This window comes from Danio rerio, chromosome 2, assembly GCF_049306965.1.
Source record: "Danio rerio strain Tuebingen ecotype United States chromosome 2, GRCz12tu, whole genome shotgun sequence".
Lineage (NCBI taxonomy): Eukaryota > Metazoa > Chordata > Actinopteri > Cypriniformes > Danionidae > Danio > Danio rerio.
This window is the reverse complement of record NC_133177.1, coordinates 28506067-28650245: the sequence shown is the minus strand read 5'-3', so window position 1 is coordinate 28650245 and position 144179 is coordinate 28506067. Positions and strand designations below refer to the sequence as shown.

The 144179-nt window shown below is 37.2% G+C and overlaps 2 protein-coding genes and 1 long non-coding RNA gene across 5 annotated transcripts in view; all 3 read right to left on the bottom strand.

Moving 5' to 3' along the window:
* Positions 1-885, bottom strand: part of fndc3ba (fibronectin type III domain containing 3Ba) — a 230683-nt gene extending 229798 nt beyond the window's left edge. For both annotated transcript variants that reach the window (XM_005163404.6, XM_073920500.1), the window contains exon 1: positions 786-885. The gene's annotated coding sequence lies outside the window, so the exon portion shown is untranslated. The remainder of the gene's footprint in view (positions 1-785) is intronic.
* An 11357-nt stretch (positions 886-12242) lies between these two features.
* Positions 12243-20058, bottom strand: LOC141378205 (uncharacterized). Its single transcript, XR_012392124.1, has 2 exons — positions 19321-20058; positions 12243-14178 (listed from the first exon to the last, which is right to left on the bottom strand). It is a non-coding gene; the product is annotated as an uncharacterized lncRNA (long non-coding RNA).
* Positions 20059-23490: 3432 nt separating this feature from the next.
* Positions 23491-143087, bottom strand: ppp2r3a (protein phosphatase 2, regulatory subunit B'', alpha). Of its 2 annotated transcripts, XM_009298556.5 has the most exons (15): positions 142875-143087; positions 117831-117898; positions 68736-71387; positions 36056-36322; positions 35496-35599; positions 35296-35398; positions 34022-34096; positions 30073-30159; positions 29806-29962; positions 29603-29651; positions 29415-29504; positions 28109-28284; positions 27149-27267; positions 26932-27038; positions 23491-26798 (listed from the first exon to the last, which is right to left on the bottom strand). In XM_009298556.5, the coding sequence occupies exons 3-15, from the start codon at positions 70881-70883 to the stop codon at positions 26702-26704; spliced, it is 3579 nt and encodes a 1192-aa protein (XP_009296831.1). In that variant the 5' UTR covers positions 70884-71387; positions 117831-117898; positions 142875-143087; the 3' UTR covers positions 23491-26701. The 2 variants fall into 2 exon arrangements, with proteins under 2 accessions (XP_009296831.1, XP_005163463.1); XM_005163406.6 differs by lacking the exons at positions 68736-71387; positions 117831-117898; positions 142875-143087 and adding an exon at positions 37764-38318.
* Positions 143088-144179: the final 1092 nt, after the last annotated feature.

Genomic DNA, 144179 nt, shown 5'->3' with positions numbered 1-144179 from the left:
ACCAAAACATTAAATAGAAAATTAAAACAGAAACAAAGCATCAACCCAGTACACTTCTTTTTGCACAATAACAGTACATCAAGAACAGCGGATAATGTTTTCCTCCATAAACAGTCGCAGCTGTTGAAGAATAGGCTGTCTGGAATACTAGGGCATGATGGAGTTGACCACCTTCACTTCATCCTTCACAACATCAATCATCATTCCCCAAATCTTTGCCAAATGTTATTCCACTCCATTCCAGCAAGTGCTTGTTTTGCAACAGCTGGAACAGTACAGCGAAACAAGCATCCCTGATACATTTAATCTAAAGTTTTTATGTTACCCCAAGGCTAACAAACACAACAAAATACTTCTTAATGAAGCTAAAATGTAACGCTTTTATAACATTGTAACGTTTACGTAACCCTGCGCGCTAAACGAAACACCTCAAACTCCCCAAAATTCCTCAAAGTTGGAATTCAACGACGCACACTTAAAACTGTGAATTTTCCAGCATACTCCGGGAATCATTACAAAGTTGAACGACGACTTTTGAGCATCCTTTGGTAAATAACGGTTTGTAAAAATAATCTGTGCGAAGAAAAATGCAGAAATAGGGAAGTTTTCCGTCTCGCTTCCCCTGGCTGGCCAACTAACCCAGACTCCCGGCGTCACCGCCATCCAGACACAAAAATGCACGCAACTTTCCGTTATGAACCTTTTTTCATCGTTTAATTGGGAAAAAACACACAAACGTGGGATGTGGCAAAAGACCGAGCTAATAAGCGATAAGAAGAACTCACCTTGCTGCAATAAAATGATCTTGAAAGAAACTCCAGAGCTCCACTTTCACTCCAGACACAACTTTGGCAATCCCTGCTCCAGCCTGCTCCACCAGCACTCAGGCAGGGGGAGATTCCGCGGCCATGTCAATTATGTCCCACAGCACATGTGAGCGGCTTGATCCTGCCCCCTTACCGTAACCAACCTTATAAACGAACTGCACAAGAGCGAATAGAAAAATGTGAATATTTTTAAAAAATATATTATCAAGATATGTTGATTGACAGATAACGGGGACAAACTGGTTAATTTCTTTAAATAATAACTTTTATTAACTTTGTATTTTTAAGGAGGCAGGTGAATAATAAATCAGCTAGTTAACCCCTGCCTTAATAACTAATATTTATTAATTAATACTTAGCTAATACACACTTTGACATTTAGTGATTTATTAAAAAAAGAAATGTGAAATTAGGTTGTTGGTTTATTATGCAACTAATTAGTTCTAAAGCAACAAAAATTCAGCCTTAATGTTTTATAATGTATGCCTATGAGCAGTATATATTGCTTTTATAAAGTATGTGAGTAGTTATAATAAAACAAGAAAAAAATATTTAACTCTTGAGCTAGTGTTAGATTGTTGACACTTTTGAAAATGCTAATTTAACTATGGCCAGTGTGGATTAAATATCCACTGGTAAAGTGTTAAAATGAACTCTCTCAGAGTTGAATTAACGCTGGTGATTTTGCTGTGACTCATGAAAAACTAAACCTAAGAAAAACTTATTATAGATTACTTATTTAGCAACAAATAAACATTTTATATGATTCATAGATTAAGCAATCTCTAACTGTTACTAGTTTTTTCTTAGTGGCTTTGGTGCATTTCTCACAACACTATTTACATTTGCACAGCAGTTGATGCATTTCTCAAAACAATTAGTTATTTGCGCACATCATAATAGCAGTTTCTCATTCCTTCCAACAAATTGCAAATGCTTTTGGACATGCATCAATTGCTTTTATACAACTCTCTGCTGTTTTATGACATGATAATTTGCTTATGTCTTGTCAGTCAAAATTAACTAAACTCGTGAATAGTAAATAGTAATTCTATATAAAAATAATAGTCCTCATTTCATTACTCGAGTCATTACATACAAAAATGTTGAACTGGTTGTCAAGCTAATTTTATTAAAATAAATGTTAAAAAAATCCTGAAAATGTTTTCTAAATTGAACAATTTTATGAATGATTTACAGACCTGTATGTGTTGTAGGTTCAGTTACAATATGTACTGCAATATTGTTTACAGTTGTGCACAGCTCTACCCAAAGGAAGTTTATGTTTGTTGTAAATAAGGGTGTATTTATTCTTTTGCACAATGCTGTAAATAAATTAAAATTGCAAAGATCATATGTAGTAAAAATGTGAAACATACATATTCAGTGTCTTGTACACAGATAACTCACTAAATGCAGTAATGTCAGACTTTACTGTGGTTTTAAAATGGCTGTGCAAATAATATATAGTGCTGTCTTGAGCATTTTCAGGAAGTGTCACCAAAATCAGAATTTTGTGCATTGAAAAACATAATAAAACATAACAAAGCCATTTGACTATCTTGTTCATAAACAATTGTGTCAGGGCTTGTCATCTTGAATACACCGACACTTTCATTGAAATGAATACTAATTTTTGAGGAATAAGCTACCAATTTTGAGTATGTGACACTTTTGCAGGTTATCAATAGATTTAGCAGTTCATACTGATTATTCTGAGAAATGCATTAGTTTTTTTCTCAGTCTGTTTAGTGCATTACTCACAACACTATTTACATTTGCACAACAGTTAATGCATTTCTCAAAACAATTAGTACAAAACTACAAAACCTAGCTGATAACCTGCAAAAGCGTGTCACTTGCTCAAAATAGATAGCTCATTCCTCAAAAGCAAGTATTCATGTCAATGAAAGTGTCAGTGTCATCAAGATGAAAAGTCCTGACACCATTGTTTCTGAATAAGATTTTGGCTTTGTCATGTTTTCATTATGTCAGTTTACTCTGTACATTTTTTCCCATGCAAAAAAAGTCAGCTTTTGGTGACACGTCCTGAAAAAGTGCTCGCTACAGCTCTATATAGTATTTGCACAGCCATTTGAAAACTACAGTAAAGTTTAACATCACTACATTTAGTGAGGTATCTGAGTACAAGACACTGAATATGTATGTTTCACATTTTTATTACACATGATCTATGCCATTTTAATTTATTTACAGCATTGTGCACAAAAATAAATACACCATTATTTACAACAAACATAAACTTCCTTTGGGTAAAGCTGTGCACAACTTTAAACAATATTGCAGTACATATTGGAACTGAACCTACAACACACACAGGTCTGTAAATCATTCATGAAATTGTATAATTTAGAAGACATTTTTAGAAAAGAAAAAAGATAAAATTTTTTAAATAAAATTAGCTTGACAGATTTTGACAACTAATTCAACATTTTGTAATGACTTGAGTAATGAAATGAGGACTGTTGATTTCATATGGAATGACTATTCAGCATTCAAAAGTTTAGTTAGTCTTGACTGACAAAACATAAGCAAATGATAATGTTATAAAACAGCAGAGAGTTGTATAAAAGCAATTGATGCACGTCCAAAAGCATTTGCAATTTGTTGGAAGGAATAAGAAACTGCTATTATTGTTTTGAGAAACGCTTCAACTGCTGTGCAAATGTAAATAGTGTTGTGAGAAACGCACCAAAGCCACCGAGAAAAAGTGTAATAAATAGAATGTTCATTTATTGCTTATTCAGTAAACACTCGTAAATAGTTTAGTTCTTTAATAACTATTTATCAGTTAAGCCTTGATTAATGGATATTAGTGGCACTATTGTAAGGTGTTTTAAAATATTCTAGTTTACTTGATTACTTATAGTTTGACTAGCTCAGAATAGTTCAATGAGTGTTTGCATAGTAATGATTCTAACTGTGTGTGACTGTTATCATAAAATTGTGTTACTGGTTTGTTGCGCAGTTTGTAAACAAAATAGTCTAACCCACCCAATGCTTAATATGTGGTTTGATGTTTCGATATATAGAGTAATAACTCTAAATTAGTTAACTATATGTTATGTGAACAAATAATGAAATTGACCAAAAAAAATAAATAAATAAAATCTTATCAGAATTGTAACATTTACTAACACATTTAAATGTTTTATCTGTACACCAGAAGTTTTGGTGTCTTGGGACCCTAGGAGGTTACAAGGGACTGCTAGGGTCTGTGGAACAGTTTTGGATGGATGGATGGATGGATGGATGGATGGATGGATGGATGGATGGACGGACGGACGGATGGATGGATGGATGGATGGATGGACGGACGGATGAATGGATGAATTGACAGACAGACAGACAGACGGACCAACAGAAAGACAGAAAGACAGACGGACAGGCAGACAGACAGACAGACAGACAAATACATTATATAGATGGTACTGACAACACAATTAGACACCTATTAGACTATAGACACCACATTAAGCCTTTCAATTTATCATTAAATATATTTATTCCTATAGACCACCTTCATCATTAATAAGTTGTACATTTTGCATTTCTCCATTACGTCTCATATAGCTGGTCAGCTTTTGCTGCAGCATTCAGTGTTTATATGGTTTCGCAGGTTTGCAGGCTTGTGCTAGTCTGTCATCACAAGAAAAATTTAGAAAATTAGATGGATCATTAAACTGTCATTCAAGAATGCAAACTATTTTAAGTCCACTTCACGTCCATGACTCATGGCATAATCATGTTGGTAGCTGAAAATACTTTTTAAATCTCAAAATCAGAGGAGCACAGCTGAGCAAACTCAATGCCCCTTGTCCTACATTTTCCTTAGCTGTCAGTGGCAGAACACTAACAATGTGGAAATGTGTGTCTGGTGCCATCAGCAGGACAGTTAGAGCAACAACAGTAGCGAGGTTTTATTGTAGCATGTTTGGATGTTTAGTGTTCATTAATTAATTCTCAATGCAAGGTGTTTTAATAATTTTACTTTTAGATTTTTATTGAAAAATTAATAAAACACCTTGAATTGAGAATTAATTAATGAACACTAAACATCCAAACATGCTACAATAATTAATTAATTAATTCTCAATGCAAGGTGTTTTAATATTTTACTTTTAGATTTTTATTGAAAAATTATTTTTAAAAAAATGTTATATATAATTTTTAAATTTTATTTTCATTCAAAACTATATACAGATGGAGTACATTTGAACCACTAACTTATCCAGCATATGTTTTATGAAGTGGATGCCCTTCCAGCTGCAACCCTTCACTGGAAAACATCCATACACTTTCTTTTACACACACATATACTCACATTACGGATAATTTAGCCTACCCAATTTACTTAGTACATGTCTTTGGATTGTGGGGGAAACCGGAGCAAGCGGAGGAAACCCATGGGAACACGGGGAGAATATACAAACTCCAGACAGAAATGCCAATTGACCAGGCCGAGGCTCAAACCAGCAACCTTCTTGCTGTGAGGCAACAGAGCTACCCACTGCGCCACCGCGCCTGAATCTTATCATATTTTTTGTAATTTACAAATTGGCAATAAGATGTAACAAAAACCTAAACTACATTAAAACTTTGTCAAAACGATTCCATTTTGATGGACAGATAACTTCAAAAAGAAAAAGTACAATAGGTAATAGATTGCAATCAACCAAACCTAATTCAGACAATTGTTAGTATGACAATATATTCACAACAATAAGTACTTTCTTGTCCACTCTTAAAGTAACACTCCAAATTTTTCGGAAATAGGCACATTCTACAAGTCAGCTAGAGGTTTTTTAGAACTGTTTTACCATTTTTTAATCCATTCAGCTGATCATTGAAAAGGATTAGACCCTTAGCATTTCGTTTAAAAATATCCCTATTCAAAGCTACATTATTCTGAAGTTACATCATGTCCTAAAACCAATAGAAAATGAGAAGTTGCTATTTACTAGGTTGAAATGGCTAGGAGGTTGGCACACCTCACAGCAAGAACATCGCTGGTTCTAGTCCAGGCTGGGCGAGCTGGCATTTGTTTGTGGAGTTTGCATGTTCTCCCCGTGTTCGCGTAGGTTTTTTTCCGGGTGCTCTGGTTTCCCCAACAGTCCAAAGGCATGCCGTATAAGTGTGCAGAATTGGGTAAAACAAAATTGGCCTTAGTTTGTATTAGTGCATGTGTGAATGCAAGAGGTGTATAGGTGTTTCCCATTACTGGGTTGTAGCTGGAAGGGCCTCCACTGCATAAAACATATGCATGAATAAATAAACACAAAACTATATTTTCATTCTGGTGTAATAATTAATGAACTTTGTTGCTGTATTTTTTCATAATAGTATTAATAATAAATTAATGATATTACGCAGTGCTGTTACCAAGTTACCTGAGATACCTAGCTGGGGACTATTTTCAGGCCTTACTATGAAGACCATGACTAAAAGCACATGTTGGTGGAAAAATACTTTTAAAAATATTTCATGTTCACTTGCAAACTGTTTCTGTCTATCTGGTGTGTTACGGGCGTAAGGGTCATAGTAGATTTAAGGCTGGTTCATCCAGTCATAAAAGTTCCAAAAAAATCTTTTTTTGAGAAAGTCAATAAAGAAATAACAGCCAAGCTGGTTGTGAGTCACCAACAGCACCGTTTCGAAGGGGGTCAGAGGTCAATGTCAAAAACGAGCACTTCTCTTGGCACACCCAGGCCTCAGCGACTGACAAGTTGGTTGAGAGTCACCAATGACACCGCTTTAGAAATGTTTGATTCATGTCAAAAATGACTGCTCCTCTGAGCACATCCAGGCCTGAGAGACTGACCGATCAAAGCCGGGCAGGCTGTGCCTTTTTGGGCTCGGATGCCGGGCCGCCCTGCCTGGAGGTCCTCACCCCCAACCACCAGTTATCGCTGACCTGCCATCAGGGTTTTGATTAAGGTGTCGTTTAGTTCTGGTTTCCAAGCTTGTAGGCCGGCCTAAGATCCTTCTTCTCCGGCCAAGGGCCGTGTCTTGGCCTGGCTTCCTCCTGCCTCCAAGCCGGGGGGGTTTCTAAGCTTGAAGGCCGGCACCAGAGGCATTGTGTTGGACTTCCGGTTAAGCAAGAAACATCTGTGCCTGTGGCTCCCTGGTCAGGGGCCGTGGCAGAGCACCAAGAAGACCATCAAACTCAGTCGTTTAGAGGAAGTTAAAGTCGTAACAAGGTTTCCAGAGGTGAACCTGCGGAAGGATTATTAACAGGGTCGAGGGGATCTCCTCCCTTATGCCTGGAGAGTGATTGAAAGCTTCCGTGCAGTCATCTCTCCAGGGCTATCCCTTACTTAAACACATTTCCCCCTTGATCATTCTGGGTGATGTCTCCTCCCGACAGCCTCCTTTAAACATTGAGTGATCAAGTAGGGTTAGAGGTGAGGCTTTTGTGACTCGTGGTTGGCGTGTAAGCTCCCTGATGGGTACCTTCCTGGTCTCATCCTCTCCCACTGCAGGGGAGGTGGGGTATTGGGTTTAATGCCCTTTCTATCCTTGTGACATGTGGAGGAACGCCCATCTTGGGGCCTCGCCAGCTCATTTGTTTTTCACAGGGCGACGCGTCAGGTGCCATGGGTGTTATCCCGACAGCTGCCCATGCGCGGAGCACACCTGCTTACCCCCTTGGCATGAGTGTTTGTCGCTGGCTAGAGAGGAGGGGTTGCCCCCCTCTCTGACAGGGGCCGGCTGCTCCTATCACTGTTGTTTACAACCTCAGATCAGACGAGACAACCCGCTGAATTTAAACATATTACTAAGCGGAGGAAAAGAAACTAACTAGGATTCCCTCAGTAGCAGTACGCGAAAAGGGAGTCTAGCGCTGAATCCTCATCCCATTTCCTCCGTCAGCAGTGTGCTTCGCGCTGTGATTACAGGCCCATGTCAGAAAAGGGAATGGGAATCCAGGGGTCTTGATGTGCAAATCGGTCGTCCGACCTGGGTATAGGGGCGAAAGACTAATCAAACCATCTAGTTACCTCAGAAGTTTCCCTCAGGATAGCTGGCACTCAGCATACAGTTTTAGTAGGTAGCAAATATTGGTAGTAGCAATAATCCAACTAGAGCTTTGAAGACCGAAGTGGTTAAGGGTTCCATGTAAACAGTCGAACATGGGTAAGCCGGGCCTATGCCATTCGGAAGGGAAGGGTGATGGCCTCTGTCACCCCTGTCTGACCGTAACAGAGTCGGGTACAGATTCCCGAGCCCAGAGCAGCAGAGTTGGTGCGGTAACACAAACAAACTGAGAGAGGGGCCCATGCCCTGGAAAACGACCCTCTACTGGCGGCGTCCTGTGAGCTCTCGTCGGCCCTTGAAAATCCGGGGGAGAAGGTGTAAGTCTTGTGTCAGGTCATATCCATATCCCCAGCATGTCTCCAAGGTGAACAGCCTGTGGAGTGTGGTAACATGGCAGTTAAGGGAAGTTGGCAAGTCAGATGTGTAACTTCAGGATAAGGATTGGCTCTAAGGGCTGAGCCGGTTAGGCTGAGGTGTGAAGCGGGCCGGGGCCCGAGCCATGACTTGGGGAGCAGCTTTTCTGCAATGACCCGGGCTCCCTGTTCCTGCGTTATCTGGAGATGCAGTAACCTTCTCCCCTGTCCTGTTCCTGTCGGACAGAGGCTTTTGCGTGTGTCATGCTGCTGAGTGCGCTAAGGGCTGCAGCGAGCGACTGTGACTGGGTGCGCCTCGTGCTAACAACCCCATTAACAAAGAACCAGCTTAAACCAATCTTCTAGAGCGAGGTCCAAAGCAGCCTCCGACAGGCATTGTACGCATCCGCACTGGGCCCAGATGATGTTGGGAAAAGGAACATTCTCAATTGGGACCCTCACTCCACTGTTCAACATGTAGTGGTTCACAGGTGTCGTACCAGTTTTTTTGTAAATAATGATTGTGTACATAATACACACGTATGAAGTTATAATTGTTGGAGGTTTTCAGGAGAATGAGTGACATATTATAACATTAATGTACCATCATGCCAATGTATGTAAAGTTTGAATCAAGAGTTACAACGAGAGAGATGGGGAGAGAAAATCAGTATGAATATTGTGAAGAACACAGACAATTTGGATTTGTCCTGGGGAGAGACTGAAATGGGTCTGCTCCAGGCTGTCTCTGCTTTTTTGGAAATATACTCTTCTGATATTCATAACCTCCAGACTGATTTTGATTTATTAGGAGAAAAGCCAAAAACCACTACACCAGCACTGCTCATATATGTTGGAATCCAGCTCTCACATCCAGCGCCAGTGTCTGGACAGAATCAGCCGACACAACAAGCTGTGTGACCTCCTAAAGACCAAGACCCAAGGCCAAGGCCCAAGGGTGGGAAGCAAGCTGGGAATGGTCCTTTTAGAACTCCGGAAGGTAAACTGTGGAGGCTAGACCTGTTGCTCATCCATGAGAATAAGGCCTTGGTCATCAATGTGATGGCAAGGTACGTGGGGAAAAGAAAGGTTGAGTACTATGGCCCACAAAAAGACATTATCACTCGGGAGCTTGGGGTGAGCAAGCTTGAGATACACAGGTTTCCGTTGGGTGCGCGCAGACTCTGCCTCGCCAGCAACAAGAATGTTCTTGGGGTAGGTGGTGCACGGAAGGTGGTGGTGCATGAGATACAGGTCAAGTGTGCGAAAGAGGCGCGGTTGATCTTCAAGGCCAATCTCCTGCTCCGTCATCAGGCAGTGGACAAAGATATTCCTAAATTTCTTGTTGAATTCTATGGTGATGTCTCTAACTCGCCGGCGATGTTCTTTTTTCCACAGATATTCTGGCCTAGAAACAGGCCTTTGGCATGACAGAATCAGTGTACCGAAGTGTTCTAATGTGTATTTGGCATTGGGTCCTCCAGCGGGCGTTCAGACACAGGTGTCCGGATGAGACTCTGCTTCACGGGGTGTTCTAAAGCAATTTTGGCTTTAGATCCTTAAGTGAATGTTCAGATGTGGCTCTCAGATGGTACGTGTTCGGCCGTTGGCGTAATCATGCGTCAAGTTCGCTCCGCATCTCAAGTCCGCCGACGTATATGTTGAAATACCAGACAAACTGGTAACAGCGGGAAGCATTTAGCCAGTAAGCAAGAAAAGAAATGCCGTCATACTGCCCCGTAGCGTTCATTTTAAAGACAAAATGCAGCCATTTTTTACGTTTTTCTAGCTACATAATTTATGATCTCCAGAAATGTATATAGGGGTATGATTTCAGAATGAGCCTGGGTTGATTTAATTAATGTATGTAAAAATATATAAATAAATAAAAAAATGAAAGTCCCCCTCTATTGCACAAAATGCAGATGTCCAACTATGCTCCGCACTTTGAGCATGCTACACTTTTTCCCCCAATTTTATGACACAACAGTTCTAAAAATGAGAATCACTGTACAGCTGACTATTCTGATTTACTGACCAGACTTCAAAACTTTGAAAAGCTTTATTCCTCCCATCATTAATCTACAGGGAGTAGGACAAGACCGGACCAGGAACTTGAGAGAAACAAAAACTTAAGTGCACAGACTAATGAGATTAACACAGGTGATGGGAATCAGTGTCCATGGAAATGGGTGGTGGGAACAAGAGCAAAGAGAAAACCAAACACACAGAATACACAGAACGACGTGTGACTACTGCTGTATCCAAAATGTGTATCAAATATGAAAATCTGTCATTACAACGCAGTGCATTCTGGGAATTTGGGACAAAATTCCTGATTTCCATTGATCTATAGGTTGTCACATAAATAGATACCCTGATGAGCTTGTTCCGCCTTTTAATCCACTTTCTCTGCATCTGTGCTTAACGCTTCTTTATTTCCATTTTAGCGCTGGAGATAGAATATTATGGAATGCATATTTTCTGCTTCCCAGACACACAAAGAGCAAATATCTACTAGTCTTTTTAATTCCAAATATTTGTATGAGTTTTTTTTTAAGTATTACTTTGAAACAGTTAACATCTTTTTCTGTGGTGTTTTACATTGTGCACTTCCGATCGTCTTTGAAAACCTGTCAGAACACAACTCGCTGTGACGTACAGTAGATTACCATTCTCCCGTTCTATATTGTCAGTAAAAACATTACAAATCTCGAGAAAAAACATTCTTTATTTTATTGTATTCTACAAAAGTATTTTCTTGAATTCCCCTGAATGTAAACCAATTTACCACTCAATGCATTTGCTTCACAATTGAATGCTAATTTGAAATCACACTAACCAAAGAGCCAAGTTTGTAAAGCAGAGAATGCAGTCAAGTGCACTTAAAATAAGTGCAGGAGAAAAATCTATTATTTACTAGGCAATGAAATACAGCGGACCATGAGAGTGAGAGTCCAGGTGTTGTGTGTCAGTGTGAAGTGGCCTGTACTGCTGCTGTCCTGGAGGCTGAATTGCAGGGGATTTCCTGGAGATGGAGAAATTTCGAGTGAATAGGAGCAGCAATCATCTTCCAGCGGATATGCACTTCTCTTAATCACAGACAGCTTCTGGCTGATACAGGATAGGGTGTTCCCTGCTATTGAAGTTCCCTGGTGTCAGAGGTGTCCGTCTGCAACAGGAAGAGATGTGTCTGTGTGTGCATTGATCCTCTCGTCTAAGCGCATGCACTGGGTGTGGAGCACCTCCAACTTTTACTCTGCTCTTTTCAGAGTCTGTAGAGATCAAAAGTTAAACACAAGAAAATATGTGACAATATTTTTTAATATGCAAAACTAAAAAGGGTTTGTTTTATTTGTGCTAAATGTGATCAGTACTTTACCGAAGAACTTCAAACTAAATGTTGTCATTTAGACCATTTTCTTTTGGATCAAATAACAAATTCAGGCGTTTCTGTGTGGAGCATGTTCTCCCTGCGTTCGTGTGGGTTTCCTCCGGGTGCTCCAGTTTCCCCCACAGTCCAAAGACATGCAGTAAAAGTGATATGGGTAAGCTAAAATTGTCTTGGGTAAGCTAAAAAAGCTAAAATATATATGTATACTATATATATATACACACTATATATGTATGTATATACTATATATGTATACTGTATATATACACACACACACACACACATATTTATAAAAAATCAAACCCATATAGTACCCTACAATTCAGAAAATGTAGAGAAACTGACCATTTTCAAGGTTATATCTGTATATATCTTAATTTTTCATTAACCTAAATGATGTTAACTTCTAAAATCATTCAAATGTTTTGAAAAATACATTTTTAAGTGAGAAAAATGAAAATCCAAAGAGCAACAGAAACCTGAATATTTTAATATAGTGAAATATGTCAAACAAAAATAATGCCTTCATATTCAGTAATAAGTTTCAACTTAGTTTATAGTTTATATACAAGCACATTTAAAAATGACCACAAGCTGACCAAAGTGCTGTACAGGTAAGATTAAAAAAGATATATTAATTACACTAACAGCAGCAAAACAGATCAAACTTGACACACATTACAACCTAAATTCAATTAAATATATTCAAATAAATCAGTAAATATTTGTCCTTCAAAACTTTCAAGTGGTCGAGATGCAGAAGAGGAGGAAGGGAGAGAAAGAAAAAAACAAAAATAAATAAAATGGTTTAATTATTATTTAAAAAAATATCATTATTATGTCCTGGCATCAAGGCAAAGATAAAATAAATAAGTTATCAGAAATAAGTTATCAAAACTATTATGTTTAAATACTTTTAGCTTTTAAAAAAGCTTGCCGTTTTGCTGAATTTTTATTATACTAATTTTATTGCCGTATTTCTTTCTCTTAGACTCAGTTTATAAATTGATCCAAAATTGCACCTAATCAAATATTTGTTTTCTCATGAGGTTGGGTTGGCCAATACAGAAAGCTATTGCTGTTCCCATTGAGTTGAACTGACACCATTCCCATCAACATGTAGGACATGTGTTTCTACTCTGCATTTACACCAGGGCCATGAAATCTCTTCATGTCTGCCAGAAAGGAGGTGGATGAAAAGAAAAAAGAAAGAGACAGAAACACAAATTGATCAGATAACACATTTCACACTGTAGCTCGTCAATGACAAACCTAGATTTTCTTTTATTCCTACAGTATATGGACACCTGGAGGAGCATTTTGCAGATGCAATAAAAAACTGAAGACATTCATCTCTAAAATAACGGAAAAACAAAAAGTCAGAGGACAGCTTCAGGATGGTCTGGATTTACAAGAGTTCAATGCTTGAGTTCCTGCCCAGACTTCTGAAATCATTCTGAAATGCTGCTTAATATTTATTCTCCGAGACTCCACTACATCAGATTATAGGAATTCGCCAGAAGGCATATGCTCAAGACACATTAGATACACATTAGTCTTTTCATGTCTACAGCCAGAGGGGGATTATTTGACTTTATTATTTAACAGCAGCGTTTTCAGTTTTGCAAGGGAATTTGTCCATTTCCATCTGAGAGAATCGCATGTCTAAAATGGATTTCCAAGGGGCAGCTGGAGAACGGAACTGTCTGGTGGGACGGTTTCATCAAAATGTGTGAGAACTGCAGAGATGTAAGAGATGAAGGCTTACATTTTTATTACAGTTTTTTATAGCTCTGGCTGATTTCTCCATTTAAATGTTTATTATTCAAAACAATAAGTTTAAATCTCCGAACCATTAACTTATTGTGCACTTCAAAGTGGCATTTCTTACTGATTTAAGCAAAGTGCAAATGCCTTTGTGCAAACTGCAAGTGCAATTGTCTGTAGTTTGGACAAGAACTAATTGCATATGGCTTGTTGAACAAAGCTGATGAGCCAATTCTCATTTAAACTAGCAAACTTCTCAATCATTTTTCATCATGTAAGCCATCTGTCGCGATCACCAGCAATCTAAAACCCCATAGATCGCAGAAAAACACTTATCAAACGTTATTGGACTGCAAATCCGCCAGTTCATGGACTACAGCTCCATACATGCACTCGGTTCACACACATGCTCTAGATCCTGACTGATTACACTCACACAACTGAAGCTGCTCAGGGACTGATTCATGGACAATAAGTACTGCTTAAACACAAACACTGTGGCTGAGTCTTGTTATCTGTTTAACGACACTACAATGCGTTTTTCTTTGTCTTGTTTTTACCGTGTTTTTGATCCTCGCCTTGTTTATTTGTTTAATCCTGTTTGCTTTCTGCCTTGTGACCATCTGCCTGTTATTTTGACTTTGACTCTGGATTGCCCTTATACATCTGTTTGCCCCTGTATTGACCACTGCTTGCCTGACCATTCTAATAAACCTGCACGTGGAGCCGTACCTCTGTTGTCAGTGTCACTCCCCTGGTTACACCATCACATTCAAAACTATTTATTAAATTAGCAAACACTTGTGCACACACGTTTACACTATAAATATCTGACATTGATACGGTTTGTAATGTCTGCCAAATTGGTAAATGACGTCTAGTTGCAATACAATTTCTGTTATCTGTTTATCAAGTTTGGTTGTATATACTGTAGCGAGTCGGGTAATACCACGTCGCCCTGGGCACAAATCCACACCAGCTGGATCATTCATCAACCCCGGATCGCTCACAGCTGGACCTCATCAGCCAGGGAGAGATATAAGCCAGCCCCACACAGGAAGAGTTGAGCTTCATTTGACATGAGTCCCTGCGCTAACGCTTGTCTCTCTCTGTCTCTCCCACAGCCGAATCCAGCTCGTGACCGATCCAACACCATACCTCTCACCAGTCTTCACCATCTCCCCGGAGCACTTGAGCACGCACCCTTAAGAAGAGCACTCATTCACCCCATTTTCACTTGTAAATAAAAGCACCCTCCGGGGCATTGTTTGTAACATCATCTACTGTGTTTGTGTTTTCCCTCTGCCTCGCTACAACTGGTGGAGAATGCGGGCATTGCAGAGGGAAAAATTCAGAAGAAACACTTACCACTAAGAAGAAAATAACCACTGAATTTTTCTTTGTGTTTGTTACAGACAGGCATCCGCTCTCTCTCTTCCGCGCTTCCTCTTACTCGGCTGTCAACATCACGTCGCCATGTCTCTGGAAGAGGTACTGCTCCACCTAGCGGAGATCTCCAGCAAGCAGAATTCTATCTCTGAGCAACTTACAGCCAGACAGGATCGACTGGAACAACAGCTCCGCCAGGTGGCCAGACACCATCCGACTCCCGAAGTGAGTGCGCAGCATCATCTCACTAAACTCAGCGACCTGGATGATATTGACGCTTACTTACACACGTTTGAAGTTATTGCCGAGAGAGAAGGCTGGCCGAAAGAAAACTGGGCGAGAATGTTGGCTCCGTTTCTCACAGGAGAAGCGCAACGAGCATATTTTTCACTAGAGACACCTAAAAATGAAGACTACAAAGCGTTAAAAAAGGAGATATTAGCCAGAATGGGGCTATCCACAATCAGCGCAGCCCAACAGTTTTCCCAGTGGTCTTATGACGAGAAACAGCCAGTGAGGACTCAAGCAGCTCAACTTTCTCGCCTGGAAAGAATATGGTTATTGGGAGGAGATCCCTCGGCAGTCCAGGTCGCTGAGAAGGTGATTATAGAGAAGATGATGCGAGCGTTACCCCGACGTTTGCGAACACTCACCAGCATGCGAAATCCTGAGTCACTGGCCACCCTGGTGGAGGCGATCGAGCTGGCTGAAGCTCACATCGCCAGAGACAATGGGGAGAGAGCGGCTCTGCCACCCCGGAGGGTAAGTGCACCTTGGCGACCGGTGGAGGGCACAGCGCGACCAGGCGGCAGACCAGCGGTCCCCAGCCCGATGGACGAGCCGATGCCCACCGAGCCGACGACGCACTCGACCCCGGCCTGGACAGCAGGGTGCGCGGTACACCGCAATATCCCTCCCGAAGCTCCCACCCATAAAGTCCAGCTAGAGGGAAAAACACAAACGGCCACCTTAGACACAGGAAGCGCCATCACTCTGGTCCACCCGAAAACCTTAAAATACCACCATGAAAGCAAAGGGCGAATTCCAATCACGTGTGTGCATGGGGATACCCGCCACGTACCCGCCCGAAGAGTGACCATCGCGGAGAAACCAGGCAGCTGGCGCATCGAAGTCAGGGTGGTTCCGGATCTTCCTGTGCCCCTCATACTGGGCAGAGACTGGCCGGGGTTCGACGAACTCCTAACTCACCACCACGCTCCATCGGCTCGTTCAAAGAAGAAGAACAAGTCACGGGCTCATCGGGACCGCAAACCAGCGCTGATGACCACCGAGAGCGACAGAGGGGGTGAGTCATCAATATCTGCCAATTTATACTTTGATCTGTTTCAGCAGATAACCGCAGGAGGTGATTTTGGCAGAGCACAAAGGGAAGATGAGACGCTCAAACACTGCTGGCCGCAAGTAAAGATCATCGACGGTAAGGAACGACTTCCCAGCCCTCACCCCCTCCCACATTTTATTGTGGAAAATGGTCTGCTGTACTGTGTCGCAGAGAGGCGGGGGGAAAAGAAGACACTACTGGTCGTCCCGAAGACCAAGAGGGAGACGGTCTTAGAACTGGCACATACCCACCCGATGGCTGGACATCTGGGAGCGGCCAACACGGTGAAAAGGATCCGCGATCGTTTCCATTGGCCGGGGCTAGACGGGGAAGTGAAGAGGTATTGCCAGGCATGTGACATCTGCCAGAGAACGTCTCCCCAACGACCACCCCCCAGCCCTCTAATACCACTACCCATCATCGATGTGCCCTTCACCCGCATTGGTATGAACTTGGTAGGGCCTTTGCCGAAGTCGGCCCGGGGACATGAGCACATCCTTGTTATCCTCGATTATGCCACCAGATACCCTGAAGCGATTCCCCTGAGGAAAGCCACGTCATCGGCCATCGCGAAGGAGCTGTTTCTGCTATGCAGTCGAGTGGGAATCCCAACAGAGATACTGACCGACCAGGGCACCCCCTTCATGTCCCGGTTGATGGCAGACCTCTGTCACCTCCTCAAGGTAAAACAACTAAAAACCTCAGTATACCATCCACAGACTGACGGCCTTGTCGAGCGATTTAACAAGACTCTGAAGCAGATGCTCCGACGGGTGGTGGCAGAGGACGGGCGCGACTGGGACCTCATGATCCCGTACGTGTTATTTGGTATCAGGGAAGTCCCCCAGGCCTCCACAGGATTTACCCCCTTCGAACTGCTGTTTGGCCGCCAACCCCGAGGCCTATTGGATGTGGCTCGTCAAGCCTGGGAGCAGGAGCCAGCCCCCCAGCGGTCGGTGATTGAACACGTACGGGACATGAGAGAACGCATCGACAAAATCATGCCCATCGTCAAACAACACCTGACCGAAGCCCAGCGCGCCCAGCAGAGATTGTATAACCGGCCCGCCCAACCCAGAGAGTTCCACCCAGGGGACAAGGTGATGATACTCATACCTACCACAACGTCGAAGTTCCTCGCATCCTGGAAGGGACCATACACGGTGGTAGAAAGGGTAGGGCCGGTAAATTATCGAGTCCGTCAGCCGGGACGAAGACGGGAAGAACAGCTCTACCACATTAATCTGATGAAGAAGTGGGTTGCAGCTCCAGGTCATCTCGTTGCCTTCGCTGAAGAAACTCTTCCCGTTGTCCACATAGGTGAGCAACTCTCACCAAACCAGAAGGCGGAGCTGCAAGCCTTGGTTGGTCAGTTCAAGGATGTGTTCTCGGAGAAACCGGGCCGAACCACCATCATCCAGCACAATATTATCACTCCACCTGGCACCATTGTCCGGCAAAGGCCTTATCGAGTTCCAGAGGCTCGCAGGCTGGCTATCAACGAGGAGATCCAGAAGATGAGAAGGTTAGGTGTCATCGAACCATCCCGTAGCCCGTGGTCCAGCCCAATAGTGATGGTCCCCAAACCCGATGGCACCCTCCGTTTCTGCAACGACTTCAGGAAACTCAACGAGATCTCCAAGTTCGACGGGTACCCCATGCCTCGGGTGGACGAGCTGCTGGATAGGCTGGGTGGAGCCCGATTTATCTCCACTATCGACCTCACCAAAGGCTACTGGCAACTTCCACTAAGTGACGACGCCAATGAGAAAACCGCCTTCTCCACACCCGGTGGGCACTGGCAATACCGGGTTCTTCCCTTCGGGCTCCACGGGGCCCCAGCCACATTCCAGAGAATGATGGACATCCTGCTGAGGCCCCACCAGCCATATGCAGCAGCATACCTGGACGATCTCATCGTCCATTCTGAGTCATGGGAGGAACATCTATCCCGGTTACGGAGGGTGCTCGTAGATCTTCGACGGGCTGGGCTCACAGCTAATCCCAAGAAATGCCACCTGGTCTAGCCGAAGCCAGATACCTCGGGTTCCACATTGGACGAGGTCTCATACAGCCACAACAAAACAAGGTCAAAGCACTACAAGAAACTCCACAACCCACCACAAAGACCCAGGTACGTGCATTTCTGGGGTTAGCGGGCTACTATAGATGTTTTATACCTAACTTCTCATCCATAGCCAGCCCTCTGACAGACCTGACCAGAAAGGGGCAGCCGGAGAGGATAAGATGGACCAAGGAAGCCGACGATGCATTCCGAGCCCTTAAGACGGCCCTCACGTCCTCACCGGTACTGCACGCACCTGACTTCGGCTGCCCCTTCATTCTTCAGACGGATGCTTCCGACTCGGGCCTGGGCGCGGTCCTCTCCCAGGTCCACGGTGATGAAGAACATCCCATCATGTACGTGAGTCGGAAGCTTACCCCCGCAGAGACCCGCTACGCAACGGTGGAGAAGGAGGCCCTGGCGATCAAGTGGGCAATCCTGGAGCTAAGGTACTATCTCCTTGGCAGGAAATTCACTCTGGTGACCGACCACGCCCCGCTACAGTGGATGGCCACAGCAAAGAATAACAACGCTCGGGTCACCAGATGGTTCCTGTCGCTCCAGGATTTCAACTTTGACGTACAACATCGAGCCGGGGCCTCCCACGGAAACGCAGACGGACTCTCACGGCTCTGGTCAGGATGGGCAGGTCTGTCGAAACATTCTACCCCCCCTCTCAATACACTGCTCTTCCTTCGCAGGATACCCAGGACCAGGACGACGCTAAGGGGGGGGGGAATGTAGCGAGTCGGGTAATACCACGTCGCCCTGGGCACAAATCCACACCAGCTGGATCATTCATCAACCCCGGATCGCTCACAGCTGGACCTCATCAGCCAGGGAGAGATATAAGCCAGCCCCACACAGGAAGAGTTGAGCTTCATTTGACATGACTCCCTGCGCTAACGCTTGTCTCTCTCTGTCTCTCCCACAGCCGAATCCAGCTCGTGACCGATCCAACACCATACCTCTCACCAGTCTTCACCATCTCCCCGGAGCACTTGAGCACGCACCCTTAAGAAGAGCACTCATTCACCCCATTTTCACTTGTAAATAAAAGCACCCTCCGGGGCATTGTTTGTAACATCATCTACTGTGTTTGTGTTTTCCCTCTGCCTCGCTACAATACATATAAGAGCGATTTTTTTCATGGATAAAATTTTTGTTGTGTTTTTGTGTTTATATTTGTGGTAACATAAGAAATTTGAAACATACAATAAAGTAATCGGACAAGCAAGACTGCACTTTGCAAGTAGTCCATTTGTACACAAATAAATGTACTGTATGAATACAAAAGTTCATTTATTCTTTTTCTATGTAATATTCACTCTTCTCAACAAATATCAAATTTTTTTAAAGCTTACAGTTTTTCTTGTTTGCTTTGACCTGGTTAAAGAAACTATGTTCCACTTCATTTTCATTATCACTATCCCAGCAGAGCAGAAGACAGGTCTTGCAAATGTGTAAACCCTTTCTCATTGGGTTGACACATTTTCCCCACCATTTTTGAAAACAGTTAACACGGATGTCATTCAAGCAGTCCAAACTCCCTTGTTTTATTATCGTAACCAAACAGAAACCATCTATTACTAACCATTATAAACTTCCAAGATCAGTATGAATTGACTGAAGCAATGTTTTGACACTCCTTCACAGAAATCTTCAATTAGCAATCAGTCGGCAAACATTAAAAAAGGTGAGAGGTCTGTGTTGTTCTATGCCAGCATGGATGGAGGAGGTCAATAGTGGCTATTTCCTATACCCCCAATAGATTTGACTGTATATTGGTTTACATGTGTTTTCTCTAATATTTACAGTATTTTATTACTTTTGTTTGTTTTTTTGTTTTTTTACAGTATCCGCTTGTTAAGTGGTGACGTGTTTGTGACGTATGTAATACTGTTTCCGGGTCCAAGCTGCCATTCATTTGAGTGGAGAAATCATTCGTTTATGATCACGTTTTATTCCTATCACACATTAAAGTTAATTTTACATAAAGTCATAGTGTACACAACAATCTCTTGGCTTGCTGCATAACAAATACCAAAAATTTTACAATTTATAAAAAAATGTATCACTTTCTGGCCATCGGATATTAGGCATGGACATATATATTGCAATCGTGATTTTCGAAAGCATTAAATCGCTTTGTAAACGTTTATTATTACCATTTCATAAGTTTCCCCATTCAGTTGAATAAAGCGCTTGGACCCGGAAGCCGCTTCGCGTGACGTCACACTTAACAAGCGGATTTCAGTTTTCAGCCACAGTTTGAAAAATGTCAAGAATTCAATATAAATTTAATCAAAACATTTCTTATGATCTGGATCCAATTCTTTGCAAAAAAGGCAAATTTGACAACCCAAATAGAAAGACAACAAATGGCATTGGCTATGGGCTACAATGACAAGCAATGGTGCACTGATTCACACTGAGTTCTGTGTTTTGTTGTCCATTGTGTAATGATTAATTGAAAGAGCTCATATACTTGTTTGCAAGTTGTGTTGTTTGAAGGTAAAACTAGCTTTTGTTGCATATTTTAAATGTTTTGACATGGTATGTGCGTTTTGCAAGCCAAATATGTCATTTTGACCATGAGCGCCACTGTTTCTGTTTTCAGTTAACGCCTGCATCAAAGTAATCAAGAAAAACTGTCATTTCCATGGTTGGCTGTCATGGTGAAAAACAACTGATCATTTTGAGCAGTGTGGCTCACACCATGACAAACACACTTTATGTTTTGCTGGCCTTGACCAAATTACTGACACCGTACAGTAACTAAGTTTTGAAGCATGAATGAAATGTTTGGGGGAGTAACTACATTTTGCAGACATGCTATAGTTCCGAAGTTCCAGCAAACAGTTTAGAGATTTGCCCTCACAGTTTAGACAAAGTTAAGTCTGTTTTGAAAAATGTGCCAAAGCTATTGAGAAAAACTGGTGTACAGTGTTTCTCATATGGATTTAGAATCTTGCTTCTTAACTGGCGTTGGGGCATCATATACTCAAACACAAATCGTATAATCGGCATAAAATGAATATACTGTGACTAGAGCCCACTTTGATTTATCATTGGAAAAAAGGGTTTATTCATGATCATGTTCTTGGCAGGATGTTCAGTCTTTATATTTAGAATGTGCTGTCAAGCTCGGTTATTCACTGACTAGTCTACAATATAAGTTTTAGACATCTGCCTTTAAATCAACATCAACAACACATATTTTAATTTGTAAGGTTTAATATGAAGCTGACTGACACTTTGCAGCTACAACAGCTTCAGCTCTTCTGGGAAAGCTTTCCAGTGTCCATTTTTCTAGAAGCACAATTGTGAATATTTTTTAAGCCAAAAATTTATTTGAAGTAGACCCATTATGCCTCTTTTACGAGATGCAAAATAAGTGTCTGATGAGTGTGTGTAAAGTTTCAGCTCAAAATACCCCACAAATAATGTTTTATAACTCTCTGAATCTACCCCTTTTATGCTTTGATGCAAATAGCAGTAATGTAATGTAATGTGTATTTATATAGTGTGTTTATGGTGCATGGCCATACACTCAAAGCGCTTCACAATTATGAGAGGGTTCTCTTCTCACGTCCACTAGTGTGCAGCATCCACTGGGATGATGCAACAGCAGCCACAGGACAACGGCGCCAGTGCGCTCACCAAACACCAGCTGTAGGGAGAAGTGGACAGACAGTGATAGGGCCAATTGGGTGGATGTTGATAAATGGGAGGCCATGATCTGTGAGGGCTGATGGAGGAAATTTGGCCAGGGAAACTGGGGTTAAACCCCTGCTCGTTACGAGAAGTGTGATGGGATTTTTAATAACCACAGAGAGTCAGGACCTCGGTTTAACGTCTCATCTAAAAGACGGCTCTCATTAAGCAGTATAGAGTCCCCTTCAAATTGTGATGTTTTGGTAAATGTCGCTTTAAACTCAAATGTCTCTCCTGAAAGACAGTGCTCACTGACAGTATTGTGTCCCCTGCAAATTGTGGCGTTTTGGTGAATGTCAAAAGAGGACAATGCTACAAACGAGCCAAAACAGGACTAAATTTATCGTTGTAACAAACTGAAAATGTAAAAAAAAAAAGTCTCTCAGAAGAAGGTACAGTGTTCATTTGTGCATCCACATTTTAACGCCTCTGTCTCTGACATTATCTTCAGAATAATAAGAAAATATGGTCACTAATGGGCAGGAGTTTTCCCAAATGATGACATCTATGAAAGTAGACTGTCAAACAAAGTGTTTCTTCTTTTTTTTTTTTCTTTTTTTTTTTAACACATCTATCTCAGCAGGGTCCGTCATGGTTTTGGTCCCATAGAAACATCTCCGTTGTGTTACGTGGATATTTGCAAGTGTTTTGACTGATTTGCAGCGTGTTTCTTTAGTTGTTTGTGTTGTGACCAATTTGGAACACATGTGCTGTCAAATTGATGAAAATCGTCTCTTTATTTGCTGGTGTTTTTTGTATATGCATGCATTTTCTTAAATTGCAGCGCGTAACACTCTCTTAGCCACCGTAGTTTCTGCAGACTAATCCAACTAACTACTGCAGAAGTGTGATTAAAAAAAATCTAATTAATATACTCTTACTACTAAAAGTTGGCTATATTCACACATTGTTGCCATACAACTGTGTTAAAACCCCTTATAAAAGCAATTTTTGCATAACAAGTCTCTTGAAAACAACTTAGATTGTGTAGGATGATTAGGAAATAATTTTTTACTTGAGGATCATTTAGATTTTTTGGGTGAACTATTCTTAAAATTAACCTCTTCGGACCTTGTGTCTATAACAATGGACATCATATGCCAGCGCATGTTTTTTGTGGTTCCTGAGCATTTCATCTAATGTAAAGCCTGCGGTCCATGGGAGCGGACAACTTTCATCCAATTAAATGGCGGTAGAAGGCTCGGCATGTTGTAACTAAAAAAAAAACCTCCACTACACTGAAAAGCAGCATGGCATCACCTTTCTCCAGACACAGATGTAAGCCACATTAACAATGTTTTTAATCAAATTCAATTATTTGTTTGCCAATATTTCCTAGATTGCATGTAAAAAAGAGGGATTGCACTTATTAATTAAAGTTTAAAATCTTTTGCAACATTGCAAGCTTTAGATCAGGATTTTTTCCAGATTTTTTTCTATAGGAGCCCCGAAGAACTGTGAAAACATACTTTTACGTTTTTCAAAAACTTGGAACATTATTCGGGTCAGGGATTTTGCACATACATGTTTTTTCTCCATCACTATTATAGTTACAAATAAACAGCCTGTAGCCGCTGCATTATATAACATTTTTTTATTTTCATAATCTTCCAAAAGAAAAAAAAATCATGCGAACACCAGATCCATCTCATCTGAGCACTTAAGAGATCATAAGTCTCATCTTTCACCGTCTCAAAGCAAGACATATCAGTTCCAAAAGAAAAACATCCAAAGATATAAAACTCAAAAAAAAGATAAAAAGAAAAAAAAAGTAGCACACTAACAAGTTTGTGTTGTTTACAGCTTCTGTAGCTGCCAATAGCTGAGCTGTCCAGAAGATCAGTTTTGCATAGCGCTCAATGTGCTAGTGATAAAAATGATGAACCAGGATTGTAGCATTAGTCAAGTTTAGTTTCAGCTTGTTTTCATCTAATAGTCCTGATAAAAGTGTAACACACTACAGCAGTTGTATTGCTCTGTTTGTTTCTTTTTTTTTCTTTTTTTATAAGAAGTGCTACTTGCAAGTCATTAATCGCAGAAACATGTCCAGTTGATTGTCTCCGGTCAGCGAATTCTTAATGAATTCCTTCATAAAGCCCCTGCCCAGTCAGCTTAATGCACATAATATAACACTGGCAGTTATAGATATATCATAATTTAAATGTCCCCTACCACTCAGTGGCAGAGTCAATCGTATGGCAAAATAAAATACAAAGACATTTACAGTGGCTATATAAAATAAATGTCCTAAATGTCGAAAAAAAAAAAAGAGAGCTACACTACAGTACAAGAAAAAAGCTACTAGTAAACCCATGAAAATGGCTGGCCAAACAAAAACAAACAAAACCACTTCACATATATAAATATATTACACTAATTACATAAACCAAAGAGTGTGATGGGGTGGAGGGAGGTTTGGCCATCGAGCACATTGAAAGACACTTCTACGATCCAGCTTAACGTGCAGAGAACTATAAGCAAGCATAGATTGAGTTCCATGTAAACATTGTGGCTTTGTGGTGCTTTTAATCCAATGGCGTGAGATTGGGAGCAGGACTACCTGTCTGACCGACTAATGAAAGGCCAGTATTTTTGCAATTACAATTTGTTAGATGTTTCATGTTGAATGTGAAAACAGCAGAAGAGAGCTCAAATCCATATGGATTGAATTTAGGTGGTTTGATTGACTGGTCAACCAAGGGGTTAAAGGGATAGTTCACCTACAAATGAAGATTTGCTGTTAATTTACTCTACCTCGGATCATTATTCTGAGATTTTCTTTTGCAGCTTTGGAACATTAAAGAAGATTTTCCTTGGTGATTAAAAAAATACCTGGCTTATGGGAGATTTAAAAACATTTATAAGCAAAATAAAAATAAATACCCATGGCTTTTGCTTGATACACTTGGTCTCTTATAAAGTGAAAATAGATGCATTATGTGAATCACCAAGGATCTTCATTCAAGTTGAAAACTTGAAATGTTCTACACTGCCCAGCAGGCACACAACATCATAAGACATTAACATAAGGTTAGATTTAGGTTGTGATGTCAGGTGACCAAAATTCAATGTCTAGTCAGCGTCTAAGGACGTAACTTTGATGTCCAATATCTACGTCAAATGATGTTGATATTTTGTTGATTTTAGGTTGTGTTGGAAATTGACCAAAATCCAACTTGAACATCTTAAACCAATAACATGTTGACATCAAATACTGACATTTATTCATTAGGTATGGCAACCAAAAGCTAACATCTGATTGACGTCATAGCTGTAACATCATTAGATCTGTCACGTCACGTTTGATCACGTCTAGGTGTAACATCATTAGACGTTGATTTTTGGTTAATTTTAGGCTGTACGTTACACATTAATGTCAGCCTGACGTTGGGTTCTGACGTCAACCTGATTTTTATTTCCAAACAAAATGTAACGCCCCCACAACAATGGGGTACAACGTCAATCTGACATCATATTGACAACCTGTGCCTACTGGGTGAAGACAATCAAGTCACAGACATCTTATATGGCTTAACAATCATTCAATTTTCATTTTAAGGAGAACCATGTCTTTAACTATGGTCAAGTCAAATAAACAGTGATTTATTGCTCTCTCTATATGATTACAGGTGAAATTAAATACATATATATTGTTTCTGTACACTGAGGATGAAAAGCATGAATATATATAATATAAATTATTATTATTATTTTTATCTCAACATTCCTTGAAAAAGATGTGACCATTTCGTCCCCAGATAAAAACGTATTATATAGCTAAGAAAGGACATTTCCCTAAAAAAAAAAAAAAAAAAGCACTTTCAAGTCTAAGATTGTCCTGGTCAGTTTATCTGGAAATAAATAGAGGTTTGATGTCTGTAGTTAAGTTCAAACACTCAAAAAAGTCACAACTTTCTGTCTCTTCTTTAAGCAACAACATGCAATACCATCAGTGACCACTGGGAGGAACATATTTGCCACGTCCCTTAAAGGGATAGCTCACCAAAAAAAAAAAAAAAATGAAATCGTTATCCACTTGTTACAAAACTAATATGAATTTCTTTGTTTCTGTTGAACACAGAAGATGTTTGGTAGAATGCAGGTTGTAAATCAACTGACATAGTTTTGAAAGTCAAAGGCTATATTCTTCAACACAGCTTCTTGTGCTCAACAAAAGAAAGACACTCATATAGATTTGAAACAAATTTAGGGTGAGTCAATTTTCTCTTTTGTGTGAACAACCCTTTTAAACATAAATGTGCAACACAGCATAGCACAGGACATGTGCTAATCTCATGACTGATATAGTTTTTTTTTTGTGAGTTACGTGCCACACAACTATAAAGTCTCTGTATGTTTTCCCTCCCCACCCTTTAAAAATATATGGCAGCATTACATATAGTTCCACTCACATTAAAACACATTCTAAAACTCATTCTAAAATTACTAAAAAGTCCTTTTTTCACATCAAAGTCTTTGTGAAGGGTGGATGGAACCAGCCGGCAGTTTTGTTTCAGGGTAAAGTGGATGTGATATCAGTAAGAGAGTGAAACAAAATGAGTTTACATATACATGTTAAGACATATTGCACATAAAGCCTTTTTTGTGGGTGTCTGAAACCTTTTGGTTTTAGAATTAGTTCTATTGCACACATGCACACACACACAATTGTCCTTAATGAAACGTAGAAAAACTTTCTCCTTTTTTCCCTTTTTGACACGTGAGGGGAAAATATGGCGTGGTGGTTCTCCATTCAACATCACTGTGTGTAGACAAAAAAACGGCAGATTATGCCGATAAATCAGATATGACCAGCTTATCCATTTTATTTCCAATGTCTGAGGAGACTGTGAGCTCATCGGACTCGTAATCGTCATCGAAAGACCTGCAAAAGCAAGCACGCAACAGTTACGCTTCCCACCGTATGAAATTCAGCCACATATAGACCGTATCTCAGCGCTGTGCAATGTTGTGAAGTCTGTAGCAAATTCATTCCATTACAGAGCGCATTGACTCACCCCTCGCGTAGCTGTTCGTTGGCTGTCTCCTCTGCCACAAGAATCTCATACTCTTCAGAGGCATACTTGTCCCAGTCTGAGGGCTCTGGACCGTCACTATCCAAATCCTGATTCGCACACACACACTTACAATTACTGAACACACTCACAGAGTGCAAACATAGATGACATTCAGCACAGTGGATCTAGATATAGATGCAACCCAGGAAACTCGTACCTTCTGCACTGCAAAGGGATCTCTTTGCTCATGGTCCAGGTACTTCTCCAGATTGAAGAATGTGTCGTAGAAAATGTGTGCCATCCTGCAGCGCTTCAGATCTCGAAGAGTAATTTTACCTGCCAAGATATGTCACCGGTTCTTTACAATTGCATATGCGTTCATTTACTTTTTAGTCAAAGCAGATTTCAGAGTATTCAAAGTAAACAATTTATCAGCATGTCACATTTTTATTCAAAACATTTCAGTAAATGTGTAGTACCTACACATTTTTTCTCTTGTGAGCATTTAACTGATATGAAAAGAAATAAAGGCTTATTCACACCAAAAATGATGACTATAATGATATTATGCTATATCAGTGTCCTCGCCATTTGTTGATATTCTGTTTATTCTAATTGATTGTCTTCCACTTTCACAGATATGATCATACCAGTGTGATCAGTCTTGGCTTGTCCCTGAAGTGTACGATCACACTGGTGTGATTAGAACTTTCAGTAGGTCACATAATCAGTTGCTACTTTCAAATCTGTTTTTCCCTGATGGTTCACATTGTGCCACAGAAAAATGTTCACATTATTTCTCATAAATCACTCAGTTAAACAGCGACTTCATGTATTTCATGAAAAAGTTGATTAATTAACATGTTATATATGCAGTGGCTCAAAATCTCTAACATACATCACCCATTACATCAAACAATATGACCATTATTATCCTGTTTAAAATCTATGTTCTTTTATATATTTGAGAATCGGAATAGCAGATATTTCACAATATAATTAAAATATTTTAGACACTGTACTGCCTAATCATCTTAATCATTAGAGTTACCATCCTTGGTGTAAACAGACATTAGGAAGAAATAATGGAATCAGATGTGTGTGATAAAAACCTCACATCTTTTTGTTTTGATTAAATATTTTAGATAAAATGTCAAACTTAAAACGCGTTCTTTACTTGGACATTCTGGTTTGACTAAGTCCAGCATCTGGCACAGGAGGTCCTGGAAAGGCAGTGGTTCAATGCCCATCCCCTCCATGCGTTCACACTGCTCCTCGTACAAATACTCCAGTTCAAACATGGACAGAACACCATCTCCATCCATATCCATACAGCGGAACCAGTACTCTATACTGAACAGGAAGACAAAAATATATAGCATACAGTAAAGAAGTGAAGATCCACATCTAAAATGTTTCTAGTTATGAATCTCGCATTCACACTACTCTGTTTGATACTATCTCATAACATATAAATATGCTAAGGCGATGCGGTGGCGCAATGGGTAGCACATTCACCTCACAGCAAAAAGGTTGAGCTTCGGCTAGGTCAGCTGGCATTTCTGTGTGGTGTTTGCATGTTCTCCCCATGTTTGCGTGGGTTTTCTCTGGATGCTCCAGTTTCCCCCACAAGTCCAAAGACATGCGGTACAGGTGAATTGTGTAAATGGGCCGTAGTGTATATGTGTGATTGAGTGTGTATGGCTGTTTCCCAGTGATAGGTGATGGGTTGCAGCTGGAAGGGCATCCGCTGCATAAAACATATACTTGTTCATTCTGCTGTGGTGACCCGAAACTAATAAAGGGACTAAGCCCAAAAGAAAATGAATGAATGAATAAAAATATGTAAGTACAATGTATTATTGTTACAATGGAGACTGGTTAATTAATTTATAATTAATCTAATATTTATTCACTTAACCAATCATAACACATTCTTTGAAAGACTAATGTCCTCAATCAAGTTAGTAATTTTATATATTATAATACTTAATTTTTTTTTATTACTTTATTTTCATGGTTTCAGCATGTTTGTGAGCTTTTTTTCATTTTTATTTGTTTGAAAAAGAAACCTATCAAGATTTATTTTTAATTACATTTTATTCTAATTTTGAATCTTATTTATTTGATTGTTTCCAAAGCAATTATTAATTTTAAGATAGCAAAACCTTTTTGTAATTTTTCTTAATGTAGTGACTTAAAACTCAAATACCTAAACAAAAAAATAAATATTAAGGTAAACATGAATTAATGCTACATACATATAAAAACTTAATACATTAACAAAAACACAACTTTAAAATGAAAATTCTATACCACCGTCAATACCACTCAAAGATAAAATAAGCTAAAATAACAGTTTAAACAATGAGTTTTTTTATTTTGGGATTTATGTTAATTACCTTAACCTGTAACAGCATAGGTTCTCAAAGCTGATCTAAAGTAAAACTTGGTGACAGCAGCATTTGCATCTGCCTTTTTACCTTGTGGGGTTCTTTTTGTCCTCCTCTGAAATGAGGAACCAAACAAACTCTGCATAGCTCATTCTCCCCTCTCTCTGCACTGAGTTTCCCCTTAGAAGAAAAAAAAAAAAACAGGTCTTAAGCCACTTATAAAACACTCAAAAGTCAAAATCTCAGAAATGACCTTTGTTCTCCACAGCAGCTCCTACCTTGTGACAGCTCCTGAAAACAGCCTCTCAATGATTCTGCTTGATGAAGCTTTGCAAAGAAGAACAGAGCAGACACACATCAAAAGTAGGCTAATGAAAGGCATAGTTTACCAACAAACTTAACTATTGTGTGAATATTCGCTAAAACAATGATAAAGTTTAATAAATGAGACTTGTTTCGAATGGATTTACTGTGTACTTACCATGGTCATTGTACCTGGCCAGGTCCTTGGGGTCAATGAAGAGGTCATGGTCACTGTCAAGCTCCCAGAACTTACAGTAAATAACATAGAAGTGCTCATAAGAGAAATAATCTGTGATCTGATTGATGTCGTCCTCTTCTTCCAGCAAGGCGAGCGTCTGGTGAGATGGTAAGAGTGGCTTCTGATTAAACAGTCCCTTCAAGTTTCGGAAATTGAACAGAATGCACTGAAGAGCCTAGAGTTATGATGGCATTTAACAGTGTTTACCTGGAGGAAGTTGCTTCTCCTGAGCTCTGTCATGTTGATCTTGCCTGTCCAGGAGCGATTGACTGTGTAAAATATTCTCTGAATCACCTGGAAGACAGAGAGAGGATGTTTTATCAAAACTTAAGCTAGACTCAAGTGCTCACTTCATCTCTAAAACACTGACATGAAATGGAATTGCAATGTGTTTGGAAACACTTCATCTTAGAGCAATCGATAATCAGAACTGACTACTTTGGATGTAAACCTGAAAAGTCTTTAAAGTTCTCTGCACATTCTACACCATATTGACCATGGTGCACAATTGCATGAAGCCTGGATGATTAAACAAGATCCGGAAGCAATAACATCAAATGGTATCTGGTCTAAGACAACTGTACCGGCCACTGAGAAATGAGGCTATCAGTTTGTTGAAACTGCATTTGATACAAAGTTTCAGAGTGTGTTAGGGCTGCACAATATATTGTTTCAGAATCGATATCGCAATGTGTTCATTCGCAATAGTCGCATCACAGGATATGCAATGTTGACTTTGTGTTATAATTGAACATTTGCATGTGTTTTTGAGGAGTTTATGATTTTAAAAGCATTCAGGCATTGGAACAAGAAATTGTTCCATTTGTAACTTTAAAATCGATTCATTTTATTGAATGAACTTTATTTTTAGAACTGGATTACTGTACCTGTATACTGTTACACTAGTAAAGCAATAAAACACTGTTTAATTGAATTGTATGTTTTTCTTTATTGTATTGACCCGAGCTTGTAGATTGTTTATTAGATTATATGCAGCTGCTCTCCAATACAGAACAATCCCAATCAATCTGGTGAAATTGTATTCATACAAAAATATATATTGCACAATAACAAAATATTATAATGTTATATCTCTCCAATAGCCCTAGAGTGTGTGTATGCATTCAGTGGACTAGAAACATGGTGGCTTCTGTTTTATTTCATTTTCATTTTAAATTGGCAACAAAGTGAGGTGTGTTTTTATTAAACCTTTCAACAATATACCCTCATTTCTTTCATAAATATATTTTACTTAAGTTACAAAAATGATTGCATAGGAAATGCAAACATGCATATCAAAGTTTATCAAAAAATAAATAAATTATTGGCTTTAGTACATAAAAAATAAGAATTAAATAAATCCACAGAAAAAATAGCAGTGGAATTATGTAAACAAACTCTATTTTTAAGGGTTAAAATGATATTAATCCTACACATATGATAATATTGTAAATTATCCAGTGCCTGTAAGTGTGTGTGTGTGTGTGTCTGGTTAAAACTAAAAAATTGCTTGCACTTTAATAAATCATAAAATCTGACTTGACACACAACTGCACAATAATTATGGTTACAGAACGTAAATGTTATTTTAATTTAAAAATCTATCAAATCTCAATATCAAACCTTGTGCTCATACTGTAAAAACAAGTGCATCTGGATGTCTTGATTAAGCTGATAGCTAACTGTTATATACTAGAAAAAATAATTTCACTCAAACATGAAAATGCCTTTTGATGCTGTTTCAAACCTGCATGACTTTTGTTGAAAAAAAAAAAGTAAAAAAAAAAAACATGACTTGACAAGACACTGAAATCCCTATAATCTCTAGAAATAACCGGTATAGTGCTTTTAAAAATGAGAATACTGAATTATTAGCCCCCCCTGTTTATTTTTCCCTAATTTCTGTTTAATGGATAGTTTTTTTAAATACATTTCTAAACTTGAAAAAAGTTAAGGGGTTTAAAAGTTTTAATAACTGCTTTCTAATCACTGATTTCTTTAATCTTTGCCATGATGACAGTATATAATACTTTAATATATATTTGTTTCTAACAATCTAATGATACTATATTTTTTATAATGATGGTTTGCTCTGTAGACTATGGAAAAGGCCTTAGGGGGCTAATAATATTGACCTTAAAATGTCATTTAAAAAATGTAAAACTTCTTTTATTCTAGTCAAAATAAAACAAATAAGACTTTCTCCAGAAGAAAAATTATTATCGGAAATACTGTCAAAATGTCCTTGCTTTGTTATGCATCATTTGGGAAATATTTAAAAAAGAAATAAAACAATTAAAAGGGGGGCTAATAATTATGATTTCAACTGCATATTATATTAATATTATAAAAACTTTTGGAACAACATTTAGCATATACTGTAATGCCACAAAGGCTGCTAACGTTTATTTATTTTACTAATAGATTTACCAATCTATTCATTGATGTACTCAGTAAATATACATTCAAGATACTAATTTGCCTGTCATCCACATTTATATTTGGTGGTTTTTATACAAAAGCATGACAATAAATACTTCATGAAATGTGGTTGATTTGATAACAAATGACTCTATATTTCAAACTTCAGAAGTATGAGGAACAGAACAACAATTAAGAAATTGAATCAAAAGCGTTGCTCTATACAGCGCTTGATTCTGAAGGTACAGTCATCCAGTGATTGGTTGTACTGAGTTATATCTATAGCCCTGGGGTGACAAAGGCCTCAAATAAGAGCAACAATGACATCAGTGTGGATTAGCATGCATTTCCTGGTAGATCAGTCCTCCTAAGAGAGATTGGTACCGGGGTGTGTCAGCCAGTGCGCCAGTGCAAGGAACTGTCTAAATATGGGTTTGTGCAAGACCAGGGTCAGCGGCCTGTTAGTGGCATCCGTGTTTCCGTGATGTCAGGCCACTTTGACGCCATTACCCTTCCCAGCCCCTCGGCAGCACGTGTTGCAGCTGTTCCGCACACAGACAGACAGGCGCACTGGGCTCCACATCTCACTGTTTGGACGCTCCACCGGCTCAGATAGCCAGATCTGATTAACTGTAAACACTTTAGTAAGCTAACGAGGCTTTCAAATTCAAAACCAAAAGTATTCCAGCAATGCTACAGATGCAGGTAAGATGATCAAGCCATGACATAGAAAAGTCATGCACCTGTTGACGCAAGCAAGCAAAACGCAAGTCTCTTCTGAATTTTCTCTCCACAGAAGCACTGATTTTTCATATAATGCTCTCAGTAACTAAATGTTTCTGTTTTGAAAATTCATAATTTGAAATATAGAACAATAGTAAATACAGATATAAATAACACTTACTATTACAGGGACAGTTCACCCAAAAATGGAAATGACCCAATCATTTACTCTCCTACATGTGGTTTTAAACCTTTATGCATTTCTTTCTTCTGATAATGACAAAAAAAAGATAATTTGAAGAATGATGGTGGTTTCCTACCCACTAACTTATATACTAGGAAAACAATGACTTTGAAGGATAATAGGTGTCAGCTCAAACTATCTTCATTTGTGTTTAACTGAAGAAGGGGTCTCAAAAAGGTTTAGAACAAGGATGAGGAAATGATGATAGAGATTAAATTTTTTGGGGAACAATGCCTCTTATAGTGCCGTATCTCCTTTTGTTCCTAATAAACATTGTTATTCACAACGCTTTATGGGATTAAAGTTGGTTCAACTTTAAATTTTGAGGTAACGAACTTCCGAACATTTTTGAGTTTATTCAACTTAAATCGAGTCAAGTGCAGTAATTGGGTTTAAAAAATTTTTTGAGTCAACTCAAAAATGTCCTGAAGTTTGTTGCCTTAAAATTTTAAGGTGAGTCAACTTTGTTTTTTCTACAGTGCTTATTGAAGCCCTTAAGTTCCTGATCTTGTTCACTTTTGTCTAATTTTGCTTTAAATCAAAGTCTGTAATGCTGCAAATCACCTTTTGGATTACAATGCACACACACACACAAACACACACACACAAAACAAAACAAAAATAAAATGCTTCCTATGCTATAATGTTATGGGATGTAGTTTAAAATAAAATGTAGCATCTAATGACAACTAAATCACAACTTCAGTAATCGTATCCCCATGAGAAGTGTCCTAACTGTTCCACTTAGCACTTGATAAAGTTACTTACTGTTGTGATGTACCGGGAATGGAATTCAGGAGCATCTTTTAAAAAAGTCAGCCCAGGATGAGTATCCACAATGTCCTGATCACAAAAAAATAAATGAAATTCCAGAAGCATAACTGTGAACGTCCAAACATAACAGTAAATGTTATATAAACAATAAATGTATATAATATAATATAATATAATATAATATAATATAATATAATATAATATAATATAATATAATATAATATAATATAATATAATATAATATAATATAATATATTCATTCGTTCATTTTCTTGTTGGCTTAGTCCCTTTATTAATCCAGGGACGCCACAGCGGAATGAACCGCCAACTTATCCAGCAAGTTTTTTTCACAGCAGATGCCCTTCCAGCCGTAACCCATCTCTGGGAAACATCCACACACACATTCACACACACACACTCATACACTACGGACAATTTAGCCTACCCAATTTACCTGTACCGCATGTCTTTGGACTTTGGGGGAAACCGGAGCGAAGGCAGGGAGAAAATACTAACTCCACACAGAAACGCCAACTGAGCCGAGGTCTGAACCAGTGACCTAGCGACCTTCTTGCTGTGAGGCGACAGCACTACCTACTGCACCACTGCCTCGCCTATAATATAATATAATATAATATAATATAATATAATATAATATAATATAATATAATATAATATAATATAATATAATATAATATAATATAATATAATACAGGCAAGAAGGTCGCTGGGTCACTGGTTCGAGCCTCGGTTGACGTTTCTGTGTGGAGTTTGTATGTTCTCCCTGCATTTGCGTGGGTTTCCTCCGGGTGCTCCGGTTTCCCCCACAGTGGGACATGTGGTACATGTGGTACAGGTGAATTAGGTAGGCTAAATTGTCCGTAGTGTATGAGTGTGTGTGTGAATGTGTGTGCGGATGTTTCCCTGAAATGGGTTGCGGCTGGAAGGGCATCCGCTGCATAAAAACTTGCTGGATAAGTTGGCGGTTCATTCCGCTGTGGCGACCCTGGATTAATAAAGGTACTAAGCTGACAAGAAAATGAACGAATGAATAATATAATATTTTTCTATCTTCATTTAGTTGATTGTTTGTCTGCTATGTTAATTCACTGTGTTCATCTTATTTCACATGTTATTTCACTAAGACCTCTTTTACTTATTGTCAAAGCACAATTGCATATGTACTTCATTCAAACTAAAGGGTTAAAGTTAGCAACTAGCATTGACATTGAAAACAACACAATGCATTTAAAGTACAATGCTCCAACCTGTAACAGAGGGATAAAATCTTCTTGTTCCAGGTAAGTGCAGCCTGGTTTGGCCAACAAGTAAACAAACTTGGATGCATCATCATAGCAGCTGTGCAATAACCTGTGAAAAATAAAATGAGGGCAGAAACCTCAATCCAGTGCCACACAAGATTTATAATGCACTTTGTTCAAGTAAAGTGACATGCGCTGACACTTACTTTCTCCATGTTGCAATAAATGAGTGAACAGAAACGAAACCTGTCCTCTCTCCACCAGCGCAAATAAACATTGGTGATTTCCAATAGAGGGGACACCCGCATGCCTGTGAAAATAATATGCATGAATTTGATGTTTTCCCAATATTTTAAATAGCCCTGGTATATAAAGCCACATACACAATCTTATTTTTTTTCACAGAAATAAAATAACGCAGCTGATATCACATTTGCATTCTATTACTAAAATCTAAATGATATGATATTCAAAATCCAAATATAAATGAGTGTAAATGTCAGGATGAGTTATTCTGTTGATGCTTCCTTTTTATATTCCATCGTTTATATATTATTCAAAATCAGTGCAAATAAAGCACAATGTTATGAGCTGGCATCCATCATTGTGCCATGCCAATACAAATCGGCAATGCAAATCTCCAAGCGAGGACTTTGCAAAACAAGTGTCAGCTTGCATGTTTATTGCCATCAATCCAAGACTACGGAGAGAATCTCCAATATTCTAAATCTCATTTTAAGCAAAACAATTCCCAATTTGCATGCACCTTTGCTATCTTTCCCATTTCATAAATGTCAGCTTTCTCCTCTTCGAACTCAGTGAAGGCCGCTTCGATTTTGGCAATGGCCTCGTCGTAGTTGGCTGCACAGTTTGGAAGGCCTTTGGGGAAGTAGAAGCGTGGAATGTTTATGGAGGAGGGTGGTGGTGTGGCCACTACTTTGGCTGGAGGAGGGCTGGGTGGCCGTGGGGTCGGCGAGGACGGTGCAGGTGATAGTGTTGGAGGAGGAGTTCCAGGTTTCTTTTCAGGTTGGATCTATTGAAATACAAAAAGAGACGATAGAAAGAAACAGGATATCAATACGTGCAACAACTTTTAGGCCTTAAGTTTTTTTTACAAGGCTTTAAAAACATTGAGCTGAAGAGAAGAGGAAAATAGAAGTGACTTTCCAAAACATATCTTAAATAGTTCAGCTGAGGATGTGTCTGAAGCAAATGGAGGATGTGGAAAAAGGTACTGCAAATCACCCAGCAATAAGATGTTTAGGTGTTCTTACCACACAAACAAAGCTAATTAAATGCTAGCTTTAATTTCCTTTTGGTCATATACAGTATACCCTGTTGAACTTTGCAAAAATTTAAAATGACTTCAACCGATATTGAGAAGACTCTTCAAAGATGCATGTTTTTTATATTTAGTGCAGATCTTCTCATAAGACTTTTCTAAGCTTTTTGGATTCCTAGACTATTCCAAGCAATTCCAAATATAAATGTTAGAAAGATTACAAACAATTTATGACTTTAAAGTCAACCATTACGCTAAAGATGCTTAAATGGAAACATAATAGCTAGTGATCTTTTGGAGGACTTTGTGTGAAATTTTCTCTAGGTACTTGACGTGCATGATGATGTCTTTCAGTCATCTAACATAGTCATAGTTGGATTATCAGTAAAGTCACAGCAGGGCCTTATCAACTTTCCTGCCAATGAGATGACAGAAACTTCTTAGCAAAAATAAGACAGATATTTTCCACTTTACTTTCCTGTCCCCACCAAAATGTCAAAGATTAATTGATGGGGTTTAATTACTTTTGCTTTCAGCCATGTTTTTTAACTATTGGTAGAGTGATTCAGGCTGAACTCCCATTGGACTGGACATATGATTGGCACATGTTGCATGGTGATCCAAAACACTGCATGCGCACAGTCTAATTCATAGGCCCAACACTGACAGCTAAAGTCCGTTTACTTCATACTTTTCTGACAAGACCTTGTGACACCAAGGTTAAACTTCTAATGACAAGCTGTGGAAATGTCCAAAACATTCTATACATAGTCTTGACATACTGTTCTTATTCTGGTCTCTGGGCAAAACTGTAGATTCATAGTGTACACCTAAGGCAGCTTATTTCTGAACAGCACAGTCTTACTGTCAATCAAACAGAAACAGAGCTGTTGAAGTGTGACAAAAATTTTGAAGATGAAAACAGCAAGCAGGACAGGCCCACATGAATGCATTGAAGAGAGCAGCTGTGGCTCAAGCCTGGCCTGGCCCGTCTTGTCCACTCCCTCCCCCTTCCCATGCAAAAGTTCCAGTACGCAACACTTGGACACTGTATTCCTCTATCTCTATCTCACCCCCTTCCACTGTCCTATTAATAAACACGTTGGTATCTGCCTGTGAATAGTTTGTCTTGTCTGGCATGTGAGAGTTAGCCATGGTATTATTTGCAGAACTACAGAGGTTGGCTACTGACCTGGGCTTGCTGGAAAGATTTGAGCCTTTTCTTGAAACGTGATGGAAGGACAAAGTCACATCCGCGGGCCAAAAAGGCCAGTTCACCCCGCAAGTCGGGATCTTCCCTTAACGAGGCCTCCTTGATCATCATATTTGCAATGTCAAAGGACTCAAAAAGTGAGAAATGAGAAGAAGCCCACAAAAAATACAACAACAAAATGCACAAGCAACTCCCAAAGTATGTCCTCAGGGACTTCCGTCAAGGTGGGTCAGTCTCCGTTCAGGAGCTTGCAGAGAACTCCGTTCTGGCCAGTGTTCCTTGTACACTTGTTCTCCCAGCGGTCCGCTCACTTCAAAACTCTCATTGGAAAGGTTTTGTCCAGGGATGCAAGGTGGATGTGTCTTGGCACACAATGCAATTCCTAGAATCTTGCCTGGTACTGTGCCGGCTGGAATCCAGAAGCATTGTACCAGAGAGGCCAGGCCGCCAGCCTCCTGATTGCCCTTCGAAACTACAAAACACAAAATCTCAACACAAGTCCATAGCCAACGGGTTCGCAGCCCTGCGAAACATGAGCTGCTCCGGGGTCTGCCTCCCAGACCAGTCCCCTCTCTCTCTCTCTGTACCAGTCCTGTCCTGTTGAGCAGGGGGCTGAACACACAGATACAGAGGGGAGGGGGTAGGCTGTGTCAAATGTCTGTATGGGTGAGCAAGTTGTATTATGGGAATGGAAGCCCCCTCCCAGCCCCAAAGAGAAAGACTAAAGTTAGCCAGAGCACAGATGATGTGCAAATTGCTCGATCAAGACTTTGTTTACGTGCAGAGGAAGGCAGAGAGAGAGGGGAGATAGCTCAGTGAGCCAGATCTCTGCAATATACGGCTCCCGAGGGTTCATGGGGTGCACTTGGGGAGTGGAGTAATGGGACAAGTCAAAAATGTTTCAGGGCACTGTACCTGCAGCATAATGTTTGCAGTGCAGAGAGCTTCCTTTCTGCTTTAGAAACCTTCAAAGCAAATGACAATCGGACTTAACACTTGAGGTAGACAAAGCCTACTATTTGTGGAGAATGAAAGCACTGATGAGTCACTTCACTGTTCTCCACTGAATCACAAACTCTAAATCAGGGGCTCTCAACTTTAGCCCTCAATATCCAATTTCTTTCAGTTTAACTCAAACTTTAATCAAACTTATCTGGCTGGCTGGAACGTCAAAGCAATATTGAAGACCTTGGTTAAATTATCCAGGTGTGTTTGATTAGAATTAGAGCTAACGTTTATAGGACTGTGGATCTCAATGGCCAGAGTTGAGACCCCTGCTCCAGGTAAATAATAAATTATTTGTGGCTGTACACATTGACTGACTTCAAATGTCATAGGTTCTCCATTTGATCTTTATGCAAAATTTGGCAGGAGGTATAAATCCAAATAACTTTGGCATTAGGAGTGTCCTGCAGAGCTTATCTCCAACTTGCTCCATCCCACCTATCTAAATGTATCTAAACAAAACCTTGATTAGCTTGATTAGGTTCAGGTGTGCTTAAATATGCAGGACAGTGGTCATCCAGCAATAAGATTGGACATCAATGCTGTAAACCATTTCAAATCAACCTTTTTGACTGCAAGACCCCTGGCTGTCAAAAAAAATATTCAAAAAGTCCACAAGGCTTTTAAAAGTAAGTGACAATCTCAGTTCTTCATTGTTGAGAGAATGAATAAAAAACTTATTTCAAGCAATTGTAATTGTCTTTAAATAATTGTAAACTGAACATTTGCAGAGACCCCAATTGGCATTGTGCCTGTTTTAGGTAGATTTAACAAACAAGACTATGATGGAATTGGAATTCCATCCGTACACACTAATGCTGCATCCAAATTCAAATACTATCCATCCTAAATATTTTTAAACAACAGAGTGTGTTCCAAATCATAGTACGCTGAAATGAGTATTCCAAAGTTACACGAGTGGTCTACTATTTCCAGTAAAAAGTGTAAGGCCTTGCATACACTATTGACAGATGCTGCCTGGCTAATGCACTGGACTTGACTTCAATTAAAACTACAAACAAGGATATATAAATTGTCAAACTACATATGCGTGAAACTGATGGTTAATCTTAAGGCAGTCAAGAAAAGATCAAATCTTTTAAATGATTGTTAATTAATATCTAACCTAATAGAACCTACTTATTTAACATTTTCTGCTTTATATTTCATGTGCAAGAACACAAACTTTTATAAAGACGTGTTTGGTCTATTTCTTCTGAATGCATAATTATCCAAACACCTGAGGAGATTTCTGTGCACGAAAGACCGGCGAATGGCTGAATAATGGGCTGCTGCATCTTTAATAACTTAATTATTTATGGTAGAAATGTGGATAATGTGACAAGATGACTGATAGGTTATCCAACTAAACAACAGAATGATCCATTATTGAGGAAGCAATATATACCAAAGCTTACACACTCAAAACTTTGTGTTTTTTTCTTCACAAAATGAGTACATACTCTCATCCATCAAGAAAACAATTATATGATAAAAAATATTCAATCATAAATTTGTGAATTAATGTTCACTTTAAGGATGGTAAGCATGAGAAAAATGTAAAATTTCTCTTTAATTTGCCTCATCTCTGAGATCAAGCCCATATGCAAGTAAACAGTCCTAGTCTACAATCCATAATACCTGTGTGAACTCTAAAACAAACAGAACACTAAAAAGATACAGTGACATCTAGTGTCTGTGTTTATTCATTATCCAATGGCTCTATCTTACCAGAAATTCACACATCGGGTATACTGACAGACAGCTGTATTAATCGGTGCCATGTTTACATTTTATACGCACAAATAAACCACTGAACTTTTCAAGAAGAAGAAAAAACCCAAGGTAACGACGCTGATCTCTTTGCGTAACTAAGCTCTAACACCCAGCAGATCTTCTCCCCTTTCCTTTAAGCCTTATAAATAACACCCGCTGTACAGGAGGCCTCCTGACATTTCAGCTGTACATAGCAATCCCAGCATTCCCTGTTCTGTCTCTGGCAGCTGTTAGGAGAATATCAAACGCATCAAGATTCCTCTGTGGGCAGGGCAGAGGGACATAAAGAGGCCTGCCTGCTGCTAACACCATTAGCTTCATCTAGCGCAATGGCAGACCATTGGAGGAGAAGAGATGCACAGTCTCAACTGCATGTAATGAAATACTTATTCTTGTGGTGGCCAATTCTTAGCCTGAAAAACAAACCAACCGTAAATAGAAAATTAATGAACTTCTCTTCCATGAATTGAGTAACCTCAGACCCCGATTATAGTTAGCGTGCTTCTGACTCACACTGTATTCTGGAGCACTATCTAGTGTGAAAAAATGACACAGGTTGAATACGAACTTGCTTCCCCATGGGAGCATTATGCCCATTACGACTCATGTGTGCATGCGCATTATGGCCGCAACATGGTCAGGACTGCAGATAGAAATTCTAGCCGTTTTTTAAGTTCAGATAAGGACATGGTGGACAGTTGCATGATGCTGCACCTGACTTCAAATCTAAAACTGAGCAAAACTCATTATTTTCCAAATTAAAGCCCAAATATAAAGCCTCATGTTTCATTCATACTCAATATTAGAGAGTGCTCTTGCACAAAAAGTGCATATACATGACTCATAAAAGCATACTTAAGACATTCAAGGAAATTCATAATATCAACAAAGACATGCAGCTATGGCTGGAATAAAATGCAGATAAAAATGTTTTGACTGGTAAAATGTAAAGAGAATTACACGTGCATCGTTCTTATTTTCATGTACTGTTATACCTTTCGTTACTGTTTTACTTTTTGATTTGCGTTTTCCTTCAGTAATAAAACAATTTTAATTTGTTAAAAGAAAAGAAAAGAAAAGATGCAGCTCTAGCTTTCAGACAAAAAAAACAGAAAAAGATTTTTTTTCTTTGAAAGAAATGGGTGTATTTCCTCACATAAAACTTTTGTATGATTTCAAATGCATTTTTATGGTCCAGGCAATTATTTAATAATACATTTTTTCAACACTAACATTTAAAACCCCTTTTATTAATTGCCCTTTATAAAAAAAAAAAATATTGTTAATGTTATTGTTAAAATTTATTAATGAGCCTAAAGCCTGTGTATTTTTAGTTGATTGCACTTCTTACACAGACATGATGGCTATCTTATCACGGCGAACGGCCAAGAAACACTCATCCAGTCCAGGACTTTACTGTCCTCTGCTGCAGAACAATATAAATACTTGAGTGTCACCTTGCCTGGTGGGTGGCTGTAGAACACAGTGGCACTGGATCCAGGGTCACATTCTAAAGACTTGTGATGAATTTCCCCAACATTGTAGACATAAGTATTTTTATATTGCAGTATCTTTGATTCCAAGTCTTGTGCAGTGCTGGCTGAGAAATGCATACCATATTGGTCTCGAACTCCAATTAAAATAATCCGACTGTTACAACAGCTATATATATATATATATATGTAAAAAATTATCTTTAGACATGTTTTGAAAATATTTAGAATCAGTATAATTGCACAATTAACAATTCATTATATTAAAGGCTGTATGTTTAAGACTGATATAAATTAAGCTTTCTCGTCAGGTATAAAGTAATTTATAATGTATAAAATTACTATATTTTATTTTATTTTATACATTATAAATGACTTTATACCTGATGGCAAAGCTTAATTTATAACAGTCTTAAACATACAGCCTTTAATATAATGAATTAATTTCAGTTTTGCTGCTTAATGTATTAGTGAATAAATCTTTGATGAATAAAATGTATTACAGCAAATGTAATTGTATTTAAAACACTCACTCTCTTACTTTTTTTATTGGCTTATTCCGGGATTTAAAGGGGTCCCATAGTGCAATGAACCACCAATTACTTTAGCATATGTTTTATGTGGCAGCTGCACTTCCAGATGCAACCCAGCACAGAGAGTAAACTAACTTGTGAACACCCAGTGTTGTAAAACACCCACACACTCTCTCATTCACACACAAACATACTCATTTACTAAGATACAACATTTAGTTTATCCAATTCACTCATAACACATGTCTTTAGACTGCGGGGAAATGTGTATGGAAAATTGTATTTAAAATATATAACCTGAAATGATAAAGACAGATAAACAGACAGACGGACGGACGGACGGACAGATATATAGATGTTATAATATAAAAATGGAAGAGATTTTAAAAGTAAAAAAAATATACATTCAAAATCTGTAACCTGATTAATATTTGTTTGGTGAATAAGCCCAATATGATTTTCCCAGAATTCCCTGCACGACTTTTTATGCTGACATTACTGCAATTTTTTCCTCAGTTACTGTATGTACAAAGGTAAAATGTGCTTCAAAAGCACTGGTGAATTAACACTACAAATGAAAGAAATATGGAAGATTACCATAAAATTAAAAAAAAATGTTTTATGGTTCCTACCTCAAAATTTACAGATTTTTTACAGCCTATATATATATATATATATATATATATATATATATATATATATATATATATATATATATATATGGATGGATGGATGGATGGATGGATGGATGGATGGATGGATGGATGGATGGATGGATGGATGGATGGATGGATGGATGGATGGATGGATGGATGGATGGATGGATGGATGGATGGATGGATGGATGGATGGATGGATGGATAGATAGATAGATAGATAGATAGATAGATAGATAGATAGATAGATAGATAGATAGATAGATAGATAGATAGATAGATCGATAGATCGATAGATAGATACGTGTGGTACATTTTTATTGCATGTAAACAGTCAGAGCTTCTGGGTGCTAAAGGAGGGATGGGCATTTCATTGCTAGCATAAGAGTGGTTTCGCTGAGACCAGCAGAGCTGTGCAACGCTGGGAAATCCTATGAGCAAGTAGAGTTAATACACCCCCTGCCTTCCCTTTCAGCCGCAGAGTCACACCTGTCTGCCTGCTTATGCCAGCCAGCTTGTCCTAGGACGTGGTGTAACAGTGCCCGGGCCTCTCGATGGCTCTGCAGGTGCTGAGTATGTTCTTGCTCTGACAGGAGCCCGACTCATCACACCTGTCTCCTTCCCATCATCCCGGACACTGCAGCACCACGCTGAGTCTTCAATTAACGGCAAATCCGCTCTATGAGATTCCAGAGGTATCAGAGCACTTTACGGGTGTCATCTGTCCACTGGCATGACCTATCAAAACGATCTTCTTAACCTTTACATGACAGTTTCCCCGCTACAACATCACTGGCTTTCTAGGATTTAGATAAACTTGTGGTGTGATAGTCTAAACGGCATGCGCATAGCCCGATAACTCTGTAATCTGGTTAAATTTGTTGCATTTGTGGGAATAATAATGTTTTCATTCCATCGATTTTCAGCAGGTCTCAGTTGCGCAGTGTTGGGATGCCATTGTCAACTGAAGCCCAGCAAGCACTTCTTTGCCTGCACAACATACTCACTTTATAACTTCACAATGTGCATTCGGCATTGGCAATAGGCAGTATTGGGCACCTCCCGGGCAAAAATAGGTGTTTGCTTTGAGCTCCAAATACTAAGAAAAAGCACATAGCTGACTTAAAGCAGTTATTCCGAGTTTAATTTCAGCTTTCAAAGCTATGCTTAGTGTTTTGATTTATGGCACAGCAAGTGCAGGACAGGCCTCCGAGACTGGAGGAGGATGGGCACCGAGGTGTTATATTAGATCCTTACTGAAAGTTAGGAGAGCAGACAACAGTAAGAAGAGGAATAGGATAACTGTGCCTGCATTTCACAGATGGATACATAGAGCAACTGACAGGAATAAACAGAGAAAATAATAAATATACAATAGACAGAGAAAAATAGATAAAACTTGCTGCTGGTGTACATTACTTTTTTTCTGTCAGACGAGCATAGTCTGAGTAGTTAAACATTTTATTCTGGCTTTTCTGTGTTTTATAAAGATGTTAGATAGCAGCTTTTATTATCACAAATGTGTCCTCAAACTAATTCATACACCACCATGGAGGTTAATGCATGTTTTATGAAGCAGATCAATCTGTTTTTGTAACAGAAATGTTTCACATTTTTAAATGATAAACACATTGTATGAAGCAGTGTATTATACTGTACGCAATATACTGTAAAATGTTATGAAGAAGTAGTGAATCAGTTTTCTTTTTCATCTTCTTCTGTGCTAAACAAACTATGTGATAAGTGGTTACTGGATAAAGTGAGGCCTGTCTAATCCTAATCCCGCATAACGTGCATTCAATCACTGCCCAAAGTCAGTCATTGGAGTTTATAATTTAACATTTTAAATATCTGTCGCAAAACACGTATGTGTATGCTTTAGATTGACAACAGATTTATGTGCTTTTTGATGCTTCCAAATTAAAGCCCCTATCCAACACTATTATACAGTATGGAAGAGCCAGACATTTTTTTTAACTACTATGACTGTGTTAATTTGACTAAAAAAAGTAATATACACCAAGGATTGCTTATGTATTGCTTGGTATGAGTAAGTAATGGGACCATTTTCATTTTTGGCTGAACAATTTTTTTAACTTTTCTAGTCATCTCAACTTGCATCAATCAAACAGGCTAAAATATTAACTTTCTTTTCCAAAAAACCTGATTAAATAAAAAAATAAGTTAAAGACATTTTAACGTAAACGAATGACATAACACTGCAGAGACCGTGACAGATAGGAAGACAGAGACAGATATTGAGAATAATACAGAAAGTGACAGATAGAAAATCTGATTCATTTTTATATTCTGAGTAAGACGAAAAAAATGTTCATCCAATAAAAATTTGGCCCACAATTCCCATAATTCTTATAAGTAGCCCAAACAACAACAAATGTAGATTTGTACAACTGCACAGCCATTTACACAGATCTACCGTTTGCATGTGCACCACGTTCACATGCACAAGAAAGAGAGAGAGAGAGAGAGAGAGAGAGAGAGCGGTAAAAACAAATGCTGAATCAAAACTTTTTAAAGTCCTGAATCAATATTGGATAATCTTTTGCATGCTGGAGAAAGGACGACACCATGGCTTAAGTATTTCTTTTAGACAGGTAATGTTATGCTTAACTATTTTAGTCATGCAAAGCTTGTGTAGATATTGTTGTTTTATAAATGGGTTATGTGCACAGAAGTGTTGTTCAGCCACTAAAATCTTCCAGCCAAAGATTGATGCGACTATTTTCAATTTTATAAGGATCTTTTACTGCATCGATAATGTGGATTTTTATTTAGTTTAACAACAAAACAGAAGTAAATAGAACTATTTTGCCTAGCCTGCTTTACTGAGCTGAAGTTGGTTATTCACCTTGGTTCCTTTTTGAACAATGACAACCTATGACACGCTGTATTGTTTAACATGCTACTTTAAATATTCGGTCTGAAAAAGCATGTAAGTATGGCTTATTAATAAGCGTAATTCCTGCACCCCCCTGGCCAACCACTACGCACAGCAGTTTTAGGAAAAAACACGTGAGAGAGTAAGACCAACGATCCACACATGCATAAAATATTGCACATTATGACAAGTATTGCTAACTACACAACTGAAAATGTGCTGGATAGAATTCAGTTTTTCATTGGGAATTGTAGTATTATAAAAAACTATCCAACTGGTGAATGACATGATAGAACGTCTCTGTGATTTTTAATGTGTGTGTTCGCGTGATTTCAGGAGGCATGGCTTTGGAGGCAGGCAAGTGATTGTGTTTCAGATTATATTATGATAATGAATAGCATGAAGGCAGATCACCTACCACACATTTTCAATCTTACTTAAACAATTAAATGCAGACTGCTCCAGATTACAATAATTTGGTGAATTGTTTGTCATGACTACAAGTTGTAATTATTACTTATTATAAATTCATCTCTGACTGATCTTTTGCATGATTAGTTCACCTAAAAAATCATCACTAAACATAAAAAAACGTTATTATGGATAATAAACTTTAAAATATGAAAATTACAAATACAATATGCAATTTTGAAAACATTTGAACATTTGAAAAACATCTGAAATCTGCTGTTCTACATTTTAGGTGACAGAAACTTTCCGCCGTAGTGTAACATTTTTATTGCTTTCAAATGCATGACATAATATCAGTCTTTAGCATAATCTAGGTACTGATGTGATTTATTTAATTTGTGTCATTAAACGTACTAGATCATGTGTCCCGAATTACATAACAACACAACCATCTTTTTAATATTGACACTATCCTTTTAGCCTTTCACACAGTATTAAAGCAAACTGGTGTTCATGGCGCATAAGCCAGCCTGTACACATATCTCCTCTCTGTTATATCATGTTGAACCCAAACAGTTGGAGTGACTGGGGGCAGATGGCAGAGGCCGCAGTGGTGCAGAAAGAGAGAAGCGGGACCAGACCCATCTCATCCTCACCCGCTCTGACGCAGGACCCGCTGCCATGTGTGTAAAACGATCCTCAAAGATAAAGCTTCTAATTTGCAGTTTATTTCTGCAACAGGCACTGGGCAGACTTTAGAAACACATACAAATACCCCACCCTCACCACACACACACTGTTTGATTGAAAATAGAAGTGCCAAATGCCATCACCATAGCGATAACCCTTTACCTGGACTTCTGAGAGCCTCTGGGGAATGTGGGGGGCATGAAAGGGACCTTATTTCCTCACACACATTCGTCAGAGGGCTGAATTGAGGAAGTGGATTTTATGAGGGCCTATTCTATTCCGAGCTGGATTTCCTCTAAGAAGAGACACACGTTGGAGCCGGAGAAAGAGGTGCCATTAAAACTGCACATCACAAAAGGAAGGGCCTCTTGGAGGATGGGATGGTTTTTCTAAAACATGCAGATGCAGAATATTCCGAATGAGATTTGATCAGAGACAGAGTTTGGCGATTTGACCTCAAATCAAAGCCTCGATTAATTGAGAATAATTTACCTTGGTTTTGATTTTTGAACGATTTTTTAAAAACATTCAATATAATTATTTATTTTCTTATTCTGGAAGGTACGAACAAATACACTGGCAACAAAGAATATGATTTACATGTAGCAGAGATTCATAATTGCCCAGTCCTAATTAAAGGCATGGAATTTTGAGGATTTATACAGTAAAAGTCCATTTCTTTTTCACGCTTTGGTAGAGGAATTTAAAGTAATACATTTAATACTCAAAAACATTTTATTTTAGTTTTTTTTATTTATTTATTTATTTTTGTTTAGATGTTTTCACGTGTCAAATAGATATACTGCTGAAAACAGATAACTACATTGACACATACTTTATATACAGTTTCTTTTTCCCTACATTTGAGATTTTGAAAATCAAAATAAAACCCATTACAATCACTAATATAAATATTAATTCAACAATACAAATAAATCACCATTATTGTTATTATAACCATTATTATTATTGTTGTTGAAGTCATAAAAGGGCGGCACGGAGGTCAGTGGTTAGCACTGTTACCTCATAGCAAGAAGCTTACTGGTTCAATTCCCGACTGGGTCAGTTGGCATTTCTGTGTGGAGTTTGCATGTTCTCCCTGTTTTTATACCCCCTGCGTGGGTTTCCTCCGGGTCCTCGGGTTTCCCCCACAGTCCACATGCACTATGGGTGAATTGAATAAACTAAACTGGCTGTAGTGTTACCTAAACCCAACAACTACCTTACAAACTATTAATAAGTAGTAGTAGCAGTCAATTGAGCCAAAAGTCTTAGTTAATGGCTTATTTACAGTGAGAAATGTATATTAAAATAAAATGTGACCATAATAATAATAATTATTATCATCTTTATCTTTTAACTGTTATTTAATAAATGAAATAATTAGGATTATTAGATCATTCAAATCATTATTAGATCAAATAAATATATTGTAACTACTACTAATAGCAAAATAAATAAATAAATAAAATATAAAAGCATCTCATGTAATTACTCTACACTTGCTTTACTTATTTTAGCATTATATATATATATATATATATATATATATATATATATATATATATATATATATATATATATATATATATATATATATATATATATATATATAATTATAACACTTTAGGACTGTAATTTAAACAATGCATGCAGACTAGTCATGATTCTGACAGTATAACCTTGGATAAAAAATATCACGGCTTTACAGTTGTTATCGAGATTACTGCTCTTAAATATATATTTTTAAAATGTCTGGGTAAAAAACAAAAACTTTTTCCCCCTTTGAAACATTTAAAATATTTTGCAACAGTAAACATGTCAGGCTAAATAATTCAAATAACAATTTATTGACTTTTGCTGTCTTCATAAATTTCAAAACACAGATTTCTTTACAACTAAAAAATGGCATCTTTGGATATCTTTTCTGCTGCAGATACTGTTGTCCTAAAAAAACTAAAAAACATTAAAAAAATAAATAAATAAATAAATAAAATATATAATATATATATATATATATATATATATATATATATATATATATATATATATATATATATATATATATATATATATATATATATAAAATCTTACATATACCGTAGGAATAGTATAATGGAACACTTTGAGTTTTACAGTACAATCTTGAAACCTTTCCAAACCGTGGTATACCTTGAAAACGGTTATTGTCCCATGCCTGGTGCAGACTGCTGACTGAGAAGTATGTTATTACTTATGTGAATATCTGACAGCACTGTTCACTGGGAAGCTCAAAGATGAAACAAACACTTGTCAGTTGTCTGAACTGACATTTACATGAAGTACTGTTGCCATTGATTTGTGGCAGTCCTGTGTTTGTGGCTCTTGCTCAATACAATCTCCACATGCTGTTGTTTACCAGTCGAATGCCATCTATTTCAGGGCAGGTCAGAGCAGACCGGCCAAAGACCTGCTCATGTTTTAACAACCAAATAACGGAGAAAAAAAAACACAGAGAGCAGTGAAAACATTCACATTACTGAAGCTACTAGTGTCAATACGCTTTTTTGTTGCAACATCATTTTATGATTGGATTCTGGAAATATTGCGATTAAACTTTAGCTCATGAAACACAATACTCAAATTAATTAAATTAACACCACAATCTCATTAAACTATGTGACATGCTGATTTTTATCACAATAATCATTAGCCAAATAAAAACTTTAAGGGTATTATTAGCGTTCACACAACTCCAAATTTTTATTCAGTTCAATTTATGTTTATTTGTATACACTGTAAAAATGCTGGGCTCAGGGCTCCACACCAGTAATCTTAAATAAATTCACTTAATAAGTATTACCGATTTAAGTACTTTAAACATAAAACATAAAAATCGGGAAAAAAAAAACTGAAGAATTGTGTTGTTTTTCCTCATTTCAATCAAGTAGATTGTTTGAGTGTACACTGTAAAACATTTTTGGTCTCATGCAATTCCTTCATATTGTCCCAACACTTAGTTGTTTTTACAAATTTAAGTGGATTAAACATAAAACAATTAAGTTGCCCCCCCCCCCCCCCAAAAAAAAAATCTAGAATGTTGTTTATTCAGCTCATTTAAATGAGTAGTTTGAACAAACAGCAAACATCACTTTTTGAGTGTAGTACTTTCACAATAATTATCAGTTATAGTAAATATAGATATCAGTATATATTTACAGTTGAAGTCAGAATTATTATTATTACCCCCCTGCTTATTTTTCCCCCAATTTCTGTTTATTGGAAAGCAGATTTTTTTTCAACACATTTCTAAACATAACAGTTTTTTATAACTCATCTCTAATAACTGATTTATTTTATCTTTGCCATGATGGGGTGAAGCAGTGGCGCAGTAGGTAGTGCTGTCACCTAACAGCAAGAAGGTCACTGGGTCGAGCCACGGCTCAGTTGGCGTTTCTGTGTGGAGTTTGCATGTTCTCCCTGCATTCGTGTGGGTTTCCTCCGGGTGCTCCGGTTTCCCCAACAGTCCAAAGACATGCGGTACAGGTGAATTGGGTAGGCTAAATTGTTCGTAGTGTATAAGTTAGTGTATAAATGTGTGTGTGGATGTTTCCCAGGGAACGATGGTTTGTTCAGTAGACTATCGAAAAAAATATGGCGTAAAGGGGCTAATAATATTGACCTGAAAATGTTTTTAAAAATTTAAAACTGCTTTTATTCTAGCCAAAATAAAACAAATAAGACTTTCTCCTGAAGAAAAAAATATTAACAGACATACTGTAAAAATTTCCTCTGTTAAATATAATTTCGGAAATATTTAAAAGAGAAAATAAAATTTAAACGGGGTTAATAATTCTGACTTTAACTGTACATAATCAACCCGCATAAATAAACTGTGAAATGATTATTATTATTATTATGATTATTATATAGAACTTTTACTTCAGCTAAATCATCTGTTGTCTGCAACTGCACAGTTTCTGCCATGTAAATTCATTTAGTGCATAGAAACTGGTGCAGCATGTTTACTGCATTTCATGTAAACAAATTAAAACTGTATCTAATAAATAGTAGTTATGTCAATAATAGTGAAAGAAAAAAAAAAATCACACTTCTAAGCAAATAATCCAGCCTGATCTCATGAGAAAACACAAGTATTTTCTGTTTCGAATTCATACAAGTTCTGTCAAAGGAAAATGTATGATTTTAAAAAGGAAAGTGTGGCACCCAACCCCACCCCTAAATCCAACTGTCATTGGGTGATGGGCAAATTGTTCTAAATTGTATGAATTAGATTATACAAATGCATACGAATTAGCCACTATGAGTTATGAATTTGGCATGTGATTGCATTGAATAATCCGAATAATGTTAATAATCTGAAAGTTGTATGTAAAGACAGCTTGTCAGCAATTTTCATCTAAACATCTGTGAGTATTGTAAGAAATTATTGGAGAACATGTACATTTAATATAGCAATAATAAATATATTAGTCAGTTTTTGCCAGATTTTAGTCAGATTTTGAAAATGCTCCCCCAAGAAAAAACATTTTTAAATGTCGTTTTTTAACCAGCTTAGACTGAAAACAACTATCTGTAAATAGTTACTCATAATTCATCATGTAAAAATGCATATTGTACCAATATACTGTATATCTACTTTTGTGCATTCAAACTTACATGCTATCTACTTTAACTTTGTGCTATTCAAAAAACTTACTTTTTGCAATTTTCTTATTACTTTCTACAAAGATGACAACATTTTCTCTCAGTGTGGCATATCATGAAGGCTACTGCTTTTAAAACCGTACACAAAATAGACTTATGATTATGCCAGAAGAACAAAGTGAGGAATTTATTATGTCTGAAATCTTTCTGATTCATCTCAGTGAGCTTTTTGCACATTTAAAGAATGCAAAAATGAAGAAGCTTATTATTTATTTTAAGCTTGAGCTAAGAAAAAAAAAACTTCTCATCTTGAAGAGCTACTTGCTAACATGTATAATAAAGTCTTACTAAAAATATACTGGCTATACTGATGCAGCTTACTTTCTGTGTAAATTAATTGCAACACAAGACACTATTAATTTTACTGTTGCCATGCCAGTCATTATCTCTGTTAACTCTAAGAAGTTCTGCACTTTTAAACCAAGTACTGCATTTAGGAAATGAACTTGCTGACCACTGTATGTTCTCCAGCTATGCAGGAATGCAAAAATACATTAGGGTACATACTGTCTCTACCATGCTACCATTCACACTTCTTTGTATGCTTAGGTTGTGTTACAGAAAAGTGATGTGGATTGATCAATTTTTATTTTCAGTGATACATAAAAACACAGTATAGTACTATGTTGTTTCTTTCTTGACTGTGATTCTTGTAACAAAAAAATAAATAAAAAATTGCATCTAGCATGTGAACTGAATTTCACATTTCAAACCAAAATTAGTCCTAAACTGTTTAACCATTGTTAAACATAAGTGTTATTAACAAATTTCTTTTGTCTTTACCATGCTAATAATAAATTAGTTTGCATGACACTAGGTTTTAAGTTAAAGTGCAGTTTAAAGGCTTAAAATTAGGTTAACTGGGCAAGTCATTGGATAACAGTGATTTGTTCTGTAGCCAAAAAACTAAAACAAATCTTAAGGTGGCTAATAATTTTGAGCATAGCAGTTAAATATATATATATATATATATATATATATATATATATATATATATATATATATATATATATATATACATACACACACACACACACACACACACACACACACACACAAATTAATTATGCTAATTGATTTAATAGAAAGTTCTTTAAAACATTTTCTTGCTCTGTTAAACATCACTTGGAAAATATCTGAAAATGAATGAAAATTAACTGTATACTACTGTGTGTCTCTGATTTACATTGATAGAATATTGAATAGAATATTGCGTAGTTCATTATCCATTTTATACAAATATATATTTTTTCTACATGGAGATTTTTTTCAAAGCTGTGCATCTGTCAAATCACCATGTGCAACAGGAAGTATCACCACCTAGATTGTAAATCTATTAATATAGATTATCTATTCATACTCTCCGGATGCTCCGGTTTCCCCCAGAAATTCAAGGACATGCGGTATAGGTGAATTGGGTAAGCTAAATTGTCCGTAGTGTATGAGTGTGACTGAGTGTGTATGGAGATTTCCCAGTGATGGGTTGGAGCTGGAAGGGCAGCCACTGCGTAAAAAACATATGCAGGATAAGTTTACAGTTCATTCCGCAGTGGTGACCCCAGATTAATAAAGGGACTAAGCCGAAAAGAAATTGAATGAATGAATCTATTCATACTGTATAATCTTATGTAAAACTTCAGAACTGCTACAAAACCAAGGCCTGCTGCACCAACCACCCTTACCAGCAGATGGAGGTGTGAGCTCAAAAAGTATATGTGCTGAAGTTAAATACATGGACATGCGCTTGAGTGTTTCTAAACCTGTTATAGATTTTTTCTTTCTTTTGGATATAATCTGAAGAATAACTGAAAACATAAACTATGATTATATAGGAAATCACTTATACACACACACATATATAATTTAAATGCTAGACAGCTTTAGATCTTGTAGTGATCTGATCATTCTGATAATTTATTCATTCATACAGGTTATGGAGTTTAAAGAGGTAATAATGTGAGAACAGCTCAACCAAAATATTGCTACAATCACTTCATTCATACGGGTTACAGGGTTCAAACTAATACTCGAAAACAGTTCCTGCTATCAATCAAACCATGTGACTGTCATGCGTAATACCCCAACTGAGCACAGAGGCTTTGAAATACAATGCGTCTCTGCGTCTCTCTCACCTCATACAGACACAGTCATTAGTGCCAGATTTGAAGTGCTTGTCAAACTTTTTAAAACCCTTTTTAGCATGCTGTTTACCACCCAGGAGATACAAGGTCACAGAACCCGCATTCCAAAAATGTCTCATCTGCCCATCCATTCATCATTTCACTATATTTGCCAACATATATAAAAAGGGAAAGAGCTTTAAGTGGATAAAACGCCAGAAAGTTTGGACATTAACATGGATTGTGTCACATCTCTGATGTCCAGTTAACTCTAGACAGGGCGTATATAGCCCATCAGGACCTTTGAACAGTGAGGAGACTGAAGAGATGGAATCTTTGACGAGGACGAAGCTTTCGTTGATTCACACCTCCTTAATACCCTGGACTAAAAGGTAGAAATAGATACTACGATCATAGGTGGAAAACGGGAGTGAGTAACAACAACAAATGCGGCTAATTGTAAAAAGACCTTGTGATGCCAGGCAAACATTTGTCTTTCCAAACATGACATGCTGTGCCATGCTGTTTTTTGTTGTGAGGTTTTTCTGAAGCACTAGATGGCAGACTATGACTTCTGATTGAAACAGTATAAATTCCAAAAAGGTCTCAGCTAAGACGACTCAAAAGCTTCTGGGACCCATATGGCTTTTGAAATGGACTTATAAGCAATATGAGAACGTTTGCCTTCATGTCTTCACAAAACCAAACTTCCGTTCATCTTTAGAATGCAAATGAAAAGTTTTTTAGAAGTTCAAATGTGTCATGCGACAAGCACAAATGAATGTTCATTCATTAACTCATTTTCTTTTCGTCTTAGTCCTTTTATTAATCAGGGGTCACCACAGCGGAATGAACTACCAACTTATCCATCATATGTTTTAAGCAGTGGATGCCCTTCCAGCTGCAATCCATCACTGAGAAACACACAAACACACTCATTCACTACAGACAATTAAGCTAACCCAATTCACCTATACCAATTTTTTTTTCTTCAAAAGAAAAAAAAAAAAGGAAAAACTGTGACAGTTTCCTTAGTAAATATCACTTGAGAAATATTAGTATATTATAATATTATATTATACTATATAATATGTATCACATTATAATAGAATAATATACTATATTGTAATTAGAGCTGCATGATATTAGAAAAATCAAACATTGTGTTGTTTTTTTTATTGTGCGATAAATTTTGAGATATGAATACAACGTCACTAGATGAGTTGAATAAATATTCAGAAAGAATTTATCGTTTTAGATTGATTGGGGGGATTCTGCAGGAGAGTTTAGAAAATATTAGAAACAATCTACAAGCATAGATAAAGTCAATAATGAAAAAAAGACAAATTAAATAAACAGCATTTTATTGTTTTCCCTTTGTTTTAGAAACAATTCCATAAAATTATTCATTATTAATTTGTCAAAGTTATAAACAGTTCAATTTCTTATGCCTGAATGCACAGTCACAGGCCTCAATAAACACTTGCAAAATTATCAATTATAATACAACCTCAATATTGAACATACTTGCGATGTGCCTATATTTTGAATGATCACACTGCGATATTGATGCTGAAACGATATATTGTGCAGCTCTACTTATAATATTAGTTAAATATCGCTTAAAAAGAGCTAATCAATCTGTTGAGGGCTAATCATTTTGTATATATGTATATTACATTGCTATATTTGCTATATTAAATAAAAATATGTACTTGTTTTTTTTCTTGTTGATGTTTGTTTTGTGTTGTCCAAAAAACAATGTTAATGTATATTAAATCCTATAAAAACAAAGCATGATTGTAATCATGTAGTTTATGCTACATATTATGTTTTTTTTAAAAAATAACACAACACCCCTCCATTACAATCTCAAAGAAAAAAAAAAAGAGTTCCTTTCTTTCAAAGCAGTTAAATTCAATCAACTAATTTGATCACCCCACACAACAGTCATTTTACAGTTACTCACAAAAAATACACTTACTTGTAGGCATAAATTCAACAAATGAGCACAAATATAACACAGATATATAACAATTTCAATAATTAATAAAAATCCTCCAATGCTATTGTGCTCTACCTGTCTGGCATGCACTTATGCACCTTGACAACAAAATGGAAATATTTAGATGACTTTTTTAACATTTATAGATGGAGAATCTAACCTCTCTGTGTTTTTCAGTTGCAAATGCAAATGCTTTGAACTACACTTGTTCACTATATCTTACAAGTTATTTAAAAGTTCTTAATATAAAGCATGAGTCTTGTTTAGGACCAATTGGATTATGCACTTTCTCTGCAGCAGCTCACTCTCTGTTTTTCAGATGTGTTCTTATCAAACTATTGATAGTTGTAAACAGTATTGTATCATATCAAAAATTTAAAATAAACCCTTAAATAAACCTTCAATTATTTTTTTTATTTATTGAAGAACCAAAATTTGGATGTGATGTAAAATTAAAAGTGCCAGTTTTAGACATGGTAAACTAGACAAAATCTTAAAATGATTTATGCTTAATATTTCTTCAGTAAATTGCAAACATTGAAAACTGCTGCTATAGACCACACAGGTAATGAGTCAGATTTACAGTAAAACAATATGCTAACTGGAGGCCATGGATTTCCACAGCACTTGCTACTTTTAAAGCTGAGTCAGAGTCAATTATCCATGCTTAAATGAATATTTCACTCACTCTTCTCCGGTCAGCTAGTCATTATCCGAGAATTTAAAGCATGGGAACATTTGACTCCTCGTGTCTGTAGTGGCCGCCTCATTACAAACACTCTGTGATCAGATTATCTAGTTGAAGAGCTCAGTGACACCTTACTTTCCATTCCTCTTTTGTCTTTGCACTTACTTTCCCTTCTACTCACTCCCACCAGCTGCAAAAAAAACACCCACTGAAGTCAGAATGCAGTAACATGAATCTGTGACAAAACAGCAATCACAGAGTCCAAACGCTGCCAAAATTGAAAGCTTTTTTTTTTTTCTAACGCTTACTTGTTCCTTTTATGTAAAGCTGCCAACTTTTCAGGTGCTGTGATTAGGAGAAGGATCTGTACAAACTCTATGGACGCCGATGTTTTTACTTGTTCCAAAGGTTTGCAGGGTAAATTTAAATCAATCAATTGCATAGATTGTACCTATTACAACAAACTCTGTGAGCATCAAAGCAGGTAAAAGTGACCGTGACTGTGACAAGACGAGGTTCATTATGTCGAGATGAGAGTCCATTAAAACGCTTCTGCCTTCAGCACTCAGCGAGCTGATAAAATCAGCCATTAACACTGTTCAATGACAACTGGGCTTTCTGTATTCGGCAGGCCTGTATTCATTGTCTCTTAATAAGCACTTGTGCTGAGCTTCAGGCATTAAAAGCAGCATTGCTCCGATTACTCAAATGCAGGGCACATGGGTAGTCTGGAAGGTTTCGCAAATCCATTATAAATTAGATATTTGTATTTCGCTTGGTCCGCAGGATGATGAGTAATCTTTTGGATAACAACTTGCAGGCAACATGCTAAAGTGAAGAGCTCTGCTTTATTACTACTGGACACCCCCATTCAAACATTCAGCCAGAATATACACTAACGTCAAAAGTTTGGGGCCAGTAGCAATAAGTTTTTTCTGCTTACCAAAGCTGCATTTATTTAATAAAAAAATAAAGTACAAATTGTGAAATGTTATTGTGCTATAAAATAACTGTTTAAAAGTAGATTATCATTTAATTTAATCATTTATTCCAGTGATTTTAAAGATGGATTTTTAGCTTCATTACTCCAGTCTTCAGAGTCACATGATCCTTCAGAAATCACTTTAATATGTATTATTATTATCATTATTATTATTAATAAAAATGGTAATTGTAATAAAAGCAATAATGACTGGAGTAATAATTTCATTTGAAATTACATACAATAAGAAAGCAGTTATTGAAAATATAAATAAATATTAAAAAATTTAACAATTTTTTTACATTTAATAATCTGGAAAAATATTTTCATCCATTCCTTCATTTTCTTGTCGGCTTAGTCCCTTTATAAATCCAGGGTCGCCACAGCGGAATGAACTGTCAACTTATCCAGCACGTTTTTTACGCAGCGGATGCTCTTCCAGCCGCAACCCATCCCTGCGAAACATCCACACACTCATTCATACACACACTCATACACTACGGACAATTTAGCCAACCCAATTCACCTGTACCGCATGTCTTTGGACTGTGGGGGAAATGGGAGCACCCCGAGGAAACCCACGTGAACACAGGGAGAACATGCAAACTCCACACAGAAACGCCAACTGAGCCGAGCCAAGGTTCGAACCAGACCTTCTTGCTGTGAGGTGACAGCACTACCTACTGCGCCACTGCGTCGTCATGGAAAAATATATTTAATATGGAAAAAAAACTGTCCCCAAATTTTTGACCGGTAGTGTATACACACACTACAATATCAAAACATTTTAGAAGTATTAAAAAAGAAGTCCTGACTTCTGAATGAACTCCTGAATGAGCTGTGAAGAATGAAACTATACTGAATCACATAAAATCATCAGTTAAATTCAAATGAGTACTCCACGAAGAAAAAATGGACCCCTGTTGGTAATTTCATTAATTGTTTGACATAAAAAAGGCTCTACATCTTTACAATGTGACTATTGTAACTTATTCAAGTGCCCCAAAAGGCTGATGGTCCACAGACCTTTGCTGATGAGCATGTTTTGTGGCCAGAACTGTTCAAAATTTCACTTTAGTGAGGAAATTTTGTTTAATTTATCTGGAAAACTATATGTTTATAGTGGGGGCATAGTGGCTCAGTGGTCAGCACTGTCGCCTCACAGCTACAAAGTTGCTGGTTTGCAAGATCTGTTTGCCCCACAGTTCAAAGACAGGTGGTATACTGTAGATAAATTGAAGTAAATTAGTCGCAGTGTATGAGTGTGTGTGAATGAAAGAGTTCATCCTCAAAACACTGAAGTAAAAGTGTCTGTAGAAGTCAGTAGAGGAGGAAGTGTGATGGTTTGGAGGCTTTTGCAGAAGCAGATGGGTCTATTATAATGCTACATGGCAGTGTGAAGGCAGATGTTTACAACACTGGCTCATTCTGAAAACGTAGCCCTGTGTACAGTATGTGTCTCGAATTATGCAGCCAGAATTACATATGAATGCATTTAGTCTTTAAAACAAATGCTAGGGGGCGGTGTGATTCGGTTTCTTTTTGCGCTAACCCGCTTACCGCTTACCTTAGAGTGGATGGCTTTCCCACTGTTAATGCATATAGCGGTACGTTTTCAGAATGAGCCTGAGTTGGATGTTTATCAGAGGGTCTTTCAGCAAAATGTGATCATTTTTGTATTTTTATTAAATATCTCATTAATGTTTTTAAACTGCGCTTAATATTATATGTAACTTATGAAATATACTTATGACCTTGTCATTTACATTTTTGCTCTCTAATTTGAATCTCCTCTGTATGTTCCTGAAAAAGACGAAACTAAACAACCATTTTGACAAATAAATGTTAAAATTACAGAAAACTTCAGCTCACATGAATTCTCTGATGCACAAACAGGCTAACCATCCTATCCGGATATTTGTCCAAAAATTAGACAATGAATGAGCAACAGATTCATTGTTGGAGTGTAAAAAAGGAAGCCACTGTTGGCCATGGTTTAGGAAGTAACACAGATCTCTCGTGTTCTGTGAAATCCCCATGCCAGCTTGTGGAATTAAGCAGCCCCCAACACAAATGGAGGCTTAAGTACAGTGTTATAGCCTTCCCTCAGACATCTCAAATCCTGGGAAAAAAAACCAAGGGCTGATGTCACTCAGCAATCTCTATCAGTGCTTAAACTGATGCCCACTGTTGTTTGAGGAGGCTGTTGTCATGTTTCAGACCAGAGCTATAGCCTTTTCCATTACTTTTTGTATTGGAAACCCTTTGCAAATAGCAACAGGCTTTGATTCACAGAAGGATGCTGTGCATAGGGGGTTTTCTTGGCTCAGGCCTGGCCTGTGATTTCATTTCCTCTTAGTGCAAGACAGCCATACTGGTGATGTAATTCCCTGCTGACCCTATGCAAACAAGTCTAGCAAATAGGATGGACACAAAAGACATACACACAGCCTTGCTCAATGTGTGTACTTTCATTTCTGTGCTGTCTTTCTTTGTTCCTTGAGAGAGTGGGTAAAGAAACACTTGCTGTCACTTGTGATCAAAACTTGAGTCATTCTAACTGTGAAACACCAAAATGCACTTTGAAAAGTGGTCAGGTGTACAAGAAATAATAAAGTGTACAGGTGTATAAAGTGAACTGTGAGAAATTTGAATCCTGTCATTATCATTAACATACCACTGTTTCTCCTTTGCTTTCTTTTTTGCTCTCTCTTTGTTTCTCTAGATCTCCTGTCGCTCTTGGTTCAGTGCAGGTGTGTTAATTGCAGTGGTTTGTTCGTTCTCTTAATCAGCACACTTTCAGAGGGAAAGTATTCAAATGTGCATTACTAAAATGTTGCTTTATGGTAATTTTAACCTTGTGTACAGAATTCATTGGTTATCTGTAAATAACAGCATTTGTTTGAATGCAGAATTCTATTCATGCAAAAAAGGAAGGCTAAAAAGCATGTGTTGTTATTAAGTACAGTATTTTATAAAGCATCATCACTGAATACAACAACAGCGGACATTATTGTTGATTGTCCAATACATGAATTTACATTTTACTTTGCCAAGTGATAAAATAAACACTGATTGACTTTATAATCAACAAACAAACAATGTGAAAGTACTAAATAAAGAATTTACCTAAAATAAAGAATAAAGATTAAATGAAAAATGACTAAAACTTCTTAAAATGTGTAAAAATATCTTAAGTTTCAAAAATAAAGTGTTGTAGGTCTTTTTAAACCGTTCTTAATTTTATTATGTGCAAGTAAATCTGCCCAATCGGGCTGACACCCAATAACCAGTAATCCACGTCAAAATGTTATATATATATATATATATATATATATATATATATATATATATATATATATATATATATATATATATATAATAGTTATATAGTTATATAGAATAGAAGTTTTTGTTAGAAGTTTTTTTACAGCAAATTCTCAAAATTAAATTCCCTAATTTGGGAAAGAAAACTAAAGCAATATCTCTTTACATGATCTTCCATTAAGACAGAACCTATTACAGAAGTAACCAGGTCATTAGAAAAAAACAATCCTTAGCTTTTAGGCCTGTATAAGTCTAAAGTATGAGTCTATTTCATTCGTAATGATCTTAAAGTGTCTAAAAAAAGTCTTAAATTTGACTTGTAGAAACCTACAGAAACCCTTTATAAAATTTTTAAATATAAACATAATTTACGGTGAAGAAATGTATTATATTAATATAAGGACAAGGTTTCAAAATAATGTTTTCTTGAAAATAATGTTTATATTTTTTACAAATAAAAAACCCTATTTAAAGCTTTGAAATAAGGATTTTTACACACCAGTGGGATGCAAATGTCAACACCTCTTCTTTGATGCATAAATATTTTTAAACAATTGAAATAAATCGCCCCATCAAACTATCAAAATCATATTCATGTTTTATTGTAACTTTATTATATATTAGCATCTTTACATTTATCTATATCTATATCTGAGATTAAAAACAAAACTTAAGCATCAGATTCAAGTGCTTTCCTTCCAAAACCCATACATCCAATCTAAAATTGAGTTCGTTTTAGCTGTACATTGCACTTAAAGCCAGATGTGGCTCTTTGACCAAAAATACAAGGCTCTCCAGCTGTCTCATTTCAATAATATTTTATGATTTTAAAAAATATAACCTTCACTAGAAATCCGTTTCCTATTGAAATACAATTACGATTTCTTTTATTGTAATTTTTCAGCAAAATGAATAAGAACTCAATTATCAATAAAAGTAGGTTTCGATCAATGCATGTGTGACGTTGTGGGTAAACTTGAATTGCAAGACAAACAACTTACCTTTCTATGGTAACCTTGCATAAATTAAAAGAAAAAAATCTATATATTGTCCATTCTTCATTCAAAATGTGATGCTTCATTTTTGTTTATTTTTGAGTTGTGCATGGACATTTATAAATCAGTAAGCTGATTTAGTTTAATTTATTAATAATAATAATAATTATATATATATATATATATATATATATATATATATATATATATATATATATATATATATATATATATATATATATATATATATATATATATATTAAGGATGTAACGGTATCAGAATTTCACGGTACGGTAATACCTCGGTATGAATGTCACGGTACGGTATTTATTGAATCATTTACAGGAAAAAAAAAAACTTTTGAAAATACTCCAAAAAAGTGCCAAAAGTGTCAATGACATACAAATTAGCCATCTATCTGTTAGCTTTGAAACAGGAACTTCAATTTTAATAACAAAAAATTATTAAACCATGTAAAAAAATAAAGTTTCAATTTAGTATTGTTAAAAACTCATCACATTTAACATTTAATCACTCACTTAGATAGAGATGGGTTTAAAGGAAAATTATCATATAACTATAATCTGGTAAAAGCTGGTATCTCTGGGTATTTACAATGTCCCCTGCAACAGAAAAAAACCCTCTCATTTGGGACTGAGGATTCTGGGACAAGAGAGATATGACTTGGCCCATGTTGACAGCAGTGGGGTAACGTTGTGCATTGTCTTTCCCCCACTTGAGAGGACAAACCATGAGTGAGATAGAGATCTCTTTGCGGTACAAGTCAATGTCTGCATCAATCTGAACAGTGTGCTGTGTTTCTGCAGTCCCCATGACTGTTATTAGTCGTATTCCCCAACTTGCAGGCACGTGCACACATAGGGCTCAACCTGTGCAGTGCACATGCCCTTTTTAGTCTTGGATAGAAAATGCCCTTCCAAAACGATCAAAAGTGCCCCCGCGACGCGACACAACCTCCGTCCAGTCCAGCCCTTCAGTAGGCGCGCGATAACACCTCTCTTGAGTATGCGCGCTCAACCCCCCCTCGGCGCTTTACAATACGCGCGCCACAACACAGCTGATCAGCACGCGCGCGACAGCACCGCTATTCAGCACGCGCGCGGCGACAACACCCGCTTTAGGTTCGATCATTTCCATCTTTTTTTCATCTCCGCTACTAGCAGCACACTCCATTTCCGCATTACTGGATCTGTAGCGACAACAGACCGCAAAGGATTATGGCCACGCCGGGGCTGATGGGAATTGAAGTTTCAGTTACCTTCCGTTCGCTTCATTCGCCTGAGCAAATTTTCTCAGAAGACCTATAGTTTTACCGAGTCATGCGACTTCGGTAATATCGAAAAAATTTAATATTGCGGTATGACGGTATTTACAATACCGTTACATCCCTAATATATATATATATATATATATATATATATATATATATATATATATATATATATATATATATATATATGCCAATGGCTCTTTAAAAAATGCCTTCATTAAAAAAAATGAGAAACCCCTGATTTAAAGGATTAGCTAATAACATCTGTTTTCATGTAAACAGATATTTATCTTTACTATTCTGTGTGTAACATATTCGATTTGTCTTGATAAGGCAAAAAAAGGGTGTGAAGCTGTGCTGGACAAAGCGTTTAACATTATCACAACATATTCCCTTATTTGGTTTATCAAGAAGACAATATGGTAGCTAATACTAAATGCATTGGCCAGCCCTCCTCAGGACTCAGGCCTAGTTTTCAATCGACTAAACTCCACAAGGGTGCGCTTGGATTTCTCTTCACTTCTTCTAAAAGAGGCATGGAGTCAGCCTGCTCTCAATGAATACAGCCTGGCCAGTGGTGACCCACTGTGGCGTGTCTGTGGCTTTGAGCACGACTAGTTGGCTTGAGCTCCTGGAAGAGATCCTTCTGATTTATATTGACTGTAACACTCATATTGCCAAGCAGGGTGTTCCCTCTCACCATGGAGATTAACAGCACTTCCTGACAGGTGCAGTGAAGGACATATTGCCTTGTCTGCACCATGCGGTCGCACCAATAGGGAGAGGTCTTCCACCAAACATGAAAAGAACCATCTCTGGGCAAAGTTTGTACATGCAGGACTCAAATCTGAGAGGTTAATATGAAAAGAAGTTGCATGGTCACAAAAAAAAAAAAAACTTTCTAACAACATCAGACATTACTTGCTGATACTGAAATGAAAATGTAAAGCTATGTTATTAAATACATTGTCACCTTGGAATAAAGGTTCTGTCTGCGTTCTGAATGATTTTGAGATATTGAGATCAAAAGTTTTTGCATTTCATTTAGCAAACAGTATGTGTAACATTTGTTTTTTTAAATAAAAATTCTTAAAATGTAGGTGACTTATAAAACCTCCCATGATGTCAATAAGTTGTAATTTGATAAGAATATGTCAATAACTCAATTTTGACAAAAATGTCAGATGAAACATTATATTTCTAAGGTGACGACATGTTTATGTTTCTGAAATAATTCACTTCATCTAACAAAGGTCAGATTTGCTTTATAAAATCAATAGAAAAAGTACTTGTGGGAAGAATTATTTCAGTTTGAAATAACTGCAAACATAAAGGCAAACATTTAAATGAAACTTAAATGAAACATTCATTTAAAGGTTTCAAAGCTCAATTATTAGCACCACTACTGCAGGCTTCAGGGTCATCTGACCTTTCAGAAATCATCCTAGAATGCCACTAATTGTTCTTATTATTCTAATAACTGAAACCCTCTTTTCTGCCTCATATTTTTATGAAAGCCATGATGCCCTTCACTTGTCATGTTCCTCTGATGAATAGGAAGTTCAAAGTAAAAGAATTGATTAATGTTTATTAGAAATAAAATCATTTGTAACATTAGAAATGCAAACTTTAGAGCCACTTTTGCTTGATTAAATGGATCCTTTATTTTTAAAATACTTTAATGTGTGCATGTATTGTGCATGTGTGTGCATGTAAAACATCTGTAAAGTACTGTTTACAAAACAAATCAAATATCCATTAAAAATCCAGTAAAATTCTTACACACTGGGGTGACACGGTGGCGCAGTGGTTAGCATTGTGGCCTTACAGCAAGAAGGTTGCTGGTTTGAGTCCCGGCTGGGACAGTTGGCATCTCTGTGTGTAGTTTGCATGTTCTCCCCATGTTCGCCTGGGTTATACATTAATTAAATAAACTAAATTGGCCTTAGTGTATGAGTGTGAATAAGTGTGTATGGATGTTTTCCAGTACTGGGTTGCAGCTGGAAGGGCATCCGCCATGTAAAACATATGCTGGATAAGTTGGTGGTTTATTCTGCTGTGGTGACCCCAAATTAATAAAGGGACTATGCAGAAGGAAAATGAATAAACTTTTACACTGAACTGATCTGACTAAGCAAGTCTTATGGGCACTAAATCAACTAAATATATGCATATAAATGCTACTAGTGGTAACAACTCATTTCACAACTGACTGAAGACTCATTTTAATTCTCTTCACGATCTCCAGGCCTACATGAAGTCTATGGTTTTCCCATGTGAAACCAAGAAAGAAGAGAAGTGGTAAATAAGCAATCTCAAGAGAGAAGCACAAGCCCTCAGCATCCGGAGCCTCAGATTACCCTGTCAGCACTGAGACAGAGGCAACAAGGCCAAAACCAGACTGAGCGTCCACTTTCAAGCTCACCTGCTGTTTGGTCTAGCAATGAGCCATGAGACAGAAAAAGAGACGTACAAACAAAAAGACCACACTGAGGTCCTGTAGCAAAGCACAAGAGCAACTGTTAAATCTGGAGGTGATTCCCTAGATGCTAAGATGCTGACAGATGACAGATGGGCCACATCTCGATCCATTTGGTGCTTTTGTGTTGGTGATGACACATGCAGGAACTAAATGAGATGAAACAAGAAAAGCACTGCAGGTGCACCTTGTTAAAAACAAGACCCCAGATGCTTATCATAAACAGCAAACAGGTATGACACAACCGCACATAGGGAACGTGCATGGGTCTAACGTTTCTGCAGCCTTGTTTATCTCTGTGATTGGCAGCTTTGTGTTTAAATAGGGCAGTGGGCTGGGCTCCTGGCGTAGCGTTCTTATTTTTATTGCTCCCGCGAGTGCCAGAGAGGGGATCGGGTTAGCAGAAAGCTATTCCCAAACTTAGCCGTGACCCCCACGGCAACACTGGGTCCGTTTTCCCTCTGGCGACAGCCAGTCTCTTAGCGGAATGAAATAGTAGGCGGGGAGTAAGCTGATTTAGTCTTCCTGACACCTTTGTCTGTAGATGACAAGGAGGAGGAGAAGTGCCCTGGGCAAATCAACACCATTAACAGTGTCTGTGCCAAAATCCCTGTGGCCTGCTCTTGCATTGACCTACCAATGCTCTGGAAAAGGACTGTGTGTCCTCTACACCAACTGCATGGCTACAGCATCACAACTCAACCCCAAAATAACATGTGGACCAATCAGAGGTAGTTACTGGGGGATCTGCTCAGTATCAAAACATGTATGTTTTCTAACTAAACATCTTTCACGTTAACTCTGAAATTAGGCTAACCATCAAAGGACAGCATGCATACTTTCAATATGAACAAATTCAGCCTTGTTGTTCAACACAACACAACAACTCTCTAGGATTTGGTGTCATGGGGAAGCAAAAATGAGCTAGATTATCTGACACACATCTACAAAACCTAATTTACCTTCTTTTAGGACAATTTTCTACACTTGCTTAAGGGTGTGTACGTGTGTGTTCGTGCACAAGTATGCGACTCATCCAACCATAAGGACTCTTAGTTATGCAGTGAGCAGGTACAGAAATAGGACTGGAGGAGGAGTCCCATTATTAAGGGGGTTCCGCTCTTGACAGATGTCATGGCAACGTCATAAATAGCAGGCCCCGAGATAGAACCTCAGATGGTATTGATTTACAAAGCCAGAAAAATAAACAAGTGAGGATTTACCAATGAGAGAAAAGATGAAGAGGGTGAGAGAGAGGTAGAACAGAGGACACATAAAGAGCAAGGGTTAAATGTGACAGGATGACTGACATTGGATATAAACAGCTTGACAACACTTTAGAGTGCTAAAAGTTACTAATAGATTGGTCATGAAACACTAATATGCATTCCTAAGACTTGCACTAAATGATTATTTGCATATTTTGAAGAATAAAGTGTTGTTTTGCAATTGTATGCCATTTTTTTAACTTTTAAAAAAATTGGTACCACTTTATTTTGATGGTCCATTTGAGTATTAGTAGACTGTCTGCTTAATATCTGTCGATACTGCTCCTTTAACATACATTTAACTGACTATAAGAAACTTTGCAAGTACATGTCCACTTACACTAATCCTAACTCTAACCCCAACCTAATGAGGATAAGTTGCCATGTAGATGCAATGTAACTTAAATTCAACAAACGGGCCATCAAAATAAAGTGTGACCAAAAGTTGTAACAAAAACTGATCTGTGTTGAAATGAATGGCCTATTAAGAAAAAAGAATGAGCCATTACATAAACAAGTACATCCAGTACATACCAGAGTCTCACCCGAAACCTATGAACTAGAGAATGACAAACTGTCCTTTCTTCTCCCCAGCATGATGGATGTGCAGAAAAACGGACTAAAGGTGGCAGCCAGATCCAGAAGACATATGATACTGACCACACAGTTAACTGCAGTGAGCTTCTCTGCAATGTTATCTCTCTTAGGCATAATGGTTTTAGGCTCATACACTATATGAATATAGCTTGGACAGCAATGGACTCCTGGGAAATCATCAAGTAAAATACAATAACAATGTAATGAATATGGAAGAAATTACTGTAATGGTGGCAAAAATAGACCTATAAAATACAAAAAAAAATGTATTTAAATTCTTTTACAGAAAGCCTTTTTCCCCATTCATGAACATATTACAGTATTGTATTTAGAAAAATTGATATGATGGTTACTGCTTATGAAGGTTAGAATTTTGTGATTCAACTAATGGTAAAATAGATTTTCCACTTCCATTATGCCTAAGCTATACACAGTTCTGCTCATTTGTTATATAATAAAAATATCATGGGATAAGAGCATTTTTGTATAACTTAAATGATTTTACAGAAGCAAGATTTCCATATATTTCAAAAGACAAAATAACAACTGAATTTTCCCAAGTTATCATGTGAAACTTTACCTGTCCTTTGTTCTTAATATTAAGTTTGCCTTCTTGAGCATCGGTGCCTGTTTGCAGGATTTTTCCTACAGTTGTGTATGAATCCCTGTATCCACTAAAGCTGCTTACAGTTCTTAAAAATCCTACATGTATTGCGAGTTATTTTGTTTCTTAGGATGATCTGCATTTGACTTCATCTCTATAGTAACTAAATGATATTTTTTATCCAGCTTTGCCACTAAGGACATATTCACAAACAGTTGTAAACAGCCACTGATGTCGAAGCAGAACACACCAAGGGTACACTCAATTTTAAACATGATTTTTAAAAGGTTATCTTATTTTTCTGTTTTATTTTACCATGTCACCTCTCTAGCTGTACACCAATAAATCACACATTGCACTGATTCTCCCAGAGACATGTAAACAAGTAAAAAACATTGCATAGGTCTAGTTTAGTTGAACTCACCCTGATGACTTCAGGTGTCTGTTGAATGAGAAGAGTGGATCCTGTGTCCCTCAAAGTAGAAGCAGGGATTTGTATGGCAGTAGGTGTATTTGAAAGTGTTGATGCAGGTTTACATTGTGGTGTTTGTGGAGGGCTAGGTGCAGTCTCAGATTCAGGAAGGGGGAGTGGGGTAACTTCTGCTTTGGTGCTGGCCAATGTTTCCTGGAGAAGACGCATGACTTCTCGCTCCTTAGTTTGAGTTCCTCTCCCGGCTCCACTCTCCACCAGCTCCTGAGCAAAGCTTTCAATGCTCTCCAGAATCCTGAGCAGAAGAGCTCCATCATCCTCTTCAGTAGACTCAACCCCTGGCTCTGGTGGCTTGGCCACCGAGGGTCCAGAGAAACCTACAACAGGTAGATCCTTAACCACAGAGTTACCAATCAAATGCTGGGGGGAACTTGTCTGTAGGGCACAATTTTTAAGCTTAGGAGGCAATGGAGGTTCCTTTTGCATGTTCTGGGAAAGACACTCCAGGTCCATCAGGAGTTTATCAATATCATCGGCTCCCCCTTTACTCGTGTGTGAGGTGGACCTTGAGAACAGTTTAGAATCTGTGCTTTTTGGCAGGTACATCTGGTTGACAGTAGAGTCATTTTGCGGCTTGAATGTGGTTCCGTTTCTGCTAAGCTCATGTAGTTTATCCGAAACACCACCACTAGGCTCTGAGTAGCCAGTAGTTCTTTTGGAGTATTGTCTGGACTCCGAAAGATTACAGCTGTGCTTCCCATCCCCTTTAACTGGCCTGTCCGGCATCCTTCCTATATCTGAATCTTCTTCCTCAATGTACAGAGCCTCCATTGGATCCTTACAAAGGTTTTCATTACTGATAGACAAGAAAGAATTTGCAGAAGAAAATGTGTCTGGTCGGCTGGTTGAAACTGTATGCTGGCAGATAAATGGTGTTGAACTGCTACTGGAGGCTGTAGGCAAGCTGCCATGGGAGAACCCATTAGTTGATGGAGGTGTTCGTGCTGACAAACCAGGGACACTCTGAATAGGTTTCAAACTGCCTGTAAGTTCCCTAGAACCCTCTGAAGGTTCTGGCTGGGAGGGTTTATTTCGAGGCTTCGTAGGTGGAGGAGACTGAACAACGTCCTCATATCGTGGAGGTTGTTCATTGCCAAAGATAGGCGAGAAGGGGATTTGTTGTAGTCCGTGTATACTATTGACTAGTTCAGCAAGCTCACTGTGCTCCTGCCTTATACTTTGTCCCTGTTCCAGCTCAAGAGGAAGTCTCTTTAGGTAGTTGGAGAGTCGGGCCATCACATTTTTATAAATGATTTCAGGATTCCCTGAGTCATCACTAGTTCCACCCATTGACTTTCTTTTGATGCACTGTTTGATGATGTCTGTGCACTTCTTCAGATCTTCTGAGCACTTGAGCAGAATGTCAAGACAGGCTTTTATGTCTTCTCCTGAGGCACTGCTGTCTGCCTTGGTCTTCTCCAGAATGCGGGTTATTAGGTTTTCCTCTGTGAGGCTGTTCAGGTAGAGTGTGGCCACATTGTTTAGGTTCTGCTCCAGGGATGCGCTGCGACTTAGCTTATGCTCTTCCAGTACAGACTTCTGAAAGAGGCCAAATGGAGGACAATTTTCATCATTGCCTGTGAACTGGCCATATATGATATCTAGATCTGTAGACCTCCTGCTGAAAGAGTCAGGCCGAACCTTGCGGCCCTTTCTGAATGTCACATGGCTGGAGGAGTACTTGATCTTCTCAAATGAAAACTCCTTGATTTTCCCACTGGCCAGGTTGATAGCCTCCCCTGTAATATCTTTGAGGCTTGCTGAGCTTTGGATGGCTGATCCTTTCTTGACTCTGGGAATTACCTGGTGGTAGTCATCACAGAAGGCAACAGGCCCAGTGTTGCCATTCTCTATAGTTTTAGACTCATGAAGGTTTATGGGCCTTTCAGAGCAGGTTCTGGATATAGACGTATCGAGAAGTTCAGCACAAGTACTGCGGTGAGCAACTGTGCAGTTCAGTCCATGTTTTAGCGCACCACAGGGTCCATTACAATAGTGCACAGTGTGCTGGACACGACGGTCAATAACAACGCTGTTGTAACAGTTTATGCTGCTAACCACAATGCGATAAGTAGCCGCCATGGTCTTTGTTCATTCATAAATCAAAAAGTCAATTTTGTGATATTTCACTAGTCACTTAAAAAATATAAATAAAACGGAGACACCTTCATATAAAATGTGATAGTTTATCAATCCTAAAAATCCTTAAAGATTTTGCCTTTCTTAGCCTCAACTGCTGCTTCAGCTGATTCCAAAAGGGAAAAAGGGATTATCAAACCAATCCTTTACCGGTGCCCCATAGTTAAAGGGAAGTTGCACTGTAACATTTAACAGGAAAAACTATCCATTCCTTAGCATGGGCCCCAATGGCCTAATGATAGGCCTGTGTGTAGCGCACCAGATCATCCCCACTGTGAACAGCCAAGGCCTTTGGGCATGAATAAGTCCTCTCCAAAGCCACAGTATATAGCCCACCTGGTGACAGCCTTCCGCTGATGTGTTCAGCAGATGTTGAACCCTTTCCCTCTGCTTTATCCTGCTTTACCAGTCAGAATAAGATGTTTAAGATTCCAATGTGAAAGCCACCTGTGAGTAAAAAAGACAAAAGTGGGTTGGGGAGAGAAAAGGTACTTATTTAGATGTGTTGAAATACAGATAATCTCTCTGACACTGACATTCAGATTATTCAGATAGTCTTTAACATTGTACAAAAGCAATGATGGAAGGGTCTTTCTGCCATAAAATGACTTGTACTATAATAGTTAAACAGTATTACATAATACACGTTTGTGCATCTGACAGTTGCTTTTATCCCCACTGACTTCCATTCAAGCTATAGAGAAAAATGTTGTGCTTTCCCTGGCAATCAAATCCATGCACATGGCATTACAAGGCACCATACTCTACTGTTTGATATAGAATTGATATGGATTGGTACGTGTTTGGCTGAACAACACAACAGCGATAATAACACCAAAAACAACAACAAGAAACAGTTAATTGAAAGGTTTGTACCATCACTGTACAGTACTGAAAGCACAAGTGAGACATACAGTAACTTGAAAATTACGTTTATTGTCTTTGGTAAATTTGTTTAACACATCTCTCCATTAGTTTAATAGCATATTACTTTCAGCTTCTCTTTGGTGCTGCTAAACCACATGAAAAGCTATGATAAAAAGCATAAAGCTTAGGGAAAAAAAGTCTACCACCCAGCAGTAAACCACAAACTACAACTTTCAAACAAATACCAACCAAAAAATAAAATGAAGTGCTGTAATTCCTAATGGTGGCATGTGTTTATAAAAAATACCTAAGCCTCAGGCATCTTAGGTCTCCTGTGTTATCAAATGTAGTCCTTAAGCCATCTTCAAAGAGTCCCACATCAGTGGAAGCTGTTAAAGAGCTTGTGATGAAAGTACACAGACACTCCATTAGCATTCTTTGACAACACAGCGCACCGTGCCTCTCTTGCCTATAAAGCGAGTTTACTCAAGAGAGAGCCGTTCAAATACAAAAATGCTATAATTGAACAGTTCTACCCTATACTCTGGATTTAATACTGAATAAAGAAGCAATCTTTCATGTATTGCTTCATTTTTATAGTTTGTTATTGGAGATTAATAGCACCTTTCCTTTTACACAAACATTTAGTCTCATTGTACATACACAGTGCTTAGCGTACATATAATTACACCCCTCACAAATCTATCTTTTAAATTCATATTTTTAATAGGAAGCTATACAATATTTTATTGTGCATATACATTAGATTAGTCAGTACTAAAGCCAAATCTGGAGCTTATCTAAAAAAAAACCCACAATAACAGTCCAAAAACTAGCACACCAAAATTTATATTCATTCATTCATTAACTCATTTTCTTGTCATCTTTTTTGCCTTATTAATCAGGGGTAGCCACAGCGGAATGAACCGCCAACTTGTATTACATACATATGTTTTATGCAGCAGATACCCTTCCAGCTGCAATACAACACGGGGAAACCCAAATTTATATGTTATAGAAAAATATTAAATACAGATTTTAAAAAGAGGAAAAATCAAGAGAACCAAAAAATGGAAAAACTTTAAACTTTAATTATATTTTCTTTCAGTTTCTAAATATGTTTTGTGACTAAAATTTTATTTTAATAAATATATCTGTTTAATAAATCAGTTTTGTTTAAATGCACCAAATACATTGCCTATATTTACTAAGAAACTGATAAAAATATTCATTTTCAAAATGGGGTGTACTTAATTATGCTGAGCACTGTATAGTATTAGATTTCTCACTCTGATGCAAGATATTAATAATAATAATAATAATAGTAATAATAATTCCTCACGTTTATATAGCACTTTTCTGGACACTTAATGCGTTTTACACATTTTTAGGAGAGGGATCTTGTCATCCACCACCAGAGTGCAGAATTCACCTGGATGACGCAACAGCAGCCATATTACGCCAGACCGCACACCAGAAGAACACCTAGCTGATTGGTGGAGAGGAGAGTGATGAAGCCAATTATTATATGGGGATGGTTGGGAGGCCATAATAGACAAAGGCCAGTGGGCAAATTTGACCCCTCAAAGGACATCCTGGGATTTATAACAACCACAGAAAGTCTGGACCTCGGTCAAATAACCAACATTTTTCAAAATGGATATATCTCGTTTTGCAACAAAACTCTTCACTTACAAATAACTTTTTCAGTAGATTTAGTGTACTGCCTCTCACAAGTGTATCCCCAGTTATTTTGTGTGATTAATATATTTTAAATAAACTGCAAACCAAAAAGTATAAAAACTTTACTTTGATTCTTACTTGAAACTCTTCCCTCTTAGTCACATACCTGTCTGATGGCTCATTATGCAGCTCATTATGCAGGTCTTTGTTATCTCAGGTGTGACTCACTACATAGTAATGATAGTTCACGCCTTCACGCATAGACCAATTTCATTCAAAAAGTGACTTAGAAAGTTTAATTCATTATATTGTTTTCTGTGAGCAAGTAAACAAGATGATTCTCACATCATGTTGAAGCAAAAACACTAGGCTACAAGATCCAGTTCTCAAAAGTCTAGAGCACAAATGTTCTCTGTGTGTTTCATGGCCTTGTTTCAATATATATCAATATACTGGGGCGTTAGGACCCACACAGGTTAAGCACCCCCTGCTGGTCTCACTAACACCACTTCCAACAGTAACCTAGTTTTCCCATGTGTTCTCCCATCCAGGTAATGACCAGGTGCAGCCCTGCTTAGCTTCAGTGGATGACCATGTGAGATGCAGAGAGCTAGCTGCCGGTTGATGAAATCCATTAACATCAAAGATTCAGTTGAGACCATTTAAATTCACTTTGAGATCTGCATGTTTTCAATACATGCGTGTCGTTTCAGTCTCTATTGACCTACATTGTAAGACAAAAAAAGGGTAAAAACGTGTTTAACATAAGTTCCGATAATTTCCACAGAATTCTGTATGTCTGACATAACATTAGGGCTTATCAATTATGAACATTTTAATTTTTTTAGATGAACTACCCATTTGCCAGATTCAAATTCTGAAAATTTCTCTCCTAACATTACATCATGGATTTGGAGTGACAAGAATAAATAATCTCTTTATGTCTCTACTGCTCTCTCTCTCTCTCTCTCTCTCTCTCTCTCTCTCTCTCTCTAATGACAATTAAGTCAACAGATGAGTCATTGTGAGACATATTTATTTTAATTCACATGTATGGGAATGAGCTCATTATGTGAATGTCTCAACTGAAAAACGTTCTCCACAGTCAGCAGCATGCTCCTTTATTCTCTTATTCATTTTCTCTCAGCTTTTTTGTTTTTCTTCCATTTTTCTTCCTCTCACAGCAGGCCTCATTAAAGCCTTGTCTTCTCTGTCTCCGCAGAGAATGAGCCTCCAGGATTTCCACCACAACCTCACCTCATATAAACTCCGACTACGGCCACGCACGACAGCATTCAAAGCTGTATGATCTGCATTCACAATATAGCTTCGCAAACGCCTTACACTGGTTCCTCACAATATCAGAACAATGATCTCTGATTAATGTTTTTCAGCATGGATTCATTATAGATGGTGGTGGCACCAGAAAAAAAAAAACATTCAGAGAGTAAGATTTACAGGGACAACCCACACCCTCCATATTCAGCAAGGAGACAATGTTTACAATGGATTGGTCCTGCTTGCCCAGACAGTAACACTAAAAGCTGATGTTGTCTGTGAGAAACTCTGTGGACAATGAGTCGCAAACTTTTACAACAAGACAAAGAGGTACAGAGTATTGCATGATTAAACAGCACTGTGGGCCATTTCTAGGGTTCATGAAACTTGAATAGTTTTCACTTTTCAGTACTATACATTGCTCTGAGAGACAAATACATTTCCTAAATGTCTATTTTCTGCCATAAGAATGCCTCGGTATGAAATTCAAGCACTACTAAATACCGCAAAAGTTCATATTAGGCTAAATTTATTAATTATTTCTGTTATTCTGATGGGTGTTCAGATTTGTTTATAGAGTAACATTGAGCTCTACATCAGTGTATGATGGGAATTATTAGCAACTTTATTACATTCAATCCAAAACGTCAGCAATCAATATACAGTAGATTCACAGCACTCTGGAGTTTGAGTCCTCTATTTCGTAATGTTGTATATATTGAATACTGGAAATTTGAGAAGTCTTCCAGATTAAGTGAAGTTTATTTATAAACTAATTTCGAGAGGATCACATGCTTATGATTGCTTGCAGTCGGCCCCGCATTATCCAATTTATGATTCACCAATCAGACAATTCCTAAGCCATTATAAATACCCTAAGTTCCATATGACAGCCATCTTCATTTTGAAGAATCCCCCCTTCCACCCCTACTTATCCTCCTTTCCTAGATGGATGGCCCAGTGGTTAGCACTGTTGCCTCACAGCAAGAACGTCACTGGTTCTAGTCCTTAACAAGCCAGCTAACGTTTCTGTGCAGAGTTTACACGTTCTCCCCATGCTCATGTGGGTTTCCCACTTGTTCCCTTGTTTTTGAACGGTTTCCTCCTACCGTCCAAAAACATGCAACTTAAGTTAATTGACTAATCCAAATCAGCACCATAGACATGTTCCCAGTAAGTAGTTATCTCTTCAGAGCAATCACTATCTGTTCGTTAGCTACTACAGCATGGGAGTTCTCGAGATCTCCATGAGCTTAAACTCCCCTCTCGCCTTGCAAACGGGAGTAAGCCCATGGCTTGAGGATCTTATGAGCTCAGGGCTCTCTCCCAGGACAGCATGCCAAACAAGCTTTATAATCAATCATCAGCTAAGTGTACATGTAAAAATGATCTTATATTGAACATTAGGATCCAGCTTCCAAAATATGCAATTGTATAAGCACCATTTTGTACTTGATAATTTAACAAATGTACTTTCCCTCTATGATATCTATTTAGCCTGTCATCACAATGTTCAGGAGCTTTCAGCGAGGCCGTGCATAATGTTCAGTTTCTTGCACAGACCAATCGTTTTTCCTTATGAAACTTTAATTTATCTTCAGGGGACACTGTTATTATTTTTATCTAGTCTCTATGTCTTATTTTTGCCAGTAGCCATTGATTATAAGCCAACACCAAGGATCTTATTCATTGTTCAATATCACCTGCATACTGGATGGTGTATGATAGCATCAAAGTCTATGACAAAATTACATTGGTATTGAATATATGCATGTACAGTAAGACACTTTTGTCTCCTATGTGTATCTGACTGATCCTGTAGTCAGGCATGTCATTTTTTGGGTTATTTAGTAATTTAATGGGTTCACTGACTGATAAATTAAAATTCCCTTGATCTTTTGATATATAAGAGGTCTTTGTACTGTAAAAACATCCTGTAAGTTCAGAACTTGGCTTCTATTGCCAGAACACAATATTATGTCATAATGTGGCTAAACTCCACCTCCGCAGAAGATCAATGCCTGCTTCTATATCACTGCTTGTTTGGCTCCACCCACTAATTCACACTGTGTAGTAATCATGATTAGCCTATTTAATATCCTTTGCTTTTCCGTCTGTGCGCTACTACAGTATATCAGTTCAGTATGTTCACTATGTTACGTAACTGGCCCCTGCTGGTCATGTCTTTCTTGTGTTAGACAATGCTGTGCTCTGCCACACAGTACTGCAGCACTGCGTGTGGTCACATTCATTCACTCGCGCATTCACAGTAGCTGTATCTGTAGGTGACTAGTGAGAGGCAAACACAGACATAGGCAGAAACCAATTTTAAAAGAAGCTCCAAAGAAAACAAGACACTGTGTAATGCCACGTGAAAAATTTTGCCTTGTCCTCCTTCTGATCCTAATAAATGGGAAGAGTGGATGAGCTTAATTTTTAATGACGTTCTAGACTGCATCTGTAATAACTGTAACACTACTTTACATTGGATTCATTTATAAAGCGCAAACAGTGAATACACTGAGAGAAGAATATACTGTATCTGAAAGTAATTTCGCACCACAATTCTGTTCACTGCTGTTTTGTCTGTTGTCATAGATCTTTTGATATGTACTCAGTATTTTAGGAATTTAACCTAAATTACAGTTAACCTAAATTACTGTGTCCATTTATGATGGATGTAGGCTGTCAAACATACATACAGAAGTAAACAAACTGTTGTTCTTTTGAACTTTGGGACCTGATTTCTAAATATAAAAATTGTTAATGAACCAGAACAGTGGGCATTTAGTTCCAAATCAACAATCAACAGTGCGCCAACATATAGCAAGTATATCACTGGGATTTGATTTGGGTGTCCCAAGTTCGAGTCCCGGCTCACAAATCTTTCCAGATTCCTCTCCAACTTTGCTTTCCATATAATATGCTATCTTATTGAAACCTATGTCTATACTTTTAAAGGCAAAGACAGCAATTCAAGGGGTGTGTTCTGATTAGGGGATCAAAAAATATTTTAAAAATACACTATTACTTTTAAAATCTTGATAATATTAGAAGTGAACTACAGATACAAAATACTGCAGTTTACAACCCTTTTACCATGACAGTCTCTAGTTTGTTAGTATTGTTTTGAGCAACAGTTATATGAATAACAATGGCAGGCATACTTTGTTAAATATCAAAGGTTGGGCGTAAATATAATGACACCGGGCTGTGTTTCTGTTTACCATGGGCAGCGTTGACTTTCCATGTCCAAGGTTCAGCACACGGCAGTTGTTGATCATAGTGGATAACACTCTTGAGCTCCAGTGTCCTCAAACAGAGCCTCCCGATCACATACTCTGCTTTCAAAACAGGCTTTGACGTAGCTGGTTGTTGAGGCTGCCTGAACTAAATATGACAGGAAGTGGACCATAGCAAAGTGACAGCTTTTAATGACAATTTAATGGGCTGATCAACAAACGATCCCGCGCTGTCTCCTTTGCCTGCCATTTCTATTTCTAGACAGGTGGGGGGATAAAGCAGAATCCTTTACACCTTTACATCACTCAGTGGGTGCAGACGCCCATACAAACATCTAATATGTCTGACTGGAGTCCTCTTACCACATAAGACCTCCCCCTGCTTAAGAATGGCTAAGGCTGTATGAAAATTGAGATGAATGTTCCTAGAAGATTAGGTTTTAATTGTCAGGAAACATCCTTTATCTCAGCTTAATACTGTAATTAGCATGCAGCGATTGTTATGGAGAAAGCAGTGCATAAAACGCAAACACACCACTGTTTGGAGAGCAAGACAACATCCACCCACAGTTTTGAGACTCTGGCATGAGCATAAGGAACGAGGAAGCGGCGGCCTCATTATCTTTCTCCTCTCGTCGCCTTCACGCCGTACATTCGTTCGGTGTTTAATTACACTGTAGCAGTCACAGAGTGAGAAGTCGCACCCGTGTCCTGTCACATCTGCCAGCGCTTTTCAATTTAGTGTCAAGACTCTGGGTTGTACAATGTTGGCAGCTTTGGAGCACTTTCCTCGAAATAACACCAGCAACATGCTCAAGTCGACGAGAAAATAGATCTTGTTATTTTTGCCAGGTAGAGCAATAAATCATGACATGCTGGTTTGCTTCTATTCGGCCCAATTAAGAGTTGAGGGATGAAGAACCGATATACTGTATAGTACAGTAGAGCTCATTAAGGGAGCACTATAACTGGAAAGGTTTCCCTTCGGAAGGTAAATTAAGAGTTTTTCCTTGTTAGCGGTCAGGCCTGGTCTTGTAACCATGCGAAAGCTGCCGTGAGCTTTGTTTGTCTCAGCTTGAGTAATGACTTTTCAAAGGCTGTCGCTGCAAGAGAGAACCTGACCCCCGTGACAACAATACATTAATAAAGGAGGGATTACACCCTCGCTGGCTACTAACTCCTTCACACATTGACCAGGACGCACTTTTAACCCTTCAGAGCTGCAAAGGGAAGGCGAGAAGAATGGAGGGGATACAACGGGAAAATAACAATTTAGTGCAAAATATGGCATGAAGTACTTGATTATTATGCAGAGTGAGGGACTGGAAATGAAATGGAGTGCAGAATACAATTTTCAAAGAGAAACAGAGCCTGAATCAATTTCATTATCACAATGGTTATTATAATAATTTAATGGTTTTCGTTTGAATCTACAGTCGTACACGCATTAAATGTGCAGTAAAACCAGATGATAGAACATGCAATAAAAAGTAGGCCAAAGTACAAAGAACATTTATATAAAAGCTTTACAATGATTTAACTAAAGTCACTCTATACATGATGTACAGTACATAGAGTTGAAACATTTGTTTCAGGTTTGGTACGAGAGTATTAGAAAATATATGCATCACACACAAAATCAAACAACTGCCTTTTCATTTTTAGCAGAGATTATCACCAACACAACATTTTCATCTGATTTTAATTTCTGTAAATAATAAAAGTTGGCAAATTGTGATCCTAGACATAAAATGTGCTGTGTGCTATATGGAAATGAACTAAAAATGTATCTCAAAATCCTTTTCTATGAACTAATGTAGAATAAAGAATACAGAGTTGGTGAATCTGAAGTTGATTGACAGAAATTCAAAGATCATTGAACCTTTTTTAACTGGAAACGCAAAGTTTGTCGTGACATTGTCATTTAAATGCCGGCTTGATAAAATCATTTAAAACATTTTCGCATTTGAAGGTTAATATGTCTTAAAAACATAGTGATATTGATAAATAGATGTTTCAGAAGTGTGTGAACTGTGAAATATTAACATTTAAAAGCATTTATTTTATTTATTTATTATATACATTTAAAAGTTTTATTGTGTTATTTTTTTAAGTTTAATTTATTCCTGTTTATTCCTGCCAAAGTTTCAGCATCATTACTCTAGTCTTTAGTGCAAGAGTGCCCAAACTTTTTCATATGAAGGGCCAAAAGCCAGACTTGATAGAGGTTAGTGGGCCAAAGGTAAATATGGGCCAACTTTAGTAAAGTTGCCATTGGTGATTTCCTAATTTATCTATTATTTAAATATAACTAGAAAACATTCTCTCTCTCTCTCTCTCTCTCTCTCTCTCTCTCTCTCTCTCTCTCTCTCTCTCTCTATATATATATATATATATATATATATATATATATATATATATATATATATATATATATACTAATAATAATGATATTATTTTTTATAATGAACTTATTACAGTAAATAAACAATCCTGTTTATAACAAAATGGAGTTACACTAGTCAAGCTGAACCTGTTTTTTGCTTCGATTTGCACTCCAATATTATATGCATTGTCCTCGATTCATTGAGTGACAGTATTTATACTTTAAAAAAATGTAATAATTTACAGCATTTAAATGAAACATTTATTTTCATTCTGCTTTTTTTTGTAGCTCAGAAATAAAATAAACAAACAAAAAAGTTCTGTTAAATTAGAAATAACAATCTCTGTCGAAGGCATTGGCATTCGTGGGATGGAGAGCCAAGTCAAAGGTTACCATAGGCCAACTTTGTACTTTTCTGCTTTAGTGTCACATGATCCTTTGTAATTTGTTGATTTTCTAACTGTTTTCTGGGTTGAAAACATCTGTACTGCTTAATATGTTAGCATAAATCATTTTAAGGTTTGTTCACAGATACTAGATTTGAAAAAAAAAATCTGTGTTTATTTCAAATAGAAGTTGGTAAACAATTGTTATTATTTTTGTATTACTTTAAAAACTGGCTACAAAATGATGAACAGTAGCAAAGATCAACAGCCAGAACAATAGCCCACATACTAGTCTATATCTTCGCATTTAACAATAAAAAATTTTAACACAAAATGTCACACTTATTCTTTTTCTTGCAATAAAAGTCTCAAGCAACAGCTACTGACCCAATTTGACAATTCAGTTTTCTCTGCCAAATGTTTTCCAGAGCCTCTAAACACTCTCTGTGATAATAAATTACGTCCAAAAGGAGAAGCAGAAAGATTGTAATCCAATTTTTTTTTTTTGCAGAAGGAGCAAACCAGCAGTTAGCAATTAAATCTTAATTAGAGTGTATTGTTTGGAAACCACATCAGTTAGAACAACGGAGTGATGGTTGTAACAATTCACTCTTGTACTGTATGAAGATGTCAGTGCAGCAGGATTGCCTTAAAGACAGAAACCAACTAATCAGCAAAACCTTCTGTTACAACAAATCAGCCTTAGGAACAAAAATGCTCTGCACTGATAATCCTGCTTTGCTGCAGCAGTAATGACTGCAACCTCTGTGCACGACTTTCTTATCTAACTGATTGGAGGTCACAAAAAACGAAGAGAAGTCAAAGGAAAGGAAGAGAGATACTGTATATGTTGTCCATTATCGGCAAACAGGCAGACTCCATTGTGCATTTTGTTTTAAACTCATGGACTGGGCCTCTCCACAGCAGATGCATCATATCGCTTGTTCATCTTCAGGAAAGAGTATTTCATTTCTCCTGTTTTTCCGCTTACTGTTTCCCTTCACTTAACCTCCCCGGGGCCTCCAACAGGATTTAGATATGGTGACCAGAAGCTCTTGACAGGGCACACAGAAAGCATGGGAACAGAGCCTCTGACTCAGGCAGGCATTTACATTATGCATTTGACAGGCGCTTTTATCCTAAGCGACTTGCAGCGCATTTAAGACACATTTACATTAGTTTGTGTTCCCCAGAATAGGACAGTTGGCACTTTACCACACTGGGAGAGAAATAAAAGCTTAAAAAGAACAAAAGCTTTAAAAAAAAGATATTTGCAAAAGAGAAACTGGCATTTTTTGAAGCCTTGCAAGTTTGTTTTGGTTAAAATAAACTCTGATGTTAGAGTGGTTTATTTAATTAAGTTTGAATGCTGCTATCTTTGGTGTAGCAACTGGATCAAGACAAGTCCGCTTTTAATTAAAGTCTGTAGAAGCTTGCAGATTGGCCAGCTGGATGCTAGGCTTCTGCTTGTATCGAACTTTCTTGATGCAATTAATTGTTAAAGCTTTTACCACGTTATATGGTATATCACAATATTGACCTGAGCTGCAAGAAAGTTTACTTTAAAATGTATAATAACAAATAAACACTTAGTCTATGGCCTAATACTTACAGATTTCAAACAAATTTAACCTGAAAATGTACCGCCATATACATTTCTGGAGTGTGCCAAAAATGTCCCAGGAGCTATGTTTTTAAAGTTTTTGCGATTTTTAAGTTTTTTGCGTTTTTTGCGAATCCACCAGAGGCTGATCTCAAATTTCTCTTGCGAGTGCCTTTCGCACCTGCTTTTCTCACGTAAATCCACCAGAGGCCACTGTTGACTGATTGACTGACTGACTGACTGACTGACTGATCAACTGACCCACTCTCCTCTTTCCCTAAACCCAACCAATAGTGTTTTCAAAGCACCAAGTGACCCACCCACCCACTTCCCTACAGCGCCAAAGCCGTCTATAGGGAGGTAAGCGGTCAGATTGCGTTATGCTGTCAGGTGACAGTGCCACCTACTGAGCCACCCCATCACCCAAGAATAATAAATCTTATTTCACAGTGTTAATATGAATAGTGACTAAATTTTCAATCATTATTTCAGCATGTAGTAGGCCAGATTAGCAGGTGAAAATGTTCATGTTTGAACTATTGAGCTAACCAATTAGGTCTCCAAGCATTTGTTGCTGCTATGAAAACCACTGCAAACAATTAACGTGAATATAGATGTTGATGCTGAATATATACCTAATGATAGTTCTCCCAAAAATTTAAAAGTTACTCACCATAAACTGACCTTCAAGTGGTGACAAACAAATATGATTTTTTTGTTTTCTGGTGGACACAAAAGAAGATATTTGAAAGAATGTTGGAAACATATAACCATTTACAGTAATCCATATAGGAAAAACAAATACTAGTAAGTACTATAAGTCAGTGGCTACAGGTTTCCAACATTATTCAATATGTTCTTCTGTGTTCAAAAGAAGAAAGAAACTCAAACAGGTTTGTGGCAAGTGAAGGGTGAGTAAATGGTGAGAGAATTTAGATTTTTGGGTGAACTATTCATTAAAGACGGCACTTTTAGCTGACACACATCACTTTAGAGTTCCTAACAGCTGTGCAAATGAAACCAAGAAAATGGACCGTCTTGGTGGAATATGGCAATAACCTAGTTCCTATAACTAGCATTTTTAAAAGGCGCAAATGAACCCACAGCAAAAGAAAGATGCAAAAAGGAAAAATCATCAGAGGATGAACTCTTTCAACTATAAGACTGTAACCAGTCACAACTTAATATGCAATACCAGGACAGGACCTGTTGTTATGTGTTGTTATGCTGCATGCTCTTCACAAACAAGGTATAGACGTCAGAGTGAAATCCCATTGGTTTGAAATTCCAGTGCACCACACTATAGTTCAAAATTTTGGGCAGTGTTTATTACTTTACATAATAATTCGCTAAATAAATTGATGTTACTCTAAAAAATTTAATTGGCTTTAGAGGATGTCAAATTCATTTATAACTTATCAAACAATCCTGGATTAAACTAGTTTTCACTAAAATCTTTAGGAACACAGCTGTTATAACCCTTCTAATAGTATGAAACATTTCATTAGCAACAAATTCGCATAGTCACAATGATTTGTTGTGTTTGTTTATGCTGCTTGCTACCTGTACTGACCATTCACCTGTTATTTGACACAACTCTTAAATTCGATGTACCTGTTTGACCCGGTTGACCATTGCCTGCCTAACCATTCTCATAATAAACCTGTATTTAAATCCTCAAGCCTGTTGTCAGCGCCCTCACATTACAGCAACATTGAAGACTGAAATTAAAAGTTGGATTACATTTTAAAACTTTAAATATGTACATTTATAAATACACACACACTGTATACAGTTAAAGTCAAAATTATTAGCCCTCTTATGAATCTGTAACAGAGAGAAGATTTTTAACGTATTTTTAAACTTCATAAATAATCATTTATTTTGTCTTTTTATGACCATACACATTAAATATCACTAGTTATTTTGCTAAATATTCTTATTCTTCAAGGATTAACTTGGGTTTTTCTTTCATAACAATTGATTCCTGACTAATTAGAGACTTTCTCCAAAAAACAAAAAAATGTATATATTTAACCTTAAGCATATATATAGTCCAAGCCTTGATGACCATAAGAGATTTCTTTCAAAAACATTAAATAATCATGAGACAGTGTTATAGAAATACCCAGCAGACTCTTTGTCACGTTGCAGAAATGAGCTAGACAGGTTTAGTTTTCCGAGTAGAGTCCGGAGCAGAATAATTCAGGTCTGAGGATCAAACATTCTTCACCTCTGAGCCCTAGTGAGCACATTATAAATGTAAAAAGCCTTCAGAGCTTACGGAGTCAAAACTAGTGCTGATATATCTCAACGTGAGTGGACTGTAAATGAAGTCAAACTCTATAGTTAGTTCTTACAAAGCTTCATCTATCAATAAAGTGCACTGGGTTCATCAACGGTTTTGAACAATACAATTCAATCAATACAATTTTAACATATGACAAACTCATTGCTGCGTTCATATTTGGAACTCTGCAGTACTTGTACACAGTGGCCTCAAAAAGTATTTGAACACTTAAGCCACTGTTGAAACTGTATGAAGGTCATTGCATCATAACAGCATTGCAAAATATCAAATCAAGCTGAATTTATTTAAAGACAAGAACACTTCAAGCAAAACATTACAAATAAATAGGAATTTTATATATTTCAAACATTTAAAAAAAACTATTGTAAATAAGCTAGTTCAAAATTTGTGGTTGGTAAGGTTTATTCATTCATTCGTTTTCCTTTCGGCTTAGTCCCTTTATTCAACACGGGTCACCACAGTGGATATATATTGTATTTATATTATATATATATATATATATATATATATATATATATATATATATATATATATATATACACACACACATACATACATATATATATATTTTTTCTTTTTTTCTTTTCACGGGACTTTTAACATTAGTTTGCACAATGCAATGAGTTAACATAAATAAATTCATTAACTAACATTAAAAATGATGAATAATTACTATAATGAATGTATTGTTTATTGTCTATTCATGTTAGTATGAAAACTTAATGTAAAGTGCTTCTATACATAATAAACAATTGTACAGGAATGGCAGAACACATTGGAGACTGGCGCCCAGGAGGAAGTAACACGAGCCTGGGTCCTTGTACCGCAGTGCCTCGCCACACTGGTGACAGTGTAGAATGGCCATCCAGCAGAGATGATGGACAGCCACAGGAGAACAGCATACTGATGACACAGTCCAACCAGGATAGACACATCAGTGTCCGGCCCGGGAACACACAGCAATGCTGACTAACACCACATAGGTGCTTTCTGCCCGTCACCACATCCACACCCCTTCCCAAACAGATGATGAGGAAACCAAGAACAGCAGGGTCTGAAGGAAGAGCGCTGCTGCTTTTCCCACAGGCTGGAGGGTGAGAAGAAGTGATCGCGGGCTAGTGTTAGTCCTCCAGCTGTCCAGAGACTTTCAACATTATTCACGGTGACTCAAGCCCTGATGAGAAAAAGGGCCACTTCATAGCAAGCAGAGAGCAAGAGCAAGGCGTTTTCAACATCCTGCTCATTTCCAGGCTTTGGTTCACTGGTTTTTCATTTTCACATTTTAACTTTTGTAATACCTTCAGGGATCCATAGGGAAATAGTTCACCCAAAAAAAATTTAGTTCTGCCAACATTTTCTCACCCTCATGGTGTTACAAACTGTGTCATAGTCCAAATACCTACATTTTAAAGCAAAAACAGGAGTTTTACTTGAATAATTTAGCTTGTTTTAAAGAAAAACTAATATTGCCTTATTTCTTCTGAAGTTGAATATATTTACTTAATCTAAGAATTTCTAGATATTTGGACTTTTTTAAACAGCTCTTATGTCTAGTGTTGTGTTTGTATTTATGATTAATTTATGTAGCACTGTGGTCCTGCGAGACACAATATTTTGTTCCTGTGTATGTCCACACATGTAGCAGAATGACAATAAAGCTGGACTTGACTTGACTAAATGAAACAAAGCAAATAAAGAAAAACTTTTTTTTTGCTTTGAAACTATTAAATTTCCCGAAAGAAATTGATAACTCTTTGAATTATATTTAAATTTCTATATAAAAAATATTCCAAACATCTAAGGAAGTGTATTCCATATAGGGAGCCACATAACCAAAAGCTTGTGACCCCAAAAACCTTTCTGGGGCATGTGGGTGAGCAACAGTTAAGCCCTGCTCACACTGCGCGAGTTCAGCCACAATTTGGTTGTCTGAGACAAATTTTGGAAATCCTAAAAGATCCCTGTAATCCTCTGCTAAAATATGTGGCCTTTGATCATCAGTTTGACATGTTCACCAACATCCAATTAATGGTGGTTGGAATCAAAGTTTCCCTCTGATGGCATTCTAGCAGATGCAGAGGAATTCAGCGACTTCCCTGCAATGTGACTTCAGCTACAGCTAGAGTCAAACCAAGAACCAATCAGCTTGACTACTGAAGTGAATGTCAAAAACGCTATATTTTCTGGTACTATTACTGAGGCATGTTGTGAGCAAAATGAACACTTCAGATTGTTTATGTTTGAAGCGTGACATCCTTTCAAAACATGGGTTACTGAATACATCATGGATGAATGACGTCAAATCCTGGATGATTTTTTATGTGTCTTATGTGTTTTTGGCGCGTCATGATTGCCGTTCAGTCTGACAATATGACAACTGAACTGATATCTTACAGTCTGACATGGGAATCATATTTATGCAAACTGGAAAGCAACACCTGTCTATGGTTATTAAAAAATACCAAGTGTGAGCTAGGCTTTAGTCAAGAAGCTGATCTTAAAGTGCGCGATAGAGCATGGAGAAGGACTGAAAGATAAGGAGTCAAATTGTTCAGTGCTTTATAATAATGTATTTTTATTTATTTTGTTTTCACAGAATTCATTTGGAAGCCAGTGTTAATGTTGTAAAATAGGAGAGACGTTTTCCAAAATAGAAGAAGTGATGATTTAGGATTTAATACAAACTGTAGTGTATGTAATGATTTTGAAGAAAGCTCATAGCATAGAATAAAGCATTAAACTTGTAATGTTACTAAAGTAGCAGTACCAGTTATGCCATTTTAATGTCAACACGCATGTTGTTATGACTTGTCAGATAGCATTGTGTTTCTTGACCATGAACATGAGAAATTAAGAGTCGAAATCACATAATCTGACAGAGTGATTATCAAAAAATATTGCATAGACTGAACACAGCCTCTTTTTTTTGCTGGACCCTCCATTAAATACCAATCAATGCATTCAGAATGTAAAATTCAGATTAAATGTATTTTTATTTTGCATTAGCTATATCCACCTCAAGCTGATGCAGTGGCTGACATCTTTTAGAGTGATTTGAAAGAGCATCTCAAAAGAAAAGATGAAAGATGACTCTGAAAGGAGACATACAGTGACATTCAAAAAAAAAAAAAAAAAAAAAAAGTAGGGTCAGAAAAAATCCACTAAATAAAATCTGAGAAACTCTCTGAAACCTCAAGTTTGGAAAAACTTCTTCCCCGTGTGTCATGTGGTTTCATTTGGTTAACAAACAGAACAGAATAAGTATAGACCCTCATAAATATCTGTTCCACAAAACCACTTTCTTTATTTCATAAAGGACATGGAGTGTTCATTGATCATAATTCCATACGCTGACCAAACCAGAGATAATTCACTGTCAGTGGCAGTCCATGATTCATGCTTCATTCATGCAGGGAAACACACTGCATAATGGAACAGGAAGTCTCACTAGGATTTTTAAGGCACTTCTTCAAAGAGAACATTTCCTAAAGTCCTTAAAATGTCATCAAGGAATTTTTACATATTATGAGCCATAAAAATACTCAATAAAGGTGTAACATACGACAGACTTACAAGACACCGACCTAAGCAAAATAATATACTAATGATGATCATGAAATCGATGGATTGATATTTAAATGCTATTTTTTCCTATAGATGTTATTCTGCAGTTGTTTGTTTATTATATATATTTCTGCAAGGGCACAAGCCTCCACAGATATTTACGCTACAGATATTTTATAGCATACGTTTAATTTATCCATCCGCCCTCATCTTCCAAACAAACACAAAGTCTTGAATTAAATGTTGCATGGTTGAGTCAAAACGTGCCATTCGCAGGAACATATGCCTTCTAGACTTACAGGGATACATGAAAAGATGTGAACATAGCAAAAACGTAGAAAAAAATGTCCATTGCCAATAGTGTAGATATGCATAAAGCACAGAGCTACTTTTAAACCAATCGGCTTTCTGACAAACATCAAACCTGTCCCGTTGCAAAACCAAAGTGTAATGTTTTTCATCCTCTTGCAAAATTCCAATGACATAGGAATTACAGTATTTATGAAACACTAGTCAACGCAGGTATTTAACCATTGCATCTGAGAAAACCACTGATAAGGTGTCAGGTTTCAGATGAATCTAAGTACAACACATATTTGGTCAAGAAGAATTTAAAATATAGAGACCAAAAATTCCAAAAAAAAATTCCAGATATTACTTTCATAGTATTTGTTTTTCCTACTACAGAAGTCAAAAGTTTTCCGCTTTCTTCAAATGATTTTCTTTTGCGCTCAACAGAAAAAAGAAACTCATAAAGGTTTAGAACTGCTTGGGGGTGTTCATTTTTGAGAGAACTATCGCTTTAATCAATTCAGAATGAAGCGTTAAAGATTAAGTGGCTTTAAAACACCTCATAAATCCTAAAAATGCTCCATTTCCAATTACTGTTAACCTAAACAAGCATGCAGAGAATCTCAGGGTTTGATTCTGAGTAGTACTTATCCCAGACTCAGTTTACATCTGGTAGTAAGATGTGTTCTGGTCGATTGGATCATAGAATGAAAAAAATATTGTAGTAAAAGGTGTCTACCGAAGGTAAATAAAACACATTGTTTATTTATGTCAAAAAAAGGATTATAGCTGTCTATAGACATTTTTACAAGCTATAAATATATAATAAAAACATAAATCAATGTAAGTATTTTTTCACACTGAACTGAGCTAAACTGAACTGAACTTAAACACTAAAAACTGAACTACACTGTTCCAGTTACTGAACCACACTGTTCCAGTTACTATGACCATTTATGTGAAGCTGCTTTGACACAAGCTACATTGTAAAAGCGCTATACAAATAAAGCTGAATTGAATTGAATTGAAAAAGTAAACATTGATAAATTGATTTTAATTTAGCAGCTGATCATAAACATTCTAATCACATCGGTGTGATGGTACACTCCATTGACCAGCAAGACTGATCACACCAGAGTGATCATACACATCAAAAGATTAACATCAAATGTACAGAAGGGTTTCATTTCACATGCAAAACTGGTACAGTATAATAATATATATTTTTTTAAAGTTATGTTATCACTTTATTTTGATGGTCCCTTTTGCACATTTTATTGATTAAAAGTTACATTGCACTTACATACCAATAATTTCTCATTTTTATTTGATATTAAAATCTTAGGTAGCAGTATACATGTCTTTTGAACACTTGTGTATGTGTGTTTGATGAATAAAAGTATTAACTTCTCTCAAAAAGAAAACAAATCTCCCTGATTTTGAACAGTACTTTTGAACAGCCCTCTATATAAAAGAGAACTTTGAGTCTTGATCCTCACAGTCATGCTTGATTCTCATCTGACGTCTCTATTCCTCAGTCAGCCCAACAGAAGTCAAACCCATGCTGTTTGACATTGGTACAGTACGTTTGCTCCTAAAAAAGTATTAGCAGATAGAGGTGAGCCAGTGAGGGAGAAAAGAGGGTAAACAGATGAAGAAGACAGAGGAGAGTGAAAGAATAAAGATTGAGGAAAAAGTCCTAGTGCTGTCAGGATGTATTTCACATCTAATGAATAGAGGCCGATTTCAGCTTTTGATCAGGTAACTTGCATATTCCAGACCAATATCCCTCTCTGACGCCAAACCCCAAATGATGTACTGATCTTTATTTAACCGCTCAAGAGTTTTCCAGCTCCATCTCTGCTGTCTGACAGATCATTTAGTATTGTGGCACAGAGGTGCATATGAGGCACGGGTGGAAAGACTTGCTCCAGACCAACATTTTTTCTCTCGCTGGCAATCAAGCCCCTTTTTTGTCCCTGAGTCAGACTCTTATTTCTTTAATCTAGCAGCAAAAGACACAGAAATGGGTTTCTGGAAAGTTTTTGAAAAGGCTAAAGGGGTCGGATGACAGAATTTAAAAACCACTTGACCAAGACCAACCACTGCAAATGGACCATTAACAATTTGCTGAAATTTTAATGAACTTTCCATGTCTTGAAAAAAAAGGTCTGGGAAAAAGTGACTTTATCAGAAATGTTGAAGACACTCAGCTCAGTTTGAACACAAGATGACTCTTTCTGAAGAATGGTGGTATTGTTTTCATTTGTAAGACCTCCTAAAGATAAGGGGCTATATTTGATACTGATTCACTCACTTCTAAGTGGATATAGTGCTGTATATTGAGTTACTAGGTATTGAGTTACTCCAATCTAAAACATGAGAATCACAGGGGCATGATTTTTCAATGTTTCTAAGTAGACAAACAAAGTCAGACTCGCTAGGCTGATCTCTCCCTGATTTATTCTCCCAAAAATCTGAATTAAAAATATTTTTAATGGCCTCAGTCTGTTCCAAACTTCAGCACAGACATTTTGGAAATATGAGGCATTTCAGATAAAATCTTAAACCTCCCAATGTGCCCAGAGAAACATTGGGCTGGCACAATCCTATCAAACATTAGGATATTAAAAAAAAATGACTGTGAAACAATTAGTATTTTTCTTAAATTATTATTTGCTTCCTACACCTAATGATATAGGAATGTAAATTATAAAATATTTAAAGCATGAAGTAAATATAATTTATTTGAATCACTATCATAGCCATCAATGCATATATCTCCTAGCTTTAAACGTTTATACTACTACTTCTGTAATAAAGTAACAAGAAAATAACAATACTGTTATTATGAAAAGGGCAGTTTCACACCTCCACTACTAACAATTTTCCTGTAGAATCTACATTAACTCACTAGCAGCATTCACCAGTAACATACTGTAAACCAATTACAGCAAAATTACGGTATTTACATTTACAGCACCATTTATTATGCTGTATATGCATTGACAGAATTTTAAGTATATTTTTACGGTAAAATATACTGTAATTTTCAAAAAAGTGACTTTAAAATATAGTAACATATTGCATGTCTTACAGTAAAATACTTAATTACTGTGTAATTTACAAATGTTTTTACCAGTGTGCATATCTACCAATGTCTATAGACAATTTTGAGGGATGTAAACAATAACAACGGTCCTAACGTATTTCCAGTTTTGCATTTATAATTTCCATAGCTTCCGAAAATCCAAAAAAAGTCAAAATTTTGATAAATAATCCTTATGGCAGGTGTTTTAACGTAAAGTTATCATTGAATTGCCTCTTGTTACAGTTATAAAATAGTTTGACAACAAGCAGGACATTTTCATGGACCAATGATATGACCACATTGAAGTAGTCTACAGATTTGAATGTTTGTTTGACCATGTGTTGCTCTTATAGACACAGGTGATTTCTTTTTTGGTGTTAGGTGTTAAACTCAAAAATTAATCATTTTTTAATGATTAATATTGCAGCTCTAACTCAACTGTACTGCACTGTTTTACGAACCTACATATGTGGGATGAGAAAGCAGAAAGGGCGAAGGTAATGACAAGTGAATTAGAAATAATGAGAGGGCCAAATAGCATTACAGCGAAAAGATGAGTTATACAGTGCTGAAAGTATATTATCTTATTGGCAACTGACAGCACTGTTAAATTATCTCAAATATTGAATAAATGAAAGGGCAGAGGATACGAAAAACACACAGTTTGAGTGTGAACCTGCTCATTAGAGGCATAAAAGAAACAGACAACAAGCTAAGGAAGCATAAAACACTCCATCCGCCCGGAACAATATAAAAAAGCAGGCTAGATTTGCTTTGGCGTGTTCGAAACGAGAAACAATGAGTCATGCCTTTTCTTATCCAGCACTTCCTGACATTTTTAGAAGAGCTGGGCCTTATAAGGCTGAGAAGGCTTCTTTTTCCTTTCTCCACTGAGCACGGCTTTAATAAATAATGACTGTCTTTGGGGTCGTGTCAACACAAGCCTTACTTCAGTTTGTGTCAGTACAGAAAGACTGCCTGACACTTCAAAGCCGCTTTGTTCGCCAATCCAAATGTGACTGCTTAAATAACAAAGATGCAAGAAATCAGCTAGGTCAAGTTACAAACCGCAGTTACAATAAACACTGTCCAGAACAGCTAAACTGCACCATTAACTGCTAACTAGAGAGTTCGGTGATTTCACTATTAGAATCTACTGTGAGAAGTATATTTTGTAAACTGTAAGGATAAGTACACCCAACGGCCACTTTATTAGGTACACCTTACTAGTACCGGGTTGGACCCCCTTTTACCTTCAGAACTGCCTTTATCCTTGTGGCATAGATTCAACAAGGTGCTGGAAATATTCCTTTTCTGGAGATTTTGGTTCATATTGACGTAATAGCATCTCGCGGTATAAATTATGCCAAGAAAAAGTATGCCAAGAAAATAACCACCACACCATTACACCACCACCACCAGCCTGAACTGTTGATACAAGTCCATGATTTCAAGTTGTTGATGCATAATACTGACCCTATCATCCGGATGTCGCAGCAGAAATTAAAACTCATCAGACCAGGCAACATTCTTCTATCTTCTATTGTCCAATTTTGGTAAGCATGTGCGAACTGTAAAACTCCTGTTCTTAGCTGACAGGAGTGGAACCCGGTGTGGTCTTCAGCTGCTGTAGCCCATCCGCCTCAAGGTTCGACGTGTTCTGCTTTCAGAGATGCTCTTTTGCAGTTCTTGGTTGTAAAGAGTGTTTATTTGAGTTGCTGTTGCCTTTCTATCAGCTGTAATCAGTCTGAACATATTCCTCTGACCACTGGCATCATCAAGGCATTTGTGCCTACAGATTTGCCGCTCACTGGATATTTTCTCTTTTTTGGACCATTTTCTGTAAACCCTAGAGTTGGTTGTGCATGAAAATCCCAGTAAATAAGCAGTTTCTTCTCAGACAAGCCAGTCTGGCACCATCAACCATGCCAATTTTAGTCACTTAAATTTCCTTTCTTCCCCATTCTGATGCTTGGTTTGAACTGCAGCAGATCGTCTTGACCATGTCTACATGCCTAAATGCCTTGAGTTGCTGCGATGAGATTGGCTGATAAGAAATTTGCCTTAACGAGCAGTTGGACAGGTGTACCTAATAAAGTGACCGGTGAGAGCATGTTACAAAACATCTTAAAAACCATAGTATATATACAACATATTTAGGTTATTTCAACATTCTTTCACACAGTCTGTCATTATCATGCTTTCTATCTATAATCTATAATTCAATCTAATTTAATTACATTATTCTATTTGACTCTATTTTATTTTATTACAGCAAACATTAATGTTGATTTATGAACTCTTCAATTGTGTAGCACGCAGAGAGGTTCTAGTTCAAACAGGGATGAGTTTTTATGCAATACACCGTAATTTGATTTGTTCATGAAAGGGCATTTAAATCAGCGTTGAAATTACCCAGAGGAGAATCGTTGAGCTACATCAAACTAATGAGAATCAGCCAGTTTTATTCAAGGCATACTTTTGGATAAAAGAACAGAGCATGAGCTAAATCTGTCCATTCACATGAACACTATGACCCATTCTTGCAGGTCACTGGTCCTATAAATGAATCCGAGGTAATTCAGACTTCAATAAGAGACTGTTTTCACATCAGCAGACGTTACAGCTCAGTGCTTACTTGCACGGTCGAGAATAATAAAAGGAACCAAAGACTTTACTTCACAGACAACATCCTAACGTTATCAGACAGAGAGCTAGCAATAGCAATAAAGGAGATGACAGAAATACCAAATATGCACAGATATGCAGATGTAAACAAACATAATCACAACCTTGGTTCCAGAATTATTATTTGCAGAGGTATTTCAATTCTTTTAAGCAACGTTTAAGCCAATAAAAAAGCTTAAAATTAAATTAAAATAATCAATTAAAATTAAATTACATGAATAAAAATTATATAAAATAAAATAAAATTGAATTAAATAATATAAAATTAAATTAAATTGAACTGTAAATACATTATGCAATAAACAATATCACCAACTCTAAAATAAACTCTCGACTGCACTATACTCTCTGGGAGACCACAGACTGTTTCAAGCACTCATGAGATGATTTGGCCAGACCACAAGAGCACACACCTGTCTAATATAGTGACGAATTTACTGTGGCAATACCACAAACATAAAATCTTACGTGATTAAACATATATTCAGAAGAAAAACAAATATAGAAGACATCAACTGTTGTCAACTGGCCCTCTTTGTGTGTGCTTTGCTTTGCATTGAAAAACAAAAATCTAGGATAGGGGTGAAATATTTTGTCAATTTGGTACACACAATGGAGACATTTTGGACTCAAATATTGTTGTGTGGTGCAGATCAAATTCAAGTTCAGACCTAATGTTGTCTAGTGTGTTAGGGCATTACAGTAGTTTCATCATTTGACATTCCACAATGAATGTATAGAAAACAATAGTTGCATTGCAGGATGTGCAGTGGTGGAAAGAGTACTGAGGAATTATGCTCAATAAAAATACCATTACTTACCTAAAAATGTAATCCTAAAAGTATCTGTTGTAAATATTAATCAAAATATGCATAATAAGTAGCCCTTTTAAAAGTACTCAATCTGTGACTGCAGATTGAAGGAAAATAGTGGAGTAAAAGTACCAATATAGCACTAAAAATGTCCTCAAATGAAAGTAAAGGAACATATTTTTAAAAGTACTTACAAAAGTACAATTCCTGAAGAAATCTACCTAATTACAGTAATTTGAGTATGTTTAATTCATCACTTTACACCACAGAGGATGTGTGATGTCGAGTAGGAATCACAGTTTACAGGGTACTAAAGTTTAGGAATTTTATTTCACATTTAACTATAACTATTATACATGTTACTTTTATTTAAGGAGTGTTTGCCACAAATGTGTGGTATTCGCCTCAATCATTTGTCCCAAACATGTTTAAAAAATCAACTCTAGTTAAATGTTTGCATGAAGTGAAAAATCCCAAGAGACATTCTCTTGTTCTTTTTGCGTTAGGTGTGAACCAAAAAACAGATTATTTTATTTGTATCTTTGCTCTACTGTATTAAACTGTGCTTTTAATTTATTAAATTGTATGCAGATGCTCCCTCTCAACAAAATCACCTCAATTATTAGCAAAAATAAAGAATTTTTTTCCAAATAGAGTTGTTCTAGTCATCTGGTGAAATTGTTTTTTATATCACAATATATAATGGCATAAACAGAAAATATAGAAAAATATCTGTTTATTTAGGGCAGCGCAGTGGGTAGCGCTGTCATCTCACAGCAAAAAGGTCGCTGGTTCAAGCCTTAGCTGGGGCATTTCTGTGTGGAGTTTGCATGTTCTCTCTGTGTTTGTGTGGTTTCCTCCGAGTTCTCCGGAGTCCTCCACAAGTCCATGCCCTATCGGTGTATTGGGTAAGCTAAATTGTCCGTAATGTATGTGTGTGAATGTAAGAGTGTATGGGTGTTTTTCCCAGTGATGGTTACAGCTGGAAGGGCATCCGCTGTGTAAAAAATATACTGGATACTAAGTTGGCAGTTCCTTCCGCTGTAGCGACCCCTGATGAATAAAGGGACTAAGCTAAAAAGAAAATGAATGAATGAATCTGTTTATTTATTTTCAATATGTTTGATCAGCCATCCTTAGAGTTTATATATAAAATGGCATGCTTAACTGCAGCACACGAATACCATATTTAAAAGTGATTTGATCACACCATTTGCAACTCTTTATGAGAGAATATGGCCATTTGTGAGCAGTTGTGCTGCAATTCCTGTTTCCACGGTAACATTGATGAATCTCTCTTCAGTATTACTGCTTGTGCCATTTCTTATAATACAGTAATTAAGTCTTTTTGGGATTAAATGCAAATTACTGGACATGTGGCTTCTGTGAAATCTAAAAACAACACAGTAAGAAGTTCGATCTTCATATGTACTATCCATTGTTTAATGACTCAATTTCTCTATGGAGAAAACTAATGGATTTTGACTTCTGTCCTGAAACCCGATGGCTGTTAACATACGGAGTCCTTGGGGAGTGAAGAGTTGGCCAGACACTAGGCTGTATGAGTAAGGGGTGTTGTAACAGTGAGTAAAAGAGAGAAAGAGATAGAGAGAGAGAGAGTGCTATGCAAGTGTGTGTAAGCAGAGAGCAGCAATTCCCCGCATCCTGGATCCCTTCTACACTCTAAATAGTAATCATGTCCGACAGCTGACCTGAATTTGTCTGGATCACTCCATGCTTGCTGCAAATGTGCAACCATTAACCTCTTCATTACCTCCACACTTAAGCCATTAGTCTTGCCAACTTTACACAAAACATTAGACACATCACTTTGCCTACTAGTGATGGGAGGTTCAGACCTTCTTTCTCAAACCTGATCTTTCAGACAGTTCGTTTTTAAAAAAGCACTACTGGTACTTTTACTCTACAATGTAATGACGTCATCCACGATGATTTAATGACAATCTTCCCATGTTACACTGAAAAAAATCATTTCTGCAAAACTGTTGCAAACAATTTATATGTGTTGAACAAATTCAGTAATGTTTAACTTCATTTGTTTGTTTGATTTCAACCCAAATAAATTACTTAAAAAATGTATTTAATCCAAGGAATCATCTTTAAATCCTTTTTTTTAAGTGTAGGACTCAACATATCAAAAACATATGGTCAGCAACTATAATGGCAGTTAGTTAAAACATCACCATGATCAGAAAAATCTATTACAATAAGGTTTTGCAACCAAAATAAAGTATGATTCACTATTTAAATTTCATCACGATTTTCTGTCATGAAATGAACTTATGTTTTGCCAGATCTTTGTATTTAAGCTCTCGGTTTATCATCATTAGTCCAAATTTTGTTCAGAAGGTACTGTACTGTGCTTTTGTGTTTGTCACAGTAGGCTGTCGTGTTCGGTCACCAAATGCTGAATCACGCATGTGCATTATTATCAGTTTCTTGAAGCTCTACTGTTGGTTAAAATACTAAATTTTGAATAGACTTTAAATGATGGACTTGAGCAGACTTTAAATTGGTCGTGGTCATTAATGTACATAAAGTGATGACATCAGAATATGACATCAGACATCAGAATACAACAATTCATAATTCTGATGTTGAATTGTCTTATGTCCAAAATGTTTGAGACAAATGTTTGAGACATATGCTTGCAATCTGTCATTGATAACACACAGCTCTCAAACGATCACTCTGATCCACAAACTTACAACTGTATTACCTGTTATTCACAGCCTATGTAGGTTCTGTTCATTAAAGCAGACTTCATTCACATCCACGCGCCCTGGTAACAGGTTACGGTCAGCTCACTTCACGTGTGATTTCGTGGCCATGAATACATTATTACAGAAAAGGCATTTTTTGGTGAATTATACCTTATAAATACAGTATGTGACCCTTTCAACACTGTTTCAACACCATTGGTGTCCACGTTGCTGAACAACGTATTTGTATCTGCATTTGCTTTTCTCCTGAACTTAAAAATATGATTGGCAGAATCATAGAAATGCTGGACTAAGATCGTTTAGGGGGTCAAATCAAGATCGCAATCTTTTTTCGATTAATGGTGCAGCTCTAACTGTCATCATAGCAAAGATAAAAGAAATCAGCTATTAGAAATGAGTTATTAAAATTATTTTGATTGCAAATGTGTTGAAAAAAACATTCTGTTAAACATTAATTAGGGAAAAATATACAGAGGAGCTAATAAGTCAGGTGGTCTAATAATTCTGACTTCAACTCATTTTCCTCAAGATGTTATTACAGCCTATATGATAAAATTTGGCACCAAATCGAGCTGCTTTGGATTCAAGCATCCAACAAATATGATGCAAAAATTGCGATATGCCCTTGTATTGCAAAAAAAAACCCACTGCTTTACCGTCAAGAATATGCATACAAACGGAAAGTTTCAAAAAACTTTTTTAACTGCATGAAACGTCCTTCTACTGTGAACTGAAAATCCACTCCGCTGCAGTGGCTTCTCCTGAGGATCATACTGATAAAATGCTGTGAAGTGCAGGTAAGCTTTGAGAGAGCAGATTAAAGACAGGTGGCTGAGACAGCGTAAGCTGATCATCTTTTCCACATCCTCCTCTGCACAGTCTGTAGACACTGGATCAGCGACAGAAGCTCAGTGCATTCTCTGTAACCTGCATCCGACCTGAGCCTACTCTCAGACCGCCTGAAACAACACTAACGAGACACTGCCCTCACAGTCTTACAGTAGCAAAGAAAGTTTAAGAAACACTGTCTGTCAATCATTTAAAAACTTCCCAACATGATTTCCTTGTTCTTTGTCATTTAACTGTCACACAGCATTGAAAATAAAATGTCAATATTATCTGGACAAAGCCATCCACTGGCATTCTCGCATCTTTTCTATACAGTTCAGGTGTAGTTCTAGGTCTCAGTTCTACATGGTACAGTGCTGCAGGAAAGTTATTATTTTATTGGCTAGCCTGTATGCTTGCATCATTCTGTTTCCTTAAAAAAAAAAACACCCCATTAGATATTTTTCACTGGCATTACTGCAGAAATAGAATCTGTAATAAATGATAAAGTTCATGATTCATATATATTTTGATCTTAAATTTATCTACTGTTGATTACCTTTCATGAATTCTGAAGCCAACCTACAATTGGTAGACTAAAAAGCAAACATCTAAAACTCTAGCAACTTTCTGAGAGTGAATTGTTTAAAGGTAATAGTCAAGAGTAAAAGATACAATTTAGGCTATGTTTTATATCCAGCTGTGAAACGTATATGGATAAATACAATATTGCTTGATCAAATTTAATCTGGCACAAAATAACAATAAAAAAGGACAGTTGCTGTAAGTTGACTAACCCTGTGTTTTTTCCTATACCTAATAAGAGAATTTTGTCTCAAAGCAGATTGTTGATGTTTTAAAAGCAATCGTGCAAGACAATTCAAATTATTTCCAGGAAATTCACCAAATATTTTGATGATGGATAATAATTTTTTTAGGATGACTAAAACAATTAAATGATGTGTGCACTGAGATGATTCCACTGGTTAGTCCATGTATCCACTTTGTGTAGGCCAACATACAGTGCATCCTGAAAGTATTCATAGCGCTTCAATTTTTCCACATTTTTTATGATTAAGCTTTATTCCAAAATTAAATGTATTTATTCCTCAAAATTGTACACACAAATACCCCATAATGACAATGTGGAAAAAAGATTTTTTGAAATTGTTGCAAATTTATTAAAATTTAAAAAGCTGAAAAATCACATGTACAGAAGTATTCACAGCCTTTGCCGTGAAGCTCTAAATTGAGTTCAGGTACATTCTGTTTCCACTAATCATTCTTGAGAAGTTCAACTGTGGTCAATTCAGTTGATTGGACATGATTTGAAAAGGCATACAACTGTCTATACAAAGTCCCAGGGTTGACAGTGCATGTCAAAGCACAAACCAAGCATGAAGACAAAGGAATTGTCTGTAGACCTCCGAGACAGGATTGTCTCGAGGCAAAAGGCTGCGAAAGGTTACAGAAAAACTTCTGCTGCTGTGAAAGTTCCAATAAGCACAGTGGCCTTCATCATAAATGGAAGATGTTTGGAACCACCAGGACTCTTCCTAGAGCTGTTTGGCTATCTAAGCTGAGTGATCGGGGGAGAAGGGCCTTAGACATCCTGAACAAAATACCTGCTTCAGAGGGCTCTTGACCTCAGACTGGGTGACGGCTCATCTTTCAGCAGGGTAATGACCCAAAGCACACCACCAAAATATCAATGGAGTGGCTTTACAACAACTTGGTGAATGTCCTTGGGTGGCCCAGCCAGAGCCCAGACCTAAATCCTATTCAGAGAGATCTGAAAATGGCTGTACACAGTCACTTCCCATCCAACCTGATAGAGCTTGAGAGGTACTGCAAAGAGGAATGGGCAAAAAATCCTTCACTTAAGGTGCAATTACATAAAATGTGTATCAATATATGTCAATGAAAAATAGCTACAGTACAAATAAAATTCATGAACTTTCTAGTTGGTTTCAAAGTCCCTGACAAAATGTGTAGTACCGTTAAGTCTCTAGTTAGAGCAAACATGAAGAACAAGTTTGTGAAAACTACATTTTAACTTATTTCAGGCGTCTAAACCAATTACACCCGCACCCCGTTCCATTTACATAATTAAATAAATAAACAAACATAGCGTACATGTATACAGACTTACATAAACATATACATATACATACAGTCAGGCCTGAAATTTTGGACTTGACTGTACATATAAAATTAATGAATACAAACTAGCACAAATGAAAAAAACTGAAAGTGAAAGTCCATTGCATGCTTTTAAAGCCATTCAAAAATAATTTGTCACTGGTTTATCATCTACTATAATGAACTATGAATACATATAAAAAAACACTGTATAGAGAATGTATATGTAGCACTTTTCATCACAACACAGAGCAGAATGGCCAACAACAGAAAAATAGGTTCCAGTACCAAGTACCATCACCAGCTCTTTCTCAGAAGAAAAATAATCGCTGTGACAAATTGACCCTGACCTGACCAGATACTAGTTCCACAGGGTCACATGAGAAGCAGGCGTCAACATGATCACCTCTCGTCTCCTCATGAGATGGCCAATCAGGACGGCTCCATTTACTGTCATATTTAGCTTTCTGAGCATGAAGAAAGACTTTCATGTCCTCCAAGCTACATGTCTCAAGGAAAGCACCATGAGAATCTCACTCAAGCATGGCAGACCTTTTAAAATCATTTGCGAAGGACTGACACCTACAATCTACCGAAGCATCATTAGTGTAAAAATCGAACACTGAACATAAAAGACAGGGTGAAAAGGACTTACACCTGCACTTAAAAAGATCTGTCCTTAAAAGGCCATTAGTGATGATTTTCACCTTCTAATTAACCGCCTCTGAAGAAACTGGATGCTTTCGAGAGACATCGATAAAATCCATGATTCTCCACGTCAGTTCTTGAGGGAAATCGAGCAAATTTACAGGAAGAGCAGAGACGACGCTCTAAAAATGTCTGCTTTATTTATGGCCACATCAGTGTGTGAGCGTCAGAGCTATTAGAGATCAATTATCACTGCAGCTCCAGGAATTCTGGGCAGAGCTGGACGGCCATTATTCCACACTGGATTGCTCTGGGAGTCGGGACCACTTCCTGACAGATCTTAACAGCCAGATACAAACAGCAGAACTGTAAAAATACACATAAAACATCTACAGAGTGCTGCCATCTTTCTCTGATAAGCCTTATCGCTTCCCGATTGCTCTCAACTGGCATGCAGTGGCACGTCAACACCATCTAAATATATATAAGAAACAAACTATAATCAACAATTCCTAGTCTTTTCCCTACTCTGTTATCTGTTTTTATTTAATGAGGTCATCCTGCAATCCCAAAACAAATAGTTTCAACATTGTGAGACTCCACCCTGGCTATAACCCATCTGAAAACATGAAAACAACACAGCGGCAATACAGAGATGAAGAATAAAAACTTTCATCTATTTAAAAAAATCTGAAATTATAAAATACGCAGACATGATAATTATCATAATATTTTTAGATTAAAAAAAGACTTTTTTCCATATTTCATGTTTGGAATTCTTACTGCAACTGCACTTATTTGATCAAAAATACAGTAACATTGTTAAATATTAATAAAAACACAAACTAGCTTTTATTTTAAAGAGCTTTTACACTTATTTCGCTTACGGCAAAGCTACATTTTTAGCAACAATTATGGCAGTTTTATACGTACTCTTACTCTCAGAGCCATTTATATCGAAATTGATATTTAGCAGCACCATGTAGGTGTTTCATAACACCTAATTTTTAGAGACGGGTCATTAGCCCAACGCTCAACCCCCGAACTGAAGGACAAGGACATACACACGTACACTATGGACAATTTAGCATACCCATTTCCCTTATAGCACATGTCTTTGCACTCAGAGCACCCGGAGGAAACCCATGCGAACACGGGGGGAACATGCAAACTCCACACAGAAATGGCAACTGACCCAACCGGAGCTCCAACCAGTGACCTTCTTCCTGTGAGCGCTACCCAGCGCGCCAATGTGCAGCTGTAGACAATTTTAACAAATTATATTTATTTAAAGCTTTCCATTGGTCCAGGGTCAGCATGAAAGACACTCAGGACAGTTTTTAACCCTTTAAGCCCACTAAACATTTTAGTGATTTTAAACCATTCAAGCACAGGTACTGAAGGCTCTAGCTTTACATGTAGATTATGTACAGCCCTGCAGATTACCTGTCCTTTGCAACGTCTTGCTCTTAAATGGAGAAATTCATATGCAATAAAGATAATGCTACAGTAATAACATGTATCCTAAGAAACAGTTAGTTATGTCTTAAGTTTAATAACTAAGTAAACTGATGTGTATTATTATATTAGGTCCAAGCATTAGGTCTTACAGTGCAGATATTTCACTTCTTGCTTAACTGAATACCTTTTGTAGATTAATTATACAAAAAAAAAACTTTTCACATTTTGTTGTGTACTTTTGTACTTGAACAAAACTGAAAAACGTAGAGCACTGTTTAATTTGTATTCTTCTTATTCTCTCTGTTATTGAATTTATTTGTGCTACTGCATGAAGTTTGCTTATTCTGTTCACTTGCCTTTAATAACGTTTTAAATGTGTACTTATTAGACTAGCAGTTACTGCTACATCAAATGATTGTGAGATGTAATTTGCAATCTTAAATATATGTCTCAACATCTGCTATTCATGAGAATAACATAAACATAAACATAGGCTAGCATAAATAAAAATAAAAATCCCTAGCATTGAGTCCTGTAACTATTGAAAAAAAGCGTTATTAGGGTTTCTGGAGGTTTCACCAAGTTAACTTTAAAACTTTTTAAGACATTTTAAGACCATTATGAATGAAATTTTAGACTCATAAAGGGCGAAACACAAAGGAATTTTTCAAATGGCCCAGATGGAAAAGAGTTGTATTTGCCCTACCAAAATAATTATAATTGAATAGTATGAATACATTTAATAACACAATTATATATTAATAATTTTAAAAATTATATTTTAGAAAAAATATTTTAGTTACTGTGTCAAAACAAGCAAGCTCTACTTGTATTCATACATGTTTTTTTTTCTAGAAACCCTGGTTACGTAATATTAAATAAATAAAGAAATATAGCAAAAAAAATTTAATAAATAAATGGTCCAATTTTATGTGAAAAGGTCCCATGAAATTAAAATAAAGTTTTTTTTAGATGTTAGTATCAGTACTGTTGGTTTTTATGATGTCTAGGCTAGTGTGCTCCAAAACATTGACTAAAGTTCCACTTGGAAGATATAAAACTGATATAAACATGTAAAGCTTGTTTGTCACTTCTGCCTATGGAGCAATGAATTTTTTTCACGTCAACTCAAAATACAGTTTCTCATCAAATCATACCTAATCAAATGCTCTCTAGTATCTGACAAGCCCCACCCCCTTCAGTATGCTTCTCATTTGCTTTTCATTGAATGCACTTCGAACTCAATCACTCTAACTGGCAGAGCGGTGATAAAAACAAAACACTATTGGCTATTTTTAAAAAAAGGAAAGGGGCTACACTATGTCCCACCCTCATTCCATGTTTTGGTTGAGATTACGTTAAACATCAAATAAAAATGCATATTTCAAAGCACTGTATAGGACCTTTAAGTGACCTTAACTACAAGCTACTTACAATGTACAATGTGTTTATATTGTGTTACACTTACGGTGCTATTAATTTTGTTTTTTAATTACAGAACACAAATATGTGCAGATATTTTTTATATTGCAAGTATAACGATAAAAGCTTTGTAACAAATTATGCATTTAAATATATAGATAATAATCAAGGCCACTTGATGTAAAGTGAGACCTCTTCAGTTGTTTTGTGTTCCATATGTGACTCTGTTCCATTGTTTAATTTAAATTGACTAACTTTTTACTGTACATTACACACAATTTGCAATTCTGGTTGCTTGCAAAAGTAGCGCACTTTTCAACAAGCAACTAACCTCAAGTGGAATGAGCAATGACTTCCCATGACAGACAAAGCAAGTATCTTGCTCATGTGCTCCTCCAGAAGGAGCCAGGAAACACCTGCTCTAAAACACACTGATGGGTCAGCCACGACACCCCATACATCTGCTTTATTTTCTCTCGCTAGTCTTGGAGGATCTGTGCAAACAGTGAATTAGCACATTACCACAGATGTCATGTCTCACAGCCATTCATCTTCTGTAGAGCGGGCAGTCGTTACCTTACTTCTGCCGTCTGATTAATATGCCAGGGGCGCGCTGCATAATGCAAATATTATTGCGCCAACCAGGAACGCTTAGTCCAGATGCTACAAATGTGAGTAATGACTTTAAAGGGACGCAGTTCTCTCATAAGTCGGATCGCGTCTGGCGCAGTTAAAGAAGGCGTCTGTTTTGCTAACCTCAGCAATGCGATTAGCCCTGCTCATGCTTCATAAAGCTGCACAAATAAAACACAGGTGCTGCTGCAACTCAAAACATCATGAGACTTTAGGCAGACTTTCAGGAGGACAACGTGTTTATGGCCATCACCAAAAATGAAACCCCTCCGTAATCCAATGACTGAGAAGCTGCAGTAGGTGTAATTAGCACATAATCGTCTCTTGTGGTTAAGACTAGTGGACTGTGTGGAAATAAGAGTGTGAAACCAGGCAGGGTTTGTGCGTGGCAGCTGCATTTGCTCCAGATCATGTGACTCCCGAGAAGGAGCCCCAACATCCCCGCTGTACTACAGAGAAGACCAGATAGGCCATAAATTGTCCCTCCATCCAAGTTACCATATTAAAACACATACTTGCATAGGGTAAACAAAAGAGTCCAACTGAAAAATGGCTCGAAGAAAGGTTTTAGTCCAGTCTGCATCTGGGACAGGTCAGACATATGGTGTAAACAAAGATGCTGGACAGGAAGTCCCAAACTAACATGCTCCATTATGAGACACTGAGACACCCTAAAAACGAATAAATCATCTGAGCTTCCGTGATCCAGCAGACCCAGCTGTATTTGCTGAGAGCTGCTATGATATAGTCCATTTAATGAGATGATTGCTGATAGAGGGTTAGCATGTGCTGCACATATGATTACCACTGAAAGCACTTATTTCATTAGCACTTCCAATTATCACTGAAAACTAAACCAGGAGCAGTAGCTGTAAAAGGTTTTGCTGATAATGGGTGTGCTAAAATAGTCAGAAAGATGATGCCAGCATGGGCTCATTCTGAAAACGTAGCCCTATATGCATCTGGAGATTGTGAATTATGTAGCCAGAGCTACGTATGGCTGCATTTTGTCTTTAAAACGAACAATACGGGGTGGTATGATGCTAGGCATGGGCCGCTATAAGATTGTGACCTCATATAAGATGATAACCTTGAATAAAATATTACGGTTTCACTGTATCACAGTATTGTATTACTCTAAAATGTGTTCTTTTAAAATGTCTAGGTACAAAAAAAAACAACAACTTTTTCTCCATTGAAGACAAAATATTTTATTTTAAGAAACATTTAAAAAATATTTAGGAACAGTGGCTTATAATGAGGGGGGTCCTTTTCTGCTGAAGATACTGTTGCCCTAAAAACTATATAAAATAGTCGGGGGAAAAAATCCCTGTATACTGTAGGAACAGCACTGGAGGAACAGCATATCAGAAAATGGCGGTTGTAAAACCTTGACTTTTGCCAAACCGCGGTATACCTTGAAACCGGTTATCATCCCATGCCCATATGACGCTGTTCCTTTTCTCGCTTACCTACTGACCGCTTATCTCCATATGGACAGCATTCGCACTGTTACCAGTTTGTCCAGTATCTCGACATGTACGAAAAAGTGCACACATCGGCGTCTGGTGTAATCGCAAAAACAAAAACTGCAAAAAAACGTAGCTCCAAGGACATATTTTGCTCTCTCAAGAAATGTATATAGGGGTACATAATCAGAATGAGCCTGGGTTGGATGATGCTGACAAATCCACTGGTACCACTAGTGGACTATATGCAATATATGTAACAGTATTAGCTAACATTCTATTACAGCAGGAATTCTCTAACTTTTTACCCTGCGACCCCCAAAATAACAATGCCAGTTACTCGCAAACCACAACATCCTATTACCTTGCACACAACGGTGCACAAATACCAATAGGCCCAAGTCTATTCATTGTTTATTTTTTTAGAACACCACTCAGAGACCTTTCTCCATGTTCAATTGTGGTCTGTATTTATTTTAATGCCGTAAAGGTGTCAGAAAGTTTAACTTGGTGCCATAAAATCAATGTCTTATTCTGTTGCTATGTCTTTAATATAACGCAATCACCACTGGGGTCGCAAAAACAAAATATTTTGAAAGGCTGACGACTTTATTAAGCCAAGCAACTCTCTCCCTCATTGTCCCATGACCCCCCAAGCAGTCCCGACCCCCACTTTGAGAACCACTGCTTTACAGTATTAGTCATTACTTCAAATAAACTTATTATTTCTTATTTTAGCTTTCATTTAAATACTCAGTTTTACACCACTAGAGTGTGCATATTCACAACAAACAAAGGTGTAGTGTGATGATGTCATGATGTGAGTTATTTACATCCTTGCATGTTCTTCAGGTCATGATCACATGGAGGAACAGCTCTGTTTTTTCATACTAAATACATTTTAAGGTTCCAGGCAGTGTAATAAAATGCACAACAAACAGTATTAAAGCATCTTTGGTATGTTTTCTAAAAAAAATCAAACAGGAAATTGAAGGTGCATGACATCATTGGCAAGGTAACACTTCACACTGTTCATGGCACTAATTAAAATAGATTTTTTCCTCTGGAACTAAATATACTTTAAAACATTTGGGACAATTTAAATATGTAAAGCAGCAAAATAAACATACACTGTATAAAATGTTGGGTTTCACACAATTCATTTATGTTGTACCAACACAAATCAATTAAGTTAACTTAATTGTTTTTGCAAATATTTTTTAAAGATTGAAGATAAAACAATTAAGTTGACCCTAAAACAACAAAAAAATTGTGTTGATTCAGCTCATCAGTTCAAGCAGTTTGAACAACAGATGTAGATGTAACACAGATGTATTGTTTTGTTCTTTAGTTATTTATTTAAACAATTAAAAATTGGGACAATTTAACAAGCAAAACAACTTTTAGAATTATATTTAAATATATTTTTACATTTAAATATTTTGATTTCATTTTAGAATTTAAGTCCATGTCAATGAATTGTTTAGTTTTGGTATTATTAGTTACTTAATATTATAAGAAACAAAATAACTCAGTAATTTATAGGACATAAAACGCTCTAACTCTCAGTGTAAATTAATGTGTATGAAAATTTGATTCACCACTGACAGTCAAAATGTAAAACTGTTATGATATTCAATGAGAGTGTTGCAGCCAATAATTATACATTTAGTGCAATACATTATGGTAAAGACAGAGCAGATTGGGTCTGCTTACTGCCATGATTTTTTATGAACTAGTTTGACTATAAAGATAAAACTGCATAATGGCTTTCAGTCAAGGTTTTAATGAAACTTTCAAATAGACACACTGCAGCCATAACTTATTTTTTTATTATTATTTTTCTTTTTTGTAAAGCCTTAATTAAACAATATGAGCTGCAAAAAGCACTATAAATGTGGTATATACTATACCATTTTCAAATGGGAAATTCCAATATTTAATTAGTTGAATTCATCTACAGTTGGACTGCTTAATTTTTTTCTAGCTGTACAAAAGAACTTGTTTTTGTTACTTTACATTACAAGATTGTATTTCTTACCATATTATTTAAATGTATTGTTCTAATTATAAACACACTTGATTATAGCAAAACCACATTTACAGTTTGCTATTTATTATATTATTTCCCAACAGTTTAATAAGAAGTTAAAAAACCCAAAGTTCAGTGGGTCTGTGCTGAAATTCAATTCAACTTAAACTCACAGAGCAGATTTAGATCTATGTGTGCGCTATGCGAATGTAGTAAGAAACCATATAATTTGTATTTTAATTCAAGCATAATTGCGCAACAGTCTCTCAGAATGACAGTAAAGAGTAAAAGTCTCATATTGAAGGCAGCTGGCTGATCATAATTTTCTACTGGAGTTCTCAGAGGAGATCTCAGTTGCCCAAGTATTATCACTGATACTTTAATTCAGATGGAGCCATAAACTGTTCTATTCTTGGAAAGCACTTCCCTGATTTTATGAGAGACATATGTCTTCATCAGAGGACTCATTACTGTCAAGTCTCTGTGTAAAGCTCCTTTCACCTAATGAGCATATATCATCATCTAAAACATTTAGCCATTATCAAATATACAGTAAGTAATACTAAAACGATCTCAAACTTCTACCTTAGTGTCACTTACTGTAAATGAAAGTTGCACACTCTTTCTTTTAAAGTGAACAGAAGCTATGATGAAACAAATATATAAGGTAATGCTGCATGACAGGTGATTGTTGATATGTCTAAGGATTTGGATGATTTTTTTCGTGGTTCCTGTGCATAATGAAGTGAGGAAAACAATCATATAAATGGCAGCATATGTTGGCCACAGTGCAGGGCTGCGATGTGGTGCCGGTGTTATGTTTTATTATGAGACTCGACTCTGCTGGAATGTGTGGCCAACAGATCTCTAATGCTGATGATATTGGGCGGAGCTTCGCTTTACAAGCTTATTTCCATGTCGAAACGGTCGCTTTTTAACTATAAAGGCAAATCTGAGAGGGAAATTGTATCAAACCCAACTTTATAGGTAGATAAGATGTTTAGCTTCTTAGTATTTTACCATTTTATCTTCGATGCCATCTACAGTACAATAAATGCAGGTAATTAAAGGTTAAAATTGTAAAATGGCTAAATCATCACGCCATTCCAAATTAGTATGACTTTCGTGACTTTATTTTATCCCTGTAGAACTACTTATTTAAAGAAGAACTACTTAAAGAGGATTTTTAGCTGAAACAATAGTCCTTAAATAGTCTTGCTCTGTTGAAGAAAAGAAAGTCAGTACAAACTGATTGGTCTGAAGGTTAGTATTAAAAAAAGTTCACCCAAAACTGTTACATCATTTATTCATCTTTAACTTGTTCCAAACCTGTATGAGTTTCTGTTGATCACAAAGGAAGATATACAGCAGAATGTTTGAAAAAACAGCCATTGACATCCGTATTATTATTTTTTTTTTTTATGTTAAAGGCTGCTATTTCTTTTTCTGCTTTTTCATTCTTCAGAATTCCTTTTTTTTTTTTGTGTGTGTGTGTGTGTGTGTGTGTTCAACAGAAGAGACAGGAGAGATTTTTGGTTGAACTAACCCATTAAAAATAAATTTTAGATTTTTGGTTAAACTATTATTTTAATTATTGTGCCATCCCGATAGCACTTTTAGTGTTTTATGAAAAAAAAGGCAGCCTTTACAAATTTGCTTGTTATGCTACAGTATCAATAAATACTGGAATACATTTTTATTCTAAAAACATTTCAAGAGCAAAAACAATTATTGGTAGACAATTTAGCCAATATGTGAAATATGAAAATTATAGCACTGTTTATCTAATGTGCTTCAATGATTAACCAGAAATCTTCTTTTAAAATGCTTTTATTGCCAAAATGCCAAAATAAACGCCAAAAAAGTTTGCTTAAAAATGTCTAGACAACAAAAAATTGTTAATAAATAAACAATTTAGCTATTTTTACCATGTACAAGTTTGATCTTTTTGCCAACTTTTTGTCTGTCTGTAGGGACAGATTTCTTGTTTATTTTTTAAACAGTTCAATCTTAGGCACTTCTGATCTGAGCTAGCATTGGTCAAAGATGACCATAATTTTTTTAAATTTTTTTTTTTATTACCAAGCACTACAAATTCACAAAAATCTCCTTTAATGTTAAGAATAATTTACCTACACCTTGGTTTTGTTACCCTACCCAACATTTTTAAGTTGCCTATCAATTTAAGCTTGAAAAGCTTAAGAATACAGTGTGCTAAGTTGTGTGTGCTAACTAAAGTGAATTATGTGTACCGCCAAAATAAATACCAACCACTAACTGACCAATTTAGTCCACAAGCTCCGCCCTAAATGAAACTACTTAATGAAAGGCGAAGTGTTTGTAATCTATTCTTAGTTTTGTCTTGGAGCATGTGATCCTCAGATCAGGTCTGAAGAGTCGAGGTCATGTCATGCAGGAGAGAGAGAGAGAACGCACAGGCTTCACACATCCATCCTCAGCTGTCTGACAGAGACAGGGTGGCTCCACTTCCCTCCATTCACAAGCCACTCTCAGAGAAGACAGCTCACTTTTAAACTGCACTTTGTAACAGAGAAGTGTGGTTTGCCTTCAGCAAATCCAAGCGCTGCTGCTGCTTCTCAAACCTCAAAGTCAAAGGAAGAACTGGCAGAGCTTCAGTTAGTGTCATTATAGTGTTGCATGTTTAGATAGAGCAGCTTCAAATGACCAGTGTTGGGAAGACTTCTTTAAATAATGGGTATCTTGCAGCTTTACTTTTGCAATACCACAATTTACAAGTAATGCTTAAAAAGTAGTCATCATATATTCTTACAAACAAAAAAATGCTTGCTACAGTCTATCCAGAAAACATATCAACACTAAATACAACCAATACAATATTCATTCATTCATTCATTCATTCATTCATTCATTCATTCATTCATGTATTCATTCATTTATTAATTATTTCATTCATTCATTCTTCTTCGGCCTTTATTCTTTGGCTTAGTACCTTATTTATCAGGGTCACCACAGCCGAACCACCAACCTATCCAGCATATGTTTTTACACAGCAGATGCCCTTCCAGCCACAACCTATCACTGGGAAATAACCATACACACTCATACACTACGGACAATTTAGCTTACCCAATTCAACTGTACCGCATGTCTTTGGACTGTGGGGGAAACCGTAGCACCCGAAGAAAACCCAAGCGAACGCAGGGAGAACATGCAAAGAAATGCCAACTGACCCAGCCGAGGCTCGAACCAGTGACATTCTTGCGGTGAGGCGACAGAACTACCTACTGCGCCACCGTCCCCCCCCATCCACCCCCCCCCCCCCACACACACACACACACACACACACACATTTAAATCTCTTTATTAAACACAACAAAAATGTAAACAAATATGCAACCTTAACATTTAACTATTAATACCAGCATATAAACATTGAACACAGATCATGGATGGATAGATGGATGGATGGATGGATGGATGGATGGATGGATGGAACTAATCATATACAACCAACCAGTAAATAACTAAATGCTATGCACTGAAATCTGTTTATTTACATGAGGGATGCTTTACTACACACTCCTGCTGCTGAAAAAAGCTATTTTGTTTTGAGACAGCTGACCTAATGTCATGCTACTAAAAATGTAATCATGTTAGTAATGCTGCCACATTTAGTTAGTAATTTCCCAACACTGAGTAAGACTCAAAAATAGCGAAGGCTGGTCAAAACTGTAGGAGCGGGTCAGTCTGCAGATTCTGGCTGAAAGCATCTGCAGTTTGGAGTCACTATATATTTGTTCTGGAGTTTGGAGTGATTTAGGAGAGCGGAAATGAAGCTCTTGAAATGAAATGAGAGACTTGTGATCTATTAGTCTGACAGACCCAAAACACCCCCATTACATGCATGCTCTAGGTCAATTAAAAAAAAACAGCAGCAATGAATGCAATAATGTTTAAATGAATGTGGTTGCATCATGTGTCATTTGCCCTGCAACAAAAATGATGCTAATTTGCCTTAGCAATGGTTACATAAAACCATTAAAAGCAAAAACAAAGTTGTCCGCCAACTATGTTTCAGGGAAAAATATTACCATTGCTATCCCTCAAAACCCATGGGGCTACATGGAGACGTGCTTCAGGCGCATCACTGTGGGCCGCTGGTGCTCGACTCAATCAGAAATGACAGGCATAGTCATAGTCTCCAACCACATGCTTGTGTTTTCACTCAGGCTTCACAAACGCCATCCTTACACTGGGTTTACTCCCATCATGCATTATTGCACAATAAATTACACAGAGCAGAGACCTCAGAACTTGCTTTTGTTTAAAAATATGTATTGAGGTCTAGACAGGTCTAAGTGAAAACACCTGGACTTTTTTCCCAAAGAAATGTGTCTATGGCTGCGAGTCAGACACATCTATAAAATATTAGCACAGTCTTTCATTAAAAGAAAAGTTTGGTATTTCAGCTGGCACTGTTTCTCATGATCCATGCTCTCAATATTTCAGCACAAGTACCCCTACCCAGCAAGCAAAGCAGTGCAGCAAACTTGTGATATAAACAGGAAAACTCATAATGCTGTGACAAAAACAAGATTACAAGAATCTGCATGTGCTTTATCAAAGGTTTTCAACATGATTTATGACAAAATGTTGTAATAAAATAATGCCATTAATTCTGTTTGATATTCACTGTCTTTTGCTGTTGGAATAAGTACTGCTTTCATAGATGAGTGCGGAGGAAACCGAGTGTGTGGTGTAAATCAACAGAGTTCAGAAATCAGTCATCAATTACTTAAATGAGAATTCAATTACTTAACAAATCAATACGAACTGCTTAGTACTGCATGATAAAAGGGCCAGTACACCTTCGCTTAATAAATATTTGTTGACCACAGGTTAGGGCAGCACAATATATTGTTTTAGCATCGATATCACAGTGTGCGTATCCACAATAGTCACATCGCAAAGCTATGCAATATTAAGTGAGAATTATAGTTGAGCAGGAGCTACAGAATTGTATTTAATAACTGCATTTCTACATAATCTTTAATGATTTATGCAAAAAAAAAATCTTACTTCAAATTTTTGTCTTGTTTCTATTCCAAATATCTACATTTCAAAGCGAAAACAAGATTATTTCACTCAACATACTGGCAGATAATTTAGCTTGTTTTAAGAAAAAAATTAATTTTGACTTATTTATTCTAAAGATGAAAACAAAACAATATTTTTACTTGCTCTAAGAATTTTTTGATATTTGGACTCCCAGAGGTTTGAAATATACTTGCGGTGGTGGCCTGATTAAAACAAACGTTTTACCCACAGTACATAGTTAACTATATGTGAAAAACAAAACATAATTTGATTTTTAACACTATTTTTTATTATTGTCTGTTTTAAACTTTTTCTTTTCAATGGGTCAATGTTAAAAAAAGACTATTAAAAATAAATTTTAAAAATCCATTATTTCTCTTTTATGCTATTCAGGAGCCATGTGCACACACTGACAAGTCTCTATCTCTCATTCAAGTTCAGGTTGTTTTATTGGCATGACATTTTGTACAGTATTGCCAAAGCCTCTTAGATGTATAAAATATGTTATCATTAAATTAATAAAATATACAGCAAATGAGAAATAAATGAGAGAAAAACGGGAAAACTCTGTGGGTCATCACACACAGTTCTCGCACACACAGAACGAGTAATATGAAACAGGTAAAGGAGAGAAGATTTTCCACTTCTTAATCACTTGCGGATGTTTGTTTAAATAAAAAGTCTAAAAGGGTGATAATAATAGTTAAGAAAAAATGTCTCTAAATATACTTAGGCGGCCGTTGATATACCTGGGCAGCCCGCCCAAGTAAAGTCTATGTGTGGGAAGCACTGAAAAGTAAGAAAAGCATTTTGTTTGCATTGTGATTATTCAGTTTCTCTACCTGAATACTGTTAGACTCCCCAGAAAAGCATCAAATAGTGCTTTTCAAACCATCTTGTGAAACTGTATTCATATAGCAATATTTATCAAAGAAAAATAAAATATTAAAATATCAGATTTTTCTAATATCGTACAGCCCGAATACATGATGAAGCTTTCACACACTGATTGACCCATGCAAAATATCCTGGACAGTGGAAAGAAATTTCTCTTTAAGTCACACATTTTAAATATACAAATTCAAGCATATCAGTGATTCTGGGGTCTTTCAGTGACAATGTGGTGTTTATAAATCCAACAAGTTAATTTTCCAATCATCCATTTCCAATCAAACATCTACATTTACTAGTCATCCATTCATCTATACTTATTTATACATACAGATTTTTTTTCTTTTTAAATATTTCCCAAATGTTGTTTAACAAAGCAAAGACATTTTCAAAGTATGTCTGATAATATTTTTTTTTCTTGAGAAAGTTTGATTTCTTTTATTTCGGCTAGAATAAAAGCAGTTTTTAATTTTTTAAAAATCATTTTAAGGTCAATATTATTAGCCCCTTTGAGCTATATATTTTAGATAGTCTACAGAATAAACCATCATTATACAATAACTTGCCTAATTACCCTAATCTGCCTAATTAACCTAATTTACCTAGTTAAGCCTTTAAATATCACTTTAAGCTGTCTTGAAAAATATCTAGTCAATATATTATTTACTGTCATCATGGCAAAGATAAAATAAATCAGTTATCAGAAATGAGTTATTAAAACTATTATGTTTAGAAATGTGTTGGGAAAAAAATCTGCTCTCAGTTTAACAGAAATTGGGGAAAAAAATAAACAGGGGGCTAATACTGTTATTCAGGAGGTCTTATAATTCTGACTTCAACTGTATACCATTTCATCCACCCAAACCATCCATATCTACTGTACCTGTTTATTAATTAATTCATTAATTCATTCATTCATTCATTCATTCATCCATATGTACCTATCTACCAATTCATCCACCTCAGCCCAGCCATCCAAACCATTAATTTCTGTCTTTCCATCTATACATTCATCCATTCACATGTCTATTTGTCTACCATCTCTATCGGTCTATTCATTTCTACCTGTTCTTCCATCCATCTACTCATATCTATCCACACATTCATTCATCTCAACCAATACATTCAACTCTATCTATCCATTCAACTCTACCTATCAATCCATTACTTTGTCTGGCTCTTTTCTTTTAAAGGGAACGTCACTTGAAGGGAGTGGTGACAGTATTTTCCCATAATGAGAAACAATCCAAAGACTAAAATGCTGGGAGGTTTCCTGGGTCGGCCTTACCTCACTCCTTGAGAATGTCCCATGAGTGCGAGGCCAGATCATGAGGTTGTTTTACCACCGCAGTAAGTGTGACTCATGTGTGTTTCTGAGCAGTGGTCTACACTCAAGTGGACTACATAGAGGCCTCCACAAAGCCGCCTTGATTTACAGGTTATGGCTCTGATTCAACGTCTTTAGAGAGTTTTCCTTTTCATCTGACTGGAATACGCGTTGTGAAGCGAGAGCTATAGGCTGCGTCATTATGCCATGTTTCAGTTTACTCTATGGCATGTAAAAGGCCCCCTGTCAGGAATATTACACTCAACAACTTATAAAACAGAAAAAAAAACATACAATTACTCGGCTCGAGCAGACACACAGGTGGTTGGTATGGTGCCTCTGGGGCTCAGTGGTGCAGAGGTAAAAGCTGCATGTTCTCCAGGCATTACATTTGCAGAAATACACAGTAAAAAAAGCCACACACACATTTGCTCCCCATAATGTGATGAAAACCAGAACCACACAAACGCACAGACAGACTTGTTCCTATATCTTAGTGGGGACTCACAGATGAAATACAAACCATATATTCTATCCCCTCCCCCACCCTACCCTTAAACCCAACCCTCACAGGAAACAATCTGCACTTTCACATTTACAAAATACTCAATTCTGTGTGATTTATAAGCATTTTAACCTATGAGGACCTTAATGTTGGTCCCCATGGTGACAAAAATCCCAATAAGTCTTTGTGCACTCAGGTTTAAGTCCCCACTGGGATATAAAACAAAAACAAATTACACACACACAAACATTTGGTCCATACAACGTTATGAATACTAGAACCGGACAGACAGACAGACAGACAGACAGACAGACAGACAGACACACACACACACACACACACACACACACACACACACACACACACACACACACAAACAAACACGAGCACACACACGCACAAACACATACTTATGGGCCTGGTGCAATAAGGCGCAAGAAGTGTTTGGCGCAATGTGTTGCTATTTTCAGACCAACTAAAAGCTGGTTTAGAGTCCAGTGCAGGTCCAAATGCTTAAACATTGCTTAATACACACTGGATATACAGCAATACACAAATATCTTTACATTTAAAAAGCAAAATTAAGGAATAAAATGTAACAAAAAAATTATTATTTTATAAATAAATATAAAAACCACAGCCTCAATCCTTTCATCATCCCTGGGTGCTTTTTTCAGTTTATTTATGACAATTTGCATTTTTAATGTAAGTAATGTTATTATATTTGTTTTCATAAAAACAAGATTTGTTTATAAAACAGGTAGATTTGTTCACCTTCGGAATTTGGAGACGTATTCATCATCATATTGGGCATAAAAATAGGATGTGTGTTTAGATATAACTCAGTTGTATGATCACACATCTATATTATTGTTCATTAATTCTTTTGCTAGAAATTAGACCTGAATTTAAAATAGTTTTGGAACAAATCTTTGCGCTTAATAAACTAAAAAAATATATTTATTTAGTCGAATGGATGTCTTCAGTGGAGTGAGTTTCCACAGTTTTTTTTTAATTCACAAAAGTAAAGGAGTAAAGAGTAAAAGTAAAGTAAAGAGAAAGTAAAGAGGCCAAATGAAGGAGGCTCAATCTTTATCCTCGTGCCGCAGATGATTTGATTAACTGTTTTCTCGCCAGTGAATCGTTCAGTTTTTCCACTTACAAAGTCCACCATGTAAATAGCAAATGAGCCATGGCTTGACACAACTGACTCTTAAAGAGAATGGGAGATGAGACTCTGATTGGTTTAATGAACGTTATATTCAAAACACACCCATAACTCATTAAGAGAATTAGCACAACCCTGTTAGACCATGCGTCAAGCTGCAGAGCTAATTTTTCTGTCCTTAAAATAGCAAAAGTAGATTGAGACACACCCTTAATGCTTTTGCACTTTAAACTTTGTGCCTAAATCGTTAAAATAGAGCTCTAAGAGTTTCATTAACACCATAACAAACAAACAACATCTGTCAACAACCACATTAGTTTTAGCTCTCCTGCTCCTTACCTGTATATTTTGAGTACAGCTCTAGCAAAGCGCAGCTCTTGCAGTCCAGATACAATTCATACTCCAACCTGTCGGATAAAGAGCACAAAACTAAGTAAGTTCAGAATAACAGGTGTTGTTAATATTCAACCAAACATTGACATTTTTACGAGAGAAAAAATTAAGCTTTTTAAAATGAAAGGCAGACGCACTATGCACCACTTTACCCTCCCTCCCTCTCTTTTGTTGTTTGCCCTTTTTAAGGCGAATAATCAAATTGTACACTTAAGTCTGTGTGAGGACTGCTTTTCCCTTGAAAATGACTAATTCAACCCACAATGCAGTGCTGCATGACACCATGAAAAAGCAGAACAACTCCACTGCATTAAAGTCTTAGTCTTAAGTGAATCGCTGGAACCAGTTTGCAATGTAATCACTGGCCTACTTAACTCAGAGAGCTTCTGACATGATGAGAAAAATCAATATAGATCTGCTCTTGTGTTAGTGTTCCCTTTAAATCAGATTTTTCGATACGCCATCCTTTCATACTCAGCAAATAAAAGGGGCATGTAATTAAAAAAGCTATTTCAGATGATATCAGTCAAAACGTCGTAAACATTGAGCAATGTTGAATTACTTCAAGTGCGGTTTTGCCGTGACTGTTTTCGTCATTACAAAGCTTCATTCGCTATAGCACTGAAGGAGAAATCATTTTTAAAAATGATTCATCACATCATTAAGACACCCGTCAAATGAAATCACAATTGCTGATTCATTCTTTCTGCGCACCCAGACTGGGTGGATGTGTTTATAAAAATAGGCTAAAAATAATTTATCGGTGACATTTGGAAGAAGTCTGTACTCCAAAACTCCACAGAGTAGTGACATATAAGTGCTTACTTATGCCACTCTGATATATTTAGCTGTTTGCGTAATGCACATACTGACTTCCCAAACTTAGTAGGTTCGATATGTTTCAATGTGTGCACGTATGCAGAAACCACAAAGGCCACAGCTCACCCCCGACTCAGTGTCATGAAAAGGGGAAAAAAATCATGATTGAGTAGGTGCAGACTTGTGGCCTGTAATATATTTTTCTTGTCAGGGGCGTAAATCCCAGAAGTTTGAAGGATTATTTTTCTTGGCCTTTAGCCCTTTGGTTTGTTTATCTCAGCCAACAGACTGACCAGACCTACAGATATCCCTATACATTCAACTAAACAAAGACATTTTTGCATCACAGCGTTCATTTCATGACAGATAAATCCAATTCTCATTACTTGACCAGTTAAAAAATTTGTCATCAATATGTCAAGATTTTAGTATTACAATAGATTCAACTATTTATTTCCATTAGCTAAATAACTGATTGGATTAGGATTACAATGATCTGGTTAACCATTAATCTCGATAGGCCTTTTGATGCGCTTAATTCTAATGAAAATTATATCACCACAATAATGATATTATTGTTCTGAAAAATAGACATTTTTCTATCAGCTAAATATAAAGTCTTTATTTTGAGGATGAAATTGGCAGTGTTTACAGAACATATCCAAATGTTTACTAATCTTTTCTGATAAACAATCCGTCTGCGCAGCTACTGAACTAGTAACCTCAGAGAGGTTGGGGCTATTTCAGGTTTGTATTTTTGGAAACATATAGATGAGCTCAGTGTTGACCTGACCTAAAGGTAAAAAGGCAAATATAACCCGGTCCCATTTTAAACACGGTGTGATAGGACCTAGTTTGGCAGATGCATGTGATATCAAAGCTAACAACAAATCAAAACAACAGAGAAAAGCAAAATCAAGTCTGATTTTGAGAAGTCAAGTCTGACTTACACACGGGTCATTTTAACAGTTTGAGACTCAATCACCTGCATGTTCTGTGTGAACAAAAGGATCATGAGGCCTATCCCTTTTATGCTTTTCATAACAAGCTCTCACAAGAAAGCTCCTTTCAGGTACTGAAAAGATAGTTACACAAAACAATTGTAATTTACAGCCATTATTGACCCACCCAGGGAGGAACCCCATGAGGACTGACTGAATCAGACTGGGTGTGAATCCATAACAAACTATGTATTTAAATGTCTGAAGTGAAATAATAAGGCATCAAAAACAAAACAGAGTGCCTGAACATAGTCAAGCAATGTATATGCATGATGCCTCAACAATTTCCAGATCCAAATTTAGAGAAATCACATGGCTGATATCCTTGATTTTCCATGAAATAAAAAAACATTTTGAACTATTGACCTTATTCTAAAATGCGGAAGTGCGCCTGTTTTTGCGATTGTCTTAGAACTTCCATTTAAGTCGCCTATGAAATGACAAGGAATAATAAACGGCAAAAAATGGTCAAACTACTTGTTCTACAAACAAATGTTTGCATGACTATACAGACCAAGAAGAATAATGTAACAAGGAAATATCAGTTTGCAACATCAAACAGCGAAACAAGCAGTTTTTAATGTCTAAAAATGAATGGAAGTGAATGAGACCGAAGTCTCGTGGCAAAAAGATTCAAATAGCAGCGCCTGCTCGTCTGTGGAGAATAAGGTCAACAGGCATTCAAAATTTTACCTACAAATGATTTTCTAAACTCAAAATGTTGCATCTAATGCCTAGGACACTTTAAACTAGCGTCAAAGAACCAAACCTGTCAACATTGGGATGTGAAAATAAGGGATATGCCCACAATAATAAGGGATATCTCTTATACCCCAATCCCCAAATTACTAAATCTGTTCTTCTGGAGCTGTTTAAATGTAAATAAACAGTTAAACAGTCAGTAATATGTTTTATCATTATTATTTACAAAAGAAAAAATAAATAGTATACAGTTGAAGTCAGAATTATTAGTCCCCCTTTTAATTTTTTTTCTTTTTTTAAATATTTCCCAAATGATGTTTAACAGAACAAGGAAATTTTCACAGTATGTCTGATAATATTGTTTCTTCTGGGGAAAGTCTTATTTGTTTTATTTTTTAAGCCATTTTAAGGACAAAATTATTAGCCCCTTTAAGCTATATATTTTTGATAGTCTACAGAACAAACATTATTATACAATAACTTGCCTAATTACCATAACCTGCCTAGTTAACCTAATTAACCCAGTTAAGCCTTTAAATGTCATTTTAAGCTGTATAGAAGTGTCTTGAAAAATATCTACTCAAATATTAATTACTGTCATCATGGCAAAGAAAAAAATTTATCAGTTATTAGAAATGAGTTATTAAAACTATTATGTTTAGAAATGTGTTGAAAAAAATCTTCTCAAATCTTCCCCAAATCTTCTCCGTTAAACAGAAATTGGGGAAAACGGAACTAATAATTCAAAGGGGCTAATAATTGTGACTTCAGCTGTACATTAGCAGCAAAAAAAATTAGCAAACAGTTCAGCTCATTAAAATGAATAGCTATTATAAACGAATAGAATCAGGTTATCAAATCTTATAGTTTTTTTCTTCACTGTATCACCTACGCATTCTGAATAAAGAGCAATGAATAAAACTCTCGTTTATTTGGATTTTTCGTTTGATTACAATAAATAACAGGTGTTACTTTAAAAATGCACAGATCTAGCGTTATAATGAAAGCATTTGACTGCTTTTAGAACTTTTTATGCTTATTTAGGACAAAATTAGTTGTGTTTGAAAAAACCCAACAAGAACGACATCTTTAGATGTTACGATAATTAATTATGTGTATATGTCTGTTCAAACACGCATCCAAAACCCAGACTTTCTCTCCGCTTCAAATAGTGCATACAGAATCTGTTTGGGAAACAGCATCTATTTATCACTATAGAGTGCGTCAGCTGAATGTCACGCACTGCTATATGACTGTTTTGAGGATTGCACAGGGGGGGCGATGGCACCTGTAATGGAAAGGAAAGGGGATCCCACTGTTTCTTTATTTATTTCAAAGTGTTTTCATTCCTAAATAAAAATGAAACCACAGAACAGATTCACATTTAAGAGCAAGGGGCGGTCCTTGGTGGTTTGACGGTATGGGTTGTATAAAGGGAGGATCGGCTCTTTAATATTTATTGCCACCCTTTAGAGAATGACTAAAAATACAGGAGAAATACAGGAAAATACCTTTACATGATGATAGTGGGATATCACTGTAAAATACGGGAGAATGCCTGGAAAAACAAGAGGGTTGACAGTTATGCAAACAACTAGCAGTGCTGAAAACCGACATTGCTGTTGACTGCGTCTGGACGAAAAAACTGCACACAAACACACAAAATGGACAGCTGACTTAAAAGAGAACATATATTCTGCACCTACATGAGAGGATGTATCTTTCTATACCTGCAGGTGACATTAGTGTGTATTTTCATCCCACAAAGGGGAAGTGGAACTAGTACTAAACGCATGCAAACCCTAAATAAAGCATTTACACTTCTTGCTCACCACAAAGGGATTTAAACCATATAAAATTGAATAAAATTAAAGAAATGTGATAAATGACAGCTGGTTTCTTTGTGTTCCCTCTTGACTTATGTCATTTGCTTGGTTATATCACTTTAGTTTTTGTTCTTGTTCACTCTCTTTCACCTCTCTTTTCAATTCTACAAGCTGAATTAGACCACATGCATAGATATATACATTAGATATCGCATACGGACCCTGAGCATGCATCAACATCACCGCCACATTTGTACAGTACTCCCAGGACAAAAGTCATTCAACCGCAGTAGTCAAGACTAAAGCCAATGTGAAGATGCTGGACTTTAGCGCTGTGTACAGGTGTAGTAACGAGCAAAGAAAGAAAACAAAGCACAAAGGCAGAACATTTCATAGATAAGATTTCATTTTTTTACGTTTTTGTATGGTATGAACTTTTGTGCTAAACAAGTAACATTTTTGATGATACTTACTGCATTCACTATAACGCAAAGTAGCACCAACTTGCACTAAATACTCAGCTTATGCTAGTTTTGTTGAATAAAATAGGCAAACTATGTAAATGAAATATGAATACTAGACGCTGCAGTGCCAGAAACTTGTATTACTGTCGGCTAAGTGACATAACGGAGATTCACTCACAAACGAATCACTCACTTTGTTAGCATTAGAAGTGAGAGCAGGAGAGGGGGTGTGTTTCAGGACATGGATTAGATCAAGTTTAACAGGGAGGAAGATAATACATTTCCATGCACACAAACACACTCTTTGTCAGCAATACCCATGCGGTAGGCATGGGCTAGTATAAGACTCTGACGGTATGATAACCTTGGATAAAAATATCACAGTTTGATTGCATTGTGATTACTGCTTTAAAATATATTATTTTTAAATGTCTGGGTACAAAACAGAAAAAAATTTCCCCCTTGAACACGATGTATTATATTATGATAAACATTTAAAATATTTTGGTGCTGTAAACATGTCTGGCTAAAAAAATCTAATTAATCGTTGACTTCTGCTGTCTTCATTAGTTACTAAAACACTGATTTCTTTACAATTTAAAATGGCATCTTTGGATGTTTTTTTCTGCTGGAGATACTGCTGTCCTAAAAAACGGTCAATAAAAAATCTTACTCCTACATTAGGAACGGTATAGCAGAACATTTTGGGGATTTTAAAACCTTGACTTTTCCAAACTGCGGTATACCTTGAAAACAGTTATCGTCCCATGCCTACTGTGCGGTCACTTATCCATCGATGTAGAAAAGTGATGTAAAATGATGATTTTTGCAATTGAAAAAAAAATTGCATACTGACCATTGGGAAAACTCCCGATCATAGATATATCTATATACCTGTGTATATCACTGGATATGGATGGCCAGTCCTCCACTGCACCTTGGTCCTGCATTCACTTCAAAGGAGCTCTACCCTGTACTAAAATGGCGGCTCTATTGTCGCATTCCTTCCAATAGACAACAACAGGGTAGGCGACATCTAAAGTAAATTTCTATGGACCACATGTAGAGGACTACTTATTTTCTCAGAAATGTACACATTGATATGTTATCATATTTCTTACTTAATTTAAAACTTCAGGGCAAAAGATAAAATGATTAAAATGTAGAAATATAAAGGAAATATTATCAAAATGTAAATATTGTACTGGCGAGGCAGTGGCGCAGTAGGTAGTGCTGTCGCCTCATAGCAAGAAGGTCGCTGGGTCGCTGGTTCAAACCTCGGCTCAGTTGACGTTTCTGTGTGGAGTTTGCATCTCCCTGCCTTTGCGTGGGTTTCCTCCGAGTGCTCCGGTTACCCCCAAAGTCCAAAGACATGTGGCACAGGTGAATTGGGTAGGCTAAATTGTCCGTAGTGTATGAGTGCGAGTGTGGATGTTTCCCAAAGATGGGTTGCGACTGGAAGGGCATCCACTGCGTAAAAACTTGCTGGATAAGTTGGCGGTTCATTCCGCTGTGGCGAACCCAGATTAATAACGGGACTAAGCCGACAAGAAAATTAATGAATGCATGAAATATTGTACTTTCACGATTGCAACTTTCTCAAAGTGCTGCTATTTTTGTTCCTGTCTGCATCCCTGTAATGCCGTAAATTATTGCACATAATATCAATTATGAAGAATTATTTCTGTAAACAATGTATTATTTGACACAGAAAAATAAATGATAGAGCATAATATGGAACAACATACTTTTTATTTTGTCCATATGATGTATTTTGTGGATACAGGACCCTGCGATACAGCATGCCAGTTTTGCACACTTGAAGATTTCTTTATCTTTTGACTTACTCAACCTTTATATTCAGGCTCTCCATCATAACTTTGTTCTTCTCTCCACCTCACATCCAAATCTCTTCCTCAAATGTTCTTTATCAGCTGCAGCCAGAACAACTCAGTAGTTTCACGAAAACTCTTTGGTGTAAGATGAAAAGTAGAGTAAATACACACTATGCCTCATCAAATGAACATAACAGGCTTTTGATGCATTCACAAAAGGTTTTTCCGCCAAAAAAGCTTCACCTGGGAATCCCCCATCTTAGATCTCTTCAATATCCTAACACCTCTACCTGGCTCAATCCTCCCAATCGCTCATAGACACATTTCCATCTAGTCTTCTCTTCAACTGCGCTCCTTCGTTTAGGCCACACCTGTGATGGAGAGCAACATCTGTGCAATCAAACTTCCACTACTCTTAACTGCAGCCCAAAGCCTCCCAAAATCCCCTCCCTACTGTGCCAAAACAAGACTTTTAGGGAGAGAGAGGAGAAAGAGTGAGGAGGGGTGTTTGGGAGTACATTACCGTCCATGCTCTCTGTTCATTTTGCCCATCCAGCTGCAAGAGCGTTTGTAGCCATGGAAACTACATAAACGCAGCCTGAAGGAAGTGTGTCATTGTGTTTTAGCAATGCACCACAATAAATAGGGTAAAAATAAGAACACAAGCAGATAAACACTAATCAGGTTTGACCACATGTAGCCCAAACGTCTTTTGAATAACTAACATAGTCAATTGCACAAAAGCCCTGGGCAAGTCATGAGGTATCATAAACACAGCCTTATATGTATGAAATGAGGCATGTTTAACATAATACTTTCCACTCATTAGGAGACTAGCATTACTATTACAGTCATGTCGACATGCTGCAACCTTCTCCGTTACAGTGTGTTCCGTACTAAGGACCCCACCCACAGTCAGGGTGTTTTCCAAGGAACAATCATTAAGATCTTTCCAAAAAATAAGCCTGAGCTCAAAGTTTATTGCCTCCAGACAAACAAATGCCAGCGCTCTGCCCAATGGTCTCACGGTAATGAGGTTGTATTTTGCATTTACATTTCAAGAAAGCACAGCACTGACTTTCACAGGAAACACATCAGCATTCAACAGCAGTCCTCTGGGTATAGCTGATCCCTGATGACTTGTATAAATAGTTTTTTCAGGGAAAAATGTGAACTTCTCTTAGATATTGATATGGAAAAATTAGCCAGAGGGCCTTTCAACACAAAGTCTTTCATCACAAAATTAAAAATCCCAATGCATCTAAATAAACAAATACCAGTATGCAAAATACAGCAAAATTAGAATCTGCAATAACATTCTTAACATCTTTGTTGGGATGTGTTTCGTAAATCCAATGTTAGGCAACTATGTTTACAAATTCCGTCATTACAACATATTTTCCCAAATCTGTTGTTCCGTCTTCAATGTAGAAGACACTTTTGTCAAAGTGCCGCAAACTTGAGGATGGGCTTCTCGAGACCTACCTGAGCTTAAACTCCCCTTTCGCCCTGTAGACAGGAGGAAGCCCTGGACTCGAGAATCTTATGAGCTTAGGGTTCTCTCCCGGGCACAGCATGCCAAACACACTTTATTATAAATCATCAGCTAAGTTTGAACTCTTGAAAACTCAAAAATAACCTAAATGCTAAAATGTAGTAGGGTACTAACACATATTAGGGTGCATTGACACAAATTTTGCCAACAGCTAGACCAGAATGTTCCATTATTTAAATATTCAGATGGCATTTGATTTTCAATTTTGGGATTTCATTTTTTTCTGAACACAAGGCGTCACAGTGAAATAATTCTGATTTGTGCTACAATATGACTCGCCCATGAGTGAATGTCATGAACATCAGGAGGATTTAGTTCATCTGGAAGAGATGACAAAGGGAGAAGACCTCTGCAGTAGGGTTGCACAATATATCGTTTTAGCAACGACATCACAATGTGTGCATTCACAATAGTCACCATTTTCAAGGTATACCACAGTTTGGAAAAGTTAAGGTTTTAAAATCGACAACATTTTCTGCTATACCGTTCCTAAGGTATTTGTAAAAATTTTTATTATTATTTATTTATTTATTTATTTATTATTTATTATTATTTATTTATTATTATTTTATCTCCAGGAGAAAAGAAATACTAAGATGCCGTTTTAAATTGTAAAGGAATCTGTGTTTTTGAAACTAATAAAGACAGCAGAAGACAACGATTAATTTGAATTATTTAGCCTGACATGTTTAAATATTTTAAATGTTTCTCAAAATAAAATATATTGTGTTCAAAGTGGAAAAAAACTTGGTGCTTATACCCAGACATTTGAAAATAAGTTATTTAAGAGCAGTAATTAGTGAAATTTTTATTCAAGGTTATCATATCGTCAGAATCTTATACTGGCCCATGTCTAATAGTCACATCGCAAAAATATGCAAAGTTGAGAGAGTTTAAGTCATTTTTACATTTACATATACAAAACCATAACGCATACACTGTTTATTTTATGTTTATCTTTGCTTTGTTGCATTTATCTATCGTTTGTAGTTTGTTTATTACATGTTATGTATGATTCCCTCCCCTAAAGAATCATCCCAGTCGATCAAAATTAATACATCCAGTAGCACTTAAGGAATCAATTCTCGCTATTAACTAGTTGCTTATCAGCATGCATGTTATTGAGATATTGGCTGCTTATTAGTACTTATAAAGCACATGTTCTGTAAAATCTTATTCTACATCCCTAATCCTACCCAATACCTAAACTACCTTAATAACTATTACTAAGGAGCAAATTAGGAGTTTATAGAAGCAAAAGTCAAAATGGTTTGCTAAGAGTGAAAACTGAACTTTAAAATAAAGTGTGGCGAAAAATTCTTTCCAAGTATACCAAAGTATATCGCAATATAAATATCAGAAAAATATTGCAATAACAGATTTTTTTCCTGATCTTGCAACCCTACTCTGCAATGTAGGAGCACCACTTGCGTGCTGAAAGCAAAACAGTGACCACTTCTCTAAAGTAGCATTTGCAGCCAAACACTTTCTTTGCATTTCATTCACTCAACTCCATCAGAGCGCATTCTTTCAAAAGCTGACTACGTCATAAATAAGACCAGAAGTTCCCATTTACCCGAAAATGTAGATAAACTCAAATTCCTTTGTTAGCTTCCAAATAATTCCTTCCCATTGCGGGGCATGCAGCTTTCAGCTTGCACTGTTCTGTAGTTTATATGAAGTTTATTAATTGTGAATATGTCACATGTCCATGTTGCACCAAAACGTGACACTTGAATCCACAGCAACACAATAGCCATGCATAAGTTGATAGGATGAACAGTTCTGACATAGTATGAATGCAAACAAGAAACAGACAGACAGAAATTCCTGCCTTAATAAGAGAAAATGTTCAGCCCCCTCCCTCCAAAGTTCTGAATATTCATTGTTTATAACTACCAAGGCTTCTGGTATTAAGACCAGCTCTACTGCACATGCACACACCTGAATTTACTAACAGAATGTACACTGTACTGTATGCACTGCTCACACATGTGCTATTTTAGCACTTCATTTGTCTTCAAGGTGTCAACACTGAACCAGGTCATTGTTTCAAAGTTTGAAAACAAACTGAGAAAACAGATCAAGAACAACAAACTACTGAAGACAGCAAAAATAACTGATGCTCAAAGTGTACAGACACTGGACAAGCTTGAATCTTTCTAGTACGCATTTGTTGCGCTTGTTCTTGCATGCTATGACTTGAAGTCTAAGGCTGTGTGGTTTCTCCTCATTTTACCCGCCTGTCTGTGTCGCTCTCCTATGGTCCACAGGGATGTCATTACTAGTTGTACAATAGAAAGATCCAGCCTGCAAAGACCGAGCAGATAACAGCCACCCTAAGCTCAATCCCGACGCCTACGAACCACCTCAACACGGCCTCAGTCTGAGAGCTAACATCCACTCTTATCTAGCAATCAATAAACCACAACCGAAGCTATCACTTTATCAGACCCATCAGTGTCTGATGGAGGTAGCGTTCATAAAAAAACATCAGCATCAGAGCTGACACGGCCCTGCATTCATGGAACGTGATGAAAGTTTTCATGCTTGTTTTCTGTCCTATCACTTTCCCCCAGGGATGGATCTGATTTATGATCTCTGCTCCCCCCACAGAGCTACAGAGCTATTAGGGCGGAGAAAGAGCAAACGAATGGATGGAGAGCACTTTCCCATTGACATGATGTGGAGGGGTGACTGTTACAAACTCTGTTCATTCCACAGCTGCTGGAAGGATCTAAACAACAACATTTTCACATGTCTTTACTGCTTTCCAGGTGGGCCGATAAGATTATATGGGGAAGGACAGGAAAAATAACAAATCCCAAATGACTCTGGAATGGTACCAAGTTTTGTTTTTCCTCCCAGTCCAAACAAGCATGATTATAAAAGTACTGTGGTCAACGAGCTGACAAAAAAAGGTCATGCTCTGCAATCTCATGGTGTTATTTTAGCAGAAGTGAGATATTATTATAGTGGCATATGACGTTTGCAGGGACACAAACTCACACATGAGCAGTTTTGTTTACAATGAATAGGAAGGACGTGCATGGTGCATTGTTCACCAAAAATGGTTTTTGCAACCTCTATGCAAACGTTATAAACAAACAATGCTGACTTGAATTAGTTTGTGCCCATGCATTTATTAATTATGAGACAGAAAGTATGAGACGTATGAGGCTGAAAGTTACACCTAAAAATATTGTACATAACAGACCAATTAGCTTGATAAGACCTCAATATGTCATCAGGAGTAGGAATTGGGTTTTCTTGCATCTGTTTTTCTGACTTCTAAGCACCAGAAGTCATTCCCTTGCATTTTATGTATCTGCTTTTTAAACAGTTTCGGTTTAAAATCTTTTTTAAAGGGGACCTATGAGGAAAATCACCTTTTGTAAACTGTTTAGACAGAACTGTGTGTAGGTATAGTGTCATCAAATATTATCAAGAATGAGCATTATAAGTTTAAAACATTTAAAACATGTTTGTAATGAATACAGCGCTTTTACCTGTAACGACCTGTAACTGATTCTTTTTTACTTTATCACCACAGCCGCATCAGTACAATTATAAAAGAAAATGCTTCAATCCCAGATTGTGGACTTTAAATCAGGTTTATTTTGTACATTAATGGACATCTATACAGCAGTGGATATTAATGTGTATCTTGTCACATTTGCCAAGCAAAAACAGTGCAAATTAAACGTGTGCGTTGCGTGTGTGTGTTTGTGTGTGCACATGAACTTTGTTAGGACATTGTCTCATCGTTGCAGAAAGGCTTGAATTAACTTCACAACAAATACATCAAATAATCATTGGGAAAGTTCTTACTGTAGTATTTCTCACAAACGTTACGTGAGATCTGTTTCCTTCATGTCTGTCACTGAGCTGATTATCTGACGCAGCCGAGGCGGAGATTGAGGCACACTCTGACAGGCACATGGAAACAGTGGGTGGGGACATCTAGCATTAAAGGCGAAGGCTACAAAAACAGCTATGTTCAGAGTAAAATACAATATTCTGAAAGGTATAATAAATAATCTGATAGGTGTTTTGAGCTGAAATTTTACAGACACATTCTGGAGACACAAAAGACTTATCTTAAATCTTGAAAAAGGAGTAAAATAGGTGCCCTTTAATGTACTACAGTACATTAAAAAAAACAACATTTATTTACACTGACCTGAGAAAGAATGAATAAAAAGCAACATTTAATATTGGGGTAAACTGTCCCTTTAACTATATTAACCCTGAGATCTCCTGCATGTGCTAAATAGCTCAGTATTCACCGGTCATTGTGTTATGCTGTGTTGATGACGCTTAGAAACAAAATAAACAAGGAAGTGGGTGGCAACCCTCTGGTATTACTATTCCACATGCTCTCTGATCACAGGGACTCACTCCCCCAGTGCAGGTCTTTCCATAATATAAAAAGAAAGACGCAGTTACTGGCACTCTATCAGTTCTCATAGTCGTTGTAAAGTTCAAAAACCCCAATTTAGGGTCCTACCCACAACAGGATTGTGCCAGAGCAGATTGATTCCCACTGTTAGACAACGCCTTCCATAAAACATTTAACACAACCTTATAAATAAAAAACTACAAGGTTTTCTGCCATTCAAGCAGAGCAATAAGAGAGGCATGTAACTAAAGCCACACAACAGCTTTGTTCTCGTTCTCTCTCAGATTTGCCCTCCTTCCTTTATAATTTTCCTGTGGAACTCTTGGCAGCGCTCCTGGCACTGGAAGAATGTCTTTGCCTCCATGCACGAGTGGAGCACACAAAAGAGTGCACTGTTAGAGCACAGGACAGTGATTGGCCGTTCGACACACGGACATTTACTCATCCCGCTGCATTCCACACGCTACAGGCCTGTGCAGTGACACCAGAGCTGCCCCGAGGAAACACATCCCGCTGTGAGCGTGAAGCAACTCAGGCAATGGGCTCCGCTCCAGAAATGTGCATAATGTAGCCTTTATGAGAAAGACCTGTCACTGGGAATCCTGTAAACACGCCACAAGCCCTAGTTTGGTATTGTTTTAGAATACAACCAGGCTGGGGAGTGGATTTCTGTGGAAGCTACTCAAAGGAATACAACTTTCTGAGTTGTAAACATAGTTTTGTCATTTGCACCAAAGATAACTTAGTGGCATGACTTTGTGGAAGCAGCCACCCACCACATCTGATTGCAGGATGAGGGATAATTCAGCCCTGAAACTACTAAGAAAACACAATAATTTAATATGAGCAAGTGAGCTCCTCTGTCTGACAGTTGAGCAAACCTGTGCCATGACAGGGGATGAGATAAGACGCATACTGATTCCATTATGTCATCCATTATGTCAAAAATCATCTATTCTGCTTGGGATTTCTGTACAAACATACTGGATAAGTCTTTTCTAAAACATAGTGAGCTGCATTCTACCAATTTCTTTTCAGAGATACAGTAAGTAGAACCCCTGATATGACACATATCAATACAATACAGCAAAAAAAAGTAAATAAACAGGGTTTCTGGTAGGCATGAACCGATACCACTTTTTTACAAACCAATATGAGTATTTGAATTTGTGTACACGCAGATATCGAGTACCGATTCCGATACTTATTTGATTTGGTTTCAATGAAAGTGCAATTAATTTGAAAGGAGGTTTAATGTTTTGCCTGTAGCAAGGATGAACACAAAAATCTTTAACAGAAGGCTATGCCAAGCCTAAAAACATACACACATTGTTGTTAACCCTGTAAATTGATGAACCTTATTGATTACCAATTAAGCATGTACATTAAAAGGATAAGTTATCCTTGCGCTGACACGTGTCTAGACTTCATGAATTACATAATCAAGAGTGTGCAGTGTACGTTACCTTATGGAGTCACTCTCTTGATGTTGCATATTGGGGACACGTAATGCATTGTTCTTTGTTATATTTGCGAGTCCTGCCATTTATCCACGGGTCAGGTGCTCAAAACATTTAACTATATGGTTGAGTTGTGGGTGGATAAGATCAAAAGTTAGATATTAAACTTTGACCACTCTCGCTAAATTATTAAGATGTTTTAATTATCTTGACATACTGCTACAAATACGCACATTCTCAAAGGATCATATTGCATATTTGGTTTATTCTTCAATATTGATTTGTTAATAATGTATTTTAAACAGATTGTTTATAAGGACTAATCTATTAATATATAATACATTAATTAATACATTAAGATATTTAAGACAAATCATATCCATGTAGTGAAATACTGTTAAGTGGTATCGGTGCTTGGTATCAGCATTTCATGTACAATGTGAGTATTTTAACCAATTATCGATCCCATACCCGAAACTGGTAATGGTGCACCCCTAGTTTCTGGATGCCTAATTGCCAACATGATTTCACCAAGCAGAACATGTTCTTGAATTGACAACTATGTTGATCCTGGAACAACATTCCAATCAACCAATCAGAATCAAAAGGGATATGTCTAACGATTATGTTAAGTTTATGCACTTCTACATGATTGTTATCCAACTATTATTCCCATCTGATTTTGGGAATAATTTACAGTTATAGTTGGGTTTAGGCGTAGGGAAAACGTATGGATTATATTTTCAAACAAAAATAATGCTCCAGAACAAACAAAGATGTTAATCCAGGATCGCATTGTACTTGGCAAAATCATGATGTGCAAGTCTAATTGTGTTCAGTTTAATAATCAAATGTAAAATAACACTATATAGTTTTCATTTCAGAAATAACTCAATAAAATTAATCTGTAATAAAGATACACAGTACAATTTCTTGTACTTGAATGCCTTAAACCAGTGTTTCCCAACCTTTTTTTTGCCTTAGACCCCCTTTTTCCCTGGAAAATATTGTAAGGCCCTTGTAAGGTAACATTAAATTATATTATCGCTCATATAAGTTTGCAGTAAGGATGACAAGAAATGTTGTTTTCAAACAAATGTTATGTCTATTACTATATCTAGATATGTTTATGCACAAATAATAGCCTAATGTAAAATATAAAAGCAAAACATTTGTAGGCCATTTGACTTGTTTGTCAAGTCTTTGGCCTTTAAATTGGCCCTATATTAGTTGCCAATTAGTTGCTAATTTTTTTTAAAGTTTCTTGTCTGTAGCTGTGATGTCCCTCATCACGTTTTGAAAGTATGTCAATTCTTTTGCAAAAACTGCTCTGTGTCCGTTATGGTATTGGGGATAAGTTGTCTGCAGATGTCTTATTAATTTGGATGGCCTCATGCATTCGGTAGCAAGAATTTTGGCACAGATAATACACTGTGGCTGGGTCAGGGACTCCTTGCTTAAGTGGAATAAAACCATAGTTCAGGTACCTATCTTGTTATTTCCTACATTTCGTGTTTCCAGTATTGCTAGCGCTGCGACCCAAAATGTTTGGAGCTTCCTCACCTGGGTCCAGTATGCTTTAGTCATTACGTCACCTTGGAATTATACGGTTCTATCTGCGTTCTGAATGATTTTGAGATATTGACCTTCAAAGTATTTTCATTCCATATAGCAAACAGTATATGTGTAACATTTGGGGTTTTTTTTAATTAAAGAGTCTTAAAATGTAAACATGTCTTAAAAAACATCCCATATTGTAAATAAGTTATCATTTAATAAGAATATGTCAATAACTCAATTTTGACAAAAATGTCAGATATACCTTATAATTCTAAGGTGACGATTAGTATTAGCTGCTGAAAGCAAATCAGTAAGATTCTGTCTTTTTAGTGAAGAATTTTTTTTGGGTCAGCCAGGGGATAAAAGGCAACATACTAAACATACTAAGGCAACATGATCTCCAAATTGTCCACTGCAAAATAATTTTTTAAATATGGCACAACCCTCCACAGAGCTTGCCGAGGCCCCCTTGTTGGCCAGGACCCCCCTGTTAGGAGCACTGCTTTAAACTCTCTTACATACCTTGCCTTAAATACATAAGAATATGATAAACCTTAACTCCATTAACGTAAACTCTGCAGTGACTCCTCCAATCCCTTGTTCTGAACTGTGGTCTCAAGTCAACAATAATCCTAACTCATCAGCAGCATATCCTGTTATGTGACTATTGCAGAAGTGCACATTGCGATATCATTGCTGAAACGATATATTGTGCAGCCTTGACTCATTTAGAGCCCTTTATAGGTACACCACACAAATATTTCTCTGCACAACAGAGAATGATGCTAGCATGCTTTTTACCCACTGCTTTTCACCCCGGGCTATAAAACCCCACTCACTTTTGCAGTGCCAAGCATGTGCAGTGTGAAACGATACAGTTTAGAACATTATGGCTAGTTACAGCAACTGTGTACCTAATATGTACATGCTTTAGACAGAAACAGAAACACCACTTGCTGTATGCCACTTTAGAATTTGATGGAGAATATGTCAAACAGTAATGGAAAATACATAAACTGGATAAGATTTCATTCTACCATTCATAATAATAAACTGAAACTTGACATCTGACAGTGTTCATTTTAGGGATGCACATCACTGGAGGTCTTGTGAAAACATGTTGTGTTTGGTGTTCATCCAATTAACAACACAGACACTGTGAATATTCAAATAAAGATGGTAACCCAGGGTTTTGGATTGTGCAGTGTGAAACGTCAACACTCTAATACTCAGGATTAATTGTTAACCCCAGGTAAATTATGAGCAGTTTGAAATGTGATAACCCAGGATTCTGTTTAACAGGGGTTTAGAATGATCCACTGTTAGCTATTTCAAAAGTGAAAAGCCCTTAGGCGCACCAGAAGGGCTGTCAACACCATATTCTGGTGAGATGTGGGTCGTGCACTTGATATTTCAGTGCATTATTGGATTTAATAAGTGCACTCAGCAATACTGCTATGGTTTTGGACACCACAACAAACGGGTACTCAGACAGTGCTCCATACATTTTGACAGCATTTTCTCAGTTTACTCTCAGTTGTACTTTTGTAATTAGTCTGCATTAAAATGTGTGTTCTCTGTGGTATGCATGTGATATGGCCATGTTACATTTGTCATGTTACCTACTGCCGTTAGTTGCACTGCTTTACTGCTATCTACAAATTGTCTTCTGTATCCTCATGAGATCCAATGTTCATTGGTGGTGCGCTTCAGAATCTCAGGAGAAGTAGTTGGTCATCTGGGTACATTTTAAATAAGTGCTGTCAATTCAGACATACAGTAGTAGGTACTCTGTTCACATTCCGTCCTCCTTAGGGAAGTATGTTATTTCGGATGAAGCTATTATTTTTGACTCGCCCCAGAGCATTTTAGTATTGCCTTCTCCATTAAAGGTGCAGTATGTACGTTTGGCACCCAGTGGTTGAACTAGGTGTTGCACACCTGGTTCAAAACACATGGAAGTGCAGGCAGATTGGCAACACCAACAGGAGTGTGCCTGACTGTTGAGCCTAAAGGCTGATTTGTGGCTGATTTAAACCGCATTTTAAATAACAGCAACAGCACGTGATAGAAGGACTATTTTCCATATTAACAGAAGTTTTTGTTCTAATCATATTTTAAAACCGGCTTCTATTTCTTGCAGCTGAACAACAGAACTATGATAATGATAACCTCAGGTACACCTCATGTGCTTTATTCAGTGTTAAATGCTAATCATTTGTGTTTAAATGCCCCTTTACATGACTTTTATTGCCTTTCTACTGAAAGCAGCAGCAAATAGTTTACCTCAGATCTTGAAATCGAACTTTAGGGGCCCTATCATACACCCGGCGCAATGTGGCGCAAGCCGCGACGACATTGTTTATTGCTAGTTTCAGCTTGCCGCAAGAGTCGTTTTGATGTTTTGCACCATGCTGTTTAAATAGCAAATGCATTTGCGCTCATATGTGCGCCCATAGGCGTTCTGGTCTAAAAAGGGAGGCGTGTTGAGGTGTATTGCTGGCGCGTTGCTATTTTGAGAAACTAATAGATTTTTCAATAGACCAGAACAAAGCCAGTCTATTGTCCAGCGCAGAGCACGTTACTTGTGCGCCTCGCTTACACACTGCTTAATATACACAAGATGTAGAGCAATATGCAAAAATCTTCCCATATGACAATTAAAATATTAAGGATATATATAGGATATAATAAGAATATATATACATACACATATACACATATATATATGAAGGCAGTGGTTTTTATATTTATGTAGACTAGAAAATAATATGTTTTTTAATATTTTAATCCTTTATATATATATATATATATATATATATATATATATATATATATATATATATATATATATATATATATATATATATATATAAAGGATTAAAATATTAAAAAACATATTATTTTCTAGTCTACATAAATATAAAAACCACTGCCTTCATGCCTTCTTCATCACAGGGGCTTTTTCAGTTCATTCATAACAATTTGCTTTTGTATAATGTTATTATTATAAGCAGTATTATTTATCATATGCATATTTATATTTGTTTTATTAAAAAATAAGCTTAGATTTGCCCAACTCAGTTTGACCACAATTCGTTATTGTTGTTCATTTATTTGTTTGCTGGAAAATAGAACTGAATTTAGAAATAGTTTTAAAACAAATATTTGCGCTTAACAAACTAAACTAATTATTTATAGGCTAATTGATATCTGTGCTTACAAGGTTTCCCTATCCACAAGAGAGAAAGTTAATAATTTATCTCTCATTCTCGCGCTGTAGATGCTCTGCTTAAATGTTTTCTTGCTAATGAAATGCTCAATTTTTCCACTTACACTTACTTTTAGTCATGTAAATACCAAATGCGCTATGGCGCGACGCAACTGACTCATGGGAGATGAGACTCTGATTGGATTATTCTCAAAACACACCTATAACTCATTGAGAAAATAAGCTCAACCCTTTTAGACCATGCGCCACTGCGCAGAGCGGATTTTTTCGTCTTTATATTAACAAAAGTGGATTCTGATACGCCCTGAATGCATTTGCGCCCTGCGCTTTGCACTTTGCGCATGGACTGTCAAAATAGAGCCCTAGAACTGTCACCCAGTGCAAGCCAACACATATCAGTGACTCAGCATGTACATTTAATAATGTTAAAGAGGTTTATATTTATATGTATCAATTAGATTATAAATCTTACCCTTTTGTTGGAGTGCAGTAAGTGCACAATTCTTTGCTTTTGAATGGCTGCATTTAAAATTCTGTCATGTTTCGTCTGGTGCAAGCAGCCAAATTCCTAATCAATGCAATTCACTGACAATATCACTGACTGAATGAATGAAATATGAGGTTTTCCAATCTTTCAAGGCAACCCGGTGTGCTGAAATATAATTGGCTAAAGTGGCATTGGGCTGGTTTAAAGAACCAAAACAAAGACAGACTTTCTGGCACTTAAGCAGAATATCTGACTTCAGCATTGTTTTTCAAATAAACAAGAATGTTCACTTCACATGTTTCTTAAATGTCTGCAAACATATTATGGTATTTTATGCTTTAGAAGAGTCAAAAATATACATATATCACCTTTAAGCCTCCATGCAATTTTAACTTCAAACTTCAAAGTAGGTTTCAAGAAGCCTACTTTTAGCACAACCTTCATGTGAGGTGAGTCCATGATGCCTTGGTTTTACATTGGAGCTAAAATAATTAGATATGTCAAAGACTTACTCAACCAGCCAAAAGATTCCCAGGAGAAGGGAGCTTAGCCTCATACTGATTTGTACAAAACAGTAATCAAGCTAACTAGTATTCATTAGTCATACGATTCTGCAGCAACAAATAGATGTCCATCATTCAGACGCTCAGATTATATCAGTTTACAGTCCATGAAAGCCTCCTCTCGGAATGACAGGCTCACCTCCTCATTAGCTGCATGTAAACCTGCGGCATATGCTTTGGCATTTCGGGTTCCTCGCGCCTCTTGAGCATCCAGCATTGCCTCAAAAGGATCATCTGAATCAGAGGGAAACCGCTCTCCACTTATAGATGTTTGCTGGGTTAGAACAGATAAGCAGTTACTATGGCAATGGCTGAGTTTTAAATAAGTTGCAGGGAGCAGTTTTCAGATTTTTCCCTCACCTGCCGTGCAATCTCTCGATGCTTGCAGTGAAACTTTCCAAACCACATCTGATCGAATAGATAAGGCTCGATTTGAGTTATGAGCGGGAGTTTCCACATCCTGCAAAAGCAGCTGAGGAATGTTTGTGCGCCAAAAATCATAAGTGAGTACATCCTAAATAAAAAGGGCCATAAATAAATAATAGATCAGATTGTTGTAACACAGCTTGAGACTTGGCTAATGCAATTACAAGAGTGCAGGATGCCAATAAAAACACTACATGGACTTGTGTGAAATCTTTTTTTGTTTACTTCTGTATTGTGTAGTTACTATCATGAGTTTCCTAACTGGTACTATCAAGCATAATATGTTATACGTGATTCACTGATCATTGCACAGAACTGTACTTTCTCAAGCAAGCCTTTCAGCCTCCCTTGCAGAGGCAGCGATGATGGAAAAACTCCAATCTAAACAGTCTGCCCTCTGACCAACCAGTACACAAACTTGACCAGCATTTTTCTCTCTACTGCATGGCGCCACATGCATCTGTGAAAAGACACAAGTCTATAAAGAACTGTGGGAAAAAGGGCCTTGACCCTGAGAAACACTCCCTCTACACTAGAGAATTCATTCCCAAATCCCCGTCTGCCACGCTCTACCTGCATTCCACACTACAAATGGCCAGATCTCAACACAAACTGCAATAACGTTCAAGCTTTGCTCAGATCTGTTGTTATGGTTTCCAAAAGATTTTGATCATAACCCCACAATTCCACCAGGCATCACCAGAAAGCTGTCACATCTTATTCTGCAAGCTTCAGATCTCCAATAGCAAGCGAGTCTGTGCCGCACACACACTCAAATTGCGAGCCGCTAGTTTTATTCAAGGCACAGACAGCAGTGTTTTGTCTGTGCTGTATGGAAATAACAGCAAAAGGAGCAGGGCCCCACACAGCTAGAGCTTTTTTGCATCTAAATTGAACTATATTCAGAATCAGGAGGCATCTTGGGAAGTCGTGCCCTTGAGGAACGCTGGATTTCTGAATAAAATCTCTAATGGCTGTGGCACAGAAATGCTTGTGCGCTGAATTGAAGTAAACAGGTGAAGGGAGCAAATGAAGAGTCTTGACTACCTGCCTGAGGGTTTTCTCAATACTTTAGATTGTGGCCAGTATCGATGTAAAGCTATAAGAGGTGATCCGTTTTAATCGGTATAGACAACGCGCATACAATGAGGAGTTGATGCTGGGAGAAGGTTCGAACACTGACATGGTGTCTTTCATTGACGCAAACTTGCTGTGCTTACCAAGCCGTTTTGGTTTATAAACACAAGCTGTATTGTAATCCTAACATGTCATTACAGATGTCATGCTCACAATGAAGCGGGTACTTGGTGGTTTATGAGAGCATTTGGAAAACATAATGAATGAGCAAAACATGTCACCTGTTAACACTGGAAAAATAACTCAAACAATGCATAAATATTATCTCATCTAAATAGCTATTGTTTGGCAAAGACAAAATTACAAACATTTGTTTAAATAAACTTTGAAAAACAGACATGCAATCAACATCCAATCCTGTTTGTCCCTGTTGTATTTTTTTATAATCTCCTTATGCGGTAAGTACAAACAAATCACAGCTCGGCTGGAAAAAAAAATCTGCAAAGTTTGAGAGGTTTGTGGGATGGTCAGCGATCTCTGCTTGTTCTGAGGAACTTGTTCAGGTGTGGCCTCCATGAAAGTCACTTGAGTCCAGCTGCCATTTCCCATCCTACATGATGGGACAACTACAGCATGCAAGAGTATGACAGAGCTGTCTTTTAGTGGCAGTTTACTTCCGAGTGACCAAAGCTGATGACATGCAAAAAGACCTTCACAGTCCTGACCTCGTTCTCCTCAAAACAGTCTAATTTGAGTTGCCAGACAAAGTGCATAAATACAACTAGTAAACCCATAAATAGTCGGTACAGCCCAGTGAATGTTTCTAAAAAATTACAAGGTTTGCTTTGCTTTACTAAAAACAAGAGCAAAAGGAAGTAGATTGACTATACAAGCAACATAATTGCATGCCTTGAAAATTGCTATGTGCAACCCTTTGAGTGCAATTCTGCATGCATGCATTGCAAAAGACCTGAATAAGTCTGTTTTAAAGGCTTCAAATCACACTTTAAAGGAAGAAAGCTGAGCAAGTGACATTACATCAATTAAGTATAATAAATTTGTACAGAATTGTGCGTGTGCATTATTTTATAATTTAGTGGCCCTAATTATTCCACTTATATTTCAGTTACCACCTGTACGGTCCCACTTTGTAGATGGCCTTAATAACTATGCACCTACTGCACACATTAAGCAGTTGAAACAATGATGAAAGTACATTGTATCGAATGTTTTATGTGTGCAGTAGGTACATTGTTAATAAGGCCAACTAATTTAACAACCCAGGCTCATTCTGAAAACTAACTGCTTTATACATTTCTGGAGAATGCCAAATACACCCCAGGAGCTACGTTTTATTTTTTTTTTCGGGTTTTGTTCTCACGAGGCCACTTTGAGTGTACGCTTTTTCAGCCCTCAAATATTTCTCATGAGAAATATCATTCACACCTGCTATTCTTGCTTAAATCCACCAGAGGCTATCAACTGACTGAATGACTGATTGAATGACTGATTGACTGACCCACCCTTCTTCTTTCCTAAACACAACCAATAGTTTTAAAAAGTAATCCAGAAAAAGAAAAACCCTCGCCTGATTTTTTGTATATTTACATTTACATTTACATTTACATTTAGTCATTTAGCAGACGCTTTTATCCAAAGCGACTTACAAATGAGGACAAGGAAGCAATTTACACAACCAAGAGCAACAATGAATAAGTGCTATAAGCAAGTTTCAGGTCTGTAAAGTCTAAGAAGGGAAGTATTAGTAGTATTAGTATTAGTATTTTTTTTTTTTTTTTGTATTTACAGGTTTGACCACATTCTCACCCTGTTATTTAATAGTTTATTTAATTTTTTGGCTTCTGTTTATGTCTTACCTGCTTTCTGTAATCGTTCTTTGATGGACTCAAACCCCATTGTCCTGGTCTACTCCTCTCTGCATCTCAAGTTCGCCGACGTACATGGCAAGATAACTGGACGAACTGGTAACAGCTGAAAAGCTGTCCATAGGGAGGTAAGCGGTCAGCTGGTAAGCGTGAAAAAGGATGGCATCATACGGCCCTGTAATGTTTGTTTTAAAGACAAAATGCAGCAATAAGTAGCTCTGGCTACATAATTTGCGATCTCCAGAAATGTATATAGGGCTACATTTTCAGAACGAGCCTATGTTGCGACATAAAGTGGGACTGATATTTGCTTGAATGCTATACAAGCTGCCTTGTGTGCCTGAGTGGATATTTCTGGGCAAGACCACACACAAGTACTGTAGGAGGTGCCCAAAAAAGCCTCATTGTAGGGGTCAGTGGTTCAGCACTGGCCTTCATGTGGAGTTTAATGAGCTCCGGTCAATAGCGAGCAGAGGCGTACAATGGGATACAATAGGATGAGCTGCAAACCACAGCTGACCGAAACCTCACCAATGCACTGTGCTGTGGCTTGCTGGCAGCCAACCAGACCCGTGCAGCCGTGGTCTCAGAGTGGCTCGATTTGTAGAGAGGAATCAAATCAGGCCCAAAACGACTACACTCTTGGGATGCCAGTTATGAAGCGAACTTTCTGCACATTGTGGTGCTGAATAACTAAGTATTTTGAGAATGAGGAGAAATATTGTGTTAGGACAAGACTGTGATTGACCCAGAACGATCAATTCTGGCACTTAGGAAGTGATTAATGCAAGGGAGCACATAGCTGTGATCCAGAGCTATTTTGGGCTAATTAGAGAGGAAACGATCCCGAGACTGCCCAGCCGTCTCAGTATCTGTCAAGTTATCAGGCTAGTGACAAAGAACAGAGCACAGCCCAAGGTTGCACTCGAGCAGGACAGGCATGCATTTAGTGCAGGCGGGATGCCCAATTACACCCACAGCAGAGAGACCCCACCGGGATATTTATAAAGACAGCATGACAGAGATCTGATCTTTCCAAGATGCACAGGACATAAGCGCCGAGCCAGTTCCTACTGCTCAGGGATGAGTTAAACAGCACCTCATCCAAACTAAGCATTCAAGTGAACTCTCTGAAAGCCAAACAAAAGCTTATCCACCAAGCCAACAGCTAACTATACAACAAGGTGTATTCAATTTTAGTAGCTAGAGGGGGAACACAAATGCAACACCTTCATTTTACACTTCTAGATCTTGTAACTCTAAAAGATGCAAGATACTGTGGTGAAGATTTCTGGTGGTCTATTAACACATTAGTCAAGTGGAACTGACAGACGTGACATTGTACAAACGTGAACCTGCAAACAAACGTAGTTTAATGCACACACAAAAGCAGGCGTGTACGGCAGTCAGTTGACCGCGCGCGAGTTTCATACACAGCCGATGTGGTTAAAAACCACTCCACAATCACAGCGCATGTATGAAACTCAAAACACCGCGCGATATCATCTCAACAACAAGCCGCCGTGACTTTCCTCAACGCCCAACTTCGATAACAGAGACTATCTGAACTTCAGTCCTTCTCTCACACGGAGTCACGAAGACATTTTATCTGACAACCACGAGTAACTTCTACTTAAATGTCTCAGGGTAAGTATCGCGAGCGGTAAAACAGTCGATATAGCAACAAACACCTACCATTCCGATGCGGGTTAAGGCTTGTCATCTGGGGTTTTAGGGCAGACGGATATCCAAAGCGCTAGTTTCATGTTTTGCGTGTCAACACGGGGTTTTGTGGAATAGCGGCGTTTATGCGTCGCCGTTTAGACTCTGCGTGCTGACAGCAGCCAGTGCAGAATGAGCAGAGCCACAGCGCGCGCGGACAGGGCAGTTCCTCACACACATACACACACACACACGGTGGGGCGGGAATATATAAACGGAGACACTATAAACGACTACCAGAAACACGTTACCTAGGAACCAACGAGAACGATATAAAGACAGATACTAGGATTCATGCATTTACATGGAAAGACAGATATACATAAATACATAGGCTGACAGATAGATGCATAATACATTAATACATACATAGATGCCTACATACATGGACAGGCAGATAGACAAAGAGGTAGATAATAAATATGTGTTATCTAAAGACATTGTATCAAGACCTACATATTTTATAAGGCAGTTTTTTTTTTTCTCAGTGGACTTGAAGCATTTGTGAAGCATTCAGAAAAATGTTACTTTTTGTCATGCTTTTAGCTTACGTTGTTTAAAAGTGGAAATTAGTATGAATTAATGCATTTTATCACTGCAGTTTGTAATTTTTAGCTGTTTAACTGTTTGCGGTTGTGCCTTCCGTAATTTGCAGGGCCCCACATACCTTGTAGATTGGTACTGAAAGCAGTTAATATTGAGCAGCAGGGCTGCTGAACAACTACTGAGAAATTGCAGCTGCTCTCTGGGGTTTCCATGCCTTTTTACACCTTCCTTACTTCATGTGTTTAATATTTTTTTTCCTACATACACACGCATACATACAATTATTGAATATAAATGTATATATACAGTTAAAGAATGATATTTTCCATTTATTTCAACTGTGTGCTGCAATATTCAGCTGAATAAAATTAAATTACTTTTGCAATAGCCGTTAAAAAAATGCAATTAGACATTTTCTCCAAATTTCACAGTAATCAAACATCAGATTCAGCCAGCAACATATTTTTTATAACATGTTGTTCAAAATATGTTATTGTTTTGCTAAATTTTGGATTTCAGTAATTTTAAGATTAATAAGTGAGTAAATAAATTTTAATTTTATTGATTTAAGAATAATAAGTAAGTAGTTAATAGTTGCACTTTACTCAGTGTATAAAGATGATAATCCTGGTGGAAGGGAGAAACAGCCGATTCGAATGTTATCACTCGAATAAATTGGCATTATCATTGGTTGTCAGCTGATGGATATGGGCCAGTAGGGGCCTTTTGCGA

What these genes read in the sequence shown, in the direction of transcription:
- ppp2r3a (XM_009298556.5), bottom strand. Translation starts at nt 70,883, where the DNA reads ATGGCGGCTACTTATCGCATTGTGGTTAGCAGCATAAACTGTTACAAC. An exon ending in AGACACCTGAAGTCATCAGG is followed by an intron (nt 36,323 to 68,735) that starts GTGAGTTCAACT and finishes GTATTTCAATAG; the next exon opens with ATCCAACCTGAAAAGAAACC. An exon ending in GGAGAAGCAACTTCCTCCAG is followed by an intron (nt 29,963 to 30,072) that starts GTAAACACTGTT and finishes CCATCTCACCAG; the next exon opens with ACGCTCGCCTTGCTGGAAGA.